The sequence below is a fragment of the Nelumbo lutea genome, chromosome 3 (genome assembly GCF_056320005.1).
Source record: "Nelumbo lutea isolate HS-2025 chromosome 3, American lotus-T2T, whole genome shotgun sequence".
NCBI lineage: Eukaryota > Viridiplantae > Streptophyta > Magnoliopsida > Proteales > Nelumbonaceae > Nelumbo > Nelumbo lutea.
In genome coordinates, this window is record NC_142686.1 from 34,245,427 (window position 1) to 34,389,605 (window position 144,179).

A 144,179-nucleotide genomic window follows, 5' to 3' on the forward strand; every position below is an offset into this window, starting at 1 on the left:
AAGCTTGTTTTTACCATAACCCATCAGTGTAGCTGGTGGGCCGACACCTCCATACCCAATCTGACTAGGTCAAATAAGTTAACCATCCAACAGGATGGGGAAAATTGCCCTCCTCACACTTGATTGGTTACCACTTTTATGATATGATTAATTGGTTTCAAGTTTTTTTTATATCATGTCTTCTTGGTATTATAGTTGAACCTTTGTCTAAAATAAATATTTTTTAACATCAATACTAATGAATTTACATGATTAAACAACTTTCTAAGTGGGATGCCCCTAATTAAGTGTTTATTCCCTACCACCTTTCCTATTGTCTCTTTTTCAAGGAGCATTGCCTTCTTAATCTTTCCCTTTTATCCACTTTCATAACTGCTCTCTCCACTTCAGTTCTACTAGCAAATGTAAACATACTTTGCATGTGGCAATTTTATACTTAGATGAAGAGGAGGAAGTTTGCCACATGGTAATAATAAAAAAAAGGACAAAAATATGTTCTCTTAAAATGGTTTTTTGGGTATGTGGGTTGACCCAACCCAGTCGTGGTATATGGAATAGAAAAAGTATAAAGAACCATTGAGATTGGATAAAAGAGTACATATGAGTGAGTTTTGGTGGGTGAGGGTCATTAATGATGGGTGAGTACTCACCTAGCATCCAACCCCCCCATTGCCATACTTACTAATGCTGTTTATTCTTTAGATAGATATACCATCAAGTCTGGTTGGTTTCCATCTCCATAAAACATGCGATAGACCATGTCCCTTTTGCAAGAATTAGGGATGCAAATAGATCGGATCGGATTAGAATTAGGGTATATCTGAATATGATATTATGAACAATGGATCTGATCGAATCTCATAAACAATGATTTGAATTCGAATGTGAGGAGAAAGTTGAATATTCAGATCTGATCCGGTCCAATTTATTTTTTAAATAAATTATTAAAAAATAAAATATACCAATTTAAATAAAAAAAAAACAAAAAATACAAGGATCTTTTCAACTATTTTCATCATATATATATATATATATATATATATATATATATATATATTATAAAAAATAAATAATATAACAAATTTACAAAAATGCAATATAAATACCCTATTTATAAATAAATAACATATATGTGTTGTATATATTTATATAAATAAATAACATATATATCAGGTCGGATAGGGGGTGATCCGATTTCTAATTAATTCATATTATCCGATCTAGTCCAATCCGAAGATCCAAAATGGAGATATCTGAAACCGACTAAATAAGATCGGATCATGATTTAATCCATTTGCACCCCTAGCAAGGATGGGATCTAATATCAACCTCTTGTGAAAAGAATAAAAATATATGGCATACCATCAAGATCCAATTCAACCTCTACTTCAAGGTAAATCCCACACCTTTGGAAACATACCAAAAACTATAGTCAAATGGTTCAAGTTCTAGGGCTATCAATAGAGCAGATATAGCTGATGAGCCCGAACTGATTATAACGATGTCAATTTCATGACTTTGTCCCAATTAATTGGTCAATTCCAATTCTATAATCAATGTTTTTAGTTAAAAATATAAATAATTTAATGTTTTTCTATCATTTTTATTAATAGACAAATATAGTTTTAGAATAATTGAGTCTATTGGGTCTAAACCCAATAAACCCGACTATTAGGCAAGATTATTCTAGGTCGGATTTGTTGACTTAGTGGTTTAACGGTCAATTTAAGACTTAGGCAAGTTACGTGCTAGGTGACCTAGGTTCAAATCGCCCTAACTTCACTTTTTTAGTGGAAACGTGCAATGTATCGGTCTGCATCAACCCAATACAGATGATTGGAAAGATACACTTTTAGTCTTAGAAAATCTCATGCTAATTATGGTCGATACCTATATAATACACCTCATATCAAATGTATGATATTGATATTTCAATCATTAGTATGAAGATGATGAAGATTAACTAACTAGACAAAAAATCAATTAAAACAAAACTATATTTGAGCTTTTTGCTCTTTTGCACACCATCTTAAGGTACAAATAGAATATTACAAGGTTAGTATCATTATTGTGTCATACAATAAGCTTGGATATGAGTGCAAATTGTAATGCTCTTTGGTTACATATGGATGAACACCAAAAAAAAAAAAAAATTGGATACACTTGGACATATTAGAAAAACAATTACAAGTCCCACAAATACATGAATAATAATAAACATTGGTAAATTCTTTAGCTAGAAAGACTTAGAATCAAATTCCATTGCCACTAAGGTTGGGTGTTTATGGGCTGATGGCATATTCCATTGAAAGTCTAGATCATAAACATTTTAACAATAATACACCAAACAATGTTTGAACTTCCAATCTAACTAAACATTTATTCCAAAGCAACTTAAATTGTTGTTAAAGCAATGGATTTAATGTTTTCAACAATAACACCATCTTATATTTTTTGCTTGCCATGAAAACCATTTTCAAATATATAAAATAAATGGTCTTTTAATTTTTCAATTTTTTTTTCTAAAAAAATTAAGAGAAAAACCATTTTCAGCATAAATCATTGTTAGATAAATGAGTTCAAAATCATTTGTAGATCCATTTGTAGTATTTCTGCAATGAAAAATCATTTATAAATTTCCCATTGATAGTTGGACAGCCTAAAGAAATTGTCAATAAAAATTCAAAAGAATCTGCATTTTTTACCTATGTCATTGGTCACACAACCTCCAAAATTTTTTCCATAGATGGTCATGAGTCATGACCGGTGCTACAGGTTATGTGGCAGTCATGACAAGCAGAATAGGTCATATCATTTTCCACCCATTCCACATATCCACACATTCAAATATGCCCTGTATCAGGCGTATCATGTCAATATTTTAAATCTTAATCAACCCCGAAATGAATAACTTGCCGATAGAAAAACTAGCCCAGAAGAGAGGCGGATTCGAATCCCGCTACTACCACCTAGGTTGAAAAGCTAGCGAGTGTTGTGTTGAGTACCCAAAAAAAAAGCCTTGCTGTCACATTTAGTATTCTCTCTCTTCATGGATTCAAAACGTTCCTACTTTGGTGCAAACTGCAAGCACGGGCATGGGCATCACAAAATAGACACCATAAAGTAGTGACCTGATAACAATAGCATTATTTTTCCATAGTTGTTTGGTGTGGCACTGGTTCGTTTTCTACAGGCTCCAATCCAATATTTAATATAAAAACCATGTAGAAATACTTACTGATGGATTTCGGCAACTCTAAGTAGGAGTATTAAAATGACATACGGTATAATTTCAACATTTCAACCACTCCATAACAAGAAGTCAAACAAAATAGAGGTCGTCCTGAAAGCAATTATGCAAATGCAAATCAATTAAGAAAATTAATTGTCCTCAATTATGAAATTACAAGGAATTCTTCTGGAGCAGAAAAGGTATCATGACCCATTTTCCAAATGCAACAGCACTAATCTTCTATGTATATGATCCCTTTTTATGTCCATACATCGTTACACATTTGAATCCCCTTCCATCAAGAAAAGACTCGTCTAGCGGGGTTACCATGAAAGCAAGACTAGAAAGAGTTGTTCCTTGATCTCGAAAGACGTAAGATGCTGCAGAGCATGAGTCCTCTATCAAATAAATGCTTTTCCTTACCATTTGACACCCCCAACTAGTAAGGGATACAACAAGTATCCAACAACCAAAACATATGATTTGTTTGTACTTTGTAGTAGTAGACATGAATTACATGATGAGCAACATTAAATAAAACTAGCCTGGAATTACAGAATTATGTATTACTCGGTATACAGGTTGCTTTAATGAAAAGAATAAGGCTCAGCCCATAGTAAATTTTTATTTCAAAGCACCACCAGGACAAGTCTGAATTTGTGCTAGCAACAAACAACACTAGGGAATATCACAGTTTTATTCCAGTCCTCAACAAATGGAAGTTTTAAGTTTATGCTAAATAATATGCACAAGTGCATTTTACATGTATTGCGGATGGTTGGCACAGAAAAAGCTATGTTCCAAGAGTTGTTTTATTACTAGCAGATCTGCACTCCAAGACCTCAGAATTTCTATAACTTCTTGGTTCATGTCAATGAATGCATAGACATAATTTTTTTTTAATGAATAATAATAAGTTTATTGATTCAGAAGCAAATTAGAGTGAGTTCATACATCCACCCAATGAGAGGCACGAGCTGCAGCCCCTCCTTGAAACTTGCAAGTAAACTAGGAAAGAAAAACAAGAATCACAACTGAGCCCAAAATAATTCTTCCCTATTTACCCCTTGCTTAGCTAACACATCTGACAAGGTATTTGCTTATCTCCCCACCCACTGTACAGTGACCAACATATTCCTTGTCAACCAACTAAATTTCTTCATTTCATTCTTGTATCGCCACATAGCCTTTTCAGAATTTTTCAACCAACCCACCACCACTTTGGAATCCCCCTCGATTATTAGTTGTTGTACCTCCAGCTGGTTTGCAAATTGGACCCCTTGTACAACAGCTAAAAGTTCTGCCCTGATGGAATTCCCAATTCCCAAAGGACCCGAGTAGAGCAACAAAATCTCTCCCTTCTCATTTCTCAAAGCACCCCCACTCCGGATAATCCTGGATTACCCATGCTGCTTCCATCAAAGTCCAACTTAATTGAGCCTTTGGATGGAGGAGACCAACTTGTAATTGATTTGGCCTTTAAAGATGAACACCTTGCTACTGTTGACCAATTTCTCCAAATGTCATTAAAGGAGAATTGATGAAAGATTTCCAAGGTCTCCAACCAATGTATTGCCCTGTTTAACACACAGTCTTTCAAATCTTGGTTGTTCCTTTCCTTATCTTGAAAAATTCTGAGATTCCTTTCTTCCCAAAGAGTCCAAGTCAAAGCAGCACGAGCACATCTCCACATAATTCTCCCTATTTTTGTACACCAATAAAAGGTAGAATGGTTGAAGAGCATGTGAACTTCTACTAGTAGACTCCAACTACCCCCAAACAACGAAAGTAGCCAAGCCCAAAGGTCTACAGAAAAGGGACAAGATACAAATAGATGGTAACAATCCTCACCGTGAGCTCTACAGAGGATACACCAATTAGGAGAAATACAGAGAAAAGGTCTTTTTTGTAGGTTGTCTAAAGTGTTTACTTTCCCATGGAAAACTTCCCAACAAAAAGCCGTAATTTTTGGGGGGACTGGCCTACACCAAATTTCTTCTGACGGAAAGGGTTGGTGAGTAGAAAGTTGAGAGATGGACTTGAAAAAGAAGCACAAGTAACGGTTCCATTGGGTCTAGGAGTCCAAACCCTCTTATCTGGCTTGGAGGGATCCAAACAAACCTGATTAAGACACCCAAGCAAAAAAGAAAGACTCAATTTCAGCATCCGCAAGTCCTCTACGAAAACCAAAATCCCAAGTAGGGTCTAACGGTGTTCCCAAGGGTGAGACAAATTTTGAGACCACCTTTTTTTTGTACAAAGAAATAGAAAGCGAGGGGAACAAAACCTTTAACGGTGAGTCCCCTGCCCAAATATCCTCCCAAAAAGGATAGAGTTGCCAAAACAAACTTCATACTTGATAAAATTGAGGAATTGAGGAAGGGTGTTGTTAATAGCCTTCCAAGGTGCTGCTAGGTTAGCTTGCCTTGATACACCAGCATCCCATCCATTCTTTGACCTCCCATGAATGCTTCCCACCACCTCATGCCACAATCTCTCTCTCCAAAGGCCATCTCCACAACCATTTCCCTAACAGAGCTTGATTCTTTCTAGTTACCCTCCCAATCCCCAAAGCCCCCTCTTCTTTACTTCTGCACACAATTTCCCAATTACCAAGTGATCATTTTTCTCTTGTCCCGGCTCCCATAAGAAGCCCCTCATCAACTTCTCCAGCTTCCTAGCTTCCCTAATTGGTATCCTATAGACAAACAAATAATAAGTAGGTAAGTTAGCCAAGGTAGCTCTTATTAGGGCAATTCTTCCTCCTAAAGAGATATAGTTCCTCTTCCATGAGACTAATCTCTTCTCAAATTTTTCTAACACTGGGGTCCAAAATCTACTCTCCCTAGGATTTGCCCCTAAAGGAAGCCCTAAATATAACATAGGCCAAGCAGAGGTGGAACACTCAAGACACTCCGCAATAGCCTTGACCTCCCCTACCTCCAAAATTATACCTGCTACGCAACTCTTTTCCAGATTTATTCTCAAATTAGAGACACTTTCAAATCCTTTTATTAGCTCCTTTAGGTTTGCTACCTTTTCACTAAGACCTCCTTCACAAAAAAATCATTAGGTCGTCTGCAAACTGAAGGTGGGTGACGGGGACTTGGTGTCTCCCTATTCTCCAACCCCTAATGGCATCTTCGTTGTCAGCCTTAGTAATGATCCTACTAATCACATCAGCTACTAAGGTAAAAATGAATGGTGAAAGTGGATCCCCTTGCCTGACACCCCTGCAAGCCGGAAAAAAATCCCTTACTGTACCATTTACCAGAATAGAATAGTGACAAGTACTGATACACCCAAAGATCCAACTACACCACTTGTCCCCAAATCCACCATTTCGCATAACCTCTAATAAAAACTCCCAGTCCACCAAATCATAGGCATTTTCAAGATCCAATTTACAAATGAATCCTTTCCTACTAGACCTTTTCATTTCCTCCACACACTCATTCGCAATTAAGATCTGATTTGTTATTTGTCGCCCTTGAATGAAAGCCCCCCTAAGTTTCACTAATGATGGTAGGGAGGACTGTTTTGATCCTCAATGAGAGCACTTTAGCCAGGATTTTATAGATGCTTGTCACCAGACTAATAGGCCTATAATCTTTTGGGTGGTTGGCATCAATCTTCTTAGGTATCAAGGCCAAAAAAGTGGCATTAATTCCAGGGCTTATAATGTGATTGTCTGCAAATTCCTTAAAGACTTCAGCTAGATCCTCTTTCAACACCTCCCAACAGTCTTGATAAAAACCCATTATAAAGCCATTTGGACCCGGAGCCTTGGATCTATCCATTAGAAAGACAACTTTTTTAATCTCTTCTTCCTCGAAATCCCTTTCTATCCACCTTGCCACTCCTTCCTCAATTCTTGGTCAATCCACCCTTTCCATGACTGTTCTCTCACTCAAAGGCCTTCTATAAATCGATTTGAAGTGATCCACAAATTTCCTGGCTATGCCATCCTGGTTGGTAATCACCTCCTCTCCTATCTCTAGCTTGGTCACAAAATTCTTTCTTCGTCTCCCATTTGCCAAATCATGGAAGAATCTAGTGTTCCCATCGCCTTCCTTAATCCACAATGCATAGACATAATTTGGGGTTAACTTTTTCTCATTTTCTTTCTTAGCCACTTTGTGCATACGATTGCAGAACTCCAAAGTCCACAAAGAAAAACACAATAACCTTTCATCTCTTTGCAACCAAACAAGCATTTCATTCTACTATGTATACAAATTGGAGCCAAAACAATGTCTGATAAAATAATTTACCAAATAGAGCAGAAAGGTTTAACACGAAAATCTGAATAAAAAGCATGAGATATTAACACAAGAGAGACAGATCCTGCAGCTTTCAGAGAATATGTACAAGCCAAATGAAAGATCTATAGCCAATTGTTCTACCATGGCAAAGCAAATTCAACATGTCTTTTGTAAAAATCCAAGTGGATATTCATCAATATGTATGAATTTGTTTTTGAAAATAAAAAGAACTGCAGCATCAGAATAAAGAAAAAACAATATGATTTCGCAGAAGTGGCAATTCACAATTGTTTTGTTTTGAAAAAAAAAAAACATATTGGTTAACATCCACTAAATGTACGAGAAAACCAGATAAATGGTCCACCAGTAGCTACCAACAAGAACAATCATTCTATAAAAACCAAATAGTATAAGCAAGGTTCGAAGTATCAGTACGATATGCCCTTTCTAGCAGTAACTATGTTTTACAGGTTACCAGCAGTCCCTTTCTAGCGGTAATCATGTTTTGTAGGCTTGGAAAAACATCACTTGGGAGCATTTACTAAAACAAAACCTTGCATATTGGCAAACACCCCTGTAGTGTCCAGGGTATAGACTCACCTATTTAGGTCTCGGCAGTAAGCACAGCAGATATAAAGTGGCTCATAGTTCAAGCTTTAAGAATATTACTTAGAACTAATATAAGAATGGTTGGGTGTATTTGACGAGCTATTGCAACTTCAATCATTCTGACGTCTCATAACTCATTGCTTATCTTTTTTCTCGTTCTTGTTTGTATCTATTCTTCACCACAAGTTTTCATCGTTCTACTATATTTCTCTTGTTTTATCATTTAGGCCACTTTGTCCAAGTCACCCATCTGTTTTTGCATTCCACCAAAAAGGGTCAATTTAAGTTTATGGGCTTTCTTCATTAGAAGCAATCAAGGACTGAACGCCGATAGATGGGCAGGAGCAACCTCATGCAGCTATATATAATTCAAGCCACTTTGTCTAAGTTACCCATCTAAGCCCATGGATATGCATCATTAAACCCTATGTTTCTTTAACACCTAAAATTACTTTTTTGATGAACAACCCCTACCATTAGTTATAACCTGGGTAACAGAACCAGGGAAGATAGTGTCCAAGTAACTAACAGTAGAAGCAATTGCATCACAAATTTCAAAGAGGATACCCAAACCTCCATAGAAGGAAAACTAAGTAGTCTGAAATGGATACACAAACCAGTGAAATAATGGAGACAAGCTGAAAGAGGAAGAGAAAAAGAAAAGGAAGTAGTCTGGAAATGGATGGGGGGAGGAATAAAAGATGATGAAAGATTTCAATGACTGGTAGTTTCAGCAAAGGAGAAGATTCACAATTGGGATGGAATAGTAGAAATGATTAAGGAGCAATTCCATATTACTGGAACAATGAGAAGACCCTTCGAGAGACACGGGATGCCACCTCTCCGAACAGATTAAACAGAAACTGCAACATAAGATACAAGAATATGAGATCACTAAGCCCAGAACAGTGCTTTCCTATTTGCCCCATGTTTTGCCAAAACATCAGCAAAGGCATTAGCTGATCTCCCCCACCCACAGTATTATTATAGACATATTCCTTGTCAGCAACCTGATGATTTTCTTTAGTTCATTCTTGTAGCACCACACAGCATCCTTGGGATTCTTCAAACATTCCACCACTACCTTGGAATCACCTTCAATTAACAGCTGCTCCACACCCAATTCATTTGCATGATACACTCCTGGTATGGAAGCTAGTAACCCTGCCCTATTCCCAACACCCAAAGGACCGGAATAGGGAAGAACAAACAACCTTTCCAAACTCATTTCTCAATACACCTCTCATTCCAGAAGGCCCTGGGTTGCCCTAGCTCCCATCAAAATTCAGCTTTAGTAAACCTTAAGGGAGGGGGGGTGGGGGGACTTGGGGTTACCCTAAGGGGAGCAGCCTGCTACTGCTAGCCAGTTCCTCCATAAGTCAGTAAAGGAGAAATGGTGGAAGAGATCTAAGGTCTTTGACCAATGTATTGCCCTATGCATAAGATATTCCCCTCCTTTTCTTAGAAGATTCTGGCATTCCTTTCTTCCCAATTTGTCAATATTAAAGCTGTTTTCACACACCTCCACATAATCCTTCCTCTTTTGTGGGGTCAGGAGAAGGCAGAAGGGTTAAAGATCATGCTTATTTCTACTAGCATATTCCACCTGGCACCCAAACAAAGAGAAAAGCCAAACCCAAAGCTCTGCAGTGACCGTACAAGAAATAAATAAATGGTAACAGTCCTCACCATGAGATCTACAAAGAGTACACTAGTTAGGTGAAATACAAAAGAAAGGTCTTCTCTTTTGTAGGTTATCCGAGCTGTTTACTTTCCCATATAACACTTCCTAACAAAAAGCCATAACCTTTGGGGGGAACCAGCCTATACCAGATTTCTTTGAAAGGGAAAACCTATTGAGTGAAAGACTGGCAAAGGGATTTGAAAAAGGAACCACAAGAAAAACTCCCTTTAGGACTAGGGACCCAAAACCTTTTATCTAGCTTAAAAGGATCCAACCAAACCTTATCAAGGAGGCAAAGCAGATTAGAAAAACATTCAATTTCCTCACCCCTTGACCCTCTACGGAAGCCAAAGTCCCAGGTCAAAGCCAAGAGCTTTAAATAGAAGGCAGACATTTTTTATATCACCTCTTTTTTATACAAAGAAACAGAGAACAAGAAAGGAAAAAGGCCTTTTAGGAGAAGATATCCAACCCAGGTATCCTCCCAAAACTGAACAGAATTTCCAGAGAAAACATCATATCCAACACAACTGATAAACTGTGGAAGTAATCTGTGAATTGCCTTCCAAGGTGTTGCCAAGCTAGTCCTCCGTGATGCACCAACACCCCACCCATTCTCTGAACATCCATGAATACTTTTCACCACTTCATGCCAAAGCCACTCTCACTCTAGGGGCCATCACCACACCCACTTCCCTAACAACAATAGATTCTTTTGAACCACCTTTCCTAAACCCAAATCCCCTTCTTCTTTACTTCCACTCACAACCTCCAATTTGATTACATGATCTTCTTTACCTTCTACCAGTTCCCAAAGAAAGTCTCTCATCATTTTCTCTAGCTTCTTTGCTTCCCTAGGCAATATTATCCTAAAGACAGACAGACAGTATTGTGACTTCTAGGACTGCTTTTCACTTATGGTCAAAAGATATTCTCGGGAGATAGCAGCACTACGTGGGGGTGAGATGGTTTGATTTCAGTAACCTCTGATCAGTGGTGATGCAGTTGGTTGGTGTTAAATAAGATACGACTCATCATATGGTAGAATTGTACTCTAATAAGTAGAAATTCCAAGTCTGAATTGTCACTTCCATTGAAACATAGTGGTGGAAGGAGGGAAGAGCTGGAGAAGATGATATGTGTCTTTCCTGGTATTATGTGGCATCCAAGGAGCCACACGACAAAAGAAGGCAAGAAATTACCACAAAAGGGAAGATGAAGAGATAGGAATCCGGAAAAGCAATATCCAACAGCATATTGAAGATGAAGAATCTGAGTTAAAGATGGAAGATCGAAAGGCAAAAAAGGCAAATTTTAACAAAGGCATGCACCTGGGCTGAGGTGCAAGAATCACCATGCACAAACTAGGCACACCTCTGTAAAGGCATTGCACCTAGGCCTAGGGAAGGTCAGTATGCCTAAATCATTGTTAAATGTTAAGGAAAATCAAAAGGAAGCCTTCAATGAACCAATTCAGTTGAGAATGGACCAACAGAATGGTTCAACCGGATCAAAGAACAACAACAAAAGTGAATGAAAGATAAAAAATGAAACAGGTGTCATGATGTAACTCCCTCTCCCACTTGCAATAGGCCAAATCACAGGTATACACAACAATGAAAGTTAGAACTAGAAGAGACTCATGATACAGGATGGATCAGATGTAATGGAGATTTATAACGACTCCTCAAGTGTTGGCAGTGTTGACCTAGAGGAAAGGACAAGCAAAGTAATCACTAGATATTCTTCATACCGAGCACCTCTTCACAAAAGATGATCAAGGATCTAAAACTTTACAAGATGTAAGTCGAAATGAACCTTAGAGAGAAGGAAAAAACACAAACAGCTGCAGCCAAAGAAAGGGGATGGAGAGACAAAATGAAAATCTGATAGAGAGGGTTCTAATGCTAAATTTCGAACAAACACAAGGTGCATGTAAAGAGATAGGAAAGGAAAACCAAACGATGAGCAAGGATGCACTATGGGAGGAAAATCAACAGAAACTTAAGAGATGTCCAAGTGTTACCCTATAGAAGCAACAAGGAGAAGAATATGCACATTTTGGAAGGCTATCAACAATCTCTGGAACAGGATAGGGATGCATTTCTACAAAAAAAAGTTGTGATACTCTGAAATACTTTCTCCTTTCTTGCCCAAGGTAATTGTGTCATTTCAATTGAGGCAGATTTAGCTTCTCAATCCATGTCAATTGATGCCACAACCTGTGTAGAAGGAGAAGAAGAAGAAAGGGTAGAGAAGAAGGGGCTAGGAAAAAGGTGAGGATAAGGAGGAAGGGGAAAGAATTTGACAATTAATAAGCCAGATATTTGAGGAGCTGAAGGAAAAGGAAATGGACGAACTGCAGAAGATGCAAAGAAAAAAATGAGAAACCGAGACAGGAATTATATGAACAAAGCATAAAAAAAGGAGTTAAATGAGGAGTTAGGCCTTTTGGCTGTGATCGAAGTATTGTGTTTGTGCTCTGTCCATTGTTGGGCCAAGCAATTTTGTTCCGTGTTGTTTGGCCCACTTTTGGTTTTGTGGGCCTCTGCTTTTCTCCTTGTGCTCCTGCTGCACTGGAGAGCCTTCCTTTGTACTCTTCTTCTTTTTCCTTTAATGAACTCTTACTTTACCTTTTCAAAAAAAAGGATGGGAATTCAGTTTAAAACTTCAAAAGATTTTAGTGTACACAAGGAAATGTTGAGAGAGGGAAAAAAAAGAATAGGGTGGAAAAATTAAAATTGGATATAGGTTGTAATAAGGAGTTCAGTAAAAGAGGGGAAAAGAGAAGTCGGAAGAAAATGAAGGGTTACCGGGAACATGAAGGGAAAATAAAAGAAAGTATAGAAATAAATATAATAAATTGGACATTTATACAAAAAATATATATAATAAATTGGAATGTGAACGGAATTGGCAGTGCTAGGAAAAGAGGGATCACAGAGAAGTGATTAGAAGAGAAAAAGCTGATCTAGTTCTTATATCAAAAATTGATAGAAGGTGGATTTAGAAGCCTATGCAGTTCTAGAGACATAAGTTGGGCTTTGGCACCCTTTTGGGGAGCTTCATGAAGGATTGTGTTGCCGCCATGTGGATAAATGAGAGTCTAGAAGATTTGAAGGAGTTAGTTGGGAGACTCACTGTTTCAATAAGATTTAAACAACCTGAGGATGGGTTTGAATGTGTAATGACAAATGTGCACAGCTCCAATAGTTGTAGAGAAAGAAATGAGATGTGAGAATAACTCAGTGATATCAGAGGTCTCTAGGAGGGACCATGGTGCGTGGGAGGTTATTTTAATGTAATAAGGTATACACAAAAATCAAACAGCCCTGGACAACAAATCACAACTCGCATGAGGGGAGGAGATTTGTTGATTGTTGTCAGCTTAAGGAACTCCCACTGTCGCAAAGTAGATACACATGGTCAAACCTTCAAAGTAACCCAACTTTATTCTAGGATACACAGATTACCAAATAATCTCAAGTTCTGAATCCATACCCGTGCATAAACTCGTAAACAACAGCAGCAGAGCAACAACGACAGAAGCATAATGCATAAAGAAAAATATAACAAGGGGAAAAAAAAAAGAAGGAACGTCTAGTTCTTAGAACAGTACCTACAATCCTTAACCCAAATCTTCTTGCCTGGTCTCTGACCCAAAATCCCTATTCCCTCGATTACCACTGTTCGGGTCCCCTCCATTACTGCCATTGTTGGTTCCAACCCCGCTATTGCTCGTCTCTGCAGGTGAGGCAAATGCCCTAAATATTGATGGCAGCGTTATTCTAAAACTCCGTTCTGTTGTCGGTTGATTGTTCTCCTGCCCTGCCCTTCCACCGCCTGAATCGACAGGCCCACCATCCCCAATGGAACTCCCCGTTCCCAGCCCGCCCCTCCGTTGCTCATAATCCGGATCATCAGTCGGCAACTCGTATCGACAAACTGGACAAGAATTATGCAACTTCAACCATGGCAAAATACAATCCGAGTGGTAAATATGTTTGCACGGCATTTGCTTTGCCTCGCTCCCAAGCTCGAACGTGTCCTTGCAGACGGCGCACTGCGCCAAATCCGATGCCAATAATTCCTCCGAGATCTTCACATCCGGGAGCCCATCAATGGCCGATTTGGAGGCGGGCGGCGTTCCATATCGATTGGGATCGTTCTCCGCCAACTGCTGGATCAATTGTTCGAGCCCAGGACCGATGAAGTAGTCGCCAAGGTTGGCGGGAAGACGGAACGCAGTGTCACCGGGGCTGTTCTCAATGACAAACTGAATGTTCGCGCCGTCGGCTCTCAACGCTTGGAGGTAACTTTGAAGGAAAGCCAACGGATTAAACGCTTCGGGGCCTTCTTGGAGGTAAGTCGGCGACGAGCGTAGGCGGAATCCGGGGCCGAAGAGGCCGGAGAGATCGGTAGGGTTTTGTGGGTCACCAGAGGTAGGGGCGGGGAAGAAAGGGGAAAACCCGAGTCCAGCGACCAGAGAAGGCAATCCAGAGAAATTATCAGAGAAGCCCAAGAGGGAGTCGAGATTCGAAGCGGGGCTAGGGTTAGGGTTTTCGTATTCTTCGAGAAACCCACCATTGCAACTAGGGCAGACGAGGTCCGAGGACGGAGACGGAGTTATAAGCACCGTACGGTTGCACTGGTAGCAGAAATACTGCTGAGGCGCACCACCACCACCGCCACCGCCGCCCGAGATTCCGGCGGATGACATGCTTTGCAGGAGAAAGAAAGAATGGAGGAGGAGAGGGAAAAGAATGAGCCGAGGTTGGTAACAGGAAGAACACCTTTTTTTTTCTTTTTTTTTTTTCTTTTTTCCCTCTCTCCTTTTTTTCTTTCTTTCTTTTATTTATTTATTTATTTTTTTTTTAAGGTCTGATCGTCATTCGTCATCGTCAATGTATTTATAGAGATGTGGATGCACAGGAGGGGCGGAAGTAGTGTAGATTCCAACCGTCCAACTGTGAGAATGGGGACTCGGGTCACTGACGTGGATAAAACGTTCTGGATTGTTCCATTAATGGACCCTGCTAATGGATCACAAGAAGAATGGGCTGGACAATTGGTGATGAATGATGATCATGGGCTGGGCCTGGACGGGCTTAGCACTTGTGATGACTGATAAGGGTAGCCCAGGCCTAAACATGAGCCCGATCTTCTGCCTTGCACCGTTATGTGATCAGAGGCTTAGCACTTTGTATGTTCTCAATGTGCGGCTATAGTGATGTCTGGGATTGTGGGTAGCTGTGGGCGGCTATAAAATGTAAGCAAGGATGAGATGTTTCGCATGTATGGCTGCGATGTTATGTGGATAAAAATCCGGACTCTGCTAATATTGCCTCGAATCCACGTTATTGGGGCATAAACCGCAAAGTTCAGCCCGTAAAAATTATCGGGTTGGATCAGTCCGGGTTCGGTTTGGGCCCGTTTAGTTTACCTTACCCGGAGTCAGAGAATAGATTCCCGGTTTCCACCGCGGAACTGCGCAAACCACACATGCAACAGCCAACAGCCATTTGTTCTCTCAGCTCCTGGGATGTCCTCTTCTTGGGCGTCATTCTTTGGTAGATAACAGAATCGAATTCTTCTGCAGCGCTCCCTTTCTGACCTCTCTCTCTCTCTCTCTCTCTCTCTCTCTCTCCAGGTTTTCTTGAACATGATGACTATCACCTTGAATCCAACGACCTCCTTGAGATTATCAGTCCCACCCGTGCGTATAACACCCTCGGCATTCAACTTGCAGACGAGTTGGTTTATTAGATCGCCATCTTCGAGGAGGCTCTTGTTTAGGTCTCGGAGTTGGGGGAAGCTAGGGCTTCGCGGGGTCTCCTCGGTCCCAAGATTCGTGATAAGCTGTGGTCCTACTGAGATTAATCAGAGCCAGTTCTCGGAGACGGTACTGACGTCTGATCTTCCTGTTCTTGTCGAATTTGTTGCAGATTGGTGTGGGCCATGCAAGTTAATTTCCCCTGCAATTGATTGGGTTTCACAGGTGCCACTTTAACCTGATTTCTTTCTTCTTTCCCGTCATCGAACTCGAATTTGTGCATGAATGTTCACAATTCTACTTTAGAATTTGCGAATATGGTTTGATAATTAGTTACTTATGAATTGAGATAGGAAAGTTTCTTTTCCTGCAATACCGAATCCAGGACTATAGAAAAAGCAATTAAAACCAAAGCTCAATTGAAATCATTTGGAAATGGTTCTCGTAGATTCACAAGGTAAGATTTGAGAGTTCTTGTTTCTCTTTTGGGTCATACTAGAAATCCTAGTTTATTTTGAAATCAAGTTATCAAGTTCCCTTCTATTTATTTTTTCTTCAGTGCACCAAGTTCTGTATATTTAACGTTAGTTTATAGTTTTTGTGATGTAGGTCTTAAGGGCTATGTGTAAAAGAAATCTAATTAATTGATTAAAAGACCTACTAAAAGGTAGAGAAATGGTTAAGAATGTTTCAAGATCATTAAGACTTATTAGTTGAACTACACAAGAAAAAGAAGGTGAAAATATGCTCTTAGTTGTGTAGGATTTGAAAGGAGAAGTCAATAGCAAAATCTGGGTTGGAAGGGACTGATTGTATAGTGCAAATACAATGCCAAGTAATTAGTGGGCTTTGATTTTGTTTTTCTGTTGTCAAGGCCTTTGTACATCTCTTCGTGTACACCCCTTTCTATCTTTTTAATGAAATCAATTCTCTTCTCTCAAATGTTAACAACCTTTTATGTTGGAAAGGCTAAATAGCTTTGAGTGAGGCTGTTCTTAGTCTTCTTTTGCAGGAAAGATTCAAGATCTAAAATCTTGTCTCAAGAATTTAGCTATGAACTTTGAGAAAATAAAAGAGCAACTAGAAATGAATTCTTTTTTTTTTTTAATCTGTAAGGTAAAGTAATTCATTATAAACAAAAGGGCAGAATACAATATAGCCCCTGTACAATGAGAGACTGTACAGCGGAATACACAGTAAAACCTGAAGGGTTGAGAGATCCATCAGATGGACGTCCAAAGATTGCGGAATAAGGGGTGAATTTCAAAAATTTTTCTCTTCCTTCAACTGGGAATCACATTCCCTATTTAGAAAATCATATTTTCAAGGATAAATCTTGAACCTTCAACTAAACCAGATCTGAACCAAAAGGAATGGGAGAGAATGATACCTGATACGGAGAAGCAATATCTCCCAACGTAGGTGTTCACGCCCAAGGAATGATCCAAAGACTGCTCCCACTGAAGATGGCGCAGTGCAGAATGGAACGTGAGCACAACTCCCTTTTCAATCCTTTCTCAAAGAATTGATGTCAAGATCCAATCTTGACTTCTCCCACAGCTGGAGATCGAACTGGCAAACAGGGCGGCAAGAGCAGGGAGGCGGCAAGAGAGTATTCGCAGGGTGCAGAATTCTCTCTTCTTGATTTCAGCATTAAAGAGGATCTGATGTGTTTCTTGGTCTCTCTCAAGGCTGCCGCCCCCTTCCTTCTTTTGTTAACTTGAAAAGATCAGCTCCTAATCCCATTAGGAGGTGCTTATCCAAATCATATTTGGATCAGCTTTCTCTTCTAATGATAAGGATAAACCCTTATCTTATCTGCAGATTAGATTAGCTTTATCCTAATCTTATTAGGAGGTTTCTAGATCTGAATCACATTCAGATCTGGACTCTCTGAGTGGATAGGATTAAGACCCTATCCTAACTGCTAATCCATCTCAGAATTCGCCCCTTTAATTAACTAAATTAATAGCCAAGTTCGAAATGGGCTTTAGGCCCATTAAGGTTATGTGCTCACTTAACCTTCCTAACTGCTGCCCAGTTGGGCTTCCTTGTATGGCGTGGGACCCAAGCATTGATCTACACATCAGCCACATGGGTTCGGCCCAGCCTTTGTTACAAGGCCTAGTCGAATACACTGTTAAAGACAGTGCACCCCCTGAAACCCATCAAATGGGCTCTATGGGCCCAACACTTACCCTAAGTGGTCCCTGGGCCAAGCCACCTTGTAACACCCAGGGACTGTGGGCAGATGCAAGATTAGCCCATCAGATATTATCATCAATGGTCTTACACTTAACCTCTCAGCCCATAATGATCATACACTGCCCGACAAGAGAGGACCTCTCCCTCGGCTGCAAGGAACAGTGCTGCACTCTCCACTTATATGGATCCCGGGAATTAAAACCCTTTTGCAAATATTTTAGAAACCATAATATATATACTTTTATATCTCATATAAAATATATTTTGCAAAACAAATTTCAACAGTTGAAATCGGCTGCCGGCAGTCTTGGTTTCCAACAGTGAGAGTGCATCCCCGATCATTACCTTTGTCCGACAAAGGGGCTGATCCTGTCACTATGATCACCCACTCAGATGAATTCTCGGATTGTCCCAACATACCCAGGTTTTGACCCCCGCTAAGGATCTCACTGATTGGTACATCAAAGACAGCCCGATCCGACATCTAGTGCAGTATCATAATCGAGTCTAGGGGTCGGGTGTAACTTTCCAGTTTTGCCCATCAATCTCCAAGGTCCAGGGCAATACTGGAAATCTGGTCCAGTTCAAAGATTCAATTAATCCCACACTGTATGTGTCTAGGGTCTCACCCCGGTAGCTGAGACAAGCCACCCCAACCGACTTGGTGGCACCATAGTGTCAGCCTTGTCAGGATAGGTCTCCCCAGACCGACCCACTGGCTGTGAACATTCAAAACTAACACGAGTCTCAATAAGTGTCCAGTTTAAGGGTAATATACAGAAACATACCAAGGGAACATGAATCAAACATGTACTTTTATTCATTTACAATAAACTCATAAAGTACATCAATTTTGATTGAAGCTAAGGGCATACAAAACTGTCTAACAAAACCCAGAAAAGCCAACCTCCAAAAACAACCCAAAAGAACACTATGATCTTCTTACAAAAAGGAAATCAGGCTAAAAAAGACCAAGTTTGTCTGTTGAGCACCTTAGCTTCAATCAAAATCAGGCTAAAAAAGACCAAGTTTGTCTGTTAAAGGGGATGATTTGTCAGCCATGAAAGCACCATCCCCATAATCCTGTTGAGCACCTCTTCTTTTGGTTTCTGCCTCCCTTCAAAAATTCTAATATTTCTTTCACCCCACACTGCCCAGAAATCGGCAGCGGGGAGGATACTCCAGGCTACTTTTCCAGCCTTGCTGAGGCCTCTAAGAGCCATGCCTCTAGGAAACCCATCACATCCTTCGGGAAGCATAAATTCACTCCAAAAAGCTCTAGCAGTCTTGTCCAAACCCAGTAAGTGAAGTCACAATGCAGTAACAAATGATTAGTATTCTCCACATTTCCATTACAAAACGTGCATTCCAGATCTGTCACTTCTACACATCTTCTAGCTAATTTCTCCTTGGTTAGAATCTTATCCAGCACTGCAGACCAAACAAAGAAAGCTAACTTTGAAGAACAATCCTGATCCAGATCCTGTTGCTCGGAAAATAAGAAGTCTCCTCCTTTGAAAGGTAGTTAAAAAAGGACTTCACTGAGAAGGAGCCCAACTTCTCAAACAACCATTTCCTTTTGTCCTCCCCTGTTCCCGGGATCCTGGCATCATATAAAATCTGTAGCAAGTTGACCAAAGACTCCACCTCCCATTCATTCAAATTCCTCCTGAACAGAGGTGCCCACCCTCGAATGAAGTCTAAATCACACTTTCATTACCCTAATTCCAAAGAAGAAAGGTGCAGTAAAGTTGAATGACTTTTGCTTAGATAAATACAAAATTCCCACTGTAGGTAATTAAAGAAGAAGTTTATTGATCTAGGTTTAGGCGAGTATAAATATTATTTTAGTTTTCTTTTCTTTCTTATTTTTCTTATGAATATGCTGATTTTCTATACTTTAACATAAAGTTTATACTTTTCTTATGAAAATTATGGTAATTATTAAGGAAATATGGTTATGGAACCGCTGATAAAAAAATATATATGATTATGGAACCTAGGGAACTAATACCCTAGGATATATGTTTTTTACTTAAAAAATCCATTGCCTAGGCAAGCGGCTAGGCAACTGGGCAACAAGGCGCTCCCCTGTCGCCTAGCCTCGCCTTGGCATATTGAAAACTATGGGTTGAATACTTGTAAAACATAAAACCTATTTGATTTTATCCCTTAGGGGAGACAAAGGTGGTACTTTCTTGTACTTAGAAAGGTTCCTAGGGCCTTATGGCTGTAAGCTACCACTTTATGGTTGTTTTGACAGCTATTTGGCAAATTGTTCACTCGTATGGTATTTCATAATCCTCTCTGAACAAGACTTGCTTGGTTCTCACGAATTTGATTTGTGGTTCAATCCAATCTCTTGGGGAAACCTATTTGTCCCATATAAGCAAATCAGCCTCAACATTGATTCCCTTTGAAGTGTTATGATGCATTTTGGTTTTTTCTTATTTTCACTTGGGAAAGAGTTGGATTTGGCTTAGGAAAGCCTTGTGATTCTTCTCTACCTAGAATTTGGACTTGTAGAGTTTATAATTCTAAAAGAGGGTCCTCTAGGTTAGATAGATAAATCCATTTAGATATATTTGAGGTAGAACTCGGATCTAACCCTTGGGAAGGGTGGAACACTGTATGGAAGACTTAAAATAAGTCTAGATATTCTTCTAAAGTTTGGGGAAGCAAGGGAGGACGTTTGGTGACCTTCTTGTACATTGAAACACTATCAACAATGGCCATTGCATTTGGCAGATTGTTTTAGGCTGAATTAGGTGTTAACACAATTGGAGATCTATGCATTTATGGAGATTCACAAGAGGTATTCTTTCTAGCTTACAATCTGAATAGATTGAGGTAATTGGGTATTCCGATACATAAAAATGTTCTAGTCACATCCATAGGGTATGGAGGTAATTGGGTTTTCACTCTTTTCTCTTGGAATTCTCACAGTATGATCTTGTTTTTCAAAACATAAACAAATGATACATCAGAAAAAATAACATGGTTTTACTAATGTGGCAATTGTTTTTGTTTTGAAAAATAAAATTATACGTAGTGGCAAACACCTCAAAAATTATTTTAGATTACCAGAAAATTGAAATTAGTTAAAAGTATAGAAAACGATAACGGTAAAAGAATGTAAATGGTCATAAAAGGAAGAGAGTTGGAAAATAGTCACCAAGTTCATTAATGACCCTCCTTTTTGTCTTTCTTTTGTTACCATTCTGGTTTTTACTTCTTTCTGGTATATTCTGCCAAGTCTTTTTTCTTTTCTTTTATTGACCGGGGAAAAATAGATTGACTCACTTTCATTACATATACAAAACCAACCTAACTAGGGCAGCCAGTGCACGAGACTCACTTACCCCTTAACATACAGGGTGGCTGTTTCCAAGATTCGGACCTTGGTCACCCAGGTTGCAATGGAGCTACCAACCATTGCGCCAAGGCCCACCCTCAAAACCAACCTAACTCAAAAGTGAAATTCTTAAAACATGTATAATATATTGGTTGCATTTCATAAACCTCCCACAAGGCTTGTGAAAACATCAAAAGCCTCTGCTATGGTTATTTAATATCACTAACCTCTTGTGTGATACTGCGTGTAGTTTGAAATTGCCAGAACTCTTGCTCTGCCTAGCCTCAAAATCACATTAGTGGGATGACTTGATTTGCCCTAATACAGTAAGGGTCTTTTTGGTTCATAGTCAGAATTGGAATCAAAATCCCTTGGAATCAGAATTGGAAGGTCTATTCCTGTAGTTGGAATCAGAGTGACCCATTCTATTTTTTATTCCAGACCCCTATTCCCATGAACCAAATGGGCCCTAAATGTAACTTCATAGAAACATCTTGGCATTAGATGCTCAGTGTCATTGAAGTGACTCAAATTAGTTCTACAACATATGCAAAAATTTGGGGTGTTCAGTAATGTTAAATCAGTTTGGAAAAAAATTTCTTCTGTTGATAAAAACTGACATCGTAGATGATCTTCAACCATAAATTGGGTCAAAATTCATTTCTGCACTTATCCGGATACCCTTTTTGTTTACTGAAATGATGTTTGTTTGTCGATCTTAGGAATATGAAGGCAGATTAAAGGTTGTAAAGATTGATCATGACTCAAACCCAGAGCTGATTGAACAATACAAGGTTTATGGGTTGCCAACTTTGATTCTATTCAAGAATGGGCAAGAAGTCCCAGAGAGTCGGAGGGAAGGTGCAATAACAAAAGTGAAGCTGAAAGTGTACCTTGATGCTCTATTGGAGTCTGTGTCGGTGACATAGCCATCTTTCAGATGAAACCTCAGCAACCAATATCAACAGCATTGAAAAAAAAAATTTGTTAGTTGTTGTACCTCTACCTATTTCTTTGTTCTTCAGCAATCAATCACTGTAGCAATCTGTAATTCATAGATCATTTTGTTTATCCTAAGCTGCGGAAATGGAAAATTGTCATGGATTATACTTGAGCTATGAGGCCTATATCACCTCAGTGATTTTGTTCAATGTGATGTTAGTGCCCAAATGATAACCTCAGAATGATGTATAAGAACATGAAATAAAAGCTTGATTATTTCCTTTTATTAGCCAAACCATAAAAATAAAATAAAATCAAAATTACCTAAGGATTTGGTAAACCTATTGGGCTAAGTACAGGTTATTCACTGTTCCCTTTCTGTGGGGTAGTTGAGCTGGGACAATCTTGAGACCGTCTTAATGGGTAATGGCTGCCAAAGTGAGGACTACAAGGATAAGCAGACCTTTTAAATAGTTTAGGTTGGGCACCAATTCATCCCTTCCAGACCAAATCACTGATCAATCCAAGGACGCGGATATTAAAGCCGGAAGGTTACACTGTTAGTATTTCAAAGGTGCTAGTAGAATCTGATGTGTTGGAATCTATCAGGAACTTCTCAACTATTTCACTAACAGCAGCAGCCTATCAACAGTGAGTCTATTATTCTGATACCAAAATCCTTTAGTCCAAGTTTGAGCAGGTCTATTTCGATTTCCAAGCATATTCTGATACCAAAAACTTGTCTGTTTTTCGAAGCTGTGTATCACTTTATCCCTTTTTTATTTCCTCCATTTTGGTTTGGAATAGGGTGGGTTGAGTCGAGGTACCATTAGGGTCAGGGTTGGGTCAAGATGGATTGGGTTTATATTCGCCAAATCTCAAAAATTTCAGCAGTTGAAGTGACTCTCTTTAACGCATACACATCTTATTACAAATCTAAACCACCATGCCACATTTTATTTTGTGATTAAAAATGAAACAAAATATATTTTATTAACTTTTGTGTTCAAGTGCAATTTTACACAAAAACATTTTTACAAAAGCAATTTTAAAGTACTTTTATGAAAAGTACTTTTACGAAAATACTTTTACAAAACTACTTTTATACGAAAGCACTTTTATAGAAGTATTTTTATGAAAGTGTTTTAATAAAAGTACTTTTATGAAAGTATTTTTACAGAAGCACTTTATGAAAGTACTTTTACAAAAACACTTTTATGAAAGCATAAAAGCACTTTATAAAAGTACTTTTACATGAAAGCACTTTCATAAAAGTACTTTTATGAAAGCATAAATGCACTTTTTAAAAGTACTTTTACGAAAGCACTTTTACATGAAAAGCACTTTTATAAAAGTACTTTTATGAAAGCATAAATGCACTTTTTTATAAAAGTACTTTTATGAAAGCACTTTTGCAAAAGTACTTTTATATAAGTAATTTAATAAAAGTACTTTTACAAAAGCACTTCTATAAAACTTATACATTTTTTGTATTTTCGGAAATTTTCTATAATTTTTTGGTATTTTTCTGCATTTTCTATAATTTTTTGTGCTTTTCTGCATTTTTCATAATTCTCTAGCATTTTCTGTATTTTTTCTGATATTTCTGCATTTTTTTTGTATTTTTTGCATTTTTTCTATTTTTTTAATTTATCTACAATTTTTGCATTGTCGGGTATACGGATTGACCTGACCCGTTTTCGTCACGTGGCAGTCTTGAGAGAGATGACTCTCTCAAAAATGTTTTTTCGGATATACGAGTTAACCCAACCTGTTTCTATCACGCGTACAGTCTTAAGAGAGATGATTTTCTCAAAAAAAAAAATTCTGGGTATATGTCTCATGTGGCATCCTTGAAAGAGATTATTCTCTCAAAAATTGTTATTTTCAAGTATACGGGTTGCCTGACCCATTTTCTGTCACGTGGCAGTCTTGAGAGATATTCCTCTCAAAATTTTGTTATTTTCGATATACGGGTCAACGTGACAACCTTGATAGAGATGTTCCTCTTAAAAATTATTATTTCGGGTATACAAACCATCCCAACCCATTTTTGTATTTATAGGTGAGGGTAAGTGAGTCAATGTGGGTGAGAGTGGTTAAAAATCAATATGAATTGGTTAAGTGGGTCAAGGTTAGGGTGGATTATGACCCTTTAATAAGAATTGATGATGGATTATGATGGGTCAATAATTCAATATGGGTGAATTGATATTCAACCCTTATCCAGCCCACCCATTTGCCACGTAATAAGGTAATACAACCTAACCAAATTGACCTGACCCATGGCCAAATTTGAGGATGTTTGGTTTTACCTTAGGATTAGGACTGCACTGGTACCTTTAGGCTTAATCTCAGGTTGGCCTGTTCAATAGTGTATGCCCTCATGATCTAATGTAAACTGTTTTTATTAGGGATGAAAGTTCATTTCTTATATGATTGTATGTGTTATTGGGCATGTTTATGTGTTATAGCCTTTGATCTGTATTGTAGAATTATGATAAATCATAATAATGATCAGAGACAATCATAATTACTATGTAGATTAAATGTTTCAATCAGTGAATAAACTTGGACAGTTTATTTGTGACACACTTATACTTTTCCTTATAAGGAGTGGCTTGTTTCAACCACTAGGATTGGACCATTTTATATGATTCCTAAACATTATGGTCGGTGGAATATCTGAATAATTTGTGTTTTTGGGTCTTTAATATCATTGTTGAATCCCCAATTCGATCCATTTAGATAGGAGAAATAGAAATAGTTTCTCCAGTTGGTGTGTTTGAATTTTTCTTGCTGGTATTAGGCAAAGATTTTGCTATAAAACCTTCAAGATTGGGTTGAACCTAATCTTGACCCAACCTGCCCAAGCTATATACCTACCCGTAGTTAGGGCTTTAATCGTGTTGGGTTCATATGGATTTAGTAACATCCGAATTTGATCGTGTAAGGCCATGGAGGTAATGGACTATACAAAGAAGATTTGGCAGGACCAATGAAGGGGTTGTCTACATACCCTCCGACAAGGGACTAAGTTAATGTAGTTCATCACAGATCGAATTCCAGCTTGCATTTGTTTTAGGTGTAAATTCAGTTTTACACCTATGGAAAATGTGAACCGGTGTATTTGTCATGGAAATTGGAACCGGTAAATTTTGAAATTTTACACTGACTTTTTTTGGTTGTCAAAGTATAAATTCATTAAGATGGGAGCTACTGTAGTCGATACAGAAGGAGGAGGGAAGCAGAGGAAGAAGAAGAAGAAGAAAAAGGAGGAGAAGAGAGAAAGAGAGAGAATGAAAGAGAGACAGATGGAGAGAGAAGCGGTGACGGAAAAGGGGAAGAAAAAAAGGGGGGAAGAAGAAGAAGAAGAGAGAGAGAGAGAGAGAGAGAGAGAGAGAGAGATCATACTGCCGCTGCAACTAGGTTTTGCTGCTGCTGCCCTGGGAGAGAGAAATCTCATACTGCCACTACAACTGGGTTTTGTTGCTGCCGCCCTAGGTTCAGATCTGCCCTGTGAGAGAGAAATCTCATACTGTCGCTACCGCTACTGGATTTCCCTTCTGGATGTTTGACGGAGACGCATTGGCGCCAGCGAGAGAAAAAATAACAAGGAAGAGGCGTTAGCTTTACACCGACAATTTTGATGTATATCTTACATCGATTATCGATGTAAAAAAAAATTCAAAATGAATTTTACACCAATTTACAGTATAAAAATATACTCTTTCCAAATATGTGTAAAATTGAACCGAGGTATAAACTTTAACCCAATTTGATTTTCCACCCCAAAGAAACGTGACATAAGGGAAAAGGAGATGGGTGATGGTTGTAGGAGGAAAAAAAAGAGAGAAGAGGGGAGAGGGGAGGGGAGGAGAAAGAGGATATGCCTCTCGGTGGGAGCAATGGATTGAAAAGTCCCTAAAATGGGTATGGAACCACCTATATATAGAGTTTGGGTGAGTTAGACTAGAACTTCCTTATTCTTTTCTTCTTTAATTCTACCCCTTTAATATGGAATCTTCCCTTATTTAATGCACATGTCTAATTAACCTTCCAAAATACCCATAGCGCTCTTCTAAAATGTCTCATCATTTGATTAGAACTTATGCTTTATTAACTTTCTAGATGTTCAACACTAACGGTTGAACCATTAATTAATTGGTCTAAAAATGGACCAATTTGACCCAAATTCAGCCTGAGTCATCCAGGTCTATGTATATATGCAATGCCATCCTCTCACATTAGTAGGGGTGTAAACAAATCGAATTCGAATTGAATCAAACAATATCTGAATTTGAATCTAATTAGAAAATTTGATAACTAATAAATATTGAAAATTAATATTCAAATTCAATTAAATATTTGAATATTCGATTCGATTTGAATTCAATCAATTTATTATTTTAGGTAATTAATAAATATATAAAATAAATATTTTATTTATATAAAATATATAAATATATAAATTATTTATATAATTTAATTATTTTATGTATAAATTATATAAAATATTTAAATATTTTCTATATTATATATAAGAATTAAATAATCAATCAAATTCAGATATTTATCAAATCGAATTAGGTCATGTCCAAATTTGAATCCAATTAACTATTCGATATACAAAAGATATCCAAATCAATTAGATATTCGAATTATCCAAATTCAATTCAATTATATTGAATCTTGAATTCAAAATCAAATTTTCGAATGCGGTTAACACCTTTACACATTAACCCCAGCTTAATTTTGATTACTTATAAATGGAATTAAGCGTTGTTGCTGTTTTCATTACCCTTTGATCTAAGAACGCCACCATTTTGTTTTATGGGCTTATAACTTTATAAGTTGGGCGTGGAAAAATGAATAATTTGGGTACGGTGAAACGAATCTGTGTATTAGGAATTCATATTGCCCCCTAGAATCATGCTTGCTTGTGATTTACTTTGAGTCTAACATTTTATTATTTTGATAGATATTAACCCCCAAAATTCTAATTTAAGCCATTGTTTTTTTTACTATGAGTCTAACATTATTTCAGCTCCCAAATGTTCTGAAGATTTGAAGCAACTTAAGCCCCCAGTGCTTGCCAAGTGATATGATTGAGTGATGTGGGGCCGAGGATTTAAGTATATGGTATCAGGGGCTGAAACTATATGGTATGTCCTGGTATGATTAGTAAAGGGTTGAATTGCAAAGAGTAAGTGCAAGAGCGAATATGCAAGTATATGAGTTGTGTATTTGTAGAAAACAATATATTAAGTGAATAAGTGAATACATGAGTTAATATGTAAGTATATGTGAATACATGAGTTAATATTGTGCGACATCTATATCTATATTTATATAAATATATTAAGCTAAAATGTGTATGTAAGAAGGCCTGAGGATAAGGGAAATGGGATCTAACAATATTTTTTTGTCTTTTTTTCTTAAAATTTTATATAAATATATTAAGCTAAAATGTGTCACCAAGAAGGCAATAAGGGAAATGGAATCTAACGGCATTTTTCTTAGAAATTACAAAAATACCACTCACTACCAACTTTCTCTCTCTCTTTTTTTTCAAATTACAAGAATGTCATCTCTCTACTTATAAATTACAAGAATGTCACTCTCTCTAACTGGGGAGACCTCAACTCGGCATCTCGGCTGTTAGCGGACCTGCAATCAAAGGTAGTTGAGTTCGAGCGAAGCCGAGCTCAAACTTCTGAGCTCAAGTTCAAGTTTCTAATTCAAATCGAGTTCGAGCTAGACGACACCTCGACCACTAAGGGAGACCTCAGATCGACACCTCGGTCACTGAGGGAGATCTTGGCTCAGCACCTTGACAATTGAGGGAGACCTCAGCTCGACACCTTGTCAACTAAGGGAGACTTGAGCTCGACACCTTGCCTACTAGGGAAGCCTCAACTCGACACTTTAGCAGTTGAGGGGCACCTGGGCTCAGAACCTCGGCTACTTGAGAGACCTGCGATCAAAGGTAGCCAAGCTCGAACTTCCAAGCTTTTGACTTGAGCTCAAGTCTCTAATTCAAATCGAGCTCAATCCTGACAATTTATGAGCGAGCCCCGCAAGGCCCCCTCCGCTAGTAAATATATTAAACTAAAATGTGTACAAAGGAAAGCGCGAGAATGCAAGAAATGGAATCTAATAGTAACTTTTGCCATTTTTTTCTTTGAAATTACAAGAATGCCACATAAAGACAAACCCCTTATGTGATTGACTTGTAATTGCCCCTATGTTATTTGGAAATTACATGGCTACCACATATAAAACAAACATTTCAACTTGTAATTGCCTCTAGTATTTGAAGATTACAATGCTATAACATATAAGACCAACCTTTCAATTTGATTATTGACTCTAAGGCATTCAAAAATTATAGGAATGCCACATATAAGACAAATTTACTGTCTTCACAACAATGCCTCTATGATATTCAAAAATTACAACAATGCCATATATAATTATTTACAATTATGCCGTCCTACAAAATAAAATGTCATCCCTCTTCTCTCTTATTTCTCTCTCTCCTCCTATTCTTTATCTCAACTTTTATTTATTTATTCATTTATTTTTTTGTTATTATTATCTAAGCATTTATTTAGTTAGTTAATAAAAGTAAATAAATTATTTATAAATCAGTAAAACAAAGGAGATTTGAAATTTAGAGAAAGATTTTAATAGGCATTTATTTATTTATTTTACTTCATTATTTATTTATTTTAATGTCTAAGCATTTATTGATTTAATAAAATTAAATAAATTATTTATAAATCAATAAAATAAAATAGATTTGACATTGAGAGAAAGATTTTAATAGACATTTATTATTTATTTTATTATTATTATTTAAGAATTTATTTAGTTAATAAAAGTAAATAAATTATTTACAAATCAGTAAAATAAATGAGATTTGACATTGAGAGAAAGATTTTAATAGACATTTATTTATTTATTTTACTAAATTATTTATTTATTTAGAAATAATTTACTAACAAATTATTATATCCCCTTGAGCCCAATATTTAGGTAGGGTTGTTAATGGGTTGGGTCCATTTATATACTATACATATAATATATAGAATATTTAATATATATTATACATAAATATTTATTTTTTATTTATTATAATCGGGTCTGTCGGGTTAGACTTGATTGTCTTAAGAACCGATCGATTTGGTTCCAGACCAAAAATTATAAACCCTATTGGATTTGGGTCCTCAACATTTCATGTTGGGTTAGTTCTGCTTCCAACTAGTTTCAACCCAAACATGATTCGTTGGCAGTCCTATATTTAGGGCTATCAATAGGTAGGTTTGAGCCCAATATTTATAAGGGGGCCAAAATGTAAGTGTAATAGGGGGACATGGTGCCTAGGTCCCCTTGGCCCCACCCCTGGGGTTGGGATTAAACCTGTTCACAAGTCACATCGGCATGTGACCTTTGCCTTTATATCAATCGAACATATTCAAGTCCAAGATTGAGCATGATCGAACCATCGGGCCTAGATCTTGAGCCCAAGCTTGACCCCATATAAAGCCTAAAGCTCGACTAAGAGATTGAGAAAAAAAGATTTGTATTCTTTATTTAACAACAAAAATGATTTACTTATATTAAATTGACTTCAAAAGTGAAAATTTTAATTAATTATTTATTGGTTTATTTTATTAAATTAAATATATTATTATCCAAAATTTTTATTTATTTAATTCAGCATGTACCCAATATTTAGGGTTGTCAATGGGTCGGGCTTGGTTCTAGATAACTTGGACCAGTCATGTCCCAATAATAAATGAATAGTTACTTATTTATTTTATTACAATAAATAACTGATTTATTTATTTTACAAAATTAAGTAAATTATTATCCATAGATTTCTATTTATGTAATTTACTAAATTATTCAATTAGTTAATAATTTATTTAATTATTTCTCTTTCTCCTCGTGCCTAATAATTTAGGGCTACCAATATTCAATATTCAATAGGTTAGGTATGCATTGGGCATGGGCAGAGTTAGGAATTTTTTATGGGGGGGGATAAAATCTAAATGGATTGGGGGGTAATTTAGGTCTATCAATAGGCTAAGTCTGGGTTGGGTAAGAGAAGAGCTAGGAATATTTTATGAAGGGTGCCAACATCTAAGTGGATTGGGGGGTAGGGGGAATAAATATGGATGGCCATTGGGGGGGGGGGACCATTGGGGTGGGGAGTGGGGGAGAGGAAAAATATACATGAAGAGTGGGGATTTGTTGGTCCATAGGGGGGCCATGGCTCCTTGGGGTCCCCCTATCTCTGCCCCAAGGTTGGGATTTAACATATTCGTAGGCCACGCCAGCCTTTGCCTTTATATCAATGGAACATATTCAGGGCCAAGCCTGAGCATGACCGGACCATCGGGCCTAGATCTTGAGCCCAATCTCGACCCACATATAAAGCCCAAAGCCCAACTAGGAAATTGAGAAAAAAATTGTATTCTTTATTTAACAACAAAATGATTTATTTATATTAATTGACTTCAAAATTGAAAATTTTATTAATTTATTATTTTATTTTATTAAATTAAATATATTATTATCCATTAATTTCTTCTTATTTTAAGTAAATCCTTTTTCTTAAAAGCTATTAATTAAAAAATTTACCTTTCGCTTCCTATACAATAATTTAGCTTTTGCAAGCCACTGTAACGCAGGGGCCTCTTCGCTAGTTAAATTGTAATGCTAAATGTGAGCATGTAAGATGTGAATATGTGGGTTTCTAGGTCCAAACTTGTTGTTACAAGTCATTGAATCATGTAAGTATGATAACTTGAATATGAACTTGTGCTTGTAAAGCAAATAATCGTGTATGTGTAATGTGTGGGTGTTACGTTATGTAAACATGTCATATACACTCTAAGAATGAAATATGTAAATGCATGCATATAGAGCTATGAGTGCTTGGGGAAACCATGGCTTGAGAGAGGTGCAAGGGGAGATTAGGTCTTAAAGAGATGTGTATCTAGGGTGGTCTGGCTTTAGTAGGTGCCTGGGGAGACCAGGGGTTTATGTTGGAAGGGTTAAGATCCATCACATGGATAGCCGAACCATACTACATGTCTGGACGAAATTTCAAAAATTTCCTAATTCATCCGAGAATCGAATTCCCTAAGTTTTGAAAAACTGTATTTTTTAGGACTAGTCTTGTAATGAACTGGACCAGATTTGAAACCAACCAAAGAGGGAGGTGTATATTTGATACGAATACCACAAACAAATATCACAATGTGGAAGTTCATGCCCAAATCAGTCATAAAACCAGTCTCCATTAAGATGGCACAATGTATTCCTAGAGCTGGTTTAGCAACACAGTTTTCAGAAAAAAACTGCAATCCAACTGCTTGAATCGAACTCGGGAAGGTGAGCACGAAATTCCTTTGGATTTTTCTTGCAAAAATCAAAAGAAAACTGATCTCTATTAGTCCCAAAATAGTTGTGGTCAAACTAGGGTTTCTTGTGAGACAAAAAGAAGAATAGAGAACAAAATAGAGAGGTGTTCTAATCTAGTTCATCATCTTCTTCTTTTATCTCTTTATGGAGAACTTCTCCTAATCAAATTAAGAGATTATCCAAATCTAATTTGGATTTGGACTCTACTAAGATATAAGCCTTATCCTCTTAAGAAAATGGGTGCTCCATATCCATTTCCAAACCCAAATTCGCCCCATGTCACATGACAACTTAAGCTATCATGTGACATCATAATTAATCAAATTAATTATGAGTCTTAGGCCCATTAGCTATAAGGATCATGACCCAAGGGTGTCGCATGGCCAACTTAGGCCCGATTTGTATGGCGTAGGACCCCACAATGACCTCACACAAGTCTACATGGATTCAGTCCAGCCCCTGTGAAAAGGCTTTGTCGAATTCACTGCTAAACGCAATGAACCCCTGAGCACATCACTGTGAGCCCAATATGAGCCTAACATTTACATATAAATTATCATTGAATTTAACCATCCTATGAAGGCGTAAGGATAACAGATTTAGGTAAGGTAAAGACAATCAGGTACTCAACCCTTAATGTTCTCTTATACTTAACCTCTCGGCTCATAATGATCGAACACTACCCTACAGGGATGAACCTCCCCCCTAGTTGCAAGGTGTAGTGTCACACTCTCTGTATATATATATATATATATATGATAAGCCTTATCATTCACTTTGGCAGTTTAGGTTTCCATCAGAGAGAGTGTAAGCCTTATCATTCACTTTGTCTGACAAATGGGCGATCCTATCACTATGATCACCCACTCAAGTGAATTCTCAAACTACCCCAACAAATCCAAATTTTGACTCTCAATAGATCTCACTGGTTGGCATATCAAAGAAAATCCAATCCAACACCTAATGCAGTACCATAATCAAATCAAGGGGTTATGTATAACTTTCCAGTTTTGCCCATCAATCTCCAAGGTCCAGGGCATAACTGGAAAATGATCAGGCTTCATTGTTTCGACCAAACACACACTACATGTGCTTTGGCTCCAACCCTAGCGTTTGAGACAAGCTGCCCCAACTTCTTTAATAGCACATCAATGTTAGCATTGGCAAGATAAATTCCGCAAGTCTCCAAATCTATCCAATGACTAAGAACATTCTAAACTAACATGAGTCTCATAAGTGTTTGGTTTAAGGGATAATTTCATAGAAACATACCAATATCAACATAAAACAATAATGTACTTTTATTCATTTATAATAAATGTATCTGTACATCAATCTGATTGGAACTAATGACATACATTATCTAACACTTTGTGAAAGATATTGCACCATGTGGTCACAAAGGGTAATAACTCTAGGAAAACAAGATAAGGGCCACAAGGGGTAACCGTCTTAGGTGGGCCAACAAATAGGCTTACAATGTGAAGTGAGCTATAAGGGATAACACCCTTGAGTGGGCCAGTGGGTGGCCAAACAAGAAAGATAGCCAGAGGGTTACCGTTGTTGGTGCGGTCAGGGTCTGGATACTAGTCTAGCCGAGGCTAGACACTTGGCTAGGGCGTTGTTGGTTAGAGCGCAGTTGAGCACTGGCATAAGTGGGAGGGTGTCACGTCAGGGCTGCATGAGCTGAGGCTTGCGTGGTCGTGGGTGGGTTGGGGAAGGCCGCGAGCGTGACCGCAAATTGAGGAAGGTTGTGAGTAGGACTGCAAACTAGAGAAGGTCGGAAGCTGGGCCACAAGCTAGGGAAGCCTAGGGGGGCCAGGGCCATGAGTTGGGGAAAGTCATGGGCGGGGACACAGACTAGGGATAGTTGCAGGCAAGGAAAGGTCGAACATGGGTGCTGGTGGGCTGGCGCGAGAGTGGGACCACGAGTCGGCTACCACATGTGGACGGGGCTGTGGGTACTAGGGGTGCCCAATGTTCAATTAATCAAACCATGGGACATTTTTCAAATTGAACTGATACCATCAGTTTTTCGAAAACTGCAAACCAAAACCAATTGATTAAGTAATTGATCAGGTTGATTTTTTCTTTTTTTTTGTTTTGAATTTATAATATATGTTATAGATAAATATATAATTATATAATAAAAATACTAGAAATATATGTTATATATATATATATATATATAATGCATATATATGTTATAAATATATGGGCTTGGCGGGTACAATAGGGCCACAAGCCAAGGATTGGGCTGTGTGGGCGGTGATGACCGCGGGCATAGGCCTTGGAATGGGACAACTGAGTGCAAGGCCACATTAAGGCTGAAATTAGGGGAGAGGCTTCAAACACCCATAACTTTGCATTTTCGGGCCCAAAACTCCACCATTTTGGCCTGAAAGCAAGCATTTTCCTATGAAACTTTCTTTTTAGTCACACATCTTAGCTGTTTCAATTCTATTTGAGTCTGCATTTGTTTTGGACAACTTCTTTTTACTAAAATAAGATGTTTTAGAAGGTTTGGGTTCTACCAAGATTTTCAATATTTTTGAAATTCAGGTTACGACTAGACTATGAGTGCAGATCAGGCTAGAATTACAGGTTATGGCCGTAGGTTGGCATTTTGTTGACGAATGCAACTTTTACATTACTTTCTGTACAACGATTGGTTAACACTAAACAGGTATGTGTTTATTAATGACGGTCATGGATTCATCAATGTTTTTGAACCGCTTTTGGCTTGTGAATCGTTTAGACAACCAGTTCCGTTTTAACTGCTGAATTGATTAATGACCCATTGGCTTAGGTGATTTAACCATTGATCCATTGATTTTTTTCATCAGAACAGGCAGTTCATTTAAACCGAATGATTGAATCATCAATCCAAAAACCGATGACTAGAACGATTCCAATTCTAAATCGATTTTTAAAACATTGGGTACGGACGGACGGGGCTGTAAATAGCCCGGATTCCAATTGGTTGTTCACTTGTGTGATCATTTACTCGTTTATCTATTCATGCCTTTTCTACTTCTCTCTCTTTTTTTTATTCATGTTATTTATTTGCTAATTAGACACGTTCAAAATATAATCACCACGGTTTCAATCAAATCATCTACAATTTGTCACATCATAAAACGAAATCAAGCATAACAATATTCATCATAATAATGATAAATAAGAGTTGTTATGACTGGTAACAAGAAAAGTTAGAAGCAATGGCTATCAATGACAGAAAATTATTAATCCTAGACTCCTAAATATTAATGTTACAAGCATAAAAAAAAAAAATCTAAGTAAGAAACTACATCTTTATATTATTGAGGGTCCATTTGGTTTGTAGTCAGAATAGAAATCCGAATCAAAATGGGAATGGTTCATTCCCATAATCTGTTTGGTTCAGATATGAATGAGAATAGGAATTAAAATCAACGGGAATGGGATTTCATTCCCAAGGGAAGAGCAAGAAATGGTCATTCCCTCAAATTCCAATTCTGCCCAACCAAATAGTTGAAATCAGAATAGCCTATTTCAATTCCAATTCCAAACCCTTATTCCCACAAACCAAATGGGGACTGAGATTTTAATCGATTCAATAAATGACGTCACTAAACAATATTCATCGAAATTGACAAATGTTGACAGTGAGAAGAACAACAATAACAAAAGTACCAGCATGCCGACCAACCAAATAAATAGAACTACATTTGAAATTTTATACATGGCTTACATACATAGATTCAGAAATCAGTGGACTGCATGAATGCAACCTAAAACCAAGAATTAACAACTCACTTGAGACGTCATGTATGTATTGCAAAACCAAACATCCTCTTAAGTATTAACTAAATTTGCTCATCACAAAACGCACCTTACAGCATGTCCTGGCTGCACATCAAGAACATCTTCCGTGCTTGTATTTATTATTCATGTGAATATGTTCTCAATACAAGGTGGGATGTGACTTTGAGGTCGGTGTGAGACACGTTCAATGAGGAGCAGATCCTAATTCAGCTAAAACAATGGAAAGAAGAGTTGGTTGGACCCCTGGAGGGGTTGCCTATATACCCTTTGGTGAGGGATCAGAGACCGCAGTAGTTCGCCAAAGATGGAACTCTGGCGAGTAGACTGTTAACTTTCTAAAATGTCCAACACTTGAAACTTTAACTAATTGAATTGAAAATGAATCGAAACTTTAACTAATTGAGTTGAAAATGGATCGATTTGACCTGGTTCAGCCTGAGTCAGTTGAGTCTGTGTACTTATGTAATACCATTCTCTTACACTTGGACCTTATTTTAAAAGGATTTTGAGGCGAGGCCAAATGCCTAAGCCTCAAAGCAAGGCTAGGAAAAAAGGTCTGGCCTTAAAAGGATTCTGAATCCACCACTAAGGCTTAAGTCTTGGGTTGTTTGAGGCTTACATCTTTGTGCCTTTGGCCTCAAAATGCCCAAGGCTGGGTCTCAATCATTTGGCATGTTAATGTTGAACATTAGGCTCAATTTGGAAAGAGTATAAATATAAATATGTACAATGCAAATATATGAAAAATAATACAAGATACGAGGTTTTGCTCTCTACATATTTGTATTTGTACTCCTTCCAAATTGAGCCTTAAGGATTATATAAGGGCAAAATAGAAATTTAAGACAAAAAAAAGGATGCCTTGTTCATATATATTATCATATTAAATCTTTAGGCTATATTTGGTTTGAAGGAAAAGGTGGGAAAAGAAAAGGAAAGGTAGGGAAACACATACAAGGTTTGTAAAGATTTCTCTACTTTTCCTTTCCTTTCCCTACTTTTTCCTTAAAACCAAACACAGCCTTATTGTTTACACTCTTATGTCATTCATGCTTCATTCTTACATATTTGCCCATTTACCCCCTCTTTATAATATTTCTTTTAAAGCAAAAGCATCACACAATTGGTTCCTAAATTGTGTCGAGGCCATACAACGCTTTAACCTTTTAAAACCTTACACTTATTTAATTTATGTACCGAATTGGTTCCTAAATTTACAATTAATTCACAAACACGAGGGTGATTGAAAAAATAAAATAAAAGAGAAATCTTCATTTTACCCCATCTCACAATTTTTTTTTCAAAACCCAAACACAATACACCGTGTGAGAATGACCAAATTCAAGCGAAAAGAGCCCTATGACATTTTCAATTGAGCCAATCCAATCCATGTGCAATTAAAACATTATTTTATTTGTTATATCTAGCTGGTCGTCTAACCACAACCCAAATTGCACCCAAAATGAGAGTGGCCAAATTTAATATTATTTTTAATTAATTTTATTAACTTCTAAATAAAAAATAAATGGACATTAAATTAGTAAAAAAACAAATTTAAAATTAAAAATATTTATTGTATTTTATTAGTAATTTTTATTACTTTTAATTTTTTTAAAAAGATTATAAATTATAACTTTATGAGTAATAACAATCAATAATTGTTATAAATTATATAATAATTATAAGATTTTATAATATCGAAATTGAATTTCATTTCGTGAGTGAACAGGTGGCAGGGAAACATGTTCATCGTAGTGGAGCAATCACAATAACATGAGCAATTGAGCAAAGAGTCATTAGTTTAAGAAACTGTGCTGAATCTACATTCAGAAATCATTATTTTCCAGGAAATTAAATGAAACCATGAAACTACTCTCTTTCTCTCCCTCAAAAAGAAGGTGAAACCATGAAATGAGAACAACATTTTTTCTCCAAGTGTTCTTTCTTTCTTCTGAACTGAATGCATAAATTTCTTCCTTTTTGCCTTTTTTTCTGTTTCAGTTCAGTTTTCATCATCTCTTGGTCGGTCGATCGACTTGGTTTATTATTCAGAAAGAGCCCCAACTGGAAGACATAATCTGAATCGAATCTGAGCAACCTTCAACCCTACGGGCTGCATCTAACCTGGTTTTTAGGCCACAGACTTTGCTGAAGAGAGCTGGAGGGCGCCGACTGCGTCATCTGGGATGTACTTCCCCCAGAACCAGTGCTGCTTCCACACTCTGTTCATTTCTTCAATGGGAACGTTCTTGGTCTCCGGCAAGAAGAAGAAGATGAAGAGGGTCATTATCAAGACAAACCCTGCAAAGAAGAAGAAGAGACCGAACTTCATGTGACAAAGCATGGCCAGAAAGGCTTGAGCAATGCCGAAGGTGAACAACATGTTCACTGATACATTGATGGCCTGACCAGCTGATCGGATCTCCAGAGGAAAGATCTCACTGGGAACCAACCAACCCAATGGACCCCATGACCAGGCGAAAGCTGCAACATAGGAGCAAATCAAGAACAGGACGAAATCTGCGTAGCCCTTTGACAAGGATCCTTGTCCACTCTCTCCAAACTTGATACCGAGCACAGTTCCCACACCAATCTGCGACAGATATCGATGCATTAATGGGTTATGAAGTGAGCAACTCAAACTCAAGTGTTCTTCGTTTTAAAGGACCGGTATTGCTAATTGATCAGTGGTAAGTGGTGGCAAAGAAATTGTTTTAACTTAATTAATGGATATACCTGGCAGATGATCATCTGAATTCCACCTTCGATGAATAAGAACCTTCTTCCGTACTTGTCGACTGTCACGATAGAGACAATGGTGGCGAAGAAATTGACCAGGCCGGTTATGACAGCAGACATGAGAGAAGCTGCACCGCCAAATCCCAGTGTCATGAAGAGAACGGGTGCATAGAACATGATAACGTTGATTCCAGTGAGCTGCTGGAAGAAAGGAATCATGATGGACATGACGAGCTGAGGCCTGTATCTGCGTTCTATGATGTTCTTCCATGGGTGCTGCATCTGCTTCGCAGATTCGCTTGCGTCGATGAGGTCTTGGAACTCCTCGTCGACGTCGGTGGTGCCGCGGACCTTCTGCAGCATGGCCTTGGCCTTCTCTGTATGGCCTCTTTCGATGAGAGAGTTGGGGGTGTCTGGTAGGAACAGTGACCCAACTGTCATTACGGCCGCCGGAACTGCTGCAAGAATCAGGGATATTCTCCACCCATATCCACCCTTGATCTTGTCTGTGCCATAGTTCACAAGGTTGGCAACCAGGATTCCAATGGTTATGGCCAATTGGAAACCCATGTTCAGAGCTCCTCTCAGTTTTGCCGGTGCCATTTCCGATAGATACACTGGTACAGCCTGCATTCATTGCTCATTCAAATCAATCACCACCCCCAACATACAATATATATCAGAAGAGAGAGAGAGAGAGAGAGAGAGGGAGACCTGATTAGCAAATCCCACACCGGCACCAAGTAAAAGGCGACCAAGGATGAGTATCCCGACGTTGTTGGCGATGCCATTGAGGATGGAACCAATGAAAAACACAGCACCTCCAATGGCCATAGAGATCTTTCGACCAAAGAGTCTGGTTATTGCAGAAGCAAAGAAGGAGGCTATCAACGCCGCGATGTAAAGGGAAGAAGTGAAACTGGTAAGAAGCTGACTATCGAATTTGCAGTACTGGTTATGTGTTTCAGTGTCATCGTTCATCCTCTCATAAACCGAGGGGAAGAACTTCTTCAAGAATGGACTCATAGAAGTAACCCCTCCTGCAGAAAAAAAAAAAAAAAAAAACAGTCAACACCAAATATATGATCAGATACCAATTTTACTGTAAACAATTTCTTCAGTCTTCGTTCACAAATCACAACCTGAAATCCCAAGATCGTAACCGAAAATGAGACCGCCGGTGGCAGCCACAATACAAGTTATGAGCACGAAGAGGGTCATCCCTCCGGCATAGTCTTTTGTTGGTCCATGCGAAGCAAATCCTCCTCCTGCCATTCTGCAACAAACCAGTGAATCTTTGGTGTCCTCCTAATTAACCAAACTGGGTCGTACGAGATCTTTCAATCGTTGGAACCACTTGAACTAGCAACAAGCTTTGATTCTGGTGTTCTTCCTTATCCAAACCAAAGGGGAATTGAGCCTTAAAAAGGAATGGCAAGTACTCGAATTTAGGCGAATGACTGTAACGGATATTTCTTTTTTTCGAAAAATTAGAGTGAAAACCATGCTGACTGACTCGGTTATCCTACAAACAATCTTGTCCATGATTTCATGGATCGCCATGTTTTGTGGGTCTGATCTAGAAGTTTGATAGATGAGCTGGGGATTAATGCAGTTGCCTTGTATAACCAGAAATAGTAATACTAACTCACTAAACCACTCAGATGTACTCCATACATTTCAACCTACAGCTCCGAAAAGGTTGTGAAAAGAAGTGGAGAAATGGTCTCTTTCCTTTGGGAGTGTTTTCTGTCTTGCTCTAGCCAAATATTTTGAAAGTTTCTGATGCTCATTCTTAGATTTTGAATCTTTCTTGATATATAGTTTATGAAACTAGACTTGGCTACTCATTTTAGAGTAGGATGAGTACAATGAGCACACTGAGTAAGAGCATTCATTAAATTTTCTGACATTCTTTGGGAGATCCCAAACTTCATCGTCCACAGCTTCGGCAAATAAATTGATGTGGGGGACTTGGAATATTGAGTCAACATATAAATGGATTATAAAGTTATTTGGGTCCATTTGGTTCCATGCAAAGTATTGGGCCCAACCCTAAATTTGGGGCCCAGATTTAACTGAAAATTGACATATTCAAGTTGGGTCTGGACCAGGCTGGGCTAACCTTGGTCAATTGGGCTCAAGTGGATATGTCCGGTCCAATGTACTCAAATTTAAACCTTTAAATAGGAATTTTGTATATTTTTCAAATAAGCATCCATGCATATTGTATGTGTGTGCATATGCATGCATATATCAATCCATATGTGCATATAAGCCTGTGTATAGTGAGACTGGGCCTAGGTTGGACTAAGATCGGGTTGGGTTCGAGAAGGGCTCACGCTACCTAGGGCCTAGGCTCGAGCTCAGCTCGAAAAATAGAAAAATCCAAACTTTTCAATCTAGGGCCTAGCTCAAAAAATAGAAAAGCCAAAGGTTTTGAGCCCAGCCTGACGAATATGGCTATATTGGGTTGGACTCTGGTTGGGCCTGCACAAATTACACCCCTAATGTGACCGGGTTCACATATAGTGGTGTCGTGCTATGATTAGTTTTTGAGGTCCAGGGAATATATACAAAACATTTTGTGTGTATATATATATAATTCTCAATACGAGCTCTAATTGTAATAGAGAGAGAGATAGGGGATTTTGCAAATTAGGGCAGAAATTTGATTGAGCCTGTATTTTAGTCTTCTACTTATGATAAGGTCTTATTTGATTTCTTTGCTTTTGTTATTCCCATTTATAAACTTCCGTCAGTTGTTTTTGTTTTAGGTAAGGTAAATGTTATTAGGCAAAATCTATGATGCATATACTGCACCATGAAGCAAAAAACATGAACCAACTGATAAAACAATACGCCACAGCTGACATTTTTAAAGTTCTTGAAGTTTTGATGGTGAATACACCTTGTGAAACATGCAAAATAAAAAAGTAAATAGATTATGTGACATCTTTAACGTGATTGATTGAAATCTTGATTCAAAATGCAACAAATATTCATATATGCAATGCAGTTGAACTCTTCTTATTAAAAGAAAACAAAAAAGAAAATACAAACATTGGTTTCTCCAAGAAAACCCATGCCCAAAAATACAATCTAAGGTCCCAAGAAATCTAAACCGATTAAACTAAACACAAGCCCAATAGTAAAACCATCTCCCATGCATAACATAGAAGCACAGGAAATGTTCCCTATGTATGGCTGCGATGCCATGTGGATTAGTGTGGGTAGGAAATCCAAGCTGGACTCGGGTTCAAATCTCTACGCCCCACGAAGGGGGTGCCCCACAACGTCCCACAGCACATCCTCACCATGTATTGGGAACATCTTCTGATATAGTACCAGAAATGATGATGTCATCATCAAGAGATATTCCCAATACACGGCAGGAATGTGTTGTGGGATGTTGTGGGGCACAGATGTGAACTCAGTTGGGAGATGCTCTCAGAGGTTTTGATGGGGTGAATGATCAGAGCCTGGAATATGGCTTTCCATTGACTCAGCTCGCCTGTTGGTTTGGCCATAATCGCCCCCATGTACTTCTAATGACAATGGTGTCTGTTGGAGGTTCTTCATTCCTGGAGAGGCTTTTGTGGTTCAATTCAACCCACATTTGCTACAACAGTGTGGTATCCATGAAGTGACTTCTTGATGGGGCCACTGCAATAGATCCAAGGCCATGATTTTCTGTTTTAGCCCTGCGCTACAACAATGTCGTAGCAAAGATTTACTCTTTGTGGTCATGAAAGATAATTCATGCATTTTATCGCTGAAACAAGGCAATTTTCTACTAGAAGAAGATGGCAAGTTTATGCATTTGGTCACTATAAAAAAGGCAATTTTCTGCTAGGAAAAGAAAAGCAAGTTTATACATTGAGATCATTAAGAGAATGCATTCCTTTACTCTTTGTGCTACAAAAGAAATGAAGATAATCTAGCTTATAATGCATTCATCTGGCCATATAACACTAGGTCATGTGAGTCTTACAGTCATTTGGACCTAATCAAAAAGCACCCAGGGTCTGCTGCTCGCATGGCTGTGTATCACTTGTTATGTAACCAATTATGAGTGAAGAGGCTAGTGTTCCATACACATGGGGTTGATGTACAAAACTGTAATGTTAACTCGTGATTTTTTTTGTGGGTAAAAATAGGAGCCACACAAGACGAGTGGTAGCTTGGCCCCAAACATCACTTAAACAGATACACAAAAGAGCACTAAGGAGAGAAAATAAATTGGAGAGGGGGCTAAAGGACAAAGAAAGCTTTCCATGCCATCCAATCCACAGCTTGATTGGCTTCGCGAAATGAATAAGAATAAGAGACACCGCATTGCAGCCACCCAGCCAGCCTCAAGCAATCTTCCATAATACTCTTCAATCTTCAGGAAGCTTTGACTTACTGCTTCAAACAGTAGAACACTACGAGGGAATCACCTTCAATACTTTTAGAATGATTTCTGAAATTTTGAGCAACGTTGTGAGCTTCCTAAGTAGCCCAAGTTTCAGCAACATTTATCATGGTCAATCCAATAGAGTATGCTTTGGAATCATGCACATCCCCCAAATGATACATAGCAATACATGCAATTGTGCAAACACCACTCTCATCCCTTGAGGCATCAAAATTTATTTTAATGGTCCCATCTCTAGGGTATTTCCATCTAATTTGTCTCCACAATTTTCTTTTAACAAGATGTGGGTCCCGTGCATCGCGCATCTCATGATTTTGATTCCAAATAATAGTTTTGAGCCCTCTCTATGATGATAGAAGGGGAAAGCACCGGTTCTGAAAAGTTTTTTCCATTCCTGTTTTTCCATAGAAACCAAAGAATGAAACTACACTTTTCTTGAGGCATATGCCCTTCTACTCTGCTACCCTTGTTCAAATTGCTCCACCAATGTAAGACTAAAGAATCATTCTCCTCTGGGCCTATAATGTTAGAGTTAATGGCTAGCCAAACTTGCCTAGCTAAGGTACAATTATGATCAATGTCCTATTTCTCACCACAGATACTACAATCCTCATCAATGGGAACTCCTCTAGCAACAAGTAAAGCTTTAGTGGGTAGCAGAGAACTCAAAAGAAGGAATATAAAAGTTTTGATTTTAGGAGGAACCCTAAGACCCCACATCCTACTGAGGATTATGTTAGGCAACGTTTTAAAAAATAACTCGGAAACAGAACCGTTCTGGTCAATGGTTCGACCATCTGGATCAATGGTTTGTTGAATTTTCAACAGTTTTTTATCAGATTCTGGGTTTTGGATAAGACAGAACCGGTTGGGCCAAACGGCCCAAGCGTCCAGGCCAACGGCGATTTAGAAACGCTGATGTTAGGCCCTCCTAAACCCCTTTCAAACACACTAGCCTCTTTGTAAATAGATTTAATAGAACATTTTCCTTTAGGGTCCAGCCACCAAATCATCTTATCCTCATTTTAACAAGGAATGAGGAAAATTGGTCTAGTTTTATTCCAAACATGCATAGGGACTAAATTTCAAACTTTATCCTCTCTCTAAACCATTCTATCATGCTTGATGACTTCACTGGATTTGATTTCATTTTCCTTGTCAGAGGAGTCTCTATTCAAAAGCAAAAGCTTGTTTATTGGAGCCGAATCAGCCCATCTATCTTTTCAAAAATTAATTTTGTTACCATCACCTACAAACACAATCCATCCAATTTTGTGGTATTCTTTTGGTGTAGCAAGTGATACAACAGTGTGTTATGGAATGTAGTATTGTTTTGGTGGGTTAATTACTTAAAATACCCCTGAAGTATCTAACAATTACTTAAAGTGTCTAAATTTTCAAACCCTGAAATTCATTTTTTGTTACGTATCATTGTTAAATTGGACAAAAAGACTCTTTTACCCTTAATTATTTTTCAAATTTCAAAATGTGCCTTTGTTAAATAAAGAGATGTGTGAGTGTGAGCGATATCCAGCCTCGCATCGCCCTCCCCCTTCTCTCTCTACTCTCTTCTCATCCCTACTTTGTTCGCTGTTGAGAAGAAAAACAAGAGAAAGACAAACATCACTGTTCATCTTAGTGTTGGACACTAAAAGAGTATTTAGAGCTTCGGTAGATTGAGTTTCAAACTATCAAGTATTCTATGTAAAATAAAACAGGGAATCCAATTGACGGTGGCAAGCTTAGTCATGAACCAGTAAAAGGAGTTATCAACCGAGGGCTGGTTCGTTCGTGTGTTAATTGGTTTGTTCTAGTGTTAGTGTTAATGTGGAATTAAATCTCGCAACCAGCACTTTGGGGAAAAAGGGGTCAAGGGGATTGGTTGAAGTTATTAACGATACATAACACCAAATACCCAAAAAAAAAAAAAAAAAAAACAGTAAAAGGAATAAAATCGACTCCTAGCTCTGGCAAAGTCTATTTAATGACTAAAAGGGTTGAGTTCCTCTCACAAGCATAAAACTCTATGGATTAAGTATCATTTTCTAAATAGAAATATCTGGTAATTTGAAAGAAAAATCCAAGTCTTCATTTTTTTTTCTTTTTTTACATTTTCCCCATTGTAAATTCCTACACTCTCTCTCTCTCTCGTTTTTGTTTTTGTTTTTCCGTCCTCTTCTTTTTATATCCCCTATAGTCTTTCTTTGTCAACAACACATAACAGAGTAATTGAACTAGTCCGGACTCCAGTCACTCCCTCTCCTCCCTTCCTTCCTTCCCTCTTCCTTCTTCTTCTTCTTACCATTGCCTCAATTTTCTCTACTTCATTTCTGGTCTCCTCGTTGAATCACTGAAATATTAACTCAAAAGCAAAGTGCATTGTGGCAGTCACCCAAACCCAAGTTACTGCTTGATAGACAAGGCCAAAGACAAGAGCTTAGAGTCAATTTAACTCTAAGTAGGGGTGCTCAAGGTTCAATTTTCATATTTAACCAAACCAAAACTGAACTGATGCAACCGGTTAACCGCGGTTCAGTTTTCCGGTTTTTTATGACTTCAAAATTAAAAAAAAAAAAGAAACTGGAGACAGTGAGAGTGGGAGAGTGGAAGAAATACAAAGAGCTTAGGACCTGGGAAGAACGAAGAATAAAATTGATTTTCGGGAGCGCTGAAGGCCGTCGCCCATTGGTCCGTTGAAGCTATTGCAATTGGGAGCGCCGAAAGGCCGTCGCTTGTTGGTCCGTTGAAGCTATTGCAATTGGAGCGCCAAAGGCCGTCGCCCATTGATCCGTTGATTTTTTGGAGTGACGAAGAGTGAGAGTCAAGAGAGAGAGAGAGAGAGACGGAAAGAATGAATCTTAGAGAGTGAGAGTCGAAAGAGAGAGCTCAGAGAGAGGGAAAGAATGAGTCTGAGAGAGTGAGAGGAGAGAGAGAGAGAGAGACTGAAAAGTCTAGTTGTTCGCCAATCTGGCGAACACTCTAGAGTCTACTTCTGAACTGAAAAGTCTCAGTTCGACATTTATTAGATTTTCAAAAAATAATAAAAAATAATATATAATATTAATATAAATATATATTATTGTTTATATTAATATTATATATATATATATATCGGTTGGTTCGATTAACTGCCGGTTTTTTTAAATGGTTAATCAAAACTGTCGATTTTTTAGAAACATTGAACCAAAACTGAACCGACCAATTCGAGTAACCAATTTTTCGGTTTTTTTTGTTCACCCCTGACTGTAAGCGTGCTACCAAGCTTAGAGTCAATTTAACTCCTTTCGAAAAAAAAAAAAACAATTATCTCATCTCATCATTTGCTGAAAGGGGCTTCTCAATGAACAAATTATTGATGGGGGAGAATGATCCCCTTCAGAAGCAAATGTTACAACTAGTGTGGAAGAATGGGCATATGAATTTATCAAAAAAAAAAAGGGCATATGAGGCAGCAATTGCAGAAATATGGTGTGGTTTCTTCTTTTTGTTTATCCATTTGTCAAAGGCAAAATCCAACCATTGAAGCAGTCACCGGAGACTCTTCAATGGCTGGAACAAACGATTCATCCCTGAATGTGCAGGTTAAGGCTCTGTTTGGTTGCAGTGCAATTTTATTTGCACTAGTACAAATGCATAAAGGTGCAAATGAAAAGATTGCAAATTCTGGTTTAGTTTTGTTTTGGGTTTTACTTTATTCTGCTTTAGCTCTTGTTTTACTTCATTTGTACTCTAATCAAACAAAATAATTGTAAATTTGAAATAAAAATAAATCATAATTTTGCATCAAAATTTTCTGAATTTTCCTTGCACATCTAAATTCTAAATTTTTCCACCATATCCAATTTTTTTCTCCACGGGGCTATACAACTGGGGGATCACCCATCCCCCAACCCTGGTGCAGGCGGGATTCAACCACAGGCCTCCACTACAACCACCAGGAGGTCTTACTAACTAACCAATTGGCACATTGCCTTAAAACTGTGTTTTCTTTTTATTCATAACATGTCTCTAATAGTTGTGTTTTCTCTATTTAGCCTTTTTTTTCCTTTAATTCTCTTATGTTTTCGCTTCACAACAAATAATCATCTGGCTATACACATTTTCTGAAAAGCATGTACAATAAGAGCCATTTTAGTAGTGTATTTGTGCATTTGGTTGGTCACCCTGGTCTCTTTTTCCCATGCTTCCTTTTTTTCATGCATTTTGCTCTTTCACTCTCTTGTTGCAACATCTTTTGGTGCAAACCCGTCACCATAAGAAGACCTTTTGCTAGGAATTGTAACATGAAAAAATTAGTACTAATGGCATCTTCCAAAAGAGGTGACCTTACTACTGTTTATCTTCACATCACATATTTGCCTCTTTAGAAAATCGACCAAAGGGTCTTTTTACCACTTTGAGGATTTGAATTTAGAAGCAATTTCTCTTTCCGGGTGCAGGTGGGTTCTTGCAAATGTTCTGTTCAACAACTTTTAATTGGCCAAGTGTGTGTGAGAGAGAGATGTAAAAATAGACTAAGGCAGTAGTACGGCAGTAGTCATTATTTGGATGAATTGGGAAGAGCCGAAGAGGAATGCAAGGATCTTTAAGGCTCTGTTTAGGAAGAGTGCAAATACAAACGTTGTCATTTTCAGGAACCTAGCAAATTTTTTTTTTTTTTGGCAATAAACCTTGTATATTTGTGTTTGCACTGAACACTCAACACGCTCGTAGTGTACTTCCACTCATCCCAAATGGAGCCTCAGGTGCAATATGAAACCATGGAACCTATAATAGTGTACATTGGTGAGAACGGTACATTGGATTATAACTCAAATGCAATGGAAGCCACTCGTAAGGTTTAACACCAACTTTTCATGTATACTTAGAGAATGGCCCCTTACTAAGCAAATACAGAGCAACTACAGTATGCTTTAGTATGAAATTTATTATTTAATTATAAAAAAATAATAATTAGAAAAATTAATATGGGTCATACATCTGTGTAATTTATAATCTATTATGACCTATGTTATTTGAAAATCACTATTAATTTATATTGTATTTAATATGACTTAAGAGATTAAATGAAGTCTTATTTGTAAACAGCAACTCACGTTAATTGATATTTACTATTTATTTGATAAATTCATTTTAACTTTTTTATGTCTATCATATAAATAGTCACGTTTGTATCATTTCAAAGTGGATTGAATATGTTTAAATAAACCACTTCTAAGGCAATTATTCTATTTGAATGTGGAATTAACCGCTTTTGGGATCCTCTTTTCTAAGAAATTAGAATGTCACAGTTTGACTGATGCTTTAGCGATAAAGGGGCGAGTAGGGATCAAATGGATTTATTTGCTGTTTTATTAACACAGCCTATCTATGGGACTTAATGTCGCTATTTTACACATTTATTTGCTGTTTTATTAACAACTTTTTCAATTATATCTTTCTAAAAAAGTCTGCTACCTTGTAGCCGTCTCAGATTCTGATACTCGTCGTGATACACATGGCACAAATGGATTCAATTCTATGATCGTTAAAAATTCCCATGATCAAGGCACAACTTCCATGAAGTCCCACAAAAGGATATTGATAAAGACATTTACAATGACAAAATGGGTTCAGAACCAATAAATTTACAGAATGCGCTGAGATTCATTGAGGTCGTTGAGAACTACCAGATGTCAATCGAGTCATGTGCTGCAGGTTCCACTAAACCAAGAACCTTGAACAAGCTTATGTGCAAAATGGATCTCGTGCCAACCAAATTAATGATCACTGTGAACATGAGGTAAAAGTTCAATAATACCATTAAGAAAATGAATTTCTAATCACCATAAAGTTAAAAGCACTGTTGTGTTTGATACCATTGATGTTTCAACCTAAAGTGTTTTGGGTTGAAACACCATTTCTACTTGAATCAGAAGTACCATGTTCTATAGTTTCTGGGAATGTGCTTGTCATCCGTATTAGTACCACATCAGTGCCACATCAATCAGGGCATTGAGACTTTGCCTCCCAAAGCAGGAATCATCAATTTGGCATTTCTTCAAACATCCCCTCCCCTTGCATGGGTTTCAATGCAAAGTGATTTATAACTGTTGGCTCAAAAAAGCATCCAACCAAACAGAAAATTGGCCGCTGAAGTTTAGATGCCTATGTGGCACAGATGTAGCACCATTTCTACTCGATACAATCATGGTACCAAACACCGCCTTAATTTATAGAAACTCAAAGCAAGCCAATTTACCTTTTGTCAACCCCGAGTCAAAAATTCACGAATTGATGGACCAGTCGGTCCGCGTCTCCTTTTCTGCTTGGATTATTCAAAAGCAGCAATAGATCTTAGGCAAATTCTCACACTAGTGAAACTAAAACAAGTGTAAATTTCTCTACTCACTTTCTCATTGTTGAACAAGTCTTCTGCGATAGCTTCCATTTGTTTTTGCTTCTTCTCTGCTTTCACATATTCAGCCACCTCACTCCCATAGTCAGATTCACTATCACGTTCAGCAAGAAGCATATAGCAGACATGTAGAGCCTCAATATTTTCCAGAAACCATTAAAATGTTGCTGAATCTAGAGCTGAGATAAAGAATATAGTTCTCACTTGTATGGGTATTTCGAAAATGGGATAAGATCTTTGAAGCTATTCCCTGGCTGAGTCTCTCTCTGCAAACCCATATTAACAATTAGAGAGAACTAAGGTTAAGAAATATCATATACCCTGAAATATAGAAAACAAATCACACATAAAGACTAGCAAACTGTCAACATTAGTTTATAAGAATCTCAACCAATATCCTTTGAACTGAGGTTCAGAGATTATCTACCTTATGAGTCATGACTAGCAGAATTTAACACATCCTAGGATACTTCAAACCAACCAATCAACAATACATTAGTCAAGTGGTGAACAAATTTTGTAGGAACACGAGGAACTCATTAGTATGCCCATTTTCTTCCTTTTCCTTCCAGCCTGGAAACAAGGATTTTCAATAGATTTACTAACACCTGGTTCAGTAGGAAGAGACTGCAAAGACTTGAAGTTGCCAGGAACTCAGTTTTTTATTATAGGGGAGTGGGGAGGCAGGTGGTTTGACATTTTCATCAAGCAAAACTAAAATTCATATTAGGCAGACTAGCAACTTAACCAAGCCAATTCCTTGTCCAAAGGCTTCAAGTAAAATCAGGAATTAAGAAGCAAAAATGCATAGCATCCCGTCCAAAATCAGGATTAGATGAAATAGTTCATTGTCGTAGATGTGAATTACCTTTCTAAAGCATTTGAAGTTAACCACTACACTTTTTGTCATGGAAGAAACTGAAGCTGGTGCCTTGGCATCTATAACAACCAAATCTTGACTGAATATAACATCTGAATTTTGATTTTCAGATGTCTCAGATTCAATAAGCTTGTCACTTTTAGTGATGATAATGCCACCACCCTCGGTCCTAAAACTTGAACTTTGCACTTTCTGTGAAGCAGTATAAGCATGATCTACAGATATCTTCCCTTTAACTTCATGTCTTACGGCTTCTTCTGATTGAGTAGCTTCAGTCACATGATCTGATGCAGCTGTGTCCACTTCCACATCAGAATCTGCAACTATCGTCTCACCCGTAGAGCATGAGGATGAAACAAGTACTGCAGAACAAATCTTGTAAGGTGCAGCATTTTGGTAGAGACAAGTGGATACCAAACCAAAAAAGAACAATAGGACTTAAATACTAAATTACAAGAAAGTGTCCCAATAAGAAACAAATTTAAGAATATAAGTCCTTGACTAGTGTGAGCGTCAAAAAACGATTCACTTGGGCTGGATTGGAGTCGCCACCCATCAGTTTCAGAAATAGAGGTGATGGGACCTCCGAGAATGATTTTCAAAACCGTTTTGTTTTAATAGTGACTCCACTAGCCTAAGGCACCGGCTAAACCAGTCCGGGTAAGACTTGGATGGGAGAGGGAAGGGGTCAGGGACCCCTCTCCTAGGTCCAATAGGTGGGGCCCACATGAGATTCCATAACAAGCATGATCACAGATATGTAATTAATCAAACAACATAAAGACAAAGAAAGCAAATCATAAGGACAAACCAATAAAGAAGTAAATTCCACCCATTTTATTTTATTATTTTATTATTATCTATTTTTTATTTATTTTATTCTTATTTCAAAATTTAAGATTTTATTTTTAACCTTTTTATTTTTTATTTATCTTTTTACTATTATTATATCTTTATTTCCTTTTTTTATTTTATTGATTATTTATTTTTTTGTTATTTTCTTATGAAATGCTATTTATTTTATTTGTTTATATATTTTTTTATTTTTTTTAATCTTTTACATCTTATGTTTATTATTTTTTTTACTTTTTTCTTTTTCTTGACTTTTTTTTTATTTTTACATTTTTTTCTATTTATTAGTAGCTTATTCTTTCTCCTATTACCTAAGTACGATTGAATCAATTGTACTAACATCTCCATTTCATTTCTTTTTTCCTAATTTATTTATTATTTGATTATTTATTTTCTTATTCTCTTTTTTTCTTTTGTAATTAAGGTGATTTATCCTCCCCGGCTAATCATTCCTTTCCATTCTACATTTGTAAACAAAAGATCCCTCTCTGCCCTCATATTTCATTGTTGTCATCAATCCTATATTTAATTTTTTTTCTTTTAATCGAAATCATAGTTCAATTTCTCTTCCCACCAAAAGGCTAAACCAAAAAACAATTGCAATTCAAATAAATTTACTCAGTATAGTGAATCCATTACCATATTCCCCATCGACACAAATGCAGAGAATGGCTCAGAACTTCATTGTCATCTCTAATGTTCGAGAGAAGACCATTATTGAGGTAGGGATTGAAGGTAAAAAAGAAGACGAGTAAACAAAATCAGAGAACAGAACTTACCTGGATTGGAATTTTCTTTGGTTAAAAACCTGGATTGGATTTAGCCTGCCTGAAAATGTACACTACAATAGGGGGAGCTTTCTCGCTTTGGAGGATTGGTCAATGCACGGTGACAATGACCGGGGTCAAACTTGAGAGATTGATAGGGAGAAGGATTTACGTCGTGAAGTTAGTCTGAAAATGAGTAGAAGGAATTCCAATGATTGCTATCATAATCGACTCCTGATCTGATCTTGGCTTTCATTCGAACCATGCCACTGACAAATCTCAGTTAGCTCGGCATCAAGCTGCAATGGACGTAACGCTCAGGAATGATTCCAGAGCTGGAAGGGGAAGATGAAGGTTGAACACCAATCTAACTCAGGAACGGTGGTCTGTGAACATCAAACCGTTGTTGTGCTCATTCAGATTTGGGGGTTTGAAGAAGATGACGAACAATGGTTTTCTTGGGGTAGAAGAGAAAATTGAGAAAGAGAGAAGGAAAGGGAGAGAATGATAGAGAGTCGAGAGAGAAAAGGCTGAGAATGGATCGGGGAGAGGAGCTCACCACTACTCTGTTTAAGTCAACGCTGCAATGAGTTGCAGAGGTGGTTATTAAAACAGGGGAGGGGGAAGAAGAAGAAGAAGAAGAGAGAGAGGGAGAAAAAGGCCGAAGGTGGAGGGGATTGAATTCGCTTGCAACTGCTAGTTCAAAGTGTCGAGTGTTGGAAGAAGATGAGCAGTGGATTTGGGGATTCGGCGGATCTTGATCGATGCATAGGGGGTTTCACTTGGCCCGGCCCCAAAGTATGTCTTCGAATAGTAATGTATACAGAAACTTCAAATAGAAGATGATGCTTCAGATAGATCACACTCGAATAAGTTGTCACTACTAGTTTGGGTCCCGTCACGAGGAAGAGGAGTGAACAGTAGACTAGGTTCCGATTCGATAGACGAGAGAGGGGAACTGTGGGAGTGGCCAAGAGAGAAAATAAGAGGGGGAGAATGGGGGAGGGATTCCATCGTCGATCGGCCGCTGTGTCAAGAGGTAAGGGAGAGTTAATAGCCGATCCCCCTGAATTAAAAAAGTTAGGTTTGCTTAAATAGTAAGGTGCAGTGCAGTTTCGTAATTTTTGGGAAACTCGGGGGCATTTTTTGTAATCTTGGGACGTTTGGATTAAACCGGGTCCAGGAGATAAACCAGGGTTTTTTATGGATGGTTGGGATTTTTGGGCCAAAAAATGGAGGGTCGAGATTAGTCTGAGTGCAGAGAAGGGTTTTGTGTGTGCGGGCCAATAAAATTGGCCAAAACGGAATCTTACCAGATGGATGGATAAATGGGGGTATTTTTTACTAAAATTTGACGAGATGAGGTTATTGGACATTCCGAGTTGTTTGGTAGGGACAAATTGGGCTAAATGGACCCGAATCGGGTGGATTTGGAAAGGGCTTGATTCGTCTAGAGCCTTGGAATGGAATCTATGTGATCGAGGGGCTGACAAAGGCAACTTTGGGTGAATTTCCCAGGGTAGGGTTTTTTGAATAGTCTGAGGTGATTGGTAAGGTTAGATTGGGCCAGCTGGGCTCAGATTGGAAGGATTTGGAATCCGATCATTCTAGAGTTTTAAAACGGAATCTAGGTGTGATAGAGGGGTAAACCGTAAACAAATGTGTTTTGGGCTGAAATTTTATAGGTGTGTATCTGGAGGTGTACGGGATATGATGGTGAGGTTTGATTAGCCTTAGAGGGTAAAGACCGTAGGAATTTGGGTTAATAGGATGTTTCGGAACAAAATCTTGGCTTGATGAAAGAGCAAATGGGTTGGATGTGTCCAGAGTTTAATGGTGTGATTTGATCGATTTGGATGTGTCATGACCAAGGGAATCTGGGTTCTGAGTGTTTAGGTTAATGAGAGAGGTCAAAATGGAATCTTCATTTGATGAGGGGGTAAGTAAAGGAATTTTGAGCTAAAATTTTATGGATAGGTATTTTGGGAGGTCTTGGGTCTGATGGTCATGTCTGATCTAATGGTTGAGGTGTAAGTAGGGGTCGATCGGGGCTATCGGATAGGTATCAAGTAGGTTTAACGGTGGATCTGAGGGCCCTGGGGTGAAATTCGGGTTTTTTGGATTTTTGGGTGTTTCGAGGAGATTAGAAGGGTCTGATCGGGCATTTGAGGTAAATTGGAGGTTCTAGCGGTAGACCGAGCAGAAAACAGGTGCTGACAACTAACAAAACTAATACAAACTTAATGATGGTAATAGCTTTAAAGGAAACATGAAAAATACCAATCATGTACACGAACGGAAAACTAATCAATGGCATTGCTATAAAGAGATTATGAATGGCACAACTAATGTTGGCCCAATGTTTCAACAGCCCCCACTAAGGAAATCTGATGCAGACTGCAAGTCCACAACCTAATTTTCCATTTAAGAGCTCTAGTTAATTTTATGTATATGTTCTGATTGATAGGCAATTGTTAGATTACTAAATATTTCAGTGGGGAGGGGTTATATTTTTTGCCAACTTAAAGAGTAAAAAATAATTTTTTGTCTATTGCAAAGGATAATTGATGTATAGGGTCAATGAGGTCCTTTTATAATTTTTTTTTGGGAAAGAGTTCTTGTATTCTATTGTATACATCTTATGTAGATTTCATCCAATTAATGTTAATACTTAAAATGGTTTAACTCTTTTTTTGTTAGTTAACTGATAATTGTGCCAAAAATAATAAAAAAATGGTTATGTTCTAGTTGCCAAGTAACCTTGATTTAGGCTAGCAATTGCCACCTAGTAAAGTCTTTCCAGGTTACATTTTAGTTCTCAACCTTCCCTAAATAGCTAATCTCATCAGCCAAATTGTATGCCAATCCAAGCATCCAAAAATATTCAAATTCCATTTCTCCATTAAAACCCCCAACTCCATGAATGTACTCTTATAATACCATGAACCTATACTATTTTACTGTACCCAACACACTATTACATGAGTCCCCTTCCACCATGAAAGATCTAATATTGAGAGGTCTTGCCATACAGCCCTTGAACCACCACTGGCGGTTCCACCCTCACGGACCTAGATTGCCCAAACTGCAACCCGAAATTTGGTTTGATTAGGTTGGGACTAGGCAGATTACATTGCTAGGCATCTGGCAACCAAAGTTCTAATTGAGGGGGTATAAGCCACCCATTGCCAATTTTTAATGATGTCATCCAAAGACTCCAAACAGAAAACTCAAAGATCCTCAAAGTTTTAATCCAATGAACCACCCTTGTTTAGATACTTTCAAAAAATGGCTTCTTTTTTGCACAATGCTATTAAATATTTTTGTCATTCCTTTCATCCCAAATGGTTTATGGGACAGTTGCCCTTATACACCACATTATCTTCCCTAACCTCGGAAAAGCGAAGAACAAAGCATTAAAGACATCCACCACCTTAGTAGAAAAAGTCTTCCTGCAACCAAAAAGGGTAGAGAACCACTCCCAAATACAAGAAACAAATGAACAAGAATTTGGTAGGTGAAAAGTAGATTCTCCACTTATCTTAGAACACAGATGTGAGGGGATAAATACCATGAAGGTTTTCCCTTCTATAGAGTTGCATGTGTGCTAACCTCAGAGTGATTAACCTCCCAATAGTTCTTACTAAAAAAAGAAACCCCAATAGAATGTCCTGATTTAGGGTGGAATTTAGTTACTCAAAATTTCTTTTGCTGGGAGAGGCTGCCGTATAAGCAACAGGGATAGACTTGTGAAAAAAGGAGCACATGAAAAGGACCCCAAGCCAAGGTGCAGGTCATCCAAATTCTACAGTTAGGTATAAAGTAATCAAGGATCACACTTTCTAAAGAATTGGCCAAATGAAAGTCTCTAAGGCCTCTTCTCAACAGAAATCCTAGAATAACCCAAAAGGAGAGAGTGATGCAAAGTGGGAGACCAATCAAGATTTGTAAGAGGACAAGGAAAAGAGGAGTGTGAAAGTTTTTTTAAAGTTCTATCACCCCACAAAAAGTCTTCCCAAAACTTGGTTGAATTCCCAAAAGATAATCATAATGCGCTTAAAAGATAATAAGAAAAATAAGCATATAATGAGCTTTCTACTATTTTCTACAAATGTAGATTGGACAGCCACTGCACCATGCCTCCAACTATTCTTAGACCTGCATGAGAGGGAGGGAGGGAGGGAGATAGAGAGACCTCGATAAGCCAATATATGGTTAAATAATGCCATTGTTTTATTTAATGAGCTAAGTGTAATTACACCAGGAGGACTTCTACAACAAGAACAGAATAGGAGGAGGTAATATGTTCGAGAATTCATCATATTTAAGCTATTAAACTTGTATGTCCTCTAGAAATTCTTCAGCTAACAGATTGTGTCCTAGTTTGAGAACTATGGTTAACAAGGAAGTAACCATGTCAACTGGATTATGAGCCATCTAAAACACTGCCCTCCATATGAACAAAAAACTTACTAAATGGAAGTGCATATATAACTAGAAGACAAACACCACTTCCAGAGATAAAAGAAAGTACTTACAAGATGGTGGTACCACAACTGATGGATCCAGATGCCCAGATAAAACAGCACAAACCAAATTTGTGTCAGTTATTCTAGATAGTGAGCGGAGGTGGTGGAAGTGATCAAACTTGTTTACTGAGCCCGTTGGGATTATTAGAACAAAATTATCTCCATCTTCAGAGGCCTTGAAAAAACAGTCAACCAAAAGACCTTAAAAGACAACTGAGCAGAGAAAACAAAAGTATACAAGAAGAAAATTAGAGACAATAAATTTTATAAAAACTTTGGCTTTCATAATCCATTGGACAGAACTGGATGTTCAAGACAGTAATTTCAATTGCATAAAAAAGGACTGATAAAAATAGCTCATATGCAGGTATCTATGATTCACCCATCACTGGTTAATCACAAATCAAAATGTACATGGATAATGATAACCCTATTATGAGTTTTTTTTTCAAGAGTAAAGAAGAATATTTTATTAAAACAGAAAGATAAAAACTTGTTGGGTGTCAAGATAACACCCAAACATCTGAACACTAGGAAAACAAGATTACATTAAGACTAGGAACTCAAGAAACCCCAGAATTTTTCTACTAGATCTACACTGTTAAATTGCTTCCAGCTTGAAACAAGCTTTCAACTGAGGCCAGCTCCGTGTCAAAAGCTTCTAACTTGTTTTCCTGTAATAAGGCCACCTCCGGAATATGTGTTCTAATCAAAATCCTAACCCACTCTCTCCTTCTCTCCTCCTTCAGGCCTCGGACATTCCAAGATGACAGCTTCGTTCTGCTCCCCCTTACCTGACTCCCCCCACCTCCGTCCCCTTACTCTTCCTCTGCACAGAAATTTTCCTCATCCCAGATTTTTTCCTGTCTATTTTTCTTTCTTTTTAAAATTTTCTTCTTTCCTCAAATCGTTCAAAAGCAATTCTTGCAAATCCCTCCCCTCCCCAAAAATGAAGGCCTGGCAATTCCCAATCGCTACCTCCCTTTCCAACAGGTTGTCTAAATCAAGCACTGTTGACTGATCAACTTCACTCCCAGTGGCTCCTGGCACTTTCTCTTCCCCCCGGCTCTCTTCACCTCTTCTTCCCCACACCCTTCCTTCGAGGCTCTTCTCTTTCTTCTCTTGTCTTGAGCAGGGAAGAAGGGGTAGATATAACAGGATGACTTACCTACCTCTTCAAGTATGCAAACCTCTTCGTCTCCTTTATCACCAGGGCCCTTGTCCCCTACTCCTTCCTCCAACATAAAACTCTTCCCCGATGGCCAACTTCAGAACATGTGATACTCTGGTCATGTTCTTCTGAAGCTCGAGTTGAATTTTTTACGCATGATTCTTCCTGGCTACCCAGATTAGTCTCAATTCACCAGGTCCGGTAGAACATTTTTGTGGAGATATTGTTCTCTTTAATAGTAGAAAGACATTAAAGAACTTATAATAGCTTATATTCAGGCATTTATGATTCACCCATTGGTGGTGTATCGCAATCAAAATAAATATAGATACCTGATTACAAATTTTCCATTCATCCAGTCCATTAGAACATTTTTGTGGAGATATCGTTTTTTTTAATTGTTGAAAGACAACAAAATTCAGAATATCATCCAAATCCTGTTAGTTCCATTGTTACCTTGGTGTGTGGTAGAGGTGCCAACCATTCAGGTTTCAAAAAGCATTTGATACCTCTATCTCCAAAAATCATGGCATGGGGTCATGGCAGTAAATAATGCTTAATTACATAAATACTTCACAAATATGGTAAAAACAACAAAATCTAAGTGTCAACTCATTTTGGATGTGTCCTCCACATGACATCATTTTTGCTATTTCTAAGTACAAAGGTTTTTGGCCATCCAGCTAGGAACACCATTGAGATGCAACAAAAAAAATATTGCACCAAGTGTTAACACTGTTAGATCTTCTATTTTGAAGTGTTTTGGCAACACTGCTTAAATGATCCAAATGGTTCTATGATTTAATGCAATAATTCTACTGGTTCTGACTTTTCAAAGCTTTTGGTATAGAGTGGTCCATTTGATTTTTAGACAGGAATACAAAATGGTTGTTGGTCCAAGTCGATTCTAGTTGTCAAAACATTGCTATAACATTAATCTATTTAGCTCATTGCACCTGTCAGCATGTCCTAAACCTGATAACATATCAAACTAACTCAAAAGTATAATGAAGCATGAAAAGGCAATAGCTATAAAAGTAAAACTTACTTGGCTACTTGAGCAGAAATCATCAATAGAAAGAGCCTTCGCACCACACACATCCAACAAAGATTGCAATCTGCTCCCAAATATATACTGCATTTAAAATGTTAAACTTTCTGACATAAGAACCTATCAGTTTTCCAAAACCCAAGAATGTTTAAAATATTAAGCACACTATGATATATATAATCACAAGATTTTGATGCCTATGCTAATTAATGAAGAAAAACATTTAAGCTTTTTTAAATTCAAAATACTTTTTTTTCAGTTTTCACAATAAAATCTCCAGAAATAAATTAAGTTTTTCAAAACATCTAATGGAATTTCCTGGCCAAAACAAAAGTTTGAGACTTTATTTTTGACCATTACTAGAATTAGGGAGAAAATGAAGCTTTAATATTCCAAGAGATGTGTTGAAGGAATCATAATATCACCAAATTAAGTGATCCCAACAAAAATGTATGTCCGGCCAAACAGTTTTCTCGATGCTTAGGGTCCACAATTTTGATCAGCATTCCTTCGAACATTAAAGTAGGAACAAAGCTGTCAAGAAGAAGTAGAGCTGATCTTATTTGAAGTTGATATAAAATTAAAGGAATTCCATGGAGTAATATGCAAATCCTGTCTACAGCAGAAAACTTACAGAGAGCAGCTTGGAATTTCAGAACGAATATTATCCTGTGAAACAACCTGGAAATGATAGACTTGAACATATATCAATGACAATCTAGTAAATATCAAATAGAAAGAAATATAAATGAAGTACATGTGTTCATTTTTTTCTGAAACATTTATTGGTTAAAGTGCAATAAAATGGTGGCGAAAACCATCAAAAATATCCAGGAAGATAGGTCCTGTCTCTTGATATCAATACATGCCCAATCATGTTTTTTAATAAGAAATGCCAATTAACATGATTATCTAATTACTTGAAAGCCACTCCATGAAACCATGTTATGTTCTTTCTGAGTATATTCTCAATACTACTATACTACATTCATAAAGATTTTGCCTCCACCGCTCACTATAAAACTCTTAGGAGTGGCCAAAGTATCTCTTGATTTGTTGTCCTATTCTGTCCTATTATATATTGCTATGTGTTTATTTGGGATACTTTGGACATGGGCTTTCATGTCTTTATTTTTTCAACTTAAGTAAGGGCAGATTAGTTGGTTTATCATTATTTACTAAATAGGGTTTTATAATTGTAATTCTGTCAGAATTAGACTAGATTGATATACATAGATGTATGACCAATTTATAGACTATTCTATTCTCCTCAATCAGCAGTCTCCTTTTCTCCATTCTAGACTGCTTCCTCTCTTCTACTTCTACTGTTCTGTATTCTTCTGCAACCAGGTTTGTTTTACATGGTATCAAAGCAGGAGTTGGAGTATATTTCTTTTTTATCAGCAAATGGAGTAGATTTCTTCCCCTTTTTCTTCTCTTTCTTTGCTGATCAGCAAAGAAGAATTTTATTTGAAATTAGAGTTAAAAAGTGTTACAACTTTGTTTATGGGGTTAGAGCTCCCACACTACTACAAATTTCTGTCCCTCTTTATATTGCAGCCCAAAACAGTTGGTGCCTCAAAGTCCCTTGTTTAGCAAGATAATCAGCTAGCCCATTTGCACTCCTTCTAACCCATTTAAATTCAGCCTCTACCTCCCTTGCAATCTTTTCCACTTCCCTTATCACTTGTTTGAAAGTCCACAGAGTAGTTCTATTGCTTTTAGCCCAAGAGATGATCACCTTGGAGTCCCCTTCAACCTCAACATGCCTCATTCCTAGTTGCTTATCTATCTCCAATCCTTGTAGCAATGCCATTAGCTCAGCTTTTAGAGTGTTGCCCATGCCAATAGGTCCAGAGAACAATGCCAATAGGCTTGCACCAGATTTCTTTCACAGGGAAGGTCCCACCTAGAGGGTTGGGGGAAGCAAGTACTTTGAAGAAAGAAGAGCAAGAAAAGAGACCATCTGGAGGGCCTACCCAGATTCTTGAATCTTCCAATGAAGGGTCCAGGTGGATTTGCCCTAAGAGGTTCAGCAAACGGGTTAAGGATTCACACTCATTCTCCCTTAGTCCCCTTCTAAAGCCTAAATTCCAGTTCACACCAGTTGGACACAGAGATCCTAACATGGATATAGCTTTCTCCTTAAGGTTAGATAATGCAAAGAGATCAGGAAATTTATCTTTTAGTGGGGTTTCCCCTACCCATAGATCTTCCCAAAACAGAATTCTAGTACCTTGTCCCACATCAAACCGGATAAAATTGAGGAAAGTAGGGTAGATTTCATGAATTGCTTTCCAAGGAGTAGCCAAAGACCTGTGAGGGGAAACTTTTGCATCCCAGCCATTTCCAGCCACCCCATGAATGCTCTCAATCACTTTGTGCCACAATTTGTCACCCTCAAATGGAAACCTCCAAAGCCACTTACCTAGTAAAGTTGTGTTCCTTAAAAGGATGCTTCCAATTCCCAAACCCCCTTGTTCCTTGGGTTTACTAACCTGCTCCCACTTGATCAAGTGATCCTTCCCTTCCTCTCCTGGGTCCCATAGGAAATCTCTCAAATACTTTTCTAAGTAGTTCGCTACCTTCGAAGGGATTCTAAAAGTTGAAAGGAAGTAGGTGGGGAGGTTTGGAAAAGTGGCTCTAATCAAGGTTATTCTTCCACCAAACAAAATGTAATTCCTCTTCTAAAGGGCCAACTTCCTATCAAGCCTTTCTATCATGGATTTCCAGAAACCAACTGACTTGGGGTTTCCTCCCAAGGGTAAACCTAGGTAATTAATAGGCCAGCTTCTGATCTCATACCCCAAAATTTTTGCAAATCTTGTTAGTTCCCCTTCCTCCAAATTGACCCCTACAATTCCACTTTTGGTCCAATTTATCCTCAGTCTTGTCACTCCCACAAAATTAATCAGCAGCACCCTCAAATTTTCCACCAACTCCTCATTGTTTCCTTCACAAAAAAATATGGCGTCATCTGCAAATTGGAGATGGGTAACAATCACTCGGTTTCTACCTACCCTCCACCCTCTGATGAGGCCTTGAGCATCAGCTTTTGCCACCAATCTACTTAACACTTCTGCCACTAAGGTAAACAAGAATGGGGATAGGGGGTCACCTTGCCTAATTCCACTCCTGGCCGGGAAGAAGTCCTTTGTTGTGCCATTGATTAGGATTGAATAGTGAGCTGAACTTAAGCATCCTTTGATCCAAGCCCTCCATCTATCTCTGAATCTGAATCTTTCTAAACTTTTATGAGGACATCCCAATTAACCAAGTCATAGGCTTTTCTAGATCTACCTTTTTTTTTATAATTCTTTTTCTAGATCTACCTTACAAACCAGCCCCTTTTCTCTACCCTTTCTTCTTTCCCCTACACATTCATTAGCCACCAAGATTCAAGAATCTGGGTAGGCTCTCCAGACGGCCTCTTTTCTTGCTCCTCTTTCTTTAAAGTACTTGCTTCCCCCAACCCTCTAGGTGGGACCTTCCCTGTGAAAGAAATCTGGTGCAAGCCTATTCCCCCAAAGATCCAAGCTGCCTTTGTAGTTTTCTACATAACCTTCCCTCTTTTCTTTGATTGCCTCAAAAAGTCGCGGTTGAAAAGTCCTGCCACATCTTGAGGGGGAGCCCACCTGCAACCAAAGAGAAAACAAAAAGATTCCCAAATGTGATGCACAAAGGAACAAGATAAAAATAGATGTATCAAGGTCTCACCACTTTCCTTACAAAGGAAGCACATGTGAGGAGAAAGGCAAGTAGAAGGCCTTCTTCTCTACAGCATATCACAAGTACTAACCTTGCCAAGGAAAAATTCCCAACAGAAGGCTTGAATTTTTGGGGGAATAGGCTTACTCCAAATTTCTTTAACAGGAAAGTCCCCAACCGGGTTGCTAGGTGTGGCAAGAACACTAAAGGAGGAACAAGAGAAGAGGCCATCTGAGGAACCTTTCCAAATTCTAGAGTCTTCCAAGGATGGATCCAAATGAACTTGTCCTAGCAGATCCAACAATTGAACTAAAGAGGCACATTCGTTTTCCCTGAGGCCCCTCCTAAATCCTAGATTCCAATTGACCCCATTTGGGCCAAGATTACCCAAAATGCTTACAGTTTCCCCTTTGAAGTTTGACAATGTGTATAGGTCAGGGAAGAGATCTTTGAGTGGACTATCTCCCATCCAAAGGTCTTCCCAAAAACGAACTTATTACCCTAGCCCACATCAAACCGAATGGAATTAAGGAATGTTGGATAAATTTCAAAAATTGCTTTCCAAGGAGAACATAAGGAAACATGTGGGGCAGCTTTTGCATTCCAACCATTTCCAACCAAACCATGAATACTCATAATGACTTTGTGTCGCAGCCTATCTCTCTCAAACGGGAATCTCCACAACCATTTTCTAACTTGATCCCAATTTATCAGGTGAGCCTTCCTCTCCTCCCCTGGGTCCCAAAGGAAATCTCTCATGTATTTTTCTAGCCTCCTTGCTACTCTACAGGGTATTCTAAAGGTTGAGAGGAAGTAAATAGGTAGGTTTGCCAACGTGGCTCTAATCAATGTTATCCTTCACCCAAGAGAGATATAATTCCTCCTCCATAGAGCTAGCTTCCTAGCAAATCTTTCAATAACTGGCTTCCAAAAACCTTCTGACCTAGGGTTACCACCTAAAGGTAAACCCAAGTAGCTAATTGGCCACCTAATTTCACATCCCAAAATCTCTGCAAATCTATGAAGTTCCCTTTCCTCCAGATTGACCCCTACAATGCCTGTTTTGGTCCAATTTATCCTTAAACCTGTCACCCCCACAAAGTTATCCAATAGCAACTTAAGGTTAACCACTCCTTCCTCGTTACCTCCCTCACAAAAGAAGATTGTGTTATCTGCAAATTGAAGGTGGGTAACTACCTCTTGATTTCTACCTACCCTCCACCCTCTAAACAAGCCTTGGAGATCAGCTTTTGCCACCATTCTGCTTAACACCTCAGCCACTAAAGTGAAGAGAAAAGGGGATAAGGGGTCTCCTTGCCTAATTCCTCTCTCAGTCGAAAAGAAATCCTTCGCTACTCCATTAATAAGGATTGAATAATGGACGGAACTTAGACATCCTCTCATCCAAGATCTCCATTTGATTCCAAAACCCAACCTTTCTAACACTTGAAGTAGCACTTCCCAGTTAACCATATCATATGCTTTCTCTATATCCACCTTACACACCAACCCTTTTCCACTACCCTTTCTTTTTTCTGCAACACTCATTGGCTACTAAAATTTGATCCACAATCTGCCTCCCTTCCACAAAGGCACCTTGGAATGGTGAAATGATCGATGGCAGTACTTTTTTTATCCTTTCTGAGAGAACCTTTGCAATAATTTTATATAAACTCCCCACAAGACTAATTGGCATGTAATCTTTAGGGGTTTTGGCCTCCCTCCTCTTCTGGATTAAGGTGATAAAAGTGGCATTCACCTTTCTTCTTCTCTTTCCTCTTCCCATCATTTATCCCTTCTCCTCTAGCTATGATCTCATTTTCTTCTTTTTCAGTTGTTGAGAACTAAAAAGTCTCAGCCTGTTTTGGGTGATTTGTGATGGCTGTGACTACTGTTTTAGTGCAAATATGGTGAGCTGTGAACCTCTATTTGGCTAGACTAAGAGAGCTTGTAATGATATTTTGATCATGGAGCAACAAGAAGAGAATTTGATGATTCCCAACTGCTCTGTGACATGTTTTTTAATGAAATGTTCTGCTGATTGTTGAGAGTTCTATGTGAAGGTTTCTATTATCACAATTTTGCGGGGAACTGTTTGAAGTTTTAAATGCTGGAATAGGGTTTTGTCCCACATGTGGAGTTGGACTATTTGGTTAACCCTTCTTCAGAAGCTCTTGTTCATCAGGTCCCTAGGATTAAGAATCAGAATGAATATATTATGCTCCCCCAACCTGTGCCTCACAATCTTCAGAATCTTAAGAGTACTGATCTTCTTGATCAAAACAATCAATGGAACCAACAGGCTCTGTCAACCCTATCTGCTTCTCATATACGTCATCTAATTGCCTAAACTCCTCTTTTTCCATCTGACTCTGATATTAAATGGATTTGGATTAAAATAGGAAAGGGATCTTCTCTGCCTAAAATGTTTATCACCAGATGAGAACAGTTGTCTTACCCATGTTAGCAAATCAACAAAAAACCTGTTTTCATTGGGTATGGAAGCTTAAGATTCCTCCCCGATTTAAATTTTTCTTTTGGAGATTATTAAATGGATATATTCCAGTCAAGAGCAATTTCTCTTATTTGCAAGATCCTTTGGGTTCTACCTGTTTGTTGTGCCATGCTGATTCAGAAATAATTAACCATCTCTTCTGCTTCCGTCCCTTTTGCTTCAGCTGTTTTTTTTTATCTAAACAGAATCTAACATTGCAACAGGTTTTCAATGTTCTTGGATTAACTGTATTTGCAATCTTGTTCAGAGCCTTCCTGACAAGTCTGTATCTGTAATTATAAAATTTTGAGTTGGATGGCAATGCCTTTGTACTATATTTGGCATGCAAGAAATGAAAAGTTTTTAGAGAAAAGAGTATTGATGTACAATGGATCATTGCTCAGGTTAATTACATTTTCTCTTCGTTATTTCAACCATACTTTTCTCCACCAGTACAGACTTCCTCAACTCAGATTGATTGTGGATCTCAACATAAAATTTTTGAAAAATGGAAAACAATTCACTTTTTTCTTTCACAAGATAAAGCCATGTCATTCTTGAATAATCATCAACAAAAATTACAAAGTATTTGTAACTATTATATGACACTTTTATTTGGACCCCACATGTTTAAATGAACTAAAGAGCAAACCCACCTAGTATCTGTGTCACCGGTTCATATTCAGGTTCCAACCCTACTAAAAATATGGTTACATCAAACTGCTCTCTCTATTGTTGTTGAATCTTGACATCAGAAGTGAGGAGATGGTACACATTCAACTAATTACAAAGATTCCTCATGCTAGCATAGTATTCCTCAAGACTTTGATTACCCTGTTGCAGATTAAAGTACCGCTTCTTGGCATGGTCCCAAATCTCCTTGGCTATATCTAAGAACATAAAATTCACATTAATCTTGGGTTCCATACTATTCCATAACCAGGTCATAATTTGTGCATCTTCTTGTTCTCAATCACTATATTCTTGAGAATCAATGGAAGGTTTTCTTCTTTTACATGCTTCACCTTCTTCTTAGCCCTAAGAAAAACTTCTACAGATTTCGCCTAAGGCACATAATTCTCACCATTCAGTTTGATAGATGCCATCTGAACATTCAGGTAATAAGGGGGAATCATAACACTAGACATGTGTTCACTACTGTCTCTCATAGCTGAAATTTGTTTTTTTTCTCTTCACTCACCAGTATGTCACACACCTACCTAACTCACTTCTCACCACACTGCACACTAGTGACATGTTATTGCTGAAATACACCTACTGTCACAGTTTCAGCAATAACAGTGATTGTTACCCTCTACTTTCAACATCACAAAACCGCCAGAATTCACACCACACACATAGCACTAGATCTGCAACCAACCAGCCATTCAAATCACACTGTAACACCCATACTACCCACTAGAAATCAGACCTGCACTCGACTGTATACTGCAACACCTGAAATTGCTCTGTTCGAACCATCAGTTAGAAAGCTTTCTACAAATCACCACAAACTAGAGGCATGAAAACCTCCTAAGGGAAAAAAACAATCACTCCTTTGCAAACTTTCTCCTAATCTCCAAGGGCTTGCTGAGAAATCTGCAAAACCCTAGAATAAATGGCGATGAAAAAGTCTGGGCAGATCTGAACTTGTTACAGCAGCTCTAATACCATGATAAAATTCAGATCTGCACTAGTATTAGATTAAGAACAACAGTAGAAAGAGATTGAATGAGAGAAAAGAGAAGAGGAAGAGAAGAGAAGAGAGGGGAAGCAAAAAAATGGTTCGAACAAGAGAGAAAAATCTCTCTCTAGTCAACCAGGTTGATATTTTATAGCTTACTAACATAAAACACAACTACTGTTATGCCCCTACTTAAGTATGGGACACATCACACACATCATTCAAGTCAAACATAACACCTCACTCCCAATATAAATAAAAGGACCAATCTTCCCCTATACAGCCGACACTAACAAAGTGAATGAATGAAGCTTTTTTTTTTTTATGAATGAAGAAATTTACTAATCACAGAAAATAGGAGGTACAAGCATCCCAGTGAATGAATGAAGTTTATTTATCTATCAAAAAAAGGCAGCTGTTGTGGATTCACCAGAATTGTTACCTTTTCAAATGGCTCCATTACATTAAATGGAAGCAATTATTCCATCTGGGCTAAAGTTTTTGATGTTTTCTTAACTGTCAAAGGAAAACTTAGTATTTCACTGACAAGAAACCAGAATTTGGTACCTTAACCTATTCTGATTCAGTATAGGAAGATGTCCAAATTAAAACTTGGTTATAGAACCCTATGGAGCTAAAAATCAGTAGTGAGTTAACTTTTCTATATACATTTAGGGAAATAGGGGAACAAGTGAGGAAGACGTATTCAGGAAATAACAATAGTATACATCTATCAGTTATTTCAGGCCTTCTTTAATCTTCGACAAGGTGACAACTTTTGAGGATTATTTTTATGAAATGATGAGGTTGAGTGAAGAATTCAACATGTATAGGCCTGTTTTTCTCATATGTTTAAATAATACAAAAAAAATAGAGATGAGATTTGTATGTTGCAGAAAAATGCAAATAAAAAGAAAAAAATATTAAAAATAACATTGATTAAGAAATACATAAATTTTAAACTAAATGTTTTAAAAAGCCTGCCAACTCAAATGTGTCATCATCATCCACACCTTATCCCAACAATATGAGGTCAGCTACATGAATCCTGTTTCGCCAATCTGTTCTATTTAAAGTCATATGATCCACTGTTAAATTATTAATGCTTAAATCATTTCATACTACTTCTACCCATGTCCTTTTTGATCAACCCCGAGCTCTTCTAGCCCCTTCAATGTGTAACAAATCACTTTTTCTAACTAATGCAGTTAGTGGTCTTCTATGCACGTGCCCAAACCATCTTAGTCTACTCTCTCTCATTTTCTAACCTATTGGAGCTACTCCTAGGTTCCTACAGATAACTTCATTCCTAAACCTATCCTTTTTAACTTTCCACTCATCCATCTTAGCATTCTCATTTCTGCCACAATCATTTTCTGGACATATTCCTTTTTTGCTGTCAAACACTCCACTCTATACAACATAGCTGGCCTCACAACTGTTTTATAGAATTTTACTTTAATCTAAGTGGTATTTGCCTATCACATAAAAGTCCAGATGCACCCCCTCCATTTTTGCCTTTCCTGCTCTAATTCTTTGGGTGGCATCCTCCTCTATATTTCCCTTGTTATGAATTATTGAACCAAGGTACCAGAAATGGTCATATTGAGTTATCTCTTGGTCTCCAATCCCAAGTGTATCTTGATTTACACTATTATTACTAAATTTACATGATTTACATGTCATATAATCTTTTTTAATCCTACTTATTTTAAAACCTCTTATTTCTAAGGCATTTGTCCCTAACTTAATTTTGCATTTAATCTTTCATTAGTTTCATCAATTAAAACAATGTCATCCGCAAACAATATGCACCATGGAACTTCCACCCGAATATGTTTAGTCAATTTATCTAAGGTCCAGTGCAAATAGATAAGGGTTAAGTGTTGAACCTTGGTGAAGGCCCATAATAACTATAAAATCTGAAGTCTCTCCCACTAACGTTCTAACATTGGTTGTTGCCCCCTCATGTATCCTTAATTAGGTCTACATACCTATTTTGAACCCCTTAAAGAGTTGTGAAAGGGCAGTCCAAAATAGGACTAGCCCCCAAAAAATTACAAATGTGCCTAGAACTTATTATTTCTTTGAACCCCTTGCTTAGCTAAGTTGTCAACCAAGTTATTCATAGATCTCCCAATCCATTTGATTTGGATATACAAATCCTTTGAGAGCCATTTGAACTGCCAGAATTCGTTTTTGAGATGCCAAATCACCCCTTCACCTTTCCTCAGCCATCAAGTTGTCAACCAAGCTATTTGCAGATCTCCTAATCCATTTGATTTGGATATACAAGTCCTTTGAGAGCCATTTGAACTGCCAGAATTCATTTTTGAGATGCCAAACCACCCCTTTTCCCTTTCCTCAGACATCCCATTACAATCTTAGAATCTCCTTCAACAATTAACCTATTAATGCATATTTCTTTTGCTCCTTCTACTCCAAAAACTGCTGCTAAAAAATCTGCTTTTACCAAGTCCCCTTGTTCAATTCGGCCAGAAAACAAGGTCCAAATAGCACCATTCTCATCCCTGATTACCCCTCCAATGCCTGAGACCCCGGGTTACCCATACTGCTGCCATCAAAATTCAGCTTCAACAGCTATGGCCCCCCAATTCCTTAAGAAATCCTCCAACTTAAAGTCCTTGAATAATGTCAGAGTTTTAATACAATGTGCTACTCTTAGGTTAATAATTTCAATAATTACTTCTTTGCTCCTCTCCTTTTCCTCAAAGGTTATCAAATTTCTTTCTTCCCAAACCGTTCACACCACTGCTGCTCTTGTACATCTCTACAACAACCTACCCCCCTTTTACCGCTTCTTAATACATTGGGATCAAACAACCTCTCCAAACTATAAGGGAAGTCCCACCTGCAACCAAAGAGAGAGAAAAACCATTCCCAGATGTAGCAAACAAAAGGGTAGGAGATTAAGAAATGGAAAGCAGTCTCACCATTCTCCTTACACAAGCAACACCAGTTGGGGGACAGAAGCCAAATTTGATCTTTTCCTCTGAAGCGGTCACAAGTGTTAATGCAACCAAAGGCACTGATCTTCAAGGGGATAGAGGAGCATAAGATTTCCTTAATAGCAAAGGAGGGGGAAGGGGAAGAGGAAACGAGGGATCCAATGAAGGATTTACATGGGCCAAGACCCATATTATCTCTCTAGGAACTCTATCATATGCCTTCTTCTAGATCAATGAACACCATATAAAGACTTCTTCTTCTCTTTGAACTTTTCTATCAATCATCTCAAAAAAATATGGTTTCCATGGTTGACCTCCCTAGGGTAAAGCCAAATTGGTTCTCCGATACACTTGTTACAAGTCGTAATCTTTGATTCTTTGTTCAAATTAAAATGCATAAACATAGCACATAAAACATATGGAAAGTGAAAATGTTAAAATAAAATTTGACATAACATATAAAACATTTTCAAGCACTCAACAATTTAAGCACGTAAAACTTTCAATTCCTTTATTTCCTTCCTAATTGCATTACTCTAATTCTAAGAGCCACTTTTTTACCAAGCCCCTTGAGACAAGCCCAAATAAGTCCATGCTCATACAAACATTTCAAATTCTCCAAGAGCCCCTATTTGCTAATATTGTTCATTTCATTCTTCCTAATACAAGACATTTTTTAAAAGATAGAAACTAAAACTAATTATAAAATCAATTTTTTAAGTAGATCTTAAGAAATCAAGATCCTAGCATGAACTTATTTGGGCTCGCCTCAAGGGGCTCAATTGGGGGTCCAGGGCAGAGCCCCCAACCATGATGCTTAAAAAGGTACAGCGCCAAATTTAACAAAGGTGTGTGCCTGGGCTGAGGTGCAAGGCGCACCATGCACACGCCTTTCTAAAGTGGTTGTGCCTGGGCCTAGGCAAGGCACAAGCCTTGAAAAGTGCCTTACATGTTTCTTCATTGGAGCCCCCAGCCATCATGCTTAAAAAGTACAAAAAGTGACAAATTTAACAAAGGTGTGTGCCTAGGCTGAGGTACAAGGTGCACCAGGCACACACCTTTCTAAAGTGGTTGTGTCTGTGCCTAGGTGAGGAGGCACAAGCCTTGAAATGCACCTCACCTATGCACCTAGGTGCACCTTTTGGATCGCTGGTATAGAACAGTGTTTGGGCAGTCAAGAAACATGCCCAAAAAAATGAGTATGACAGAATGTTTATGCTGAGATGGATGAGTGAAAAATAGAGAAGGGATAGAGTTCGAAATAGTTATAAGAAGGAACCTAAGAGTAGCCCCAATATGTGATAAAATGAGAGAAAGTAGACTAAGATAGTTTGGTTATGTGCATAGAAGACCATATATAGCACCAATAAGAAAAATCAATCTATTGCAAGTTAAAATGGCTAGAAGAACTAAGGGCAAACCAAGAAGGACATGGATTGAAGTAGTAAGAAATAAACTAAGTGCTAATAATTTAACAACACATATAGCACTAAACAAAATGGAATGGAAAAACAGGATTCATATAGTCAAACCCCATATAGTTAGGATAAGGCTTCGATGATGATGATGATGATTGCACTGAATATGTAATGGGCCTACCTGGCCATTTGTTATTTTCTTTTCACTACTGCTCCTACTAAGGGCAGACTTGCCATTATACTTCACATTATGGTTTATTAGAATATAACATAGTGGGAACTGCAACACAGCTCACAATCTTGTCTTCTCCTCTCCTCTCTTCTTCTTCCCTACTGTTCTGAGCCATTTCCATTTGATTTCTTCACTTTAGCATCTGGTTATTTTCAAGTTTGTATAATGCAGTGATTACAAAGAAAGTAGATGTGCCTTTTATGTCTACCATCATAATTCTAAAATGTATTAAAAAGAAAGCATACAAAGAATAAGGAACCCATGCTGATGACACAAAATAAGGAGATGGAAATAGCATGGATATTCCCTTACAAAAAGGTTTTATAGAATTATATGCACAACAATAGAAAAAATATGCTACATGCAGGTCTTGGGTAAATAGGTACCTCAACCCAATTGCCAAGGATGACAGGTCTCCTAGCCATTACAGCCTCAAGCAGCTCTTCTTTGACTGGTGCAGACTCATCAACAAGCACATGTGTGCACTCTGGAGTCCAATTACAAGTGGCAAAAGCACCTATACTAAGAGCAAATTATTCATTGTTTTTTATAATAAAACAAAAAACAGTAAATGGCTTTGCAGGAAGTGGGTGTAGTCCTTCAAAACAAGATAAGAATCTTACACAGCAGAAAAAAATAATCAAAAACAAAATTTGTTGCAATTGTCAAAGGGCGGCTTCTTGGGTTTTATGTGATCAAAGAGTACATTCTCTAGCTCATGGAATTCACTTTGATGAAGTGGCATACAAAGTTTCAAATATTCCCAAGAAAATGCTTACATTTCTATAGGTAACAACAAGAGATACAACCCACCATACCATATCCCTAAACATTTCCAATTGGTTCAAATCAGAATGGTTTTTTTTTCTTAGGCAGTGAATAATTTCACTAAATTTTGAGTAAAGAAGCATTATAAAATGGATTCACCCATGAATACCGCAGCTCCCAAAACAAGAATGTATATCAAATAGAAAAAAAGTACATGATGCCCCATAACCAAAAAAGAAATAATATTATTTCTCTAAAAAAACCCTTAAAAATTTCTTCCCATTGACATTTTATATCAATGCTTTTAAACCGCTGTTGACCCGGACGATTGAACCGTTCAACCGGAAACCGATCACCAATCCGGTTCCACTTACCTCCTAACCTGAAGTTATAACAAAAACCATTGAAAAAGTCAGCAAACCGTTGACCCAGCCGTTTGAACCGTCAAACAGTTCGACTCAAACAACAGTTCGCAGGTTAAAAATGAATACATTGATAAACTTGCTTCCTCTCATCAAAGACTGAAATGACAACTGTGAACTCACAAAAAGTAAAAAAGGTAAGGCGAAAATATCAAGTATTGAAATTTGATAAGACCCATTATTCATTTTACAATTTTTTTAACTAATGTAAAGGAATTATTTATTCAAGATCATAAGAACAACCATTAAACTATTGTATCTTTACGAGAACTGTTGTGTCATGTGTTGAATAAATGTATTGCTTATTTGATTATTTTCAATTCATTAGAAAATTCAAATAAATTATACTTTTTTCAAGTAATAAATTATTATATAAGTGTACAGGGAGAAAAACCCATTGTGCTTTTATTTATTTTTATTTACATTTAGTTCATCATGGGTTAATCCGTTTGACTCGGACGGTCAAACCATTGATCCATGACCCGGAAGGAAAAACAGTTCCGTTTCTGGGTCCTTTTTTAAAACATTGTTTTATATCAATCCTCTGTATGTATTTGAAATCCTTTTAGATAAATGCTCAATCCATAATGTGGGAATAAGATGTTCTTACCAATCTTTTAAAAGGCATTGGAGACTTATGCCTGGCGGCACACCTCTAGGTGAGGTGCTAAGCAACCATGTGGAGGTGTACAAGAGAGACACAAACATACTGACTGTGTACATCTCTTGCTTGGAGGCAGGCAGGATGAGATTGTAGCCTTGTAGGCACCTCATCCACCAGGGAGAACATTAGGTCTGACCACCAATGTATTGATAAGAGTCAGGCACTGAAATTTCTCTGTTTAGTGCTTAGAGCCTAAGCAAACAGATTGGAGAAAAGGGCCTTCCAGGGTTCAGCCAAACACCAGTGATCATGCCAAAAACTCATGTCACCAGATCCAAGCTTGAAGGAAACACCATTCTGAAATCTTGTACAATGCTTTAAGATCTCTTTCCAGATTGAGCAACCAAAAGAAGCAAGTAGATCACCTGAGGTCCAATTTCCCCTAGAGACACCAAATTTCTCAACAATCAAGTTCCTCCACCAAAGTCCTCTGTTTGTGACAAATCTCCACTTCCACTTCCCTAACAGAGATTCATTAAATAACCTGACCTTCTTAATTCCCCGGCTGCCCTCCTTGGGCCTACATATTTGGTCCCACATGGGTCTTTTCCTCCTCCTGGCAACCAAATCAAAGGAAATCCCCTTGGGATTTTCTCAATTCTTTTTGCCACCTTCACTAGAATTGGGAAAATAGAAAGAAAATAAGTTGGGAAGTTTGCTAAAGTACTCTTGATAAGGGTAACCCTGCCACCTTATGGGAGATACTTCGCTTTCCAGGAAACGAGTTTTCTCTCCATTCTTTCCAGTATCAGATTCCAAATATCTACTGCTGAACACCTAGCATCCAAGGGGAGGCCCAGGTACTTTGTTGTAAGAGAATCAACATTACAAGCCACCATTCCAGCAATTCTTTCTACATTTACAACCAGTTCCACAGGAATGATTGAGCTTTTGCCCAGGTTAATCTTTAAACCAGAGACTTCGAACCAAGCCAGCAACCCTCTTAAGATTTTTAACTTGATACTCTGAGGCATCCAAGAAAAATATGGTATCATCAGCAAAATGAAGCACATGAACCTTCTCCCCTCGTCTGCTCACCCTTAAACCCTCCACAAGACCCAACTCCTCAGATTTCTTCATTAACTGGGTAAGAATCTCCACTACACAGATGAAGAGGAAAGGAGAGAGGAGATTTCCCTGCCTAACCCCTTTTGAATTGCTGAGAAAGTCCAAAGCCTGCCCATTTACCAGCACCAAGGATTTTGGGGTGGTTATACGGACTTTAACCCAATTCTTTCATTTCTGCCCAATGTTTGTTTGCTCCAAAACACAGTTCTAACACCTCCAATTGATATTGTCATAGGCCTTCTCAATATCAATTTTACAAATGTAACAGAACTTTTAAGAGGTGGTTAACCAAGGCTAGCCATCTCTTTGAGTAGTTTTGTTGTATGTTGATTTTGGACAGTTTGTAGTTAATGGCAGGTGTTTTGAGTGCTTTGCTTCTTTTCCCTATTAGTAATCCCTTTGGTCTATTAGCAAAAATCTTGCACAATTTTCTTTAATATAATTAATTAGGTATCAATGAAAAAAATTACAGCAGAAAACAAGGACAAGTCTTATTTGCACAGCAATTGCTTACCAATTAACGAAATTTTATCTTCAAGGGAACTACGCAAGGACTTGGAGCAGTAAACAAAAAATATGAGTGGAACAAAACAAAACCTGCAAGAAAAATGCAAGGTCATGGAAGAGGGCAAAATGTACTTGGCCTATAATCAACCTTGGAATCAAGAAAATAAGAATAGAAAGTTTATCATGTTGATTATGAAAGTTCTTAACTAATGCCAGAAAATTTATAATTACATGATCAAAGAACCTCAAACAAATAACTCAAATCACCTGTAGGTAGCATTACCGGTTCCAAATGATACCAGATCCCCATCTTTCAGAGTCATCTCCTTATTTGGATGTTCATGAACCTTTGCCCCCTTTCCCAGTTTCTTGTTAATAAACGTCCCATACTTTGAACAATCTCTTATACGAACTTCTAAAGGAAAACCAGATGGTCTGTTTTGATGAGGATCAAAAGAAGTCATGGCATCCACAATTATCTCTGCATGTATCCGTGAAACACCCTTGTCTGTATTAATAATCACATCGCAACCTACAAAAAACCACGTCTTATATAAGCAATCTTGATAGCATGAAAATGAGTAGTGCATGCTAGTCCAGGACATCACTAACAAATCTTATAAAAGGAATTTTACTTGAATGCTAAAAGGGATGTCATTTTCTCAAGAACTTGCCAGAATTTTTCCATACAATATTTTTCAAGTAATAAAACCCTAAATCTGATCATCTTTTCATCTAACTTGAACAAGTGTTATGGATCACAGAAAATCCTCCTCAAAAATAAAATACTTACACCAAGTAAATGCAGATAGCCAAAACCATACCAGGCTACTATTTACATGTGGGCATCAGCCTTATGGTCACATTTATTGTATTTACCACCACAAATTTTGTAAAAGAATTTTTACTTAAATGTTAAAAGGGGTGTCATTTTCACAAGAACTTGCTATAATTTTTCCAAACATAATATTTTCAACTCAAGTAATAAAACACTAAATCTGATCATCTTTTCATCTAATTTGAACAAGAAGAGATATGAATCATAACAAAATCCTCAAAAATAAAATATTTACACCAAAGCAAATGCAGACTGCCCAAACCATACCAGACTATAATTTCCATGTAAACATCAGCCTTACTGCCACATTTATTGCATTTGCTACCACAAGTAATTTCCTTGAATCTCCAAATAAATAAGGGTTAAGGAAATATTTGCAAAGAAATAGATGAGATGATATATTTTAAGTTCCTTATGTTTCTGATGTATCATAGCACCATGGGACAGTAGCAGAAAATCAAAACATTCTTTCGTTCTATATTTGGCCCACTGAAGGGCACTTAGTAATTTTGCATAATCCAGTAAGCAAGCTAGGTATAGATGTTTTGTGGTTGAGTTTGATAGCCCTTGCTGTGCTGTTTGGTTTATACATAGTTTCACAGGGTGTCAAGATCAGCCTTCAGAAATCCCTCCGATTCCTGAGGGGCCAGATCACCAATACTGCTCCCATCAAAGTTTAGTTTGATGAAGTCTTCATTTGAAACTGACCAAAGAGCACATTCTAGCCCCTTTCTTGAAGAGCTTCTTGCCACACCACCCAAATTTCTCTAAAGATCATCAAGGATAGATGTGAGAATAAATTCATCATTCTAGCCCAGTGTATCACCCTAGTCATCACACATGCCTTCTCACCCCTTTGCCAAGGAAGATTCTTTTCCTTTCTTCCCATATTGTCCATACCACTGCTGCCCTTATGCATCTCCATAGCAATCTTCCCTTTTCTTGGGCAATGGCTCATGGGAAGGTAGCTAGATCAAATAGTCTACTTAACTCTAGCCACTATTCCTCCCATTCCTTGCTTAATGCAGAGTGTATGATTAACCTGACTCTAATTATACCCGATTTCAGAGCAGCACAGAAACTTTCAAACAAAGCTCTAGGTGACCATTTTAACCCATATAAGGCCTTCTCTCTACACACCTTCCCTTGCCAAATCCTGGAGGAATATTCATATAGACTTATTCCTACAAGTCCCCATAAAGAAATACATTTTCACATCAATGACATAATGTATAATTGGCCAAAATTTTACGAACTTCATACAAGGCCTTCTTCAAGGATTGTAATAGTCACTTTACTTGGATAGTTAGATGTATGTAATAAAATTCTCAGTGACAATTTTTATAGGTGAAATAATGTATAATTGGCCGAGAGTAAATTGCTAGACCAACATAATCAAGTTAAAAAATGCAAGCATATAAGTTTATGTACATATCCAGTGCGCAGCACAATCCTTCAATGAAAAAACGAGAGTACTGCAACATGATTATTAATAAGAACATATAACTCCCCCATTGCAATTGGCAAATTACCTTTTCTACCAACTTTATATGTCCCTTTGGAATAGATAAAATATTTTTGTTCACCTGTAGAAAAAAAACTAATAATTCTTAATAACTAAATCAACAAAACTTAACAATCTCTACAGTCAAAGCATGGCCTAAAATAATGTATATATCATAGAATTTGTCCAAACAACAAATAATAAATAATTTCTCTTCCATCACACCATTCTATAATTTGTGGTTTATATAACTGAAAGTTAAAGTGCATAAGTTGTCCAGCAAAGTTGAATCACATCATATTGCTTAGGAAAATCAAAACAAAAGATATAAATGCCTTTCCTGATATGAAATTCATATAGAAGAAAGAGATACATGGATTTGGTCCCACAGTCACCATGTTCTCCGTGTTCTGAGTGAGTTGTTTGAAATCAACTCATAATTCTCATTCCCCACCCCCCACCCTGTGGAAGGATTTTTTGTGAGAAAAAATTATTAAAAAAATCCAGTGTTTTTCTTTTTTGGAAATATTTTTGGTTCTCTGCTTCTCTACATTGGAAATTTAAAAAAAAAAATCCAGTATCTTGTGATTGTGAATTGCCCTTATTCTCTCTTTCATTCTCATTCTTGCTGAATTTAATTATAATATAAAATTATCTTGGTTTGGGCAAGGAGTCCTGTGGTTGAGATTGTACTGATGCAAACCACTTTCTAATACATGCATCCGCCTATTTATTATGTACATTCATATTTGCAATTTTGCATTTAAACTTGAACTTGACTAGCATGACAATCACAGTAATATTCACATATTATGGTCCAATAATAATTTCTCTCTTGGTGTCAAGAACAGAGGCTACTTATAAAATATATTTTTAGTTTAAAACACCTTGCTGCTATCTCAAGACAGTCACTGTCGCATTAGATTTTTAAATTCAAACTTATATGCAGTGGGAGTGGGTAAAATCCAACTGGCTGTAGTAAATTTCAACACAAGCTGTTATAAAAGGAAGGATTTCTTGATTGAGCAAGCTGAACTCAAGCACGAACTGAGGCACAGTACAATCATAACAAATATGCATTTATGTCATATATTTAAAACAAATTTCATAGTATGCAAGGAAATCTATTCAGTAAACATAAAAGTATTTTATTTGCTTAGTTTTATGAGTTATATCAAAAACACTATGAAGCAACTCCAAACAATAGTTATAGACAACTATCGGAAAGAAAGAAAGGGATTCTGAAACAATCATTCTATTCGGAACACTAAGCGAATATCTCTGACAACTTAAGTTACATTTTAATTTTGACCAAAAAAAATTACATTTTAACCAGAATTCACTATTTTCAAGCCGATATTAGTAATTTAAAAAATCTATTCGCATTTTATAATCTCTCCTTTCGTTTTTTTCTCGAATATACGATATTTAGAAAGCTCAAAACAAATACTAAACGATATTACTGATAAATTCCGTCTTCGCCGCCATGGGGTGAGGGTTAATAAGCTTTATGTTCATTTCTAGTTTCTACCTAATTCACATATGATTAAAACGAGAGATAACAACCTAGTTTATCGCTCTTACAACAACTACAATTTTCAGAAAATCCTAGTTCTCAAATGATCATTCAGATAGGAATGACGCGACAACACAAAATATGACGACATAGTTGCCGCATTGAGGTAAAAAACACAAGTACCTGGAAGAGATTCGGCGGGGAACAGACCCCAAACCATGGTTTCCGAGACCGTAAAAGGAGTTCGATAAATTTTAGGAGGAACACCAGAGCCCTAAGGAAGACACTTCTCTCCCGCTAAAAAATAAATAAAAAAAATCAGAGCTCTTAAAATACCTACTGTTTAACTGATTGATTAATTATATACTCTTACTGTTTATATATTGTCTTAAAGTATCCTGATACAATTTCACTCTCAACTCAACAATCAAAATTTTAAAATTTGAAGTTCTCAAGTTTGAACTTCAAGACATTATTTGAAATTGGCTCTCCCAATTCCCATCTTCTCAAAGTTTTCATTCTTTCAATTCAAGCTCAAGTCTCATTCTCAAAGTCTAAACTTCAGTTATTCAAATGTTAGTATTTTTTTATTTAATTTTTTTAATTTAATGCATGTTAAAAGTTGATATATTTTATTTGTGTTTTGTTTAAGTTTAAGATTTGAAAAAAATATATATCCAGTTAGTGAAGATATATTTGCACAAAAAACTTCATGAAAAACCTAATCTATTTAAATATATACTTCGGTTTTAATTTAAATATATTCTATATTTAAAACTATTAAATAAAGATATTTCAGTTTTACTGAAAATATATATATTCTGAAATATGTGAGATATATATTTCCATAAAATATATATTCCAATATATTTGTATGTATATTTTTGTTTATATTTATGTATATTTCTAAAATACATATTTCAGTTTTAAATATATTTCCAGAAAATATCTTAAAAACTTCATTTTTTTGTTTTGTATGAAAAACCTAATATATTTAAATATATATTTCGGTTTTAATTTAAATATATTTTATATTTAAAACTGTTAAATAAATATATTTCGGTTTTGCATAAAAACCGAAATATCTGAAAAATCTATATCTAAAAAATATATATTCTGAAATATGTGAGATATATATTTCCATAAAATATATATTCCAATATATTTGTATGTATATTTTTGTATATATATATATATATATATATATTTTTTTTATTATTATTATTATTTTTTTTTTCTAAAATACATACTTTAGTTTTAAATATATTTACAGAAAATATATTAAAAACTTAAGTTTTCAGTTTTCAAAATAGATATTTCCTTCTAGGCTTCTATGTCCTTTTTGTACAGGAGCAAAACCGAAACCGACCCAACCCGACTCAAACTGACTAGGTCAGTTTTGCTTAACACTGGGTCGGTTTCAGTTTCCATCTCAGGTAACCCGACCAGGTCGGGTCGGTTGGGAAAACCCTAGTAAACTAACCCAACCCGACTCGTGAATAACCCTAAGTCGGGTAGCCTGACAGCCCAACCTGTTATAAGTCAGGCTTGGTCATAATTTTAAGTCTGCGAGCTCGGGCTCGGGCCTAAAGCACCAAGCCCGACTTTTTTCTAGGTCGGGCTCCGTTAACCCGAATGGTTGAACTATTCAAACCATCACCCAATCAACTTTTCCAGGTACAACTCTCATAAAACCCATGATTTGTTAAAAAAACATTGACAAGTCAGTGAACCAAATGATCCAAACGGTTGAATCATCAAACCAACGACCAGGTAAGCGGGCGATGGTTCAACTGTCAACCTATACTTTTAAGTCCATCTTTTAGGTTTAAAAATTAAAAAAAAAAATCCCCAAAATGTCCCAATCCCCTTCCATTTTTTCTTTTTTTTTTTGCATATTTTTTTATATATTTTTCATAAATACTAGGCATTTTTATTAGTTTTAAGATATTTCAAACATTTATTTAGCTATTTATAATTTTATATCATTTTCTATATATTTATAGAGGTTATATGTGTATGTGTATATATATATACATATACATACATGTATATAATATATGTTTTTTTACTATTTTAATTATGACACCACCATACTGAACCATTTGACCCGCCCGGTCGAATCGGTAGGGCTATTCATAAGAAGGCCCAACCCGACCAAACCAACCAACCCGAGTCAGCTGGGTTTTGATCAGCACCACTCAGTTTTTGGTTGTACAAATTCATAAACCGATGGTTTGGGTCGGTTTCAGTTTCATGTGTGAAAACCGAAACCGACTCGAACCGAACCAACTTAGTTCCTACTTAACTATTTAAATATATATTTCAATTTTAAATTAAATCAACATAATCTATTTAAATATATACTTCGATTTTAATTTAAATATATTTTATATTTAAAACTGTTAAATAAAAATATTTTAGTTTTACATAAAAACTGAAATATCTAACAACCCAAACTTGCACCACATAAGCACATGGGCCATGGGGGGCATGGATGAACTTAGAGCCAAAACCGACCCAAACCGACCCAACCCGACTCAAACCGACTAGGTCGATTTTGCTTAACACTGGGTCGGTTTCTGTTTACATCTCAAGTAACCCGACTAGGTCGGGTCGGTTGAAAAAATCTCAACCCGACCCATGAACAACCCTACGAACCGGTGACCCGTGACCCAATAGGAAAAATCGGGTTAACCTTCGGGTTGGTTTTTAAACATTGCTATATATTAAATAAGAATAAATGTATTTATTAAATACCAAAAAGTTATAATCATTCAAAATGGGATTAAGAAGTGAATGCAACCCAACATCAAGATGTTAAAAACCTAAATTTAACATGAAGAACAAATAAACATTGGCCAGGGTGTGATGGAAGCACCATCCCGGCGATCATCTATCCATTTCCGCACTAGCGACACCACCAAATGACCCCTCCACTTTTGGCCCCTCTCTCTCCCTTTCTCCCCCTCCCCTTAGTTATTGCAAAAAATCATTTCAGCATTATCGGGTAAACTAAGCAAATTATTTGGTAAATCTATGAGTCATATTCCATGACTTTCAAGGAGGAGCAAAGGGATTGAAGCTCATGGCTACATTATGCTATAATAATGGAAAAATAGATTTTAAAATGAATACACAAATAAATAAAGAGATAAAAAGTAAAAACTACGAGGACAATGTTCAAGGGTTTTCTTCTTCGATTGATGATTTTGTGCGCTTTGGCATTTGTTTATATTTTCTCACTCACTCCCAACAAAACCATTGTTGATTTTCAGACCCAAATCTTTGGCTCTTGTCATTTGTAAGTCTGCTTTTCTCTATTTCACATATACCCAATGTGGTTTTCATTCTCTATGGTTCTTGGAGAATAGTCAGTTCAAACTATGACTTTCATATTGCTCTACTAAATTCGTGGCAGATCTATTATTTCATTTCTATGGGTTTTGAAATATCCAGTCCAGCTAAACATGTGTACTTTTTGTGATGGGAAGATCATTTATGAGTTGAAGCTCATTGGACGATCTTAGGGAGATGCTGGTGGTTGGATGAGTGGGGTTTTCAAACCAACTAGATACTGGAGGTGAAGAACTTCCAGTGTTGTTGGTATTTACAAACCAACTGAAAATTTGCTTGACATGTAGCCAATGCTCATGGCTTGATGGTTTTCCAGCACGGTTTCCCGGTGGGATGAAGACGAAGAGAGCATGATTTCTCATATTTTCATTGAAGGTTTTGGGTGAAACTTTGGTGATCTTCTATTACAGGCCCCAATTCATATCTCCATTGACTCCAAATTACCATTTTAAGAAAAAGAGTCTAGATATGTGAGGTTTGTGAACAAACTCCCGCGAATGTCATAAGCAAAGCCAATGCAGCTGCTCTCCACCTAGTGTGGGATCATTTCAATTGGATGTGGTAAGGAAGAGAGAGGGAGAGACAATGAGTTAAGGGCAAAACAGATATTTCCATCTCATCCGTTACAATTTAATGGTCACACTAATTGTCCAAAACATAATGGATAGCATAAGACAATAATTAAACAGTAGAGGTATAGTTAGTCAATTTGCTAAACCATAAGGGCAGTTTAAGAATTTTGCCAAAGAAGGAAAATTCACAATTAGTACCCTGTACTTTGGGCCTAGTGGCACTCTGGTTCTCGAACTTTAAAATGCAATAATTAAAAAATGTGACAATTTAGTACCTCCTATTGATCAACAATTAAAATAGCATTTGAAAAGATACAAATGCCCTTCGAGTGCCATTTAATTTTATTTATCAACATCCAAATGTTGACAAAAAACAATAATAAATCCTTGTCTCTTTTATTCAAGAAAATTGGGGTTATTGGAATGCCCATTGAAACGTGACTCCAACTTTCTTGAATATAAGAGAAAATGATTTAATGCTTTCATTTTTTGTCAATGTTTGAATGGTTAATAAAGAAAATTAGATGACACTCAAAGGGCATTTATGTATTTTAATTTAATGGGATGTTTATGTATTGAATTATCGCGTTTTAAAGTTCTTGGACTAAAGTGGCATTATGCCTAAAGTACAATGTACTAATCAGGAATTTTCCCCAAAAAGTTAGAAAAATAAATATTTTGTGTCACTTGGTGAATGCAGGTTTATTTAGTAGGAAAAAAGCTGTCCCAACTAGGTTTCAACATAATGTATCTACACATCTTACTAAGACTGGGACCTAGAGCGATAATGTGTGTTGGGCCAACACGGCCCAGCACACCAGGACTCGTGCTTAGCACAGCGTGGTCACTATAGTACTGTGTCGTATTAGGCTTAGCTTACGGAGGGGATCGGACTCCCAAAGCACGGCTCGACATGGGACCCAGTCCAGCCTAGCCTGGCCTGGCACGGCATGCATGCAATTGCATGCAGCACACAACAAAATATAGCCGTTTGAGAGGTCCCAATGGCTATATTTGCTTTTTTTGTTGTGGTATTTTGACTAAAGTACCCCCCTTCAAACAACTATAAACCACCATTAGGTGGTATTTTTGTATTTTGGATCGTGTGAGCAACAAATAACTTAAATGCCTCCTAATAACTTCATAACTAGTTTAAGGGGTATTTAAGTCAAATAACATGTAGTCATGAAATTACTAGAATACCCCTCCCCAATAACCATAAACATATAGTTTCGAAATGGCATTTTGGGTTTTGGATCAAATTAACCCCCAAGCTTCAATTGGCCAATTTCTATAAAACCCCTACCCTCCCTCATTCTCATCGCAACAATTCTCATTCTCTCTCACATTACATTACATACTCTCATATTCTATTACTATCTATAGTGCCCAGCTCTTTCCAAAATCCTTTTCCTTTTGTTGATGAAGTCCAATCGGGTGATACTAAATCCCTCTTCTAGTAATAGAAGGAGCGAAGTTTGGACTATTTTTTACTAAAATCCCTCTTTTATATCTATAGCGTATATAAAAGTGTGGATGGAATGTAAAACTTTTTTTTGACTAAAATTATCCTTTATTTATTTGTTTTAGAAATGTATAAAAGTCATTTTTATTGTAGTTTTAATGGTTACTAAATGCTTATATTTGTGCATATAATTAGTATCTAATTGTAAAGGTTGAAAAATGTAACTTCAATTATTACTTTCCACCTCATTTAATCCCCTGTCATTATGTCTTATACCTAAGGTATTAAATCTAATATACTCCTATTAAACCCTATATTTTGAAGTTATTTTTCACTATTAAGTGTTACTAATAAGATCTACGTCAACATCTTTAATAATATAAACCCATATATTTTAAAACTGACTAAAAACAAAACCATTTTTTATCAAAGTGGTGGCTAAGCAATTCAACCACAAAATAAAATTGATAAACCTACAAAGTAAATATAGAATATTATAAATAAATTATATGTATTTATGATATTTTTATTAATTGAATTAAACAATAATGTAATACACAATAGTTGTTTTATTGAAAATAAAAATGAAATACATAATTTAAAATTAATCAAAGATGGAATGTAAAAATTAATAATAAATAGGTCAACATTTGGGTTAAATGTGTTAACATTTGATGTCATAAATAAATGATAAAAATTAATAAAATACAAAAATACATACTTTTTCAAAAAAAATGCAATCACGTGTATAATATCATATTAAATAAAAATCAATTGTGATATATTATAATTATTTGTACACAAAAAGTAAAAAAAAAAAGAAAATTTTGAATACATCTATAATTCTATGTTTATACTACTATTAAAAATATGAATAAGATTGTGGATTTTTTTTACTAAAATACTCATTTTTTGAGTTTAGTCATTGTTTAATTGTACGATTTAAATTGTAAATTGAACCACTACTTTTCACCTCATTCAATTCCCTCTGTTTAAATTTTACATTTTTTATATAAATGAACAGAAAAAAAAAAGATAAAACACTGCAAAAATAATAGATAGCCAAGCAGGTTATCAATGATATTTGAAACTTCACAACTCGATCTAATTATCACATATTTGGATGAGGTGTTTATGTAATTAGGTTTGGATTTTGCAACATGCATTTGATTAATAATAAAAAAACAACAAATATAAAAATAAATAATAAATAATAAATAAATTTTGATATATTATTGTTATCATTGTCATTTAGAATTGCCACATGCACGCTCACTAGTCCCTATAAAGGGAATAATAATAGTTTGCAAAAAGTGCATACATGATTTTGTCTGCCATAGCAGTGATGGGAGTTCGGCTTAGTCATGGCAAAGTCTATTTGAGCAGCCTTTACAACCTTGCATTGAGAATATCTCCCTACTTATGTGCTTTGTTTCATGGGGAGATATTCCCAATGCAATGTTGTAAAAAAACTGTTGGAACGGTGTGAGTACAGGATTGCCGCGATGGAAGCCAATAGCTAGTAATGGCACATGCCATTTGGATAAACACATGGCTTTTCACCTAAAATAAGGAAGAAGAGGATAGCAATTTGAATGAATGATCAACTCCACTGTATTCTTTTTAATATATTATTTATTTTTTTGTATACATTAAATTTGAAATGACAAAAGTTTCAACTTATTATTTCATGTTGATTTTATACTATTATATATTTTTTTCATAATTTACCCTAGTTTAGAAAAAAAGTAAAAAACTACACTAAAAAGTTTTGAAGCTTAAAAGGAAATTAATTAAAAAGTAGGTTGGGCTCAGGCCCAGCATGGCTAGGAACAAGCTACGGGTCGTGTCGAGTTTGACCTAGGAAAGGGGCCGTGTTGCCTAACCACATCTTGCCAAGGCCCGAGGCCTAGCATGGAACGACATGGACGGTGCCCGAGTCACATTCAATCCATGCCATATTGGCTCAATATGGCTCACACTATAGGACTATTGGGACCCACCATATCTATAATGTGCAATAGTGCAAATACATATTATGGTGGAACATGTTGGCACAATTTCATCTACTACCAAGTACCAACAACGTTAGGAATAGATCTGTCCTTACATTATGCTCACAGTCACTTGCATCTATGCACTATGAAGATCCCCATGAATAAAAACATACAAATACATAAATGTTCTTGATGCACGACTACAAACTAAACCCAGTCTCCCTCGAGTAAACATAACAAACGTACATTTGTGAATGACATGATATATGTGATCATAACATGTTGAGAGTCAAATTCTATAACTAATAGGTTGGCCAGTTTCAACCATGATGTTAATCTATTGGCCATTTTCAACCATGTGGTGAGGAGTATTCTCACAAATAGAGCTTACATTTGCCTTTTCTTATTATTCTTTCTCGCACATGTGCATATATATATAAGTGAAATCATTACAAATATAACAAAGGTAAAATTAAAACCCTCACAGGTATTCATTTTCTATCATAAATTCCATATTTGTTATCTAATAACACCATTATTATCTTTTTCTTTATGTCTTACCTTAATAATTAATGTTTGTAACATATTCCCCCTCCATTAAATCCATATTTTCATCATCTTTTAATCCCTTTTGACTCTATATAATAAAGTAGTGATGTTAATTAGATGAATTGGGTTAGGTCATGGATCAACCTAAATAAGCTCAAAATTGCCCACGAGTACATAGGGTGAACCAATTTTACAAAATATAAAAATATATTTAAACAATTTATCCTTTCAATGGGTTATTAACCCTTTTCTATATTCTCTTGTTAATTGAATGCAGATTTGTTTAATGGATTCATTTAGTTCAACAATAAAAATCACTCAACATGAGCCTTTGGTTATCTTCATCAATTCAATTTTGAGATTATTATCTAAAATGGTTATTGATCTCATGTTAAGCACATTATTGGCTACATAAAAAGGAATAAGATTGAAGCTCAATAACTATAAATATATAAAAAACCTTTGTGAATCGCTATAAATATTTATTAACTTGGATTTTTTTTTTTTTTTTTTTTATGAGGGATCATTTTATCCTCCCTTGGGTTTTTGATTTTGCTTATTTGTTTGTTTGATTCCATTCCATAAAAAAATGCTCGTGATCTTATCATCATTCCATTATATATTATCTACTGGAACCCAACATTTATTACAAAAGATAGATTTATCAATAATTATCACAGTAGGATGAGAAAAGATGTTATTGGAACTTTAATGTGAATATAATATTAGTTGATATGAAGGTATTAATAAAGTTTGATTTATGCTACTTAATATTAACATTATTATGGTGTTTGTTAATTAATATCTCAATTCCGTTTTTTAGTTATATGCTCATATACGGCATCAACCTCCTTGACATCAATTTATTATTTTGACAAAAATGAAAATGAATAGTAATAATAAATTGACATTAAATAATATGAAAGTATATTATTTTACAACATTTTATTAAAAAATGCAATTATTGTTTTGCAATTTCTTAAAAATTTATTTTTTCCTTTTTGTATTTTTGCTTTTATAGAAACATGGACTCGTAAGTCGGTTCGGGTCGGTACCGGCTCCAGTCACGGGACCAGGCGGGTCCGGCTGGAGACACTGGAGAGTCGGGTCAGCGTTGAGGTAAACCCGTACGGAACCCGACGCAAGACATCATTACTGAGATGGGCAACAAGGTGATTTACGTCTCCCGCGCATTTTAGACTACTCTAACACTACCTGGTTCATAGCTTCGCCGGTGACTTGAATCGCTCATCTATCATCCATCTCTACACAGCTTATATCTTCGTCTGCTATGCTCTTCATCTTATCTAGAGCACCGTCCTCGTTAGATTCCATAAACCCTAATTCAACTACCTTGGTTGTCCATTTTTGTGCTGAATTGAAGTTTCAATGGTGGAGAGAAGAAAGCCTCTTATACTTTCATCCACAAAGAACCTCCTTGATTCCATATTGAACTCAGCGGAAGCTAGAGATGGGGTACAACGAAATCAGCTGCCTGAAAATAATAAATCACCGTCTTTGCGGTTGCGGGCGGGGATTCTTCGTTTGTCGAGGGATAAAAGTGATGTTCGGGACCAGAAATGGGCTTCTCTCGATGACTCTGTTCTGGTTGGGGTTTCTGCTACAGTTTTGAAAAGACTTTGCATCACTTCTGGGTCGTTGGTAAGTTTATCGGAATTGATATTGGTCATGTCCATCACTTTCGAGTTATTAAGATTGAATTTATTGGACTTCAATTTATTCGAGCTTACTTGCATTGCAATATTTGGTTTATTTGATGTTGGTAGAAATTCTTTAAATGAGAGCGAAGTCGGTGGTTTTCGTGCTTTCTTGGAAATTAGGTTATTGAATTTCTTACTCTTGAAGAGGGTTAATAGTTCCTAAATGCAATAGAGTGATGCAGAGAAAGAAAATATGAAATGACATCAACATGCAGTGTTGAAGCTATTTTCATGTCCTGGTTTAAACTTCATCAACTTAACATAGTCAGTGTTGAAGCAAACCCAATAAATAACATCAGCATGCATATTGTCAAGGAACCGTTCAACCTAAAATCTCAAGCTGTTTGGTGAGGTCCCTGAATAGGTTTTTATTCTCTAAGACATAATGAGAATTTTCTCCTTTTTATGACTTTCTTTTAATCTCCAAGAAGAGGAAGCTGGGTCCGCTTCTAATACTTAGCTGAGGTCCCTGGATAGGTTTCCAATCTTGTTATGCATACTTTGTGCCCGAGATGAGCACTTTACTATTGTTTGAAAGGCGTTGGTTGATTAGTTGTATAGGTCAGCATATTCCAAGTTGAAGTTAGAGTCTTATAGGTCAGCAAATACTTTACTATTTGCCTAAATATTGGTAGGTTGGTTGGGCCTCGGTATCGACAAAGTTTTGAGGGTAACCCACATGTCCCTGTGAAACCCGACATTGGTTGGGGTTTCTGACCCATGTACAATTTGAGGTATAGAGGCGACAACCACCAACACTTTGCCTTGGATTAGCTGGTCATTGTTGGCTACTCTATCTCACTAAGTTATGGTCGACATGTAACCTGGGTGTGTTGTATGTCAAAGCTCCTGGCCGTGCCTGACCCAGGTTAGGACTTAGTTACGACATATGGTCTAAAGCTCAAATTCCAGCTTATCCATGAAGATGGTCCAAGTCAAGTTATCCATGCTTGTCTAAGAAGATAGGTTGAGCTGAGTTATAAGGGTTGTCCCTGCTTGTCAATGAAAATGGGCAGAGCTAATTTCTAGGAATAGGGTGGTTGTTAGTCCATTCAAACTTGAAAGCTTAGAGGTTGGCTCCAATCAGTTGGTCGGATAAGTTGAGGTTGATTGGATTCTTTTATAGGTCGATTTTGATTGATGCCATTAACTAAGTTGAAGTAGGGTTTCCGGTCTTCTCATGTCATCTGGTGGCACTCACCTGCATCCAAAAAGAGAGAATATCCTTCTCAAATGCAATAAACATATGAGTAGGAGATTAGTAAATAATAGCTAGTCTTTCCACGTGTATTGCACATGAGACAAATATGAGGAGACAAGGACCAAGTAGGCCTGTTCTTTTGGAGGGTTTCACAAGTATCCGCACCAACCTTGAACTGTGCAAATTGTTCTTATCTAATAGAGTGGTCTTGGAGGATGCTTTGGACCAAGAGGTGGTAATTATTTCGTCTATGGCTTGCTAAAGTGGAAAATGAGGACTGGGGTATTGATGCTCCTTGTTGACAACTGGCTGTCACATGGCTCACTCTAATGCTCATTGACAATTGACAATTTTTATTTAATAATAGAAAGCATTAAGGATAAGGAAAGATAGGTTATGTCGCCAAAGTATAACAGAGAGCCCCCAAATTAAAGATTACAAATAAATACATAGCCATCCTGAAGAAAGACACACACCCTTAACAAAAAACCCTCCCAAATTAGATTACAACCTCCAACCCACTTGAACAAATGCTTCCTCATCATGTGCTTACTCTTTTCAACAAGTGTGCACTTCATCACCATAGATATCTATTCCACCTGCTTCTTTCCCCTTTTGAAATGCTTTTGGCAGACACTTCATAGTTGCTGAAGAGGAGGTATCTTGTGAATCAAAGTCATACAAGATAGAAATTGATGGAGCAGGTAATCTAGCAACTCCAACAAAGAAAGATATGTGTTCAAGTAAAACAACATTACGAGAGATATAGATACGCCGAACAAATGGATCATAACATAAAAGCCCCTTGTGGTCAAGACTATAGCTTACAAAGGCACACATAGTAGACTGAGCAGACAATTTAGAGTGTTCACGAGTAGGGAGATGTGCAAAACATAAACAACCAAACAAATGAAGAGTAGATAAGTCCAGTGGACGATCAAGCATTTTTTGAAAAGGAGATATATTAGCAAGAATAAAAGAAGGAATGTAGTTGATCAAGAATACAACTATACTAGTTGTCTCCACCCAAAAGGAAGATGGTGCATGTGTCTCTTGTAACAAGGTTTCACAACAATGAGAACATGAACATTCTTGTGCTTAGCTACACCATTGTGCTGAGAAGTATCTGGACAACTTTGTTGAACTTGTATCCCATTAGTCTTCAAGTAAGACAAAAAGTCTCCATCAATGTATTCTCTCCATAAATCTGAATGGAGGATATGTACACAAGACTAAAATTGAATTGGTACCATGGCGTGAAATAGCTGAAAAGTTGGGAAGACTTCTGATTTGTGCTGAAGAAAATAAATCCATATGTACTCAGCGCAATCATTCATGGATAGTACAAAATACTTGTATCCCAAATGAGAAGTAATAGATGAAGTCCAATCATCAGATGTATAATTTCAAACGGAGAAGTAGAATGTTCAGACTTGTGAGGAAAATGTAAAGTACGACTCTTACTCAAATAATAAGAAACACATGAAATTTGCAAAGAGGGAGTTTTATTTCTTTTAAAACCAGAATTAAACAAAAACTTTAATTTTTTTTAGTATGAGAATGACCCAAATGTTTATGCCATAAATCCCAAACATTGTTTCTTAGACACAAAAAGGAACTAGATGAGGAAGAACTCAAATAAGCTGATGACTCGGCTATGTGAAACTTCTCAAACTCCAATGCAAACGGGTGGCTCAACCTACACCCCTTCCCTTTCACCTTCATAGTGCATCGGTCTTGGATCAAGTAACCATTAGAAGAAAAAGTAAGAATGTGGCTGTTATGATTCGGCTTGCCTTGGAGTTCTATTTGTTTGAGACCAGTCACGTAGAGAGAGGTAGAAAGGTGGAAGAAAGAGAGAGAGAGAGAGAGAAAAGGAGAAAGTCTGGTTCAAACTGGAAGTCAAAAAACCTAACACCCATTCGGCTAGACGTGCTTTTTTTATTAAAAAAATGGAAAAGACATATGTGCCCTTATTTAAGTAAGGAGCACTGGTTCTAACATAATATTACATATCAACAACCTTAATGTAAGTATAAAGACAGAAATACCCCCACGCTAACACTCCCCCTCAAGCTGGTGAGTATATATCGTATAATCCCAGCTTGTTACATATGTAGTCCACTCTTCCCCGACTCAACCCTTTTGTAAATAAGTCTGCCCACTGGTTTCCTGTATTAACACATGCAGTGTCTAGCTCTCTATTCAACACCTTCTCCCTCACAAAGTGACAGTCAACCTCAATGTGCTTGGTTCTTTCATGAAACACCGGATTAAAAGAAATATGAACTGCAACCTGATTGTCACAATAGAGCTTCATTGGAGTATTGATGTTGTACCCTACTTCTTGTAGAAGGTTCCTTAGCCACACTAATTCACAAGCAGTATGCGCCATAGCCCTATATTTTGCTTCTGCAATACTTATTGCCACGACTGTCTGCTTCTTACTTTTCCATGTCACCAGGTTACCCCCTAGGAAAGTGCAATAGCCTATGGTAGACCGCCTATCAGACATAGAACCGGCCCAGTCAGCATTAGAATACCCTTCTATTTCAAGTTTTCCGCCACTTTTGTAATGGTTAGGTAGTTCAGTTTACCTACAAGTCGTCGGTATCTGCTAGGGTCTTCAAACACTTCACCCATATCACTACTTAGCCTAGTATTTGTGTCCATAGGTGTTTCAGTTGGTTTGGCACCCAACAAGCCTGCTTCTTCCAGCAAATTAAACACATATTTCCTTTGACACAGATTAATACCATACTTAGATCTCGCTACCTTTATCCCCAAGAAATATTTCAGTTTACCAAGATCTTTTGTTTGAAAATGATCCTGTAGATAAGTCTTCAGCCTGTCAATACCCATGTTATCATTCCCGGTAATAACAATATCATCTACATACACCACCAAGAGTATTTTTCCTCCCGGAGAGTCATGACTGAATACAGAATGGTCAACTTGGCACTGTTTCATACCAAACTTCTTTACCACCTCACTGAACCTACCAAACCATGCTCGAGGAGACTGTTTAAGCCCATATATAGCCTTCCTTAGTCTGCACACTTTACCATCCTCCCCCTGAGCAACAAACCCTGGAGGTTGCTCCATGTAGACCTCATCGAGTAAGTCACCATGCAAAAAGGCATTCTTGATATCAAGTTGATATAGTGGCCAATCATACATAGCGGCAAGAGAGATCACAACACGAACTGACCCTATCTTAGCAACTAGTGAGAAGGTCTCTGTGTAGTCAATACCATGGGTTTGGGAGTACCCTTTTGCAACCAATCACACTTTCAGACGTTCAACACTACCATCAAGTAGATACTTAACTGTATAAACCCATTTACAACCAACAACTTGCTTCCTAGGTGGAAGAACGGTGAGGTCCCAAGTATGATTATGATGAAGGGTTGAAAGTTCTTCTTCCATCGCACAACACCACCCTGGAGAGGCAAGGGCTTCCTGGGCATCCTTAGGGACAACAACTGATGATAACAAGGTGACAAACTAGCGATGGGAGGCGGAAAGGTGAGTAAGTGAAACATAATTAGAAATAGGATGAAGTGTGCAAGTGCGTTTACCTTTCCACAAGGCAATGGGAAGATCAAGCTCAGATGCTGGGTTCGGGTTTGGAGCCGGATCTGTCGAAGGTGATGTAGCCGGAGGAGTAGTAGCTGGTACGCGTGGGCGATCTGTATACACGTGACGGATAGGTGGGCGTTCAACAGGTGGTGGCATTGGAGGCAATGATTTGGTCACGATTGGAACAAGGGGAAGAGGGTCGGCAACGGGAAGTGGAAGAGGAGGAGGTGACGAGGAGGAAGAAGCATCACTAGACTCCAAAAAGAACGGAGTAGACTCAAAGAAGGTGACATCAGCACACACAAAGGACCGTCGAGAACTAGGATGGTAACACTTATACCCTTTCTGGGTCCGAGAATAGCCAAGGAAGATGCACTTGAGAGAACGGGCATCGAACTTGTCGTTCCCGGGACCCAGGTTATGGACGAAGTAGACACACCCAAATACCCTAGGAGTAAGAGGAAACGAAGACAAGGCGGGAAACAAGATCATAAACGGAGAATGACCATCGAGGATGGACGTGGGCATCCGATTAATCAGAAAGCAAGAGGTAAGCACCGCATCACTCCAAAAGGGTTTGGGAACATTCATGTGATGCATGAGGGATCGTGCTGTTTCCAAGAGATGGCGATTCTTTCTCTCAGCCACCCCATTTTGTTGTGGGGTGTAGGTACATGAGGTCTGATGTATAATGCCGCGTTGGTCCAGGTATTCTTGAAATGATGAGGATAAATATTCACGACCATTATTAGAATGGAAAACTTTAATGTGAATACCAAATTGATTACGAATCTTAGTATAAAATTTATGAAAAATGGTAAACAATTCACTTCTTTCTTTCATTAGATAGAGCCACGTCATCATTGAAAAATCATGTACAAAAATGACAAAATATCTATATCCATTATATGACATCACCTTATAAGGACCCCAAACATCGGAGTGAATCAAAGAAAAAGGACTCGACACACGGTTGTCAACCCTAGAACTAAGGGAACACCATGGTGTTTCCCAAACTGACACGACTCACATTCCAAAACAGAAAGTTGACTCAAAGACGAAACCAAAGACTTCAAAACTTTCAACAACGGATGACCAAATCGACAGTGCCACTAGAGAGGAGAAAGGGATGACTGGAGAGCTGTTGAAAAATTTCCACCACCGTCAAGGTAATACAGTCCACCAGCTTTATGCCCTCCACCAATCTTCATCCCCGTCTTGAGATCCTGAAAATCACACATAGAAGGATAAAAAGTAATGGAGCAATTAAGTGATTTGGTCAGCTTACTAACAAACATAAGATTAAAAGGCAATTTAGGAACATATAAAACTGAGGATAGGGATACAGGTTATAGGTCAACATTACCAACACCGCAAATTGAGGATGTGGAACCATTAGCAAGGGTGACAGATTGTGATGTTGAGCAATGGGATAGGGAAGAAAACACACCTGGAGTTCCAGTCATGTGATCGGAGACTCCAGAGTCAATGATCCAGGGATTGGGTTTGGATGCCAAACAAGCCATACCTGAGTGAGCGAAAGTAGCCGTGTTCTGCTGTGATGAGGATTGGATAAACCTCTCATATTTATCACGGGGAACACTCACTATCTCCTTCACGGGATCATCTGTGGGTGTAGGAGGTATCTGATCAGATGAACGATTCTCTTGTCTAAAGCTGGAATTGGTGTAACTAGTCACAACATGATTGGCCCAGGTTGATGGTGGACCATGTAGATCATAACAATAGTTAATGGTATGTCCATCCATACCACAATGAGTGCACCTCCTCGGGCCTGAGCCACGTCCTCTACCACGGGCTCCCCCTGAATCTCTGCCCCCAGTACGACCACAACCACGATTATAAGTAGGCCCACCATTGCCACTTCGACCATACACCGGACCATTATGGACCATTACTACCACCACGACCAGACTAAGCTCCCTGAGCTCCACCTCTAGCACCACAACCTCTCGACACAGCAAAGGCAGATCTATCTGAGATATTAGAGTTCTCAGTAGATCCGATAGAAGTCCTCCGGAGTCGAGCAAATACCTCTTCTAAAGAAGGGAGAGCTGATCCTCCTAGTATCTGAGCCCGTACTGGTTTATATTCAGATTTCAGTCCCACAAAAAATCGAGTCACATCAAGCTGTTCTCTCTGTTGTTGCTGAATTTTGACATCAGAAGTGAGAGGGTGATAGACATTCAATTCATTATGTATGTTTCTCATACTGGCATAGTACTCCTCAAGACTTTGATTACCCTGTTGTAGATTAAAGTATTCCTGATACAGCTGATACACTCTGGTTGTGTTGTCCTGACCCGAATACAATTTCTTCGCATGGTCCCACACATCTTTGGCAATGTCAAGAAACATGAAATTTACACTAATCCTGTGTTCCATACTATTCCATAACCATGTGATGATCTGAGCATCCTCTTGCTCCCAGTCTTCATGCTTGTGAGAGTCAGTGGAGGGTTTCTCCTCTCTTATGCGTTTTACCTTCTTCTTTGCCTTCAGAAAGACTTCGACGGATTTAGCCCAAGGCACATAATTCTCTCCATTTAGTTTAATGGAGGTCATCTGAACATTCAGGTAGTTTGTAGGCACCATCACATTAGGTTTACAATCACTGTTATCTCCCATTCTGTTATCACCGATTCTGCACACTTGCTGAATTCTATTATCACTGAAATCTGCACACTGCACACGACTAGATCACACTCATCACACTGATTTCAGCACTTGTTGCTGAAAATTATACTCTTTACACCACAAACCCTACTCCTACGACTACCTGAAATCTCACCACTATATGATCACAACTATTCCTTCGAAATACACAAAAACAGCATAAACCCTAGCACGCTACTGTCTGAAACCCCAACGTATGATTTGAAACATACTTCCTATTTGATCCATAATGGAAATCATGCATAGAAATCTCTTACCTTATCACTGAAGGAACAACCACACGAGCAGAAAATCAGCCCACACAAGACAGCCACTGCACCACACAGATCGGCCCTCTTCTCTTCATCGATTAGGGGAGGGCTTCTTAGAAACCACAGCAACTGACCACACAAGACACAACTGGAGGCATAGAAACCTCCAAGGGGAGAGGGTGATCACTTCTTTTCAGCCTTTTCCCTTATCTCCAGTTGAATGTAGGAAAATCAAGAGAAACCCTAGATTGGGTGCGCAGAGAATAGAAATCTAGGCAGATTTGAGTGGCTCTGATACCATGTTATGATTCGGCCTGCCTTGGAGTTCTATTTGTCTGTCAATCATGTAGAGAGAGGTAGAAAGGTGGAAGAAAGAGAGAGAGAGAAAAGGAGAAAGTCTGGTTCGAATTGGAAGTCAAAAAATCTAACACCCATTCGGCCAGACGTGCTTTTTTTTATTAAAAAAATGGAAAAGACATATGTGCCCTTAAGGAGCACTGGTTCTAACATAATATTACAGATCAACAACCTTAATATAAGTATAAAGACAGAAATACCCCTATGCTAACAATGGCCTTCATTAACAAGCTGACCTATTGAAATAAGGTTTCTGGTGAGATTAGGGACAAAGAAGGTCTTGGTAAGGGAGAAAGAAGTGGAAGGTGAAAGCTTTAGGAACAAATCATTACTATCAATGATGCTCAATTTTTCACGATTGGTAGTAATGATATGTTTATGATGGATCATAGTATAATTACTTGAGGGTTTAGGATAGGAGAAGATGAAAGACATTAACTAGAAAACTCACCAGATAAGCCAATAACAGAGAAAACGGAAGAGATAGTAGAAGAATCATACTTGGTGGAAGTGATATAAGAAGTCTGGCCCTCAGTCACCTGGTATGGACAAGGCTGGTTCTTCTTTTGAACACCCTTAGTTGGCCGAATAGGGCAATCCAGAATAATGTGACCATGATGCTTACAGTAAGTACACACATTTTTCTTCTTACAATGAGAAGCAATATGGTCAAATCCTTTACAATCATAGCATTAGATCTTTAATAAATCCTTAGTAGCTGGCTTTTTACTCTCATGTGCAACAAAGGTAGTATCAACCTTGGTATCTATTAGTTTTTCATCAATACAAGCAACAGTCAGAAGTCTAGTATCCTACCTCTGTAGTTCTCCCATCATGGAATCCAAATATGGAAGGGTGCTTCTACTCAAAATATTAGACCTTATTATTTCAGACTCAGGTCTAAGCCTCATAAGGAACCAATTCACCTTTCTCTTCTCAAATTGCTTTTGATGATACTTGACCCACTCTGAGGAGTCCGAGGGATCAATATGAACTAGTTCATATTCTGCCCACAAGTCAAGGAAGCCAGCATAGTATTCCGGTATCTTCTTATCCCCTTGACGGTAAGTAAATATTTCAGACTCAATTTGATATCGTCTTGACATACATCTCATAGGTACAACAATGTGAGATACAATCGAACTTGGAATCCAGGAAACTATTTTTCCACCGTCCAACTTCCATTGTGAAAAGGCGTTGGTATCAGTTTCATCAGGTTTAGTAATTGTCCTATTCAAATAACTTTCCGGGCCTTTTCCTTAAACAAAGAAATCGAAATGGAACTTCCGCATGCTGTAGTTAGTTCCATCAAATTTTACTGAAATAATATCAACCTTTTCAGCCATTGCAGATAAAAAATACAGTCGAAGAAACAGAATGGCAACACTGAAACTGATTTCTCAAGGTGATTAACCAGTTAAACTTGATCAAGAAATAGTCCAAACACTATAGTGAATATCACAGCACCTGAACAAACAGAAGATTTCTCAAAGAACAAACCCTGACAGCAAAGCTGAAATGATGAAATAGAGAAAATAGGAGTGAAATCAAGACCAACAAAGGAATATAATAAATCTACTTCAGTCCAAAGAGCAAGAGAGGTGTTCCACCATAGAGAGAAATTGAAGTTATCCAAAAAAAAAAAAAAAACAAAAAACAAAACAAACTCCAGCAAATGGATACTTAGTGTTGACAGTCCGAAAAAGGCAAGTTTCAGGACTGTCGAACTAAGAAAGGGATCAAAAACCCTCTAGAACCGATCTAAAAACTGAACCAAGTGATTGAGAAGCAAGAAGACCCTAGAGTGACACCAAATCTAGAGTCCCAAGTGGATTGAATCAGCTAATTAACAGGAAGAGAAGATTTACCAACCTGTTGGGTGTCTTTTCCAGGAAAACTGAGGTGTTTTGTGCTGATTGAAACAGTCCTTAAAAGTCCTCCTAACAAGAGCTCGATAAAGATGTTAAAGACCTTGGGATTACCCATTTACCCTCCAAACTGGTATAAACAACTGAGATCACAAGTTGATATAGATGATCTGCTCTGATACCATGTCACTTTACCAGTTTGAACAAGAAAGAGAACATCGGAAGTCAGGGGTGTCAAATGAATCAATTGATCCCCACCCCCCAAAAGCCTTTCATATATTAGAATATGTACAATTACAAGAAAGCACTTATAGAGCTGAAAGAGAGAAAAATAAAAGAATAAGATACAATACAACAGAGACTATTATAATATGATACATTAAATCTCTCCACAATTGAAACCCTCTCACTACATCAATGATTTCTTTATGTTATTGTCCATTATGTATTACTTGTATATGCATGTTATGCTGGCTAAATTTGATTAAGACAACCAGTAAGTAAAAGTTAGACTTTGTGGATTTTCTGGGTCAGCACATAGGACTTGCAAATGAAAATAAAAAGAAGTACTGAAGTTCCCTTTTTAGAGCTGGAATGCGAAATAAGACAGATGGAGTAATTTGGTGGATTAGTTTCTTGTCTTGTGTGTTGCATGGGGTTTGGTGGCTATTTTCCTGCATTAAGTTCTGATCATATTATTTATTTATTTATTTTGATTTGTGTAAGTTTTTCTTCTGTAGAAATCTGCTAGTTGAGAAAATTTCATTTTTCCCTTGATTGGATGTACAATTGAGTTAACATCTCCCTGTATTCTTCATGTAAGGTGCTTGTCAAGAATGTTGAGACAAATGTACAGAGGATTGGTAGAGTTCTTGTTCTGGATCCACCTGATACAGTAACTGAAGAATGGCAATCTGAGATTGATCTCTCTGTTTCCCAATCTTCTAGTGCAATGGTTGTTTTTCCTTCTTATACCTTTCATCGAAACCATCACATGCCTTCAGATCAAGGAACTGCTTATCTCTCTCCCGTCTTTGCATTTAACCTTGACTTGCACGTATCATGCCTAAAATTTCTCATTCAGGAGGGATATGAAACCTTAGCTACATTTTTTGAAGTCAAGGAAGACAAACTGAAAAAGGACATTGTTACTTCCTCTGTTAGTGTAGAAGTGACACCCTGGGTTCATGTACCACGATTTGCCTCACACCTAAGAACTTCCTTTGTGAAGATACCAGAATGTGGTACCCTCAAGTCTCTCAAGGGAGATTCCCCTTTTGAAGCTGAAGATCGTCAAGAAATGATTGATTCAGCATTGCACAATTACTTCAAAGTTGATAGGTATATTGCTAGAGGTGATGTTTTTTGCATCCACATCAATTGGAATTGCAAATCAGAGATGTGCATCCCGTGTAGCCAAAGGACTTCTGACAGTTCCATGGACAATATAATTTACTTCAAGGCAAGTTTACCCTTTCTTTTTGTTTATATTTATAAGACCACTAACCACCTATGAAATATGTAGATATGTCATTTTCTTATAGATGGAATTTCTTATTAGGCCATGGCCATGGAACCAGCAGATGAAGCCCTCCTTTGTGTGAATTGTAATCAAACAGCTCTGGTTCTTGGAGGCAGTGTGGCTTCAGCTGTTCCCCCTGAGTTATTGGTTGGTGGCTCCCAAGGCTTAATGCCCTTGCAAGGGGACATTGTGAAGACTTTGGCGTCTGTTCTTACTCCACCTTTGTGCCCATCAGCTCTTTCTTCAAAATTCAGAATTTCCGTTTTTTTATATGGTTCAACAGGTGATTATATGTTTTATGATTCATCATTTCTGTTCAAAATATAGGAATCTCTGTTCTTCGTAAGCTTGATAAACTTTGAATTATATATTCTTTTCATTAAGCTGCATTTAATTCAATCATCTCTTGCAACAAAACAGACTTCTAGACCTGTAGAGAGAAGATACTTGATCTTACAAGTAGAAAAGTTGTTGAGGGTGTAGGACTGGTGTGATCCAAGGTTGGACTGATAACAAATTTGATGGAAACCGAAAACTAAATGATAATGGTAAAGGAGTTATGTCCAAGGTTTGGGACTGAGAGGCCAAGAGTAGGACTAGGGAAGGTGGATAAGGGGTTGTCTAAGGTTATACGGCTTCATGAAGTGATTAGGAGGTTAGTTTAGTGCTCAAATTCCTGCAATATGCAGAAATTTCTAGAGAGAGAAAACAGAGAAATTTCAATATCTCAAGATTGGAATGGAATTTCTTTAAACTGTTTTAGAGGAAAGGTCATGTAGGTGAACCAAAGTAGGGGATTGAATTTTGAGAGGTTTTAAGAAGACTGGGCACAGAAGGACGAGATTTCTCAAAATTAGAAACTTTTGAGTAAAGCCTTAGATATGTCGGGTGGCTTATTCAGATCTGTGTTTCACCAAGATTTGGTAGGGAAGCTTTACAGAGACAAGTTTCTCTCTCTAGAAAGGTGTATGGGTGTTAATTATTGAAGGGGTAGAAAGGAAACTTACATAGGATCAATCCAGTCCTTTAATCAATGTTGAATGATGGTTTCTGATTGCTTTCACCCAAGTACTTGCTTGCTGTGCGTGGCTGAGCTCAAAACAGGGGGGGGTGCTCCTAGGGCTCCTAGAATCACTCTGGGGTGTGGATATCACTCACCACAGGTCACACAAGCATAAAATAAACTCCAATACTCATTGCTCACGTTTTGCAACTTTACACAAATATATAGACTGTCTAGGATCAGCCAAACTACTCTCTAAATTAGAAAAACTCAACATTACAATTCTGCCACTCATAAATCAACTTAAAGAAAAACTAAGTAGCTCTTAAGCTACTTAACCAATGACTGAAAATTTAAACATGACTCAATTATGAATATCTCACACTAACAAGCTCTGGACCCACATGCAATAGTTAAAATGGTTAAAATCCCCTGCTGTTCAAAAATTAAAGAATACATAGAAATTCAAAAAATTCCAAGTTTAACTCTTCAGCTCCTGCATCACTTTGTAGCTTGCCTTTATGTTGGAGGTTTGATAGTAGTAAATCAGTACCTTGCTTGGAGTGAGGCTTTACTTGGGAAATGGCCGTGGAGGCTGCCAAAGGAAGAGGACAAATTATGAGCTAAGGTGATTGTGAGCATTCATGGGCAGATGGCAGATGGCTGGGATGCTGGAGTTCTGGCTAGGGCTACAGGAGCTTCCCCTTGGAAATTTGTACATGCCAACATGCCTTTCTTCTTTATTTCTTGCCATGCATCAGGTATGACCTATGTTCTGGAAACCAGGTGAAATTTTGGGAACATATTTGGGTGGGAGATGTAAGCTTGACAGAACAATTTTCTTCTTTGTATTCTATTTCTTTGTTTAAAAATGAGCTTGTGTCCACCTTTGTGGTACCTTTAGATTCATTTCTTGGTTTTGATTGGGATTTGGGTTTGAGAAGGGGCCTTGAGAGATGCTGAAGTTTAACCAAGTTTCTGCCTTAATTCAGACCTTGGGTGGAGTTGTCTTGGGCTTAGGGAGAAGGGATGGTAGACTTTGGACTCTGACCTCTTCTAGTGAGTTTTCTTGTGCATCCTTTCTTAAGGTCTTAACACAGCAATCTGATGGCTTGGGTATAGACTTTCTAGTTTTGGAAGTTTGGGGCAAACCTTTTCCCCCAAGGATTGGTGCTTTTTGTTGGGAAGCTTTTCTGGGAAGATGTAACACTTGTGACTTGCTTCAGAGAAAAAGGCCTAATTGGTGCATCCTTTGTAAGGCAAATGGTGAGAGCTGCTATCACTTACTAATCTCCTGCTCTCTTGTTTCATATACTTGGGAATGTTTTTTCTTTTTGTTTGGTTGCAGATGGACGCCCCCACCAGATGTACAAAGCTTGTTTGCCTCTTCCTTTTTTCAGGTGGCCAAAGAAGATGGGCAGAATTCTTTGGAGATGTGTTAGAGCTGCCATATGCTGGACAATTTGGGAGGAAAGAAATTCAAGGATTGTTAATGAAAAGGAGAGGAATAAGGAGGCCATTATTGAAACAGTTACTATTAGAGTGGTGCATTGGGTGAAATCTCTAGGAATGTTTGAGAATATCTCCACAGATATGCTGGACAATTTGGGAGGAAAGAAATTCAAGGATTGTTAATGAAAAGGAGAGGAATAATGAGGCCATTATTGAAACAGTTACTATTAGAGTGGCATTGGGTGAAATCTCTAGAAATGTTTGAGAATATCTCCACAGATATGATGAGAAGAAATTGGAAGGAAGTGGCCAACTCAGCCGCTGCTAAAACCAAGACTAGTGACTAGTCCCCTTTTGTCTCCCCCAGCCTCTGGTTTTACTAAGCTGAACTTTGATGGGAGTAGTGAAGGTAATACGGGGCCTTCTGGAATTGAAGGAACCTTCAGGAATGAGGATGTGAAAGTCATTGCTCTATTTTCTGGTCCTATTGGTATAGGCGATTCACTTCGAGCTGAGATCCTGGTTGTGATGGAAGGAATGAAGAAGGCAAAAGAGCTGGGCTGCGGAAAGCTTATAATTGAAGGGGATTCAAAACTGGTTATAGGATGGCTGCAAAAAGAGAAGGTTGGTCTATGGAAGTTTGTTAATGAAAAAAGAATGTTCATCCGGCTAGCACAAAGTTTGGAGATTCAGTTACAATGGGTAAAAAGATGTGCTAACTCTTTTGCGGATACCCTTGCTAAACAAAGGGTGGGAAGGGAACAATTGTTTTGGGCCATTTTGTAATTGAATTGTATTTGTTTCTTGGGGAGGGTTAAGAGAGTTTACCCCTCCCTAGTCCTTTATACTTCCATTATTCTTAATGAAAGTTTCTGTTATTGATCGAATAAAAAGGTGATCTATGGGTCTCTTGGGTGTAAACAACCTGCCTAGATGCACACCAACTTAAACAATTGACCCTTCCAAGAAAATGAAGACGATCCTAAGAATTAAGGGCTATCCTTGAATTTCTTATAATCCTCATTTTCTTGGAAGGGTCAATTGTTAAGTTGGTGTTTACCTTGGCAGATTGTTTCAATTCCTTTGTTCTGGAGTGGGGCTCCTTCCTACCTTCTATTGATTTGATCTGTGTTTTTGAGCAAGGGAATTAGAAGAAAAGAAGTGAAAATGAAAATAAAAGAAAGGAAACTTTGATTTTTTCTGTTTGGTTGTACAAAAATGCAAGATAAAATAGCTTTTTGATTGTTTTTACTAATAAAAATGTGAGAAAAACTGATCTCATGTAAATATATTTTTATAGCCTCGTTGGAACTAATTAACCATTAGAAAGACCCATGATTGCGGCTCTCCTAGTAGTTGTCCATTAGATGCACATAGTGCTTGAACCCCAGTTTTCCACTTAATTGGGTATTGATGTCTTTGAATATCATTCCTGCACCAACCAATTGACCTAGAAATTGCAGCTAATTAATATGACCGATACTTTCCATTCTGGAAACCTTTCCTGCTGTTGTATTCATCTCCAAACTCAAGCATATCTTGTATTTGTTGTATGCCCTTATAACAATTTTTTTTTGATAAGTAAACTTGGAAATTTTATTAAAGGAAAAAAAAAACTACAAGCATTACAGGGGACCTTAGGAGAGGTGTGAGGTGCAGCCTCTCACAGAGCACAAAAAACAAATTACAACGATCCCTATTAACCCCCTGTTTGGCTAGTATATCAATTATCCCATTAGCCATTCTTCTTTTCCGATGAATTCTTAAAGTCATATTGCTGGTAAGCCATTTGAATCTTTTGATTTCATGATTTCAAGGCCCATATTACTTACTGCCTCTGGATCCTTTAACCATCCTACCACCAGCTTAGAATCTCCTTCAATGATCAATTTATTGAAATTCAACTATCTTGTTAACTGTACCCCTTGGAGTACAGCAAGAAATTCTGCTCTAATGGAATCGCCCATACCTGCTGCTCCTGAGAATAATGCAACAACATTTCCTTCTTTATTTCTGTGCACACCTCTACTCCTGATGGACCTGGGTTGCCCTGACTGCTCCTGTCAAAGTTTAGTTTTATAAAACCTTCTTCAGGGGGTGACCAAAGGGTTATTCAACCATGCCCTTATAACAATTTCCTTGATGCAGTAATGGAAAAGTGAAAGAATTGAAGAAACCAAATTTCTTCAAATTCTTATACTGGTAGCAATTTCATAATTCTTGGGTGATTCAACTTCTGGTTAGTAAGTTTTTTAAACATTTTTTTCTAGTCTATTAGTGTATTTGGATTTGGGTAAATTGTCAGAGCCAAACTAGTTTAAAGATACATATTAGAGTGTTTCTAGGATTTGGAACACTTGTACAACGGGACCAAGATCTTGTGAATCTGGCATATTTTGAGAAAGTTATGCTGTTTTAGTAACAGGGAATAAATTGGTGTTGGGATTTGAAAGCTTCTATTTTTGTGTTTTTGTGGGAGTTGAATCTGCTTTATTTAGTTTTAGTGGATTAGAAATATGGATATAGAGTTTGTTTGGGAGATATGCTCTGTATTTGATTGTCCCTAGGGTTTATATATTAGTTTGTCTTAGTTCCATAATTTGAGGATAATAACCTGATAATCAAAGTAGAAAACCAGAAAAAGAGAGGAAGACAGATAGGGGAAGAAGAGGAAGATAGAGTTCAATGGGAGGAAACGGAATACCGGTGTCATTAGCTTTTACCTATATTTATAATGACTGTCAATAATTGCAATACAAAAACTATTCTACCCTTCACATATGAATGAAATATCACAAAAGGGCATAAATGAAAAGATAGAAATTGCCCTTAACAATGGAAACTAATAAAGTACATTATCTTCAACAGTTTCTCTCGTGATAAATGTAGATGTTAATCATGTTCAGCTTGCTAAGATTATCTTAAAATTAATCCTTGCAACATCCTCGGTGAAAATGGCAGCTAATCATTCATCTGACTTCACAAATGGCAAGCAAACCTCTCCACAGACAACCTTTTCACTGTTTTTTAATATAATCAGTTAACTTTTCTAAAAAAAGTGTTGATCAACTTCAATATGTTTAGTCCTATCATGTTATACTAATTTACGAGCAATACTCATAGCCACATGATCATCACAATACAACTTCAAGAGAAATTCTCTACTCTATTTAGTTATAGCAACTTTGAGATACCACTCCTTGACAAATGGAAGAAGAATGAAAAGTCATGTGTCCAAACTAATAATAAATGATAAGGTGATTAATCAATTGGATGGCAGCCAAATCTTTTGCAGAACATTTCAAAAATATTTACGGAGCTCCTCCCCCACTTGTACTTTCAATGTATAATGACTAGTTTGACATGCATAAAAAACATAACATGCCAATAGTTAATCCTTTGAGGTTATCCATGTTTCTTGGTATGGAATGATTTTTGTTTGTTTATTTTTTTTTGGCATATGGATAATTTGTTTAATAAGTGAACTCCCCCATGTCCTAATATCTAACGCTTCAGAAAAGAATGAATAAGTAAAGTAGCATAATAAGTGCCCATAGTGCCCAAAAAATAACCAATAATTTTGCCCTCCTCATTCCTGAAAACACCACCAATACCTGATGAACCTGGATTACCTATGCTATTCCAGTCAAAATTAAGCTTAATAAAACCCAGAGTCGGTGGAGACCATACAGGGCTTGCAACAGACTTATGTCGGTTTGAACTAGCACTTCCAATTTCTCATAATATCACCTGATGAAAAATCAGCAAATAACTTGGCCCATAGTGTTATGCAAGGAAGAGAGAAGGAGTGGAGGTCCTGCCCCGTTTAGATTTGAAAATATGTGGTTACTCCATCCTGGGTTTACCAATAGAGTAAGGGAGTGGTGGAATGTGTGTAACCCATTGGTGGAATGGGAGGGGATGAGATTTCATAAGAAACTACAATTCTTGAAAACAAAGATCAAAGAGTGGAATATCTTGGAGTTTGGGAGGATAAAAGAAAGAAAGAGAGATTTGATGGACCAACTTGAAAGCCTTGACTCTAAAGAAGAAAGGGGAGAATTTGGAGAAGAAGACAATGAACTAAGAAGGGGCTTGAGAAGATAGTTAGAGGATTGCCTACATAAGGAGGAAATAAGCTGGAGGCAAAAATCTAGGTGTAAATGGTTGCAAGAGGGAGACAGGAATATCATGTACTTTCATTCTTTGGCATATGGAAGAAGAAGGAGAAATTTCATTTCCAAATTGGTTGTGGATGAAATTGAGTTAAATCAACAAGAGGAGATAGCCAAGGCATGTGTAGAACACTTTAAATCCATTCTAAGAAGGCCTGCGAATGGAAGGGTGTGGGTAGAAGGTTTGGACTGGCCAGATGTAGGGGGGGTGGGATAATAGGAGTTTGGAAAGGAACTTTGACTTGGAAGAGATTAAGGAGGCCGTGTTTTCTATGGACAGAACAAAATCTCTAGGGCCGGATGGATTCACAATGGCTTTTTATCAGGACTGTTGGGATATTTTGAAAGAGGACCTTTTGATGGTTTTTGAGGAATTTCATAGGAGAGGAATTGTTAATCCGGGGGTGAATTCCACTTTTATAACTTTGATTCCCAAAAAGAAAGAAGCTTCACATCCAAGGGACTTCGGACCAATCAGTCTGGTAAACAGCCTGTACAAGATCATATCAAAGGTGTTTTCTTTGAGGCTGAAGAAGGTATTGCCAGACATAATTGAAGAAAATCAAGGTGTCTTTATAAGTGGAAGACAAATTATAGATCAAATCCTCATTGCTAGTGAGAGTGTGGAGAGTTTCAAGAAGGATAAAAAGAAGGGAGTGGTTTGTATTGAAAGTGTTAAAATAATTGATTTTATGTTTGTTAGGGTTTGTTTGGCTGATTAAAGCCTTTTTATTTTAATCTATTATTGTACTATTACTTAGTAGGGGCACAAGGGTCATTTCCCTTCTTATTTTTTTTGCCCTATATATTATAATGAAGCTGGCGCCACCAGCACTGTTCCATTGCCTCAACACTTCTTCTTCTCTTCTCTTCTCTTCTCTTTGCTGTAACCTTCAATCAGATTTACTGTCACGATGGTATTAGAGCGTGGCCATTGAATCTGGGTGATCAAGTGTCTTCTCCAAGCTGCTGAATCTGGGCGGAACAGAGGAGTACATCTGGGTTGATCGAATCAGACCTGCAACTGGTACCACCCCATTTTTTTTCTTTTCTTTTCTTCTCTTCCCTTGGTCGTCTACCAAGAGGAAAACGAATGGACCTGAACCACTGAATGTTGGCACACCCTTGTGAGGTTTTTCCTTTGTTTGTTTTGGATCGTGTGATCCTGTACCTATGAAAGGCTGCTTTAGGTCACGTATGACCTGTTTTCTCTACTTGTTGGTTTGATGCCTTGTGTGTAAGGATCTCCCCTTGTGATTATTGCTTGTAGATCAGCTGAGAAAACCAGTAGGCTGGGACTGCTACTCCGTACAGGTCTGAAAATCAGATCTGTCATCCTGTTTATTCTGGAAATTGGTGCTGGTCTTGTGCTCAGATTAAGTCCAAAAAAGTGTAGTGTGGGTGGATTGATCACTTGTTGTGTGTGGAGTTTTTCGTTTTGATATAAGGAGGGATCCTAAGTTGAACTTTTTTGATAAAAAAAATTGTGTTGGCAATGTCTTCTGAGAATTCTGCTAATTCAGGGATTTCTGGAAATCAAAATGGGGTAAGTGGGGGAATGGATATGAGTTTCCCCATGGCTGTCATTCCCTTTGATGGTCTGAATTACCTTGAATGGTTTAGGGGAATAAAGCTCTACATCTCTGTTAGGGGAAAAATAGGATACATCAATGGGAAAGTGAAGGAACCGAAGAGCGGAAGTGCTGAATATGATAGATGGAACCAAGAAAATAGTATGGTGATGTCTTAACTCTTGGTTTCCATGCTGCCACAGGTGAGGAAAACTTTTATGTGGGCGAAACTGCTTGTGAAATATGGGAACAAGCAAAGTCCACCTATTCAGAACAAAGGCACTATGCCAAGATATGCCAACTGCAAGCTGAATTGCCCGCTTGCAAGTAGGGAGAAAGGAGTCTATCGGTGTACTATTCAGATCTGACATCGATATGGAAAGAACTTGATCACTATCAGAATGTTAACTAGAAGTGTGAAGAGGATGCAAAGGCATACAAATCACTTGTATCTCAGCAACGAGTATTTGCCTTCCTCTTGGGGCTGAATCCTTCATATGAGTCCATCAGGGTGCAGATCTTGGGAAGTAAAGACTTGCCATCGGTTTAGGAGGTTTATGCCTTGGTTCAGTCAGAAGAAAGTAGAAGAAATGTTATGAATTCTATAGAGGGGGAGCCGGTTGCTCTAGCTGTCTGGGGAAGTTTAGATACTAATGTAAGAGGTGGTTCTAAGAACGGTGACTCAGAAGAGAACATATGATAAGAGTAAGCTTTGGTGCACTTATTGCCAGAAGGCAAGACACACCAGAGATACCTGCTGGGATTTCCATGGAAAACCTAAATGGGCACATGATTTGGGTAAGAAGTCAACAACTGATCAGGGAAAGAAACCAAGTCAGCAGAATCAGAAAAGGTGTAACTTAGCTAATATGGCATCTCAGGAGACTGGTGCCATGGTAGGTAACTCAGGAAAGGCATCCCAGTTCTGACCCTAAGGAAGAGATCATCAACTCCTTCCGTGACCATTTGGAGTTATATGGTAGGACTCTTCGCCAGATGGATACTAGTCCTACTCTTTCTATCACTTTTGCATCTGCTTCAGGTAGCACTGCCACTGCCTTCCGTGTGTCATCTCGTACTTTTGATTCCCTTTGGGTAATTGACTCCGGAGCCTCAAACTACATGATCGTTAAGTCAAACTTATTTTAGGCATACAATCTTCTCTCTAGGAGAGATAAGGTGAGACTAGCTGATGGTTCTTTCTCCAACATAGCCGACCAAGGAACCATATCTCTCCCACTCGGCCTTACCCTTTCTAACGTACTACATGTTCCTGAATTACCTATAAATCTGCTTTTCATTAGTAATATTACTCACTCCTTGAGCTGTTCAGTTACTTTCAGTAGAAGTTCAGGACTGTTGTCAGTCTTGAACCCTAATGGATTTCAGGTTCGAAAATAAGAAGAAAGGTAAAGAGAAAAAATGAGGAAGAGGGAAGAGAAGTAGTAAAACACAAGAATTGAAAAGGAGGAGCAGAAGCTTGATGTTTTGCTGCCGCCACTTTAATTAACATTTATAGGTTATGCTCATTACATGGAAAGGACATATCTGCCCTTAGTCTTTACATAACAAATAGAGCAAAAATAAGACTGAAATAAATAACAACTGAAACAACTAAATGACCAATAACTAACCTTAGGCAGACTAGAACACCTTCTACCCTACGAACATAGTGGGACCGTAGCTGTGGGGCCCACATCAGTGTTCTCTACACTTTCTATCCGTCTTCATGTGTGTTTCAGGATTTGGCCTCGGGGAAGATGATTGGTAGAGGAAACATGGTGGATGGTCTCTACATGTTGGAGAATAAAGCTGGTCTTGTGGCTACAGAGTCTTTGAGTTCGTCCAATGAGAGTCAAGCCTATCTATGGCATAATCGTCTTGGTCATCTTTCTTTTGAGTCGTTAAAAGTTATGTTTCCAAAGTTGTTTGAGTCTTTGTCAGTGAGTCAGTTACAGTGTCAGACATGTTATTGAGTAAACATTGTAGAAGCTCTTTTCCTTTGAGAAATAAAAGGTCTGAATTTCTATTTAATATTGTTTATTCTGATGTTTGGGGCCCTGTTACTCTACCTACTGAGGCCGGATATAAGTACTTCATTACCTTGATCGATGATTACTCTAGATACACCTGAGTTTACCCTATGCGATCTAGAGAGGAAGTGCCTAAAATTGTGAAAGACTTTCAACACATGGTATTCACACAGTTTCAAACTGAAATCCATATTTCTAGTCGGACAATGCAAAGGAAGACTTCCATAGTGATCTCACAGAATTATTTTCTTCGAGTGGATCACTTCAACGAAGCTCTTGTGCTAGGACACCTCAACAAAACGGTGTTGCTGAAAGGAAAAACATCATCTTTTTGAAGTAGCTCGTGGTTTGTTAATCCATATGAATGTTCCGAAACGCTTTTGGATGGATGCTGTTCTGTGTGCTATGTACATCATCAAACCGTATGCCCTCTCGGTTACTAGAGTATAAGGCCCCACATCAGCTTTTGTTTCCTACTGCTCCGTTGTTCCTCATTCCAATGCGTGTTTTTGGGTGTCGTTGCTTTGTTCATAACTTGTCACCTACTTGGGGTAAAGTTGATCCTCGTGCTATTCCTTGTGTCTTCCTTGGTTACTCTCTATCTTAAAAGGGGTACCGTTGCTATGATCCTGTCTCTCATAAGTACTATGTCTCAATAGATGTGTCATTCTTTGGGAATCAACCTTTCTTTTTGGTTTCTCCTCAGGGGGAGAGTAGGGTTGAGGAGAAACAGGCTTAGACTCAACTACCTCCTCTACTTGACCCTCCTCCATTCCGTGTCTTTCTTCGCCGCCACAAAAGCCAGCAGAGTTCAAGAGCCGTGGAACCTGACACTATGCAACCAACATCATCGGCTTCACCGGAGGTTGATCCTTCCCATCAGCCAGGTACACTTGCTTCTATTGATATGCTTTCTCATCTCAATGTTGATTCCCCTATCATTAATGATCTTGATGTTCCTATTGCTAAGAGAAAGGGTGTTAGATCTTGTACCACTAACCATCCTATCTCTCACTTTGTGTCCTATGATCATATTTCACCTTCATATTGTGCATTCCTCTCTTCTGTTGAAAGTATCCCCGTTCCTAAGAATGTGGCAGAAGCTTTATCCAAACATGAATGGACAGATGCGATGAAGGAAGAGATTGATGCATTACACAAAAATGACACTTGAGAGTTGGTGGATCTTCCTGAAGGGAAGAAACCAGTGGGGTGCAAGTGGGTGTTCATAGTGAAACACAAGGCTGATGGAACTGTTGAGAGGTACAAGGCCAGACTGGTGGCAAAAGGTTTTACACAAGTATATGGAGTGGACTAAGCATAGACTTTTGCCCCAGTAGCCAAGATGAACTCTATCAGAATCCTCCTTTCACTGGTGGCAAATCTTGACTGGGAACTTCACCAATTGGACATAAAAAATGCTTTCTTGAATGGTGACTTAGAAGAGAGTGTATATGACCCAACCTCAAGTTTTTTGTGCTAAAGGCAGTGAACAAAAAGTGTGCAAGTTAAAAAAATCTTTATATGGGCTGAAACAATCTCCTCGGGCCTGGTTTAGTAAGTTTCACTCAGCAGTTCAACAGATGGGGTTCAAACAATGCTAGTTAGATCACACACTGTTTGTAAAGAAAGGTGAAGGGAAAATTGCAGCTCTAATTGTGTATGCGGATGACATAGTGATCACAGGAGATTGAGAGGCTGAAATACAGAGACAAAAAGTTCTTAGCCACTCAATTTGAGGTGAAAGATCTAGGTCCCTTACGTTATTTCCTTGGAATTGAAGTTGCCCGCTCTCACAAGGGCATCTTTATTTCCCAATGGAAATATGTACTAGATCTATTAGAAGATACAGGCAAACTGGGGGTGAGACCAATTGACTCACCAATTGAACCTAACCATCATCTGGGAGACAGTTAGGGAGAGTTCTTGAAAGATGTGAAGAAGTTTCAAAGACTTGTAGGGAAACTCTTGTATTTGTCTATGACCAGGCTTGATATTGTTTATGCAGTGGGTGTCCTTAGTTAGTTCATGCACAATCCTAAGACAACTCACCTTGGAGTTGCAGAGATGATCCTCAAATACCTCAAGAAGTTTTTTGGAGCTGGTTTGCTATTCTAGAAACATGGACATTTAAAGGTGGAGGTATATACTGATGCTAATTGGGCAGGGGTAGTTGATGACCGAAAGTCTACCAGTGGATATCGTGCCTTTGTAGGGGGAAACCTAGTCACATGGAGAAGTAAGGAGCAAAGTGTGGTGGCTAGGTCTAGTGCTGAAGCAGAATACATAGCTATGTCTCATGGAGTTGTTAAAATCATGTGGATAAGAAATCTGTTAGGAGAGCTGTGTTTTACAATTATCAACCCTATGTCACTCTATTGCGACAATAAGGCTGCTATCAACATTGCAGCTAATCCAGTCCTCCATGATAGGACGGAACACATTGAAGTGGACAAGTATTTTATTAGAGAGAAATTTGTAAGTGGAGAAGTGTGCACCCCATATGTTAATTCAGAAGAACAACTTGCAGACATCTTCACCAAAGGCCTTCATCATGTGCGACATAATGATTTGTGTGACAAGTTGGGCATTATTGACATCTATGCTCCAACTTGAGGGGGAGTGTTGAAAGTGTTAAAATAATTGATTTTATGTTTGTTAGGGTCTGTTTGGATAATTAAAGCCTTTTTATTTTAATCTATTATTGTACTATCACTTAGTAGGGGCACAAGGGTCATTTTCCTTCTTATTTTTTTGCCCTATATATTATAATGAATCTGGCGCCGCCAGCACTGTTCCATTGCCTCAACACTTCTTCTTCCTTCTCTTCTCTCCTCTCCTCTTCTCTTCTCTCCTCTCCTCTTCTCTTCTCTTCTCTTCTCTTCTCTTTGCTGTAACCTTCAATCAGATTTATTGTCAAGAGTTTGTAAGCTGGATATGGAGAAGGCTTATGACATGGTGGATTGGGAAATATTTTAAATATTTTACATATTATTTAAGTATTTAAATAACTAAATATTTAACATAACTAGATTTTAAATAGTTAAAATAAAGAAATTATGTAATAAATTTATAAAAAATTTAAAAATTAGAAAAATAATTATAACATAATATTGAAAATAATAATAATTTAATATTTTTCACATAATATTGTAAATAACTAATTTCACTTATATCAAGTAATAACTCGAGAAAATAACTTAAAAAAACTAATATTTATTAATAATAATTTTAAACTCTTAATCTGTATTTATTTTATAATTATATACTAAAATTAATATTTGTTGTATTTTAGTAATTATTCATTTTTTTTTGTGATAAATGTATTTTCAATGATTATGTGTAAATTTATTTTGTTTTGTCATTTAACAGAAAACTTTCAATAATTATCGGCGATTAAACTACTATTATTGAAAATTTTAAATTTAATTTATTGTACTTATTGTATTTATTATATTTTTTTATAACTTATTGATTAATATTTATTAGAGATTAAACTATTATTTGAGATTATACTATTTATTGACTAATTTAATATATTTTTAGTACTTATTTTATTTTATAATCATTATATATTTTTTCATTATCAATATATTTTCAATAATTGTGTATTTTTGCTATAAATTTTCAATAATTATTGGAGATTAAACTATTGTTATTTATTAGAGATGAGGCTATTTATTTAGCTAAAATTATGAGTGTTCATGAGTTGTTTCGGTTCATTCGTAGGCTATTTGCCCAACCAAATTGACCTGGTTAGGTTGGGGAGTTGGTCAACTGAAACCGACTGACGTTTTGTGAAAATCTATCCACTCAATTTGTATAAGTTTGGGTCGATTTTTTGGTTTGGTCAGTTGGTTCAAAAGATTTGAACTTAAAAGTTAAATTAAAATTTAAAAATTACAGTGCAATTATTAAAAAATAAATTAAAAAAATTAGATTTATGATATAAAACAATTTAGACTAAGAAATATGGGAAATTTTCCACTTTTCCATGTTAAAAATTATATTTAAAATATAAAATATTAATATATATCCATGGTTAGGTCATTCTATTTTGGTTGGTTTACAAATGGCCAAAGTGAAACTGATCCAACTTGGTCGAATTGGAAATTTTTTTAACCAAAGCCGACCTAAACTACTAGAAAACCAACCAACTTGGGTCGTGTCGATCGGTTTCATCAGTTTGATGAATAAACCTAACTGAAATTAATTATTGTTATTTTTGTATTATAAAAAAATTATTAAAAGTAGTATATGAAATATGAATAGTTATTAATTATTTAAAAAATTGAAAATATAAAACAATTGTATAATCTTATGTGTTTCTATTAGGGTCATTTACTAGAACATACCTTATAGTTTTACATATTTACTTAAACCTACCTTATAGTTTTCATTTTACTAAAACATCTCATATATTTTACAACTTATTTACTTAATCAACCTTTCATTAAGGAGTGTTTGTTTTGCCATTAGGCCCATGATTTTTTATTCCAAAAATACCCTTAACACTTTTTTGTACATAAGGGGTACTTTAGTAAATGACCCTTTCTATTATTTAGCTTTTGCATAATAAATCCCGTGCATTGCACGGGTCCTTGCTAGATGGTGCAAATGGATCATGGGTTGTGTTCGGAATTGTCATTATTCAATGCTAGTGAATGGGATAGTGGTAGATTTCTTCCCAACCATTAGGGGTAGAAGATAGGGAGACCCCTTATTTCCTTTTTTGTTCTTACTGGTTGCTGATGTTATGGGGAAGTTGATCCATAGAGCAGACTCTAGGGGTCTCATTAGAGATTGGAAGGTTGGAAGGGAGGACATCCCAATCACTCACAGTTTGTTGATGATACGATCCTGTTTTGTGAAGGAGGTAATGTGAGCTTCATCAAGAATCTGAAACTGGTGATCCAACTATCTGAGTAAATGTCAAAATTGAAGGTGAACTTTGGGAAGAATTGTGTAGTGGGTGTGAATCTAGAGGAGAGAGAGATTAGGGAGAGTGTAGAAGTACTTGGGTGTGAAGTCTCAGGGTGGCCTTTGAGTTATCTAGGGTTGCCCCTAGGTGATAATCCTAAGAGAGAGAGCTTTTGGAATCCAGTGGTGGAAATATTTGAATAAAGATTTGTCTCTTGGAAAAAGAATTACCTCTCTCTGGGTGGTAGGATTACACTGATCAAGGCCATGTTAGCAAACATACCCATTTATTTCCTTTTAGTGTTTAAGATTCCAGGGAAGGTTTGTAGTAGGTCGAAGAGGTTGATGAGAGATTTCCTTTCGGAGCCGGGAGAGGAGAAGAGGGACCATAGAGTTAGCTGGAAGGTGGTGACTTGGAGTAAAAATTATGGTTGTTTGGGGCTTGGGAACATTGGAAAAAGGAATTTGGCCCTTTTGGGGAAGTGGTTGTGGAGGTTTCCTTTGGAGCAGGAGAAGCTATGGGCTAAGTGGCAAGCATACATGAGTTAGAGCAAAATGGATGGGAATATGGGATGCTGGAATCAGAGCAAGGACCACAAGCAATTCACCTTGGAAGAGGAGAAGAGGGACCATAGAGTTAGCTGGAAGGTGGTGACTAGGAGTAAAAATTATGGTTGTTTGGGGCTTGGGAACATTGGAAAAAGGAATTTGGCCCTTTTGGGGAAGTGGTTGTGGAGGTTTCCTTTGGAGCAGGAGAAGCTATGGGCTAAGTGGCAAGCATACATGAGTTAGAGCAAAATGGATGGGAATATGGGATGCTGGAATCAGAGCAAGGACCACAAGCAATTCACCTTGGAAGAGGAGAAGAGGGACCATAGAGTTAGCTGGAAGGTGGTGACTAGGAGTAAAAATTTTGGTGGTTTGGGGCTTGGGAACATTGGAAAAAGGAATTTGGCCCTTTTGGGGAAGTGGTTGTGGAGGTTTCCTTTGGAGCAGGAGAAGCTATGGGCTAAGTGGCAAGCATACATGGGTTAGAGCAAAATGGATGGGAATATGGGATGCTGGAATCAGAGCAAGGACCACAAGCACTTCACCTTGGAAAGCCATTCATAATCTGCCTCCGGTTTTCTCCCCTCTTGTCAGGTATGATTTGAATTTAGGTAATTCCATAAAATTCTGGAAACAAATTTGGGTGGGGAATGCTCCTCTTAAGGACCACTTTCCTTCTTTGTATGCTCTTTTTGATTTAAAAAATGAGCAAATTTCTTCTTTCATCACCCCTTCCTCTTCCAGTTCGGGGTTTAGGTGGAACCTGGGTCTGAGGAGGCTGTGAGGAACTCAGACCTTGATAGTATTTCGGGCCTCTTTGAACTTCTTGATAATATTTTATTAGACCCTTCTAAGGTGGACTCTAGAATTTGGATCCCTACCCCCATAGACTCTTTTTCTTGTGCTTCCTTCTCCAAAGTCCTTTGCTAGTCCACCAGTCCTACAGCCTCCCCTTTCCCGGTTAATGAGGTTTGGTGCAGACCAATTCCTCCTAGGGTTGGTAGTTTTTGTTGGGAAGCTTATTTGGAAAGATTCAACACTGGGAATTTGTTCCAAAAGAAGAGACCGAATACTTGCATGTCACCTCATTGGTGTGTTCTTTGCAAAGTGGATGGGGAGACTGGTTTTCACTTACTAGTGTCTTGCCAATTTGCAAAGTCAATTTGGGAGTGGGTTTTTTCTCTCTTTGGGTGCAGGTGGAACCCTCCATCAGACTTGCAGAACATCCTCTTTTTCCCTTCTTTTTTCAGGTGGCACATGAAAAGGGGAAGGACTATGTGGAGAGGACTGAGGGCTGCAGTATGCTGGTCATTATGGGAAGAAAGAAATTCTAGGATCTTCTCAGAAAATGAGAGAGGGGCTGAAGAATTGAGGGCTGTGATCCATATAAGGGCTGTACAGTGGCTGAAATCACTTAAAGCTATTTATAGACTACACAGTGGAAGACATATTGAGAAAGTGGGGTAAGATTTCAAACTGCACATGGATCAAACCAATAATAAGGGTGTCTTGGACTCCCCCACCTGTTGGCTTCTTAAAATTAAATTTTGATGGGAGTTGTAGGGGGAATCCTGGACAATCAGGGATTGGAGGTGTTTTTAGGGATGAGAACGGGATCATCTCTGCCCTGTTCTCAGGCCCAATTGGAGTGGGGGATTCCCTTAGAGCTGAGATCTTGGCAGTTATGGAAGGAGTTCAGAAAGCCAAGGAGATGAATGTCAGAAAACTCTTAATTGAAGGGGACTTGGAGGTGGTGATAGGGTGGCTGATTAAAGACAACTGTGGCTTACGGAACTACAGAAATGAGAAGAGGAAATTCAGGTGGCTGGTGCGGGGGATGGAAATCAAGATGAGTTGGGTTAAGAGATCGGCTAATTCTTTAGCTGATGGATTAGCTAAATAAGGGATAGAAAGGGAAGCAATGTTTTGGGCTAAGTTGTAACTTAACTGTTTCTTTTTCCTTTTCTTTCTTTGGAGGGTTTAAGTTGTATTCGGAAGATAAGAGTGTTTGTCTTCCTTGCTGTAAATGGTATGATATTTCAATGAATATAATGAGTCTGTTATTGATTAAAAAAAGATCAGCAAATAACTCCAATGATTTAACCCACTGAACCACCCTAATAGTGATAGTCTCAATAATAGCCCCTCTACCCCTTTCCTTATCTGAGAATATCCTTGAATCCCTTTCCTCCCAAATGGTCCAACTCAAAGCAGCTCTTAAACATCTCCACATCAGTCTTCCCCTCTTCTTTGGCCAACTAAAAAATTGTAGAGGCAAACAAACTTGCACATTTGGCAGCCAAACAAGGAGAAAAAACCATTCCCATGTGGAAATTACAAAGGGGCAGGAGATTACTAAGTGATAGCAAGACTCTCCATTAGTATTATAGAGAACACACCAATGCGCGGATAAGTACCAGTTCGGTCTTTTTCTTTAAAGCAAATATCATGTATTTATTCTTTTTATGAACACCCCAACAGTAACCTCCAATTCTGGGAGGGATAGGTTTACACCAAACCTCCTTAACAGGGAAAGGTTGCCTCAAACTAACCGAGGGTTGAGATAAGACCTTGAAAAAGGAAGCACAAGAGGAGGTACCAGTGGAGGAGTGAGTCCAAGTTCGACTATCAGGTTTGGATGGGTCCAAGAAAATCCCTCCAAGGATATGAAGCAAAGCCAAGACACTGTTTAATTCCGTATCTCTTAGATCCCTTCTTAGGCCCAAATCCCAATCAAAACCAGTGCTTGAACTAGAAGGAACTAGGAAAGTGGAAATAGGCTGATCTTTGTATCTTGAAAGGGCAAACAAGGAAGAAAATTTATATTTCAAAGCAAGATTTTCCACCTAGACATGTTCCCAAAACCTTATCAAATTACCAGAGTATAGATCATACCTGATACCCGGTAGGAAAAAAGGTAGAATAGCATGGATGGCCTTCTAGGGAGATGCTCTTGTGGGGCCCTAGTTAGTACTCCAGCATCCCAACCATCTGCCAAAAGCTTGTGAATGCTCACAATTATCTTCGCCCATAGTTTATCCCTATCCTCAGGTAGTCTCCAAAGCCTTTTTCCCAATAAAGCCACATTTCTCTTCTGAAAATTTCCTAACCCTAGACCCCCATACTCCTTGCTTCTACTAACTACTTCCCACCTAACTCTATGTTTGGTTAACTATCTCAGAATTGCTATTATGAACATACTTGTTTGAAACAAAATCTGTATCGGGAGCACTTTATTATTAGTCCTTGTGCTTGTTGGAGCCTTTTTTGTACTGCTTTTTCTTTGCTACATCTTAATTAAATATTTGTTAGTCATAAATAATAAGAGTAAAATTAAAACAAATAACTGTTCTGGATTTCCAATCTAATAATTTACAGGGTGTGGGAAGCGGACCGTTGTTAGATATGTTGCTCGCCGCTTGGGTCTACATGTGGTTGAATATAGCTGTCACGATCTAATGGCATCATCTGAAAGAAAGGCATCTATTGCACTAGCTCAAGCTTTCACCACTGCTAAGAGGTATTTGTGAAAAAAAAAAGTGTCTTATGATTTTATTCTTGGTTTCCTTCAACTGCTTTGCTCCACTATATTCTAACTTCCCTTCTTGTTCTTTTTAACTCAATCAGATAATAATTTGGTTAAATTACATATTGCCATTGCTGTACTTAGGGGTTGGCAACACTTATCCATCCGAACTTTGTTTTGCAACAAAGACCATCTTAAACTTTTGTGTTTCAGCACTTCGCCTCCTGTTAATGGGGTTGACGGTGAAGGTATAATTACAATTTACAAAATTGCCCATTTGAGGTTCATGGGCTAAGAAAAAAACTATCAAAATGACAAATATGGACATGCTAAAGCACAATATCTCTTTTGGGCTGGGCTACTGTGCTTTGAAACCCTCAATGATCAAGTTGTGAAGCAGTGAAGACTGAAGAGTGGATTGTTCATGTTTAATGGTAATGCAACAACTGGCAAGATAATGCTGGTGGTTTATGTAGATGATATGATTATTACTGAAAGTGACAGCCAGGGGATAGACAGACTCAAACAGTTTTTGCAATAGCATTTTCATGCCAAGGACCTAAGCATGCTAATGCTATTTTTTTTTTCTGGGAATTGAGGTGGCTCAGTCTATGCATGGTATTGGTTTATATTAGTTAAAGTATGCGCTAGATGTTCTTGATGAGATTAGGTTGTTGAGTGCCCAACCTGTTGAGACTCCCTTTGACCCCAACATTAAGTGCTGAGTAGGGGGAACTATATGCTAATCCAATAAGGTATAGAAGACTAGTTGGCATCAAATGCTTTCAATGTGGAGGCGTTTCACTACTTGGAGGCACGAGGCATAGTTCAGAATGCAAGAGGCATAAGCCTCCTCAAGAGGAGGAAGAAGAAGGAGGATCTCATTTTGTTTTTCTTGTTTCTTTTTTATGAAAGATGTTTTGTATTAAGAAGAATGGAGATGCATAACACTAACAGAAAGAGGGATCCTGTTTTATTTTCTTTCTTTTCCGTTCCATTCCGTTCCCTTTCCTTTTATTCTTTTTATATAAGATGTGCATGAGGCGTACAGGCATTTGAGACGTACACCTCAGAGGCATCAACACGTCCAGCATGTGCCTCAGGGCATCTTGAGGGTGCCTTTCCTAGAGACGCGCCTCAAAGCATACACCTCCACACCTTTTAAAACATTGATTGGCATGTTAAATTATCTGATTATCACAAGACCCGATATTTCATTTGATGTGTGTTGTAAATCAGTTTTTGCAGAATCCTTGGGTCCATTTTAGGAGGCTGCAGTTAGGATAGCCAGATATTTGAAAGGAACTCTTGGCTGTGGTCTGTTATATAGGGCAGATGCTCATTTGGAGTAGAGGGCTGCATTGATGTTCATGGTGCTGGTTCTATTGGTGGCAGCCTGACAGGAGATCTGCTACTGTTTCTACACATTTATTAGTGGCAATCTTGTCACTAGGAAGAGTAAGAAACAAGGTCTACTGGCACAGCCACAAAGTAGCATAGAAGCAAAGTATAGGGCAGTGGCCCATACTACATGTGAGTTGGTTTGGCTCCAACATCTCCTTCAAGAACTTGGATACTGTGTTACAACTTCCATGAATCTATATTGTGATAACTTGGAGGCAGTTCATTTTGCTTCCAACCCAATCATCCATTGAAAAACAGAGCATACGACCATTGAAAAACAGAGCGTACGGTTGATTTTCACTTTGTTTGAGAAAAAGTAGTGAATGGTACTATTTGTACTAGTTTTGTGTGGCAGAAAGTCAATGGACATATTTGTTTACTAAGAGTTTGAATGGGGTGAGAGTGATTCATATTTGTAACGGGGCTGTATGATATCAATGTTCCAGCTTGAGGGAAAGTGTTAAGAGACATGTGAATAGGGGAATTAGTCTCCTTTTACAAGTCTGTCTCTACTTTAATGAACCTGTCCCATACTAATTAGGGGCAGAATGGTATTCTGTGTTGCCTCTTAAATCTTAATGTATAAATAAACCTGGATGCTAGAGGGGGAGGGTGATTCTCTCTCTCTCTCTCTCTCTCTCTCTCTTTCTCTCTCTCATCTTCTATTCTCTTTCTCTTTTTTCGTTCTTTCTTGCAGACTGAATACCATTTACAGACAAAATTTGTTGTTGTAATCTTTTTTACTGCTTTATTGAAAAAGAAAACTTGCACACTAGAAGTATCCATTATTGGTTTTGAATCCTATTTTGATGAGATGGGTATCCTGAGCTTGTTCAGATATTCAGATATTATAGACTCAGTATATGGGTTCTATTATTTAGATATTTTTGTAGTTCCTTTGCCCATAGGCTTAAGATAAGAATGGGCTGATTTTTTGTTCTTGTAGTTGATTTTGTTGTTTTCTTGTTGATTGTTTCTGAAGTATAATTTGTAACAGATATTCTCCAACAATACTTCTGCTACGCCATTTTGATGTTTTCCGGAATTTGTCCTCTCATGAGGGTTCACAATCTGATCAAGTTGGCATTGCCTCTGAAATTGCATCTGTCATTCGGGGGACTACTGAGCCAATTTCTAAAGACAAAAACTCCCATGCTGGAGAGAAAGCAAATGGTGTCTTTGTAAGATGCATATAACCATAGATCATTCTTTATTTATTAAAAAATGAAATTTGTTAATGAATTGTTTTTTAATTGTTAGAAGTATGCTTTTACATTCAAGACTCAAAAAACTATAGCAAACTGTTCATATCAAATAAGAGCTGATTCATTATCATCATCATCTAAGCCTTGTCCCAACCATATGGGGCCGGGTACAAGAATCTCATTTCGCCATTTTGTTCTGTTCAATGCCATATTGTAATCATTTTCTCTTCTAGTCTTGCAACCACCGTCTCTTCTATATGTATGTCATTTACTTGCCATTTTGATTTCCCATCCTTTTTGATACTTTATGTTTGATTAAATTGAAATCCCCTTTTCTATTGTGTGTGTGCCTTTTTTTTATTATAGTGACATAAAAAATGAATCACATTCAGAATAGTAAGCCAATAATCCAATGATAGAACCTCCATTTGTAAATATTTCTAGATAGATGATTTCAGCAAAATATTGTAAAGTTTTCATGAAATTCTAAAATATTAAATTTTAGATGTTTAATTTATCAATGAAATTCAAAATATTTCAGAGACATCTGAGATATGGGTGAGAGAAAAAATTTATAGAATACTTCATGTTGCCCCTAGAGAAATGGGGATATTTCACCAAATCTCACTGATATTATGGACCATGGGGCTCAAAAGGATTTATGGAATTCTTCTCCTTATTCTAGATTCTTGCAAAATGTTTTGGTTCAAAGGATCATGCTACTAGTTGTAGAGAAAATCTTTTGTGGGAAAGTTTTAAATCAAAAGTGAGAACTTGGAGGGCTATTACTAATCCAGAAAGATCCAATACAAGGTTGAATAAGGCTGGCGTGCACTACAGGATTCAATACATGGTCAATCCAGTGGATACCATATTGGATGAACAGTCTGGACTGGCCACTGACTCCTCCATGTGGGTAAACCGGTAAAATAGATTAAGTCATGTGGAGACATGCATAAATAGAAAACAGGAGCAGCTTTTCTATAGTAATCTTTTTTTTATTCATAAAAGGAAATCTGACACATTGCAAATTAACTTGGAGCTCAAATCTCCACGTTCCTCTCTCAATCTCACATGTAACAAAATAATCATACTTTTTATAGGTTAGTTTTATATTAAAAATGCTTGATTGCTAATATTAGTTGTATAAACTACCAATATCAGGTGGGCATTGGCTGATATGGACTGTGAGACTGAACAGTGGGCAATCCAGTGGGATTGAACACTGGAAGAAATATGTGGGTTCATGTAGGGAAGCTTCCTACTTGATCCAATTAAGAAAATTATTGTTATTATTTATCTCTTTCCTTCACTCCATGTGAGATAGAGGAGCTACATGAATTTCTGTTATCTAATATCTCAAAAAGAAAGCACAATGTTTATAGTATATTGGATAAAGTTTCTTATATTTCTTTTTATTTTATTGCATTATTGAAATCTCATAGAAGTTGAATAGTTTTAACTTTTCAGAGATTTTTTTTATTAGTAACTTAAAAGAATTTTAACTTGCTGAAGATACATGACGATTTTTTTTTTTTGTATATTCCACTGGGTTTGCATGTTAAGCAGTCTGAGAGGGAATTTGCACACCGGGTCTTGCTAGTTGCAACAGGTGATGGTTCTGAAGGTTTACCACCATCCATTAGGCGTTGCTTCAGCCATGAAATAAGCATGGGCCCTTTGAATGAGGAGCAGAAGTTTGAAATGCTGTCCCAATTAATCCAAAGTCTTTCCAAAGTTCTTGATCATGTATGTTAAGGGTATCTATCTTCCCATCTTTTTTCTTTTTTTTTTTTGTTTATTTGGTTTTTAATAAAATATAAGGCCTTGAAACTCCTTGATGTAGTGGCTCTGATCCATTACATTTTATTACATCAAAAGTCAGCTTCTTGTTTGATTTTTTCTTTGTAGTCCTTTTCTGCATGCCATTGTTTTATTTTATTTTCTTGAATATTGCTATAATTGAACATATGAGATCATTCATCTAATTTAGATCTCCTATAGGAATTAGATGGCAAGGGGCCATTGCTTGTGGCAATGGTAAAATCTTGGGCTGAAAAGTGTGAAATCAAGTCTAAAAGTAGCCAATTTGTGCAAAAAATTGCCAAAGCTTAGGTCCATATCCTTTCAACCCTACCAAGGTACTGGATATCTGGGACCAACATAGATAATGGCCCTTTTATAGGAATCAACTATGAGTCCTGGATAACCTAAATGTTCATTATATTTGCTAGAATTGCTATTTGATATACAATATGGACTGTATCAAGGATACAGTTGATTTTTTTTTTTTGGGTTCTTATATATCATGATTGTTCCTTGCAGAATGGTGTAGACGATGTTATTAAGGACATAGTTGGACAGACATCAGGTTTCATGCCTAGAGATCTACGGGCTCTAATTGCTGATGCTGCTGCAAATTTAGTTCCAAGGCTCATTGATGAGAAAGATAAAGTCAAGTCTAGAGTCTCAGATGAGAATAATTCCTTAAAGTCATTCCAGGATAATACATTGGAAAAAGAAGAGCTAGCTAAAGCTTTGGAGCGATCAAAGAGAAGGACCGCGTCTGCCTTAGGAACTCCAAAGGTGAAACAAGCAGTCAGGAGTAATGAGAGAATCATTATATTTCTTGATTTGTCATTATTGTTGTGACGAGATTAGATATCTAATATTGACATTCTTTTTGGGAAGAAAGTCACTTCTATTTTAGATGGGTGGGCGCAGATATGATATTGGCACCTGTAAAGGTTTTTCAATTATTTGACTGAAAAGATTCTTGGTTTTGTACCAAAACTTTCTTGCTGCATGTATATGAGATGTTCGAGTTTGGAATACTATGATGTAGGTGCCCAATGTAAAATGGGAAGATGTAGGCGGCCTTGAGGATGTAAAGAAATCAATCCTAGATACTGTTCAGGTACAGATTTCCTCTCTCTCTATTCTCTCCGGATGTATAGATTTGCCCATATGTATAATTGTACATAGAAATGTGTGTGCATACATGCTTATGTTTACATAATTAAGCATACAAATTAAAGGGAACTCCGGATCTGTCAAATTGAAGAATAGCATGCAGATGAATAAGGATATCTCTGTTCCTTCGCAAAGTTAGATTTTCTCTACACATTAAGTTTTCTTAGCAAGGTAATCTTCTGCTGAATTCACTTCTCTATAACAGTGCTGGATGTTAATCTGTTCCTCACAATTGAATGGTGAATCAGGATTCATGTAGCTGACCTCATATAGTTGGGACTTGGGACAAGACTTAGATGATGATGATAAAATCAAGTCCAATTCTTCCATATGATACCAAAGTTTCCAAGGAAACCTTGACTGGTTACTTAGGATATTCACTAATGTTGGAGAATCAAATCTGACAGATATTCTGTCAAACAAAAGCCTTACAGTAGCAAAGCCATCCAAAGGTATCCTAGCTTCAGCTTGGTCATCCTGCCACAGTAGTGAGAAAAACCAAGGATGAGAGATCCATTGCAATACTTTATTACTCTTCAGTTTCAACTGTATTACCTCTAGCCACACCACAATAAAAACTCCCCTAGTTTAGGTGTTTAGAGATTCTAGGTGTTAAGATGTTGTGTATTATTAGGAAAAATCTATGCTGCTGCAAAGACATGATATTGGAAGGGTTTTGACCAATAAAATCTCCTTGTGAATTTTGATAAATATCACCTAATTGGTTACCGCTTTTATTGATACCGGTTCAGTGGTTACAAGTTTTTCTGGCACCATGTCTTTCTGGTATCATAGTCAAACCCATATTATTATCATGAGTCGTGTTATGTATTTTTCTTTATTTATTTCATTGCAGCCCAATGAAGGCCATATTGTATTTGTACATATCTTTATTCTTAGTAAATATATTAGGCTCTATGGCATGGGGGTTGATCACTTTGACACCCCATAACTGCTTTTATTCTTCTTCTGCAGTTATCTCTTGAGAAAACCCTAGTTCAATTGATAGGGTATCAGAGCTGGTTGGATATTTTGATTCATCCAACCACTAGAGACATTAGGGAAGCTCTGATAGGGTATCAGAGCTGGTACACCTATCCTTTCAGAGCTGATATATCTGTCCTTTCAGTTTCTGGTACTAGTTTGGGTTCTGTGCCTGAAACAGGTACTCTAGCATCCCAGTTGGGAAGAACAACTAGTAGAGGGAGGCTTGATCTGGTGGTTGTGAAGAAGGGGAGGGGGATCTGAATGTTAAAAAGAAACAGGATGACCTGGAAAGAATCTGGGAGCAGATTTGTGTGCTCCTAGAAGAATATAAACAGAAGGAAGAATTGATGGAGACTACCCCGAAAAAGAATGAACTCTCTTTCAGCACTCAAATGTCGAAGAGGTGACTTAGGTGGGTCAAAAACATTGGTTTTCCCAATGAGAATCATAAGTTGGAAAGTGAGGGGATCAAGGAGTGCACGGAAAAGAAGACCAATTGAGGACCTACTCAGGAAAGAAAGGTCCGATATTGTGATTCTACAGGAAACCAAGTTAGCAGAGATGGATAGAAGATGGGTTAGAAGTGTGTGGAAATCAAGAGTGAGTTGGGTTTTGGTCCCCCCTGAGGAGCCTTTGGGGGAATATTTACTTTATGGAGAGAGATGCTGTAGAAGTTGCTGAGGAACTAATAGGCAGCTTTTCTATGCCCTTAAAATTCAAAAATTAAGAGGATTGTTTCACATGGGTGCTAACCAATTGTATGAGTCAAATAATTATAGAGAGAGGAATGAGATGTGGGAAGAGTTATATGGTAACCAAGGGTTGGAGGGGGGGGGTGTCCTTGGTGTGTGTGGGGAGATTTTAATGTAATCAGGTTCACTATGAATCAAATAATTCCCAACAATCTAGTGATAGCTCTATGCCTATGCAACTCTCTGAGTGTTTATCTGTCGTGCACATTTCCTCATGTACCTCTTATTTTTGAATAAAGTTAACCTTTTCTCAAAAAATAATCCCCAACAGTCAATTACATTCAACATGAGGAAATTCGGTGATTTTATTAATAATTGTAATTGAAAGAAATTCCTCTAATGCAAGCTAATTTTACTTGGTCCAATTTTTAGGAGAGCCTAATTTGCTAAAACTTAGATATTTTTGTTCAATGATGGATGGGAGAGTCATTGGAGGGGTTTGGTGGCTAAAGCTTTGTCTAGAGTTACCTTTGATCATTGTCCTATAGTTTAGGCCTAGAACCTCTAGGAAGTGGACCAAGACCTTTTAGATTTGCGAATATGTGGTTGACTCACCCTGACTTTATGCATAAGGTTGAAGAATGATCGAATGAAGATTTGAGGGGGTGAAGTGGAAGGGAGTCTAGTCTAAGCCCATCCCCCCCTAAGGTTGGAGCCCTTTGTTGGGAAGCCTCTTTTGGGAAATTAAACACTCTGCATACCTTGCAAAAGAAAAGGCCCAACCTTTGCATCTCCCCAAGCTGGTGTTTCTTGTTCAAAGCAAATGGAGAGTGCTGTTACCATCTTCTAATTTCTTGCTCTTTTGTAGTGAATCTTTGGGAAATTTTTTTGGTCTTTTTGGGTGTAGGTGGACGGTGCCTCTGTAAATTGGGGGGTTTTTTGACCCTACAAGTTTCAGGTGGCCTAAGAGAAGAGGTAGAGTTTTATGGAGATGTGTTAGGGCTGCCTTAGTATAAGATGTAAACCAGTCCTCAAAAATAGGTGTAAACTTGAAAAATTAGAGAGAAAAAGGAGGAAGAAAAGTAAGAGCAGCAGTACAAGAGAAGATGGAGAAAAGAGGAGGAAGAAGAAGAAAGGTTCGAATAATCCTTCCCTCTCTTCTCTAATCCTTTTTACTAAAAATTAATGTTAAAATAATTACAAGTTTGCCCTTAAGTGGGAGGCCAGCTAGGCAGTAACATAAAGAGATCAAACAAAAAGAAATAACAGGCTCATTAGCTAACAGGAAAATAGAAAAAATATTACAAGAGAAGATACTAAGATCCATTCGGCCCAGTCTCTTTACACTCCCCCTCAAGCTGAGCATAGATGTCAATCATGCCCGGCTTGCTTATATAGTGTGTCATTTTCCCTCTCGGAACTCCCTTGGTCAAGATATCAGCCAATTGTTCGTGTGATGTGATGAATGGCAAACAAACTTCTCCTGAGGAAACTCTTTCCCTTATAAAATGTCTATCAACCTCAATGTGCTTAGCTCTGTCATGTTGAACATGATTATGTGCAATATTGATAGCTGCTTGGTTGTCACAGTAGAGCATCATTGGCTTCTCATAGTCAACCCCCAATTCTTCTAAAAGGGATCGTAGCCACAATAATTCTGACAAACCATGTGCCATTGCCCTATATTCTGCTTCAGCTTAGGATCTAGCAACTACAAACTGTTTCTTACTCCTCCATGACACAATGTTCCCAGTGACCAGAGCACAATAACCTGATGTGGATCTCCTATCATCAATACATCCTGCACAATCAACATCAGTGAAAACTTCTAGCTTCATGTGCCCATGTTTGGCAAATAGAATACCTTTCCCTGGAGTACCTTTCAAGTAACATAGAACCCTTTCTGCAGTAGTTAAATGAGTATCTCTGGGAGAATGCATAAATTGACTAATAACACTTATTGCATAGGAAATGTCCGGCCGAGTCATGCAAAGATATAACAACTTCCCAAGCGGTCTCTGAAACACCCCCTTATCGGATAAAATGTCACCATCTGTAGTAGAAAGCTTATGATTGGGATCAATAGGAGTGGAGATTGGTTTAGCTCCAAGTTTACCAGTCTCAGCAAGGAGGTCAAGGACATATTTACGCTGAGAAATGAAGATACCATCCTTAGATCTAGCAACTTCAATGCCCAAAAAATACCGAAGATCTCCCAAATCCTTAATCTCAAATTCAGAGTTAAGAAATCTTTTGAGTTTATTGACCGCTTGAGTGTCATTACCCGTGACCACAATGTCATCAACATAAACTCAAAAAGGTCACTAGAGAGCCATTTCTCTTCAAGAATAGGGTATGATCAGATGGAGTTTGTGTAACCAAAGGAGACAAGAGCAGCCCTTAACCTCTCAAATCAAGACTGAGGAGACTCTTTGAGACCATAAATAGATTTCTGCAGTTTACACACCTTGCCTTGCATTTCCTTCTCATACACCCCTGGAGGTAATGACATATAGACCTCTTCTATGTAGGTCTCCATTCAAGAAGGCATTTTTAACATCAAACTAGTGTAGGGGCCAATCAAAAGTAGCGGCTAGAGAACAAAACCCGGACTGAGGTCATCTTAGCTACAGGAGCAAATGTCTCAAGATAGTCAATACCATACATCTGAGTGTAGCCTTTAGCAACCGGCCTAGCCTTAAACCACTCAATAGATCCACCGGAGTGATATTTAATGGTAAACACCCATTTACAACCCACTGGTTCCTTCCCTTTAGGCAAGTCAACAATATCCCAGGTATGGTTCTTATGCAAAGCATCTGGTTCAGCCATCATAGCATCCCTCCATTCAGGTTTAGATAAGGCTTCCGGTATGGACCTGGGTATCTTATGGGAAGAAAAAGAAGCAAGAAAAGAGTAGTAGGAAGGAGAGAGAAGGTTGTAAGACAGGTGTTTGGAGATACAATGGGCTGTACACTTCCGCTTGCCCTTGCGGAGAGCAATAGGAAGGTCAAGGTCTGGGAAAGATGTAGATGGGTCAGAGGAAGGCTGACCTGTTACCTTAGTAATGATGGGAGGAGCAAGAGGCTCTTCTGTAGGAGTGGAAACAACTTGCCCATGTCTGAATCTGTGCCTTTGGTACCACCTTTGGAGAATAAGATGAGGAGGAATTATAGGAGAATGAGGTAGAGGAGGAGGAACAGGAATATTGGAGGTAGGTCCAGTGGGAGAAGTGGACACCTCATGAGAGGACTCAAGAGGAATGGGAAGAGGAACAACTGGAGACATAGCAAAGGGTTCTTTAGATTTCTCCCCCTCAGGAGAAATATTAAAGAAAGGAGTCAACTCAACAAATGTGACATCCCGAGATACAAAGCGGGTGCCACTAACTGGATCAAAACAGCAATATCCCTTCTGTGTGGAGGCATATCCCAAAAAAACACATTTACGAGCTTTAGGTTCAAATTTGTGCCTTTGATGGTTGTGAACATGCACATAGCAAGTGCACCCAAAAACACGGAGAGGAAGAGAAAAAAGATCCTCATCCGGGAAGAGAAGGCTAAAGGGGGTTTTGAAGTTAAGAACCCGGGAGGGGATACGATTGATAAAAAAGGTAGCAGTAAGAACAACATCTCACCAAAATTTTATAGGAACATGGGATGCAAACAAGAGGGATATGGCAACTTCAACCACATGTTGGTTCTTCCTTTCCGCCACTCCGTTCTGTTGTGGAGTGTAGGAACAAGAACTTTGACGAATAACTCCAAAAGTTTCAAGATAGGCGGAGAGTTTTCTCAAAATACTCCTTAGCATTATCAGAACGGAATATTTTGATCCGAGTGTTAAACTGGGTGAGGATGAGTTCATGAAATTTTTGCACAATAGCTAGTACTTCATCCCTGCATTTCATGAGATAAATCCAAGTGTAACGAGAGTAGTCATCAATAAGAAGGATAAAGTACCTACAACCCCCCATAGTTGGCAAATGATATGGCCCCACACATCAGAGTGAACAATATGAAAAGGAGAAAGAGGCCTTTTATTGCTTTCTGAATAAGAATGTCTACAATGCTTTGCCAGTTCACACGACTCACAATGAAGACTCGATAAAGACACTCCCTTAAAGATATCTGGAAACAAATGACTCAAAGCAAAAAAAGACAAATGACCAAACTGAAAGTGACATAACAAGACTTTGTTAATAGACTCTGACAAGACTGACTCTAAGGCAACTCCATGAGGTGGTCCAAAAGCTCTATCTGGTGTGTCTAGCAAGTATATTCCGTTTGCCTCATGGCCACTCCCAATCATCCTCTGAGATCGTAGGTCCTAAAAAACACAATGAGTGAGAGAAAAGGTTATGCTACAATTCATGGATTTAGTTAAGTTGCTAACAGATAAAAGGTTTGTATTAAGTTTAGGGACATGAAGGACAGAGGATAAATAAAGGGTGTCAGAGGTCTTTATATTCCCTTTACCAGAAATGGGAGCAAGAGACCCATCAATAAGGGATATTTTCTCTTTACCAGAGAGAAGGTGGTATGAGCAAAAGAGATTAGACAGGCTGATCATATGGTCTGATGCATCGGAATCAATAATCCAAGGGATTTTATGATTACTTGAAATTGAAGCATGATTTGCAGAAGCACGGATACCTGAGTGAGCAAATGTAGATGATGATGATGTGTTGCTGGAAGAGTGAGATGAAGAAACAATAGCTTCCAAGTGATTTAGCAGCCTCCCATACTTTACAAAATCTGCCTTCATTGCTGCCAACTGCTCAATGATTGATTTTTCTTCACTCTCCTTACTTCCTCCTTCAGGTACTGTAGCAACATTAACTGTCTTAGGCTTTCTTGCCTGACTGCCCTTCTTAGAACTGTTGTTATTCTTAAACCTATCAGGAAGAAGCTTCCAACAAGTGTCCTTTGTATGCCTCAGTTTCTTGCAATATTCACATATCTGCTCATTTTTCTCAGTAGGATCCTTTGGCTTTATTCCAGCATGTGCGAAGTGTTCTGTAGGTGGACTCTATAATTGAACCTATTGCCTACTCTCCTCACTGCTTATCATAGTGTATGCCTGGGAAAGAGTAATCTCATCTTTGTCCAGGATATTTTGCTTAATGATGTCAAACTTAGGGTTGAGTCCAGTAAGAAATTCAAACACCCTATTTCTCTCCACCAACTTCCTATACATTTCAGTATCATTCTTACTCTCCCATACAACTATCTCCATAACATCAATTTCTTGCCATAGGGATTTCGGTATAGAATAGTAGATTGCTATACTCTTCTCCCCCTGTCTTAGGTTCTTCACGTCACTTTTCAACTTGTAGATTCTGGCTACATTCAACTTCTGTGAATAGGTCTCAGTAACACTGTCCCATATCTCCTTGGCCGAAGACATCCAGAGATAATGCTGACTTATATGAGGTTGCATAGAGTTGACCAACCATCCAATGATTGTATAGTTCTGCATTCATTTCTCAAATTCAGGGTCTGTCTCTTTGGGTTTCACTTTACTACTTGTGAGATACCCTGGTTTTCCTCTACTACAGACATAAATTCTTATAGACTGTGCCCAAGCAAGATAATTTGTCCTATCTAGCTTGATTGTGGTCACACCAATCAAAACGAAATCTACCGAGCCGAGGCCAGAAACCGGCACTTGCTTGAACTCACTTCCGTATGGCTCCATTAATCAAACGAAAATCAAAGAACCAGAAATTTGGTCTATATAAACTTACTTGAAGTCAAACCAGAACCCAGATGTTTGAAAACTAGGGTTTTACTCCGTCTAGCTGTTGGGGAGGAAGAGAGAAGATGCAGCCGCTCATACTAGAGCTTCCCAATCTCTTCCAAACCTAAACCTCCCTCCTTTAGGAGCCAAAAGACACCTCCCAAGCACAGAGCGCCACATCCAAAGCTTCACCTTTACCTGTACCTTCGAAAATCTCTAGTCGGCTATGGCTCCATTAATCAAACGAAAATCAAAGAACCAGAAATTCGGTCTTTATAAACTTACTTGAAGTCAAACCAGAACCCAGATGCTTGAAAACTAGGGTTTTACTCCGTCCAGCTGTTGGGGAGGAAGAGAGAAGATGCAGCTGCTCCTACTAGAGCTTCCCAATCTCTTCCAAATCTGAACCTCCCTCCTTTAGGAGCCAAAAGACACCTCCCAAGCACAGAGCGCCACACCCAAAGCTTCACCTTTACCTGTACCTTCGAAAATCTCTAGTCGGCTAGGGTTTTGGGCAGCAACAGAACAACACCACTTCTTGGCAATATCCAGCCAGATTTAAACTCTCCAAACCCTCTACCAACTAGGCTAGAGATCCTCTGAGCTATAAAGAACCTATCTCTCCATACTCTCTTAATCAAAGGGTATATGGGAAAAGAGGAAAGAAGAAAAGAAGGTAGAAAGAAACCTGCTCCGGTACCAAGATGTAAACCAGTCCTCAAAAATAGGTGTAAGCTTAAAAAATTAGAGAGAAAAAGGAGGAAGAAAAGTAAGAGCAGCAGTACAAGAGAAGAAGATGGAGAAAAGAGGAGGGAGAAGAAGAAATGTTCGAATAATCCTTCCCTCTCTTCTCTAATCCTTTTTACTAAAAATTAATGTTAATATAACTACAAGTATGCCCTTAAATGAGCAGCCAGCTAGGCAGTAACATAAAGAGATCAAACAAAAAGAAATAACATGCCCATTAAGAGAGGCCCATTAGCTAACAGGAAAATAGAAAAAATATTACAAGAGAAGATACTAGTACCCATTCGGCCCAGTCTCTTTATAGTATGGACAGTCTAGGAGGAAAGAAATAACAGGATTTTTAATGATAAACATAGGGATGTAGCTACTGTTTGGGAATGTTTGCTATAAGGGCTATTAATAGGGCCAAAATTTTGGATTTATTCTCACTTTTCTCCTTTTATGACATATGGAGAAATTGGGAATTTGTTCCAAATCCTTCTTCGGTTAAGGACAAACTTGTTGTAGACTGGAAGCCCCCGAAGAAGGCTTCATGAAGCTCAACATTGATGGCATCAGCCTTGGCAATGTTGGAATGAAGAGGGACAAATTGTTGCCTTATTCTCTGGCCTAATTAGAGTGGGGTATGTGGTTAGTGCAGAGGTGCAAGCTGCTGTACAGGGAGCACAAATTGCTAAAGAGTTGAACTTTAGGAGGTTGATCATTGAAGGTGACTCTAAAGTAGTAACTAAGTGGATGAAAGAACCGGAGACAGTAACTTGGTCTTTTAGGGGAGAGATGAGGAGATTCAAGTGGCTTACCTCTAATCTCACAGTGAGAGTTTAGTGGGAGAGGAGGTCAGCAAATGGGGTGGCTAATCTACTAGCTAAGCAAGGGGTAGTAGGGATCACTTATTCTGGGCTCAATTGTAACTTAGTTTTTTAAGGCAGCAACTTGTGCCTTCTAGAAGAACTTTGTTTTGTATCCACTTGTCAGTCTACTTTAGCTGTTTATCTTAATAAAATACTTCATGATTCATAAAAAAAAAAGTGGAAGGGGTTAGGTTTCATAAAAAATTGAAGAAACTTAGGTCCAAAATAAAATATTGGAATAGGGATTAGAAGACGTTTTCATCTTAGGAGGAGTTGGCCAGGATTTTTGTGGATCATTTCAAGTCAATACTTAGAAGGCCATTAAATAGTAGACAAAGGGTGGAAGGCTTCGATTGGCCAAGACTGAGTGATGCAAATGTTTTATGCTAGAAAAGGAACTTTGAGGAAGAGGAAGTTAGAAAAGTAGTTTTCTTAGTCCAGATGAATAGGTCCAAGGCTCCAAATCCATATGGTTTTACCTTGGCTTTTTTATCGGGATTGTTGGGATGTGGTCAAACAAGATCTGCTTGAGGTTTTTAGAGAATTTGAAGAGAAGCATATAATTAGTCTTGGAGTTAATGCAACATTTCTAGCTCTTGTTTCTAGAAAGATAGGCGCTAAACACCCTAAGGATTTTAGGTTCATTAGTTTGGTGACTAGCATTTATAAAATTTTGGCAAAGGTGTTGTCTTTGAGGATTAGAGCAGTTCTTCCTTCTCTCATTAGCCAAGACTAAGGAGCTTTTGTTCTAGGTAGACAAATAATTGATCAAATTCTGATAGCCAGTGAAAGTGTTGAGTAAATAAGGAGATCAGGTACTCATTTTTTTTCCGCTAGATCTTGAAAAGGTGAGAAACCTGGAGAACCTAATAATTTGAAAAGAGTTGTGTTATAGGTGTTAATTTGGAGGATCAAGAATTAGTGACTTACAAATGTTTTAGAATGTTCCACTTCTTCCCGGCCTTTGACCTTCTTGGGCCTCCCATTGGGTGCTAACCCAAGAGAGTCGGTTTTGGAACCCAATCTTGGAAAAGTTTGAGAAAAGGTTGGCGACTTGGAAAAAAAGCTACATTTTCTTGGGAGGTGGGGTCACTTTGATAAGGGCCACACTAGCCTACTTGCTAGTTTATTTCCTTTGTGTGTTTAGGATTCCCCCTCGAGAGGCTAAGAAGTTAGAAAAATTGATGAGGGATTTTCTTTGGGGGATGGGGGGGATGGAGGGATCATTTAGTTAGGTTGGAGATAGTGAGTAGTGTTAGACAGTGTATGCCCTTAGCTCCAATCAGATTGATGTACTTATTGTCATTTATTGTAAATGAATAAAGTGCATAATTGATTCATGTTATTATGGTATGTTTCTGTGTAATACCCTTAAATTAGACACTTAGAGACTCGTGTTAGTTTAGAATCCTCACAGCCGTTGGATAGAATTAGGGAGATTTATCCTGCCAAGGTTGACACTGATATGCCGCCAAGTTGGTTGGAATGGCTTGTCTCAGCTGCCAGGGTGAGACCTGAGGTACATGCAGTGTGGGTTTTCTTGAAACCCTGAATCGAACCAAAATTCTAGTATTGCCCTGGACCATGGAGATAGATGGGCAAAACTAGAATGTTACATTTGACCCCTAGTCTCGATTATGGTACTGCACTAGGTGTTGGATCGGGCTGTCTTTGATATGCCAATCAAGAAGATCCTTTACCGGGTCAAAACCTGGGTATGTTGGGGCTGTCCGAGAATTCACCTGAGTGGGTGATCAGTGACAGGATCAGCCCCTTTGTCGGGCAAAGTGAATGATCGGGCAATGCACTATCTCTGATAGAAACCTAAACTGTCGGCAATTGATTTCAAACGTTGAAATTTGTTTTTTGCAAAATATATTTATATATATATATATATATATATATATATATATATATATATATATATATATATATATATACACATATATATTATGGTTTTAAAATGTTTGCAAAATGTTTTAATTCCCGGGATCCATGTGATTAGAGAGTGTAGCACTGTACCTTGTAGCTGAGGGAGAGGTCCTCTCTTGTCAGGCAGTGTTTGATCATAATGGGCTGAGAGGTTAAGTGTAAGGCCATTGAGGGTAATACCTGATGGACTAATCTTGCATCTACTCACAGTCCTTGGGTTTTCACAAGATGGCTCGACCCATTTAGTGTAAATGTTGGGCCCACTAAGAGCCCATGGTGATGGACTCAGGGGTTCATTGTGATTTACAGTGAATTCGGCCAGGCCTTGTAACAAAGGCTAGGCTGAACCCATGTGGCTGATGTGTAGATCAATGCTAGGGTCCCACGCCACACAAAGAGAACCAAACTAGGCAGCACTTAAAGGGTTAAGTAAACAACATGACTTAATGGGCCTAAAGCCCATTTCAAATTGGGCTTAAATGGTTTAATTAAATTCGGCCAATTTTAGAGTTATAATCTGACTGGGATTAGCAGTTGGATAAAATAGGTCTTATCAACTTGAGAGTCCAAATCTAATTACAAGATTTAGATTAGGCAACCTCATTCCTAATCAGATTAGGAAGTTGATCCTGAATGGATTATAAATAGGGGGCGAATTCCATGAAGAGAACACACTCCTCTCTGCAATCTCTTCTCTCCTTCAATTCTTGGCGCCATCCCAGTTCGATCTCCACTTGCTGGAGCGATCAAGAAGTGTTCTTGATATTGTTTCTTGGGTGAAGAAACAATTAGAAGTCATGCTCACATCACCCTACTCGATTCTTGGTGAAGAATTCCAGGTACTTGTTGAAGAACCATTTCTGTTGATCCTGCCTCAACATTCGTTGTGTCATCTTTAGTGGAGGCGGATTTGGTATCATCTTTGGGCGTGAACACCTATGTTGGGAATTCCTTTTAATTCCGTATCAGGTATTTCCCTCTCCCTTCCTTTGGTTTCAGATCTGGTCCGGTTTTGTTTCAAGAATAATCATTGAAAATGCAGTTTTCTAAAATAGGGAATGCAATTCCCAGATGGGAGAGAGAGAATTTTTGAAATTTCGCCCAACCTTCCTGCAGGGTTTGGCCATCCATATGATGAATCTCTCATACCTTTAGTGGTATCAGAGCCAGATTTACATTCTTGAACCATCAGATCTGATCTGAACTTGCGCAAATAGGCAGAATCGGTTCTACTCGATTTGCACAGATTAGGTTTTTTTTGAGAATTCGGTTCTCAGTTATGGGCGATTGATCTGAAATTAAATTTTTTATTTTCTGCAATATATTTAGAACTGTTCTATTTATATTTCTTGAAATCTGGGCTGTTTGTACGGTGGAGATCGAATTCCTTTAGGCCCTGTGAATTTGTGCATCTGCTATTTTATTCCATTCATTATGGGTCTGTACATAATTATTATTTTTTTTTATTTTCTAGACGGAATGTATAGGAATTTGATTATGATGTAATTAACAAAGAAATTAGATTTATTCTTTTTTTTCAACGGAAGAAATTGCTGGAAGCGCGAAGGAGAAATTTTTGCAGATTTGGGTTCGACAATCTGCGATTTGCAGTTTTGGAAACTGCAAACTAACTTTTTAGTTAGTTCGCACACCATGGATGTGTGATGTGCTACGTACATGGGCTATTAGCACTTGGCCCATGTTAATTTGATAGTGGCTCTTTCGCACACTATGGCTGAATGCACATCATTGCCATGGTGTCCATAAGATCATTCATGGTGGGCCCCAATCAGATTGATGTATTTATTGTCATTTATTGTAAATGAATAAAGTGCATAATTGATTCATATTATTATGGTATGTTTCTGTGTAATACCCTTAATCTAGACACTTATGAGACTTGTGTTAGTTTAGAATCCTCACAGCCATTGGATAGATCTGGGAGATTTATCCTACCAAGGTTGACACTGATGTGCCGCCAAGTTGGTTGGGGTGGCTTGTCTCAGCTGCCAGGGTGAGACCTGAGGTACATGCAGTGTGTGTTTTCTTGAAACCCTGTACTGGACCAAAATTCCAGTATTGCCCTAGACTTTGGAGATAGATGGGAAAAATTGGAATGTTACACCTGACCCCTAGACTCGACTATGGTACTGCACTAGGTGTCAGATTAGGCTCTCTTTGATATGCCAATCAGTGAGATCCTTTACTGGGTCAAAACCTGGGTATGTTGTGGTAGTCCGGGAATTCACCTGAGTGGGTGATCATAGTGACAAGATCAACCCCTTTGTCGGACAAAGTGAATGATCGGGGAATGCACTCTCTTTGATAGAAACCTAAATTGTCGGCAATTGATTTCAAACGTTGAAATTTGTTTTCTGCAAAATATATTTATATATTATGGTTTCAAAATGTTTGCAAAAGGTTTTAATTTCCGGGATCCATGTGATTAGAGAGTGCAACACTATACCTTGTAGCCGAGGGAGAGATCCTCTCTTGTCAGGCAGTGTTTGATCATTATGAGCTGAGAGGTTAAGTGTAAGGCCATTGAGGGTAATACCTGATAGGCTAATCTTGCATCTACCCATAGTCCTTGGGTTTTCACAAGATGGCTCGACCCAAGGACCATTTAGTGTAAATGTTGGGCCCACTAAGAGTCCATGGTGATAGACTCAGGGGTTCACTGTGATCTACAATGAATTCGGCCAGGTCTTGTAACAAATGCTAGGTTGAACCCATGTGGCTGATGTGTAGATCAATGCTAGGGTCCCACGCCACACAAAGAGAACCAAACTAACCAACACTTAAAGGGTTAAGTAAGCAACATGACTTAATGGGCCTAAAGCCCATTTCGAACTGGGCTTAAATGGTTTCATTAAATTGGGCCAATTTTGGAGTTATAATCTGACTGGGATCAGCAATTGGATAAGATAGGTCTTATCAACTTGAGTCCAGATCTAATTACAAGATTTAGATTAGGAAACCTCATTCCTAATCAGATTAGGAAGTTGATCCTGAATGGATTATAAATAGGGGGCAAATTCCATGAAGAGAACACACTTCTCTCTACAGTCTCTTCTCTCCTTAAATTCTTGGCGCCATCCCAGTTCGATCTCCACCTGTTGGAGATATCAAGAAGTGTTCTTGATATTGTTTCTTGGTGAAGAAACAATTAAAAGTCATGCTCACATCACCCTACTCGATTCTTGGTGAAGAATCCCGGGTTCTTGCTGAATAATTGTTTTTGCTAATCCTGCCTCAACATTCGTTGTGTCATCTTCAGTGGAGGCGGATTTGGTATCATCTTTGGGCGTGAACACCTATGTTGGGAATTCCTTTTAATTCCGTATCAGGTATTTCCCTCTCCCTTCCTTTGGTTTCAGATCTGGTTCGGTTTTCTTTCAAGAATAATCATTGAAAATGCAGTTTTCTAAAATAGGGAATGCAATTCCCAAATGGGAGAGAGAGAAATTTTTGAAAATTTGCCCAACCTTCCTATAGGGTTTGGCCATCCATATGATGGATCTCTCATCCCTTCAAGTAGGAGTAAGGAGGAAGGGGGTTGGTTCTGGGGAACTTAGTTCAAAAGAATGAAGCTTTACTAGGGAAGTGGCTATGGAGATGGTTGTTGGAGAGAGAAAGGTTGTGGCATGAGGTGGTGGCTAATATTCATGGCTGTTTGGAAAATGGTTAGGATGCTAGGGTATCTCGTTGAGTGACCTTAATGACACCTTGGAAGGCAATGCATGGTATCCTCACTAATTTTTTTTAGTTTGTTAGGTATGATGTTTGCTCTAGAAATTCAGTTCTTTCTGGGAAGATATTTGGGTGGGCAACCTACCTCTCAAAGACATGTTTCCTTCTCTTTACTCCATCTCTCTTTATAAAAATGAAGTGGTCTCAAAATTCCTCCCTTCTCTAGTTTCTCCATTGTCTTTAAATTGGGACCAAGGTTCAAAATATCAATGTTTAGAAAAATGGACCGATCAAACCAGTTGAACTGTGACCCAGGGTCCTAACCACTTTGGTCACACCCCCAATAAGTAGACTTGCTCAAAACCCGCTAAAAACCATATGTCTGGCTGGTTTAACTGGAAAACCAATGAGTCGGTCCCGGTTTCATGAAACCACCTAGGTCCATACAGAAGTGAAATTTTAAAATGTTGTTAACAAGATTTGAACCCAAGACCTCTTATTTTCATAGATTACTTAATTACCACTAATTCACCTCTTAACTTATACTAAATAATGACTATTTATTTTATATATATTGCATTATTATGCACGTATTTTAAAGAAAATGTAAGTTAAAAGGCTTGAACCCTAATCATTTTTTTTAATTTAGTAGTTTACCATCCATCCACCATATTTAAGCACATTAAAAATTGTAAAATACATTATATATAGTATTTATTTGACCCATAGTATACATATGCATATGCCACGTCATCACGGTTCGACTGGGTCGAACCTCTGAACCATGAACCTCTCCCTTCTCTAGTTCTATGCTCGGTTCGGTTCTCTGAACATTGCAAAATATCGAAACTCCTTTGTGTATTAGAAGAGTTGTATTGGTACTTAGATACATGCAGAAAAATATTTTTTTTAGTTTTTTTTTCAAATTTTTGTTTTTGGGGAGTTAAATATTGGTATTTTTTATTATAAAAGAGTGGGATCCCGAAACACCTGTAAACAGGCGTATTGGGACCGAAAAGATATGATACGGTATGCCCCATATCGTGTGTATCGTATTGAAAATTTGAACCTTGATTGGGATTTTGGTTTCCATAAGGGGTTGAGGGATGATTGGCTTGTCTATGTTTCTGATCTTTTACTTTCCCTTGGTTCTCTGTGTTTGGATCCTATTAAGCTAGATAGAAGGATTTGGTCTTTGGTTCCAAAAGGCTCCTTTTCTTGTGCCTCTTTTTTCAGATCCCTTTGTTCTAGCTCAGCTCCTTGGGTTTTCCCAGTCAAATAAGTCTGGACGAGGCATGTTCCCCCTAAAATTGTTGTGTGTTTGCTGGGAAGTGTACTATGGGATGATTAATACTTTGGATAACCTGCAAAAGAAAAGATGTGCTTATCCTCTAATTAGTGTATTTTTTTGCAAAACCTAGAGTGAGAATTGCTACCACTTACTGATTTCTTGTTCCTTCGTTGTAGCTATTTGAAATTGGATATTTGATTTGTTTGGGCGCAGATGGAACCATCCAGCTGAAATAAAGATGTTTGATCCATCTACTTTTATGTGGCCTACAAGAAGAGGGAAAGTCATGTGGAATGCATTAGAGCTGCTCTTTTGTTGACTATATGGGAGGAAAGGAATTCCAGAATTTTCCAAGAAAAAGCCTCTTAGAAGTTGAGGAGTGTATCTTGACAAGGGCAATACATTGGCTGAAAACTTTAAATTCCTTTAACCTTTCTCCTTTGATGATCTTTGGAGGAGTTGGTCAGTTGTGGCTAATTCTTCATCGAAGAAAAACAACATTAAAATAGATAGGTCTCCTCCTCCGGAAAGTGTTGTGAAATTGAACTTTGATGGATGTAGTCAGGGTAATGAAGGAACTTCAGGTATAGGAGGGGTTTTGAGAAATGAGGGCAGCAATATCATTTCTTTCTTTTCAGGACCAGTGGGAATAGGAGATTCGACTAGGGCCGAGTTACTAGCTGCCATACAAGGAATCCAGATTGCTAACCTACTTGGGGTAGAGAACCTATTAATTGAAGGAGATCCTAAGGTGGTTGTGGGGTGGCTTTGGGATCTGGATTCTGTTATTTGGTGTTAAAAGGATCTTCTAAAAAAAGTTACTTGGCTTACAGGGGATATGGTAGTTAGATTTCAATGGGTAAGCAAATTGGCAAATGTAAGGGCAGACTATTTTGCTAAATAAGGGACTAATCAGGAACAGTTATTTTGGGCTGCTTTGTAATTGCTTAAGCTTTGAAAAGCTGTTATTTTAAAGGTAGGTCGCATCTTGCAACCTCTCCTTCATTTAATAAAATATTCGTTCAATTATCAAAAAAAAAAAAACTGGTTTTGCTGCTCTACGAGTCCATGACCAAACTGCTCCCACTTCTCTTGCAAGACAAAAAACCTTTCTTGAAGTGTATCTGTGCTGCCAAGTTCCTTTTGAGTTGTTCCTCAACCAGCTGATTACCACTTTAAAATTTCCTTCAATCTCTACATAATGCAAATTAAATCTCTACTCCTGCCCCTTTTCTGTATATGACAAGGTGCAGAATCCCTTCTTGTTTGGCATTGTACTGCATTAAGAGGCATGACCCCCAGGTGAACATGATAATTCTAAACAAATATGTGTTCCTATTTACTGCCATTAGCATTTTCTATGTTTGTTGGTGATGTTTGCAGTTACCACTCCTACACAAGGGTTTATTTTCATCTGGATTGCGTAAGCGTTCGGGTGTGCTTCTCTATGGTCCTCCTGGTACAGGAAAGGTAAGTTCCATTTAGATACTTTTTCTTACTAATAGGAAACTGCTGCAAGCTATTTTTCATTAAGGGACTTACTGGGCACATACCATGTATGATAAAGAGGGCACAACGTGCTTTAAAAGACAAAAACACCCATTTTTTGACTTTTATCATTATCAATAGTTTCTTTGTGACGTGCGCTGTTCATAAAAGATGAAATGTACCCAAATTACTCTCCATCTTTTATCTTTTTTATTTATAACTTACATTCTTTGTCAATTCACTGGATTTTTCAGACCTTATTGGCAAAGGCTGTTGCAACAGAGTGCTCCTTGAATTTCCTTAGTGTAAAGGGCCCTGAGTTGATCAATATGTACATAGGAGAATCAGAAAAAAATGTTCGAGACATTTTTCAAAAGGTATATATCATAGCTTTTTGGGACACAGTTCTCTTCCAGTCACCTTTTTGTGATAGTGACTTCCATCCTTCACAGGCAAGATCAGCACGTCCCTGTGTTGTTTTCTTTGATGAACTAGATTCTCTTGCTCCAGCTCGGGGAGCCTCTGGAGATTCAGGGGGTGTAATGGACAGAGTGGTTTCTCAGGTAACAAAGCTTTTGTAGTGATACTCTTAATACAGATTTCTTCCTTCTTTCCTCATGAAAGGGTTGATTGTTTGTCCTTTGTTTTAGATGCTGGCAGAGATTGATGGCCTAAATGACTCCACACAGGTTTTTCTATATTGCTCAATCTGATATATTCCTCTGTTACTTGAACATCCTTCACTATTTGGTTTCCTTATTTTACTTCTCATATGCCATTTGCATCCTTGTCTTCTGGATTTGCAGGATTTGTTTATTATAGGTGCAAGCAACAGACCCGATCTCATAGACCCAGCACTTCTACGGCCTGGTCGATTTGACAAGCTACTATATGTTGGAGTAAATGCTGATACATCTTACCGGGAGCGGTTTGTTTCTAATTTCATTTGCACTCTGTTACAATATTCATCATTCTTTCTACCTTTTATTCTTCTGCCTGAATCAACTGCTTTCGGATTTTGTAGAGTCCTGGCTGCACTAACACGAAAATTTAAGCTCCATGAAGATGTATCTCTGCATTCTATTGCAAAAAAATGCCCACCCAATTTTACTGGTGCAGATATGTATGCATTGTGTGCTGATGCTTGGTTTCATGCTGCGAAGCGTAAGGTGAGCTTTGGAAGCTGCTGTATTTCTATTAATTGATTAATAAGATTATTAAGAGACTCCATAACCTGGCAATTGGGTTGGGTGGGTCGGGTTCGGGTTGGGTCAAGACACTTCAGGTTGATTTTAGGTTGGGTTAGCAAATGCTAAACCCTAACTTGGGTCAGTTCGGGTCAGTCCTAGAAATAACTGGAATTTAAAAAAATGAAGAAAAAATACATGAAAAATGCCAAAATTAAATAAATTAACCTTAAAATTCCAAACGTAAAATAAAAACACTTGAAAGTTCAAAAATTCAAAGAGTAAATGATAAATAGTAAAGATTAAAGAATGAAAACTTCAAACAATACATAAATAGTCCCAATTATACCTGATAATTGGGTTAGCGGGTTGACCCATGACCCAACCCAGTTTTTTTTTTTTTTGGGGGGGGGGGGGTTGGCTCAGGTCAGGGTCAACTTTTTGCCAGGTCTATGTACAGCCATATTGGTCTATGGGTTGGTTTATCATGTAGGGAAAAATTTTGTTACTAACTTCTTTGCTTTCTTTCTACAAGCAAGTTGTCTAGTTGAGTTTGATCCCATGGTTAAATTGAGAGGTGTTTCTATTCCATGTTAGTATTTTTTATTTATGTTTTCACAGTTTCCTAGGCCCAGTGCCTAGTTAGCCAACACTTGTTTAGAGTTTGGGAGTGGTAGGTGTTAGGCTTGTGTAAGTTAGGTTCTGTCCTAGTGCTTTGTCTACCAGTATTTGTTGAGGTGTACTCCTATATGGAGTGAAGACAGTCCTCACCTTTGGCATTTTCTTTTACACGAAGTAGCCACTCTCAGGCTTGAACCCAAACCCATTTTCTCATGCTTGCCAACCTGAGATTTTACCTTTACACCAAGGCCCAAGCAATTGTCAAAGGAAGTTTGAATAAGAAGGAAAACAGATTTGAAATGGGTGTGCCAGACTCTGACCATGACCCAGAAATAGCTTATATATATTAATGAATTAAATGAATGAAAAAGGACAATTATGCCCTTCTTGTACAAATACAAGTATAGAGCTGTACAGTCATGATACAATATATACAAATGTATAGTACTACAATGCTCCTAAGCACTATAAATTGGAAAAAAAAAACAATATAAATTGATAACCAACCCTTTGAATCTCTACACTCCCCTTAAATTGATGCCGAGAAGTAATCATCAGTTTGCCAATGAGAAAATTATGTCTGGCTTGTGTCCTAGCTTTATAGTAAGAGGTCTTCCAGCTAGAGTGTAGAAGAAATATGAGGAAGAGTGATGTGACCAGAAAGAAATTTATCTTGAATAGAATGGCGATTGGCCTCTAAGTGCTTAGTGCATGCTCATGGAAGGCTGTATTGGTATCAATCTTTATAGCACTCATATTATCAACAAAGAGAGGAACTAGAGATAAGTGATCTATTCCCAAATGGAGAGGAAATATGTGAATCAACCTTGAGGATCATGCCCAATTCATTTTTATTTAAACTAATGATTCAAATTTCAATAATGCCTATGATTACATATATTTGTCAATTACATAAATACCCTTACTGTTGTCTTAAAACTTCCTCTCAAGTTGCACATAGATATCATACATGCCCGGCTTACATGGATCATGTTCAAGTTTGCCTTTTGGAACACCTTTTTCCAAGTAACCAGCCAATTTGGTTAGGTGGGATATAGTGAGCTGAAGCAAGAAAGAAGGGGGTTTAGGA

The 144,179-nt window shown here is 37.8% G+C and overlaps 5 protein-coding genes across 15 annotated transcripts in view; 2 read left to right on the top strand and 3 right to left on the bottom strand.

Annotated features, from left to right (window-relative positions):
• Positions 1-3,344: 3,344 nt before the first annotated feature.
• Positions 3,345-14,756, bottom strand: LOC148864158 (E3 ubiquitin-protein ligase RING1-like). The gene is made up of 2 exons (XM_088975763.1): positions 13,410-14,756; positions 3,345-3,612 (listed from the first exon to the last, which is right to left on the bottom strand). The coding sequence occupies exon 1, from the start codon at positions 14,508-14,510 to the stop codon at positions 13,419-13,421; it is 1,092 nt and encodes a 363-aa protein (XP_088831889.1). The 5' UTR covers positions 14,511-14,756; the 3' UTR covers positions 3,345-3,612; positions 13,410-13,418.
• Positions 14,757-15,278: 522 nt separating this feature from the next.
• Positions 15,279-22,274, top strand: LOC148864159 (thioredoxin X, chloroplastic-like). Its single transcript, XM_088975764.1, has 2 exons — positions 15,279-15,788; positions 21,846-22,274. Exons 1-2 carry the CDS (start codon positions 15,453-15,455, stop codon positions 22,050-22,052), a joined length of 543 nt encoding a protein of 180 aa, XP_088831890.1. The 5' UTR covers positions 15,279-15,452; the 3' UTR covers positions 22,053-22,274.
• Positions 22,275-37,091: 14,817 nt separating this feature from the next.
• LOC148864160 (sugar transport protein MST6-like) lies at positions 37,092-39,454 on the bottom strand. The gene is made up of 4 exons (XM_088975765.1): positions 39,192-39,454; positions 38,764-39,089; positions 38,047-38,676; positions 37,092-37,903 (listed from the first exon to the last, which is right to left on the bottom strand). Exons 1-4 carry the CDS (start codon positions 39,322-39,324, stop codon positions 37,442-37,444), a joined length of 1,551 nt encoding a protein of 516 aa, XP_088831891.1. The 5' UTR covers positions 39,325-39,454; the 3' UTR covers positions 37,092-37,441.
• Positions 39,455-47,967: 8,513 nt separating this feature from the next.
• On the bottom strand, positions 47,968-78,261 carry NBS1 (nijmegen breakage syndrome 1). 3 transcript variants are annotated; one of them, XM_088977096.1, is made up of 14 exons: positions 78,092-78,261; positions 76,421-76,474; positions 74,318-74,582; positions 74,058-74,140; positions 71,008-71,138; positions 58,751-58,797; positions 58,542-58,650; positions 58,114-58,200; positions 55,904-56,069; positions 49,735-50,108; positions 49,071-49,132; positions 48,861-48,960; positions 48,711-48,773; positions 47,968-48,238 (listed from the first exon to the last, which is right to left on the bottom strand). In XM_088977096.1, exons 1-13 carry the CDS (start codon positions 78,126-78,128, stop codon positions 48,717-48,719), a joined length of 1,572 nt encoding a protein of 523 aa, XP_088833222.1. In that variant the 5' UTR covers positions 78,129-78,261; the 3' UTR covers positions 47,968-48,238; positions 48,711-48,716. The 3 variants fall into 3 exon arrangements, 2 of the variants coding, with proteins under 2 accessions (XP_088833222.1, XP_088833221.1); XM_088977095.1 differs by having other exon boundaries at positions 58,542-58,669; positions 58,751-58,811; positions 78,092-78,245; XR_016109724.1 differs by lacking the exons at positions 47,968-48,238; positions 48,711-48,773; positions 48,861-48,960 and adding an exon at positions 49,294-49,439 and having other exon boundaries at positions 49,068-49,132; positions 58,542-58,669; positions 58,751-58,811; positions 78,092-78,246.
• Positions 78,262-87,027: 8,766 nt separating this feature from the next.
• Positions 87,028-144,179, top strand: part of PEX6 (peroxin 6) — a 66,905-nt gene continuing 9,753 nt past the window's right edge. For 5 of the 9 annotated variants that reach the window (XR_016109729.1, XR_016109726.1, XR_016109725.1 and 2 more), the window contains exons 1-14: positions 87,036-87,510; positions 98,349-98,987; positions 99,087-99,330; positions 118,129-118,270; positions 120,678-120,861; positions 122,452-122,634; positions 123,211-123,471; positions 123,731-123,802; positions 141,177-141,263; positions 141,536-141,658; positions 141,734-141,844; positions 141,932-141,970; positions 142,088-142,209; positions 142,306-142,450. Coding sequence is in view for 4 of the 9 variants with exons in the window: in XM_088977106.1 (XP_088833232.1) it covers positions 87,238-87,510; positions 98,349-98,987; positions 99,087-99,330; positions 118,129-118,270; positions 120,678-120,861; positions 122,452-122,634; positions 123,211-123,471; positions 123,731-123,802; positions 141,177-141,263; positions 141,536-141,658; positions 141,734-141,844; positions 141,932-141,970; positions 142,088-142,209; positions 142,306-142,450 (2,625 nt within the window). In the remaining 5 variants the exon portion in view is untranslated. Of the gene's footprint in view, positions 87,511-98,348; positions 98,988-99,086; positions 99,331-118,128; positions 118,271-120,677; positions 120,862-122,451; positions 122,635-123,210; positions 123,472-123,730; positions 123,803-141,176; positions 141,264-141,535; positions 141,659-141,733; positions 141,845-141,931; positions 141,971-142,087; positions 142,210-142,305; positions 142,451-144,179 lie in introns of all 9 variants that reach the window. The other 4 variants (XR_016109728.1, XR_016109727.1, XM_088977107.1 and 1 more) reach the window with 1 other exon arrangement.

Bases quoted from the DNA above. Each gene is read 5' to 3' on its own strand.
- LOC148864159 (XM_088975764.1), top strand. From the start codon at position 15,453: ATGATGACTATCACCTTGAATCCAACGACCTCCTTGAGATTATCAGTC. The intron at 15,789-21,845 runs GTGCCACTTTAA...TGTCGATCTTAG, and splicing joins CAATTGATTGGGTTTCACAG to GAATATGAAGGCAGATTAAA.
- LOC148864160 (XM_088975765.1), bottom strand. From the start codon at position 39,324: ATGGCAGGAGGAGGATTTGCTTCGCATGGACCAACAAAAGACTATGCC. The intron at 38,677-38,763 runs GTCTCCCTCTCT...CAATGAATGCAG, and splicing joins GTGTGGGATTTGCTAATCAG to GCTGTACCAGTGTATCTATC. The intron at 37,904-38,046 runs GTATATCCATTA...TATCTGTCGCAG, and splicing joins TTCAGATGATCATCTGCCAG to ATTGGTGTGGGAACTGTGCT.
- NBS1 (XM_088977095.1), bottom strand. From the start codon at position 78,128: ATGGTTTGGGGTCTGTTCCCCGCCGAATCTCTTCCAG. The intron at 56,070-58,113 runs GTAAGTTTTACT...TGTTTTTTCAAG, and splicing joins ATTTCTGCTCAAGTAGCCAA to GCCTCTGAAGATGGAGATAA. The intron at 48,774-48,860 runs GTGAGTAGAGAA...TAATCCAAGCAG, and splicing joins ACTTGTTCAACAATGAGAAA to AAAAGGAGACGCGGACCGAC.
- LOC148864158 (XM_088975763.1), bottom strand. From the start codon at position 14,510: ATGTCATCCGCCGGAATCTCGGGCGGCGGTGGCGGTGGTGGTGGTGCG.